The sequence below is a fragment of the Lissotriton vulgaris genome, chromosome 6 (genome assembly GCF_964263255.1).
Source record: "Lissotriton vulgaris chromosome 6, aLisVul1.2, whole genome shotgun sequence".
Taxonomy (NCBI): domain Eukaryota; kingdom Metazoa; phylum Chordata; class Amphibia; order Caudata; family Salamandridae; genus Lissotriton; species Lissotriton vulgaris.
In genome coordinates, this window is record NC_141694.1 from 575,022,513 (window position 1) to 575,166,691 (window position 144,179).

At 47.4% G+C, this 144,179-nt stretch overlaps 1 protein-coding gene and 1 pseudogene across 1 annotated transcript; one reads left to right on the plus strand and one right to left on the minus strand.

The window, feature by feature from the left end:
• Positions 1 to 8,587: 8,587 nt before the first annotated feature.
• LOC147707668 (mortality factor 4-like protein 1) lies at positions 8,588 to 9,617 on the plus strand (annotated as a pseudogene).
• A 21,582-nt stretch (positions 9,618 to 31,199) lies between these two features.
• Positions 31,200 to 73,412, minus strand: LOC147707669 (uncharacterized). Its single transcript, XM_086925660.1, has 5 exons — positions 73,289 to 73,412; positions 68,358 to 68,702; positions 34,204 to 34,305; positions 32,967 to 33,098; positions 31,200 to 31,636 (listed from the first exon to the last, which is right to left on the minus strand). The coding sequence occupies exons 1-5, from the start codon at positions 73,410 to 73,412 to the stop codon at positions 31,200 to 31,202; spliced, it is 1,140 nt and encodes a 379-aa protein (XP_086781786.1).
• Positions 73,413 to 144,179: the final 70,767 nt, after the last annotated feature.

Sequence of the window (144,179 nt, forward strand, 5' to 3'; positions counted from 1 at the left end):
AGGGGGGGCGTTCCTGCGCAGGAACGCCTCCTGAAAGTGGCTGAGTGAAATCTATGAGATTTCACTCAGTCACTTTCAGGGCAATGCTGCGTCAAAACCCTGCGCCTGCTTGAAGCAGGCGTAAGGCTTGAGGCAGCATTGAAAGAATAGGCCCCCCCAGAGCATTGCTGGAGCTGCGTCGCGCCTGCGACGCAACTCCAGCAATGCGTCACTTTTACGGCACAGATGCGTGACGCATCTGTGCCGTTTTTGCCCCATGGTGCGCCGCATCATAAATGCGGCGCACCATGGGTGGCGTAGCTGTGGCGCACTGTGGCGCATGTTAACTGGCGCATCCCTCGGGATGCGCCAGTTAACATAAATCTTCCCCTTTGTGTTTGTGCATCCCTTTTACTCTACCCCATGGACACTCTTTGAGTAGCTGTGCACTTTAAAAAACAACCTCGTTCATTCCAGCAGTGCTAGGCAAAGATTTGGTGCAATACTTTATCCCATTCTCTCTCTCTCAGTCATTTAAAAATTAAATCCCGAAGGAATTGGATCATATTACAATCTCATGCCATATGTTTCCGTTTTCAGTTAAATACCAGGGGCCTTATTTATGAAGGACTTGCGCCGCCGGTGCGTCACTTTTAACATGGGAAAAAGTGACGCACCGGCGGCGCAAGTCCTTCATAAATAAGGCCCCAGGTGCATTGTACTGGAATCGTATGATAAAATGCATTAATATGTTGGGAGTGAGCTATAACCCCTAAACTGAGAACTACTGAATTTGACATAGCTTGGAGCTTAGGTGAGATATATTTCCCTATTAATGCACTCTCTTTCTCCTCCCTGATGCTGAAAGCTCAACTCTGACTCCAATGTCACTTTCAATTTTTCGATTTATAAAAAAATTTTTTTATTGAATAATATAAGTGGAATATACATTGGCAATTCGTATTTCTTGTATACAGTGCACTTGTGTTAACTATATTTCTTGGCTTATCCTGGTGAGAGAGAGGAGAGAAGAGAAAGAAGAAAAGAAAGAAGGGGGGGGGGTTATTGCGTTGTCTTCAAGTGTTCATCGAGTGGGCTCCACATGAGCCTCCTGGGGGTGTGTTCTTTCGAGAAGTTGCCTGTTATGTTGTCTGCTCCTCTCAGGAAGGTGACCCAGTTAATCCATGTTTTGAAGCTTGCTTTTGCAGTGTTTTTCCAGTTCGTTAGGATTATCTTTAGGGCCGCTGTGAGTAGCAGGTCTAGTAGGGCTCTCTCTTCTCTGTTGTTTAGGTTCGCGGTTAGGTGCCCTGTCGCCAGGCTAGCATAGCTGATTGTTAAGTCTGTTTTGAGCATATCGTTTATGAATGCGTTGATCTGCGCCCAGAGCTTTTTGACTTTCACGCATTCGAAGATGAGATGTTCGAGGGTGCCTTCCTCCTTCTGACAGTTCCAGCAGTTGCTTGATTCTGCGCTGCCAACTTTGTGGGGCCTGGACGGGGTCCAGTAGGCTCTGTGGAGGAGCCAGTATTTCGTTTGTGCCAGTTGTGGGGTTATTTTGTTCGTTGTCGCTGAGCTCCACATTTGTGGCTGTTCTTTTTCATTTAGCTGTCTGCCTAGAAGTGTCTCCCATGAATTAGTCGTTTTTTTGTTTTGCGACAGGGTGGAGGGGCTTAGTAGTTTGTAGATCTTTGCGGTTTGGTGGCCTGCTGAGTTTAGGGTTTTAACGTATTTGACGATGCCCGGTTCCTCTCTGTGTAAGTTAGCTCTGGTTATGGCAGTTTGATCTTTAGAAAGTTGTATAGCTCTTTGTTTGGAAGCTCATTTAGTTGTTGTATGTTTGAAAAAGTTAGCTGTTTCCCCTTGGTTTCCATCTGTTTGGGGAGGCAGATTCCTTTCTTGATCCATGTGTCGTTGTTCATTGTTGCCCCTTGATATGTTACTTTTGTGTCGAACCAGATGGATTCCCATGTTGTGCCTCTCAGCTTCTGTATCATTCGCCTGTCAATTTTCATCAGCGCTTCTCTGGTGTGCTTCAGTATTGGGTTCAACCTTAGGGGGTGTTTGTTTGCCGTTAGTAGAGCTATCGGGTCAAGACCTCCCAGGAGATCTTTCTCCAGCTCTAACCAGACTGGTTTGTACGGTTGCGTGTCGTCAATCCATGCCATCCCTTGTTTCGCCAGGCACGCTGATTGGTAGACTTTAAAGTTTGCCAGGTTGAGGCCTCCGAGTTCTTTTGTTAGTCTCAGTTTGGGTAGGCTGATTCTGGAACTTTTGTTTCTCCATAGGAAGGTGTTGATCATGCTGTCCAATCTCTTGTGGAAGCTTTCTGTCATTGGGATTGGTAGCATGTTTAGCGTGTAGTTTATTGCAGGTGTTATCATTTTTATCGTTTCTATCCTTCCCCACCAGCTGATGTATTTTGGCGACCATAGTTCTAGTCTTTCTTTTATTTTTTTTAGCAATGAGTCCTCATTGTGCTGTAGTGTGGATGTTAGGTCTCTCCCAAACTGTAGCCCTAGGTATTTGAGTGGTTTTGTTTGCCAGGCTAGGCCTGAGTTCCCGAGTACTTCTTTTGTGGTGTGGATGTTCATTGGTTTGCACTCCGATTTGTCTTTGTTGAGTTTGTACCCTGATGCTTCTGCGTATTCTCCTATTGTGTCCATGAGCGCTGTTATTGATGTTGATGGGTTTGTGGTTGTGATAAGGATGTCATCTGCGTATGCTGCCAGTTTGACTGTTTTCTCTTTGACCTTGACACCCGTAATCCTCTCATTGTCTCTGATTTTCGCTAGTAGGGGTTCCAGTGCCAGTAGGAAGAGACCTGGTGACAGTGGGCATTTTTGCCTGGTTCCTCTTCCTAGTGTGAGCGTCTCAGATGCGCTTCCATTCACCACTATTTTTGCTCTGGGTTTGTTGTATAGGGCCATCACCATTGCTATGTATTTCTCCCCTAGGCCGAACTTTGCCATGCAGTTCCTAAGGAAGGGCCACGAGACTCTATCAAAAGCCTTCTCCGCATCCAGCGCTATCATGACTGCCTGCTCGCTGCTCTGTGTTGTATGGTTGATTAGGTGGCATAGTAACCTTGTGTTGTCTTGCGATAGTCTGTGTTTGATGTATCCCACTTGTGAGTTGTGGATGATGTCTGGTAGGACTCTGTTTAGTCTGTTTGCCAGCACCTTCGCATAGATTTTGCAATCGACATTTATCAGCGAAATGGGTCTGTAGTTCTGTGGGTACTGAGGGTCTTTCCCCTCCTTGGGGATTATTGTGATGTTGGCTTCACTCATGGTGTTTGTCATCTTGCCGTTGTGTATGCAGTCGGAGTATGTTTCCGACAGTATTCTTTTGATTTTTTGGCAGAATGTTTTGTAGAACACGGTGGTGTATCCGTCCGGTCCTGGCGCTTTGTTCCGTTTTAGCTGGTTGATAGCCGCTTCAATTTCTTCTTCCGTTATGTCTGCTTCGAGGGGTGCTCTCTCCTCCTCTTTGAGTTCTGGCAGGTTGATATCCTTTAGGAGAGCGCAGCCTCCATCTCTGCTCAGGTTCTTATCTTCGGAGTATAGTTCTTGGTAAAACTGTCTGAAGACTTCTAGTATTCCTTTGTTTGTTGTGTCTGTTATTGCTGCTATTGTGTGTTGCCTTTGCTTCGCTTTGAGGTAGGATGCCAGCTGTTTCCCTGCTTTGTTGGCCCTGCACAGATTTACAGATTTGAATTTTGTTAGCCACGAACCTGCTCGTTCGCTCAGAATTTTGTTCAGTTCGTATTTCTTTTTTGTGAGCGTGGTGAGTGTGTTCTTGTCTGCTATGTTTGCACAGTGGCCTCTTTCCAGTGCTGCTATTTCGTCTTCTATCTCTGAGATTTTTTTGTTCCTGCTCCTGTTCATTCTCGATTTGATGTTTATCAGTTTGCCTCTTAGTGTCGCTTTGAGGGCGTCCCAGATGGTGCTTTTCCCAACCTCGCCGTTGTCGTTGTGTTCAAGGTAGTCCTTTAGTGCCTCCTCTATCTCTTTCACATTCTCTTTGTTCTGTAGGATGTCGTCATTCAGTCTCCATCTTCTCGTCGGGTTATCGTTGTGTTTGCCGCTCAGGGCGAGGGATACGTGCGCGTGGTCGGAGATTGTTATTGGGGCTATCTCCGTGTTATCGATTAGGTGTGTATGGTTGTTGGACATCAGTATATAATCGATCCTGCTGTAGGAATTGTGCGGGTGCGAGTAGAAGGTGTACTCACGCGCTGTTGGGTGCTGTAGCCTCCATGGGTCTGCTAGGTGGTGTTTGATGCATAGGTCTTTTAGGGTGTTGCTGCTTTGGGAGTTTTGGCTTGGTCTGGTCGGGTGCCTATCCGTAGCCTGATCCATCGTCTTGTTCATGTCACCCGCTGCGATCAGAAGGTCCTCCTGCGGTAGGTCACTGAGCTTGCTGTCCACCATTTGCCAGAACTGTTTATCTTCAGAATTTGGTCCGTAGATGTTGGCAACGTGTATCCGATCGTTGCCTCTCTGGACGCTTGATATCAGCAGGCGACCGTCTTCATCCGTGTCTGTCTTTTGGATGGTAAAGTTGGCCTTCTTGCTTAGGATGGTTATTACACCTCGTTTCTTTCCCTTTGCTGGCGAGCATAGGACGTCTCCTATCCATCTTGCCTTGAGTAGCTTTGCTTCTTCCTCTGAGAGTTTGGTCTCTTGTAGCGTGTATATGTCCCCTTTAAGTTTTGCCAGGTGCTCTAGTATTTTCCTGCGTTTGATTGGGTGGTTCAGGCCTTTAACGTTCATGGACACCACCTTTAGGTTCGTAGCTAGGCTGGATCTTGTTTGGTCTGTCATGGGGGTTTCGTGTTTTCGCTCGTGTTTCTGTCTTCTTTCTGACCTGATTCCGTGATACCAGTCTTTGTTCCATTGTGAGCCCTGAGTGCCCCCCCCCCCCCGGGGGTAGGGTGTGTGGAGAGGGGTTGTAGGTAAGGAATGGATATAGCAAAGGAAGAAAAAGGAATTATACGTTGCACAAATGCCTGTTGTCTCGTTAGCCTTCATGTCCATCTGTCCCGCCCGCCCCCTCTGACCTCCCCCCACTGCCCCATCCCCCCTCCCCCCACCTGTAGAAAAACGGGTGTGCGACAGCAAGGGTCCTCACACTCCCCCCCCCTTCCCCCCCAAGTCCTTACACAGTCTCTTCCGCCGGTGCGATGTGATAGTTCCCACGCCTGGAGTGTGCAGGGACAGATAAGCATGCACGACCCATTGCGGAAAGAGGAACAAAGGATATGGCTGTTGTTTGGTCCTTCTTAGTCGCTTCCTGTCGTTCCCGACGTTGAGGTAGGTACGTTGGTTTTGTGTGCGCATATTCGAGGTAGGTATGGTTATTTGAGTTCAAAGTTCAGGGATTACTAGATGTGGGCTCTCCGCCCTCATCATATGTCCTCTTCTTCTGCCCCATCTGTGGAGGCTCTTCTCTTTGCTCCTGGGCTTTGGTGCTCCATTTCTTCTGGAGCCGGGCCTTGCAGGTACCTGTGCAGCTCGTTGGGGTCATCAAAAGTCTTGCTCCCATGTCTGTCTGTGATTCTCATTTTTGAGGGTCCTGCGAAGGAGAAAGTAATGTTATTTTTACGCAGGATCTCTCGCTGGGCTAGGAAGCCTTTCCTCACCTCCACCGTTAGCCTAGAGAAGTCCTGGGTGATTGTTACCTTCTTTCCATTTATCACCATTGGCTTGCCCTTCCTGGCTACTGCGAATATTGCATCTGTGTGATTGTCTCTTAGTGGTTTGCATATTATCGGTCTGGGGGTGTTGCTGTTTGTTGGTTTCTTTGCTGGTATGCGGTATGCTTTGACGAGTTCGAGCGGTTTGTCGAAAATGAGACCGGTCAGTTTGGGGATTATGCTTTCCAGCATCAGGGCGCATGCTCCCGGGGTGTCTTCCTCGTCTTCGGGCACCCCCAGGAGCAGTGTTCCCTCTAACCCGCGCGGCTGGGCGCCCGCGCACCTTTAAGGCACCGAGCGCGCAGTGCCTCTTGTGAAGCGCGCACACGTTCTGGCCGCCGCCCGCTTTCACAATGCGAGCGGCGAAAAACGGCAATTTACTGGTTGCCTGAGGCCTTAGAAATGCCCTCAATCAGCCCGCAGCCTCTCTCTATTCGGAAAAGCCACGCATCAATTCCAAAAGCATTACGTGTGCTTTACACGTCATGCTTTTGGACTTACTGCATTTCTTTTCTAAATAGAGCGCAGCTGGGTGCTGATTGCGGGCCGTTGTGAAAATATTGCTGTTAATTGCTGCACTCTCATGTGCTGCAATTAACAGCAATATTTTCACAACGGTCCGCAATCAGCACCCAGCTGCGCTCTATTTAGAAAAGAAATGCAGCAAGTCAAAGCATGACGTGTAAAGCACACGTAATGCTTTTGGAATTGATGCGTGGCTTTTCCGAATAGAGAGAGGCTGCGGGCTGATTGAGGGCATTTGTAAAGTAGGGAGGGCACTTGAGGGCAGCAAGGCCCGGTTCACCGGCCTGGAGCATCGGGGAGAGAGGGACTGAGGACCAGTGGGGTAGCTAGGGGGGGGACGGTCCGCCCCAGGCGGCACCATTTTTGAGGCGGCGCTGCACGGGAGACTTCTTAGGGGACTGGGCTCCGAGTTGCCAACTTTACAATCTAAACTGTATTGATTCGCCGGCCCCACAGTAGCGCGGTATGCTTTCACTTTCGTGAGTCCATGATGGGAAGGAGCTCTGCTGAACTGAGAATGAGCCTGATGTGGGAGGCCGGACCCAACAGGGAGAGGCGTGCTAGGCGGAAGGCATCGCGTGAAAAGCAGCTGCTCTCGAGCAGGCCGCAGTTGCATTTTCTTTTCAAGTAAGTGTGTGCCCAGCCCTGGTCCGGAGTTAGAGAGGGGCGTATCTTGCTGGCAATAAACAGTTCCAAATTATCTGTGCTCCCGGGTTTGGTTTGCATACCGACCTCCTCCAAGATCAAAGCGCGGTGCAGGGCTCGTTTATTATGAATTGTTTGTTGTGCCATTAGCCCCTGGAGATCAGAAGGTGTGTGTGAATTTTTTCAAGGCATGGTGGAAGAAAGCCATCTATTCTATACAAAACATAAATCGCACTTGAAATGTCCGATTTTTCCACCAAAACGTCATGATGGCTCTGAGGATAATATTTTTCACAGAAGCTCGAGCCACGTTTTGTATGACCAGAGAAATGGAAATGAAACACACCACCACGCATGGAGAGGTGAATAATCGGGTAAAATCTACGAGGATGTGTGTGTGTGTTTTTTTAAATAGATGTGCACAGTTATATAGTGCTCTGTTAAGTACCATTTCAAGATTCAACTTTTAAATTTTTCTTGAATGTAAAAATAACTTTTTGAACTGTATAAATGTTGATCGATTTTTTTTCAACTTTCGCTCTGACTTACCCTAGCTTAGCAGGACTGCCTAGGAAATGCTGTTTGTTACTAAATCGGACTCTTAAAGGATCATTACAAACACGCCACACACATTAAGGGAACGTCTATGGCAGGCCAGGCTCTGACGGTCCTGGACCGGCAGCTCGTGCCGGTCTCCAGCTCCTCTAGGTTAACGGCAGCTCACGCAGCAGGGGCTTTTAGGAGACAGAGGGAAAGAGGGAGAGAGAGCTGAGAGGGAAAACAGATCAAAGTGCGAGGGAGGGAGAATGGTGTGGCTAGAGAGAGACATAAGCGATCAGAAGAAGAAGAGAGAGGGGAGAGACAGAGAATGGATGGATAGAGATAGAGAGCAAAAGAAGGGAAGGAGCAGGGCTGGCTTGGACATTTTTGCCAGCCCTGCTCTGAGTGAGCTTCCAGCTCTAGCGGAGGTTCTTGAAATTTTAAAATCCATTAGGGATTTTTCAGGCTCCCCAGAGCACACAAGGAGCGATTTCACAAACCTTTTGTGGTTTGACCAAGTTAGGAGTGTCCCATCCCAAGTCCATACATGGCTGCTCAGGCAATGATGGGGTGAAGTATGCCATTCCCATCTCTAACCCTGCCCCATCGGAGTCCACGCCTCATCTCTCGGACAGGCAAACCGAATTGCCCTGTCCAACATTGGCTTGCAGCCTGAGCCTGCCTGCCTGCCTACAGCCAGCCTTGCACTTCAAAGTCGCTGCCTGCAATGGTAAACCCAAAAGCGCAAGGCCAGAACTAGTTAGTTATGGGATCCAATCTACTGCCTCTGAAGATGTCCAGGGTTTCATCAGCAGGCAACTGACATGCATACCTGGATGATGGTAAGACAATACGTTTATAATAAGTTGACAATAATTTGATAATCATGTGATGTGGAAACATTCAGATAGTCATGATGGGTCACTCACATATTGAAGGATAGCCATTGATGAATAGGACATCAGCACACTTTGTAGCATTGCTGAGTGCATGCTCGAGGCAGAGACTCAAACTCTAAACGCTAGGCTATTTTCATGTTGTGCACAGTACAAGCTAATGTACAGACAGGTTGTAAATACGCTCCACACCAGGATTGGATACAGTTAACACTTGGTGATTTGTATCATTTAATCAGTCTAGGTAAACTTGCTGGCGAGTGTCACTCATAGTCATTGAAATGCCACTCATCAGGTAGTATAAATGGTGCCGAAGCAGGAGCCCAGGCCCAAATTTACCGAAGGTAAATAAAAAAGCACACCGCCTGCTTTTGAAGGACAGTTGCATCAGTGCAAGGCTTTTTAGTAAGGAGACTCCAGATTTATCACTGCTTGAGTTGAGAAGGGAGCGCGTTTTGTGTTTCCACAGACCTCTCCTTTATGAAGCCAAGTGTGTGAAGGTTTCCATAAAGGCGAAACAAGTCAAGTGAAATACATTATACATTACAGCGGTTGGAATAAGAACTGGGATGAGTGGGTGGCAGAGAGCAGAGTACTCAACTACGTGGAAACCAACCTGCAGAAGCAGAAGGAACTTCAGAAGGCTAATCAGGAGCAGTATGCAGAGAGGAAAATGAGAGGTGCAGCACCAACGAAGGCCGGGGGTCCGCAGCAGAAACATGTGGAAGTAAAAACGAAGAAAAATAAAAACTCCAGGGGCTAGAGAAGGCAGTAGTACGAGTGAAGCACCTCAACCCCCACGTAAGAAGAGAGCTCGTGTAGACCCCAGCGTGGAAAATGCGGAAACCTTTATGGACAGAGTTGAAGTGAAAGTAAAGACTCCAGAGGAACTCAAACCGTGGCTGGTTGATGACTGGGGCTTGATAACTAGGCAAAAGCAGCTCTTCTATCTCCCTGCTAAAAAAAAGTGTTGATGCCATTTTGGAGGATTATGCAAATTACAAGAAATTGCGAGGCAACACAGATAACAAGGAGTATGCAGTGAACAAAGTGGTTGCTGGAATTAAGGAATACTTTAACGTGATGCTCGGCACACAGCTGCTGTACAAGTTTGTGAGGCCACGGTATGCAGAAATTCTGGCTGATCATCCAGGTGCACAGATGCCACGCGTCTATAGAGCGCCTCACCTTTTAAGACTGTTTGTATTGGTGCAATGCTTGCCTACACACCTCTGGATGAGAAGAGTCTGGCTTTATTATTGAACTATTTGCATGCTTTTCTGAAGTACCTTGCAAAGAATGTGCTAGTATTGTTCCCAGCTTGTAGCGAGTGAGGTAAGAGGAGAGCAGCAGCAGATTCAGAGGGGTGGGTGGCTGAGTCTGTGGCCCATCCATGATAGCTGCCTAGGTTTCAGATTGCTGTGTGTGGCACTTTCAGAATTTCATTGTAATTATGAGTGACATTTTAACATCTAGAAGTCACACTTTCTCAGGGGCAAAAATTAAAATCCCTCATGTACGTGCATGTAACTTGCATGATCGAGGTAACTATTAGCAGCAATACTAAGTGTCTCTCGGACATCTTTCAAGTGCTCACCGGCCTTTTTCCCCATTTCCCCCCCCCTCCCCCAAGGGGTGGCAATCTAAGGGATAGCCCCGGGTGCCACAAGCTCTAGCTACGCCCCTGCTGAGGACCCCCGGTACCACAGCTGTGTTGAGGAGATGCATGGAGCAGTGACGCTGTGCTCGCTGGTCTCTCACATAATTTTTTTATGCTAGTAAGCCCTCGAGTGAAAAAGTAATGAGAGATACTTAGGAGTATATTTATGGAGGGGTTTTGAGTCTTGTTTGCACCACACAACATGGAGAAAAGAAATGCAGCAAGTTTTTATATAGTGCAAACTCAACCGAAAAAGTATTGCAGCGCTTTACATGATTTATTATAATATATTTTTTTGTATGCATGGGGAGATTAATTGGTTTGCCCAGAATCACAGGATTTTAGGCTGACCTGAGACTAAAAACCCATCTCCAAAATCGACAGCTCAATCATTAAGCCACAACCCCAACCACAAGAGCAGAAGCATTTTCATTAATATATACAACTTGATTCAAAAAACAACTATTGATAAAGCCAATTGTCTTGGCCAGGGCTCGAGTCGGGGTACCACGCGGGTGGACGGCATCCCCCCACTTATTTTGCCGGCAGCTCGATAACTGGAGCAAATGGAGCCACACATTCACTCTTTGGCCTCTCTGGGGTGAGATCGGAGCCCATTCAGAACGCTGCTCACGCGCTGGCTTCTCTGATGCAATCGCATCCAAGGGGTGAGTGAGGGGAGGCAATGACAGAAGCAGCAAAATATCAGTAGGCTGGCACACTATATGATGCACTCATTCTTAGCTTAATTGCTTTGAAGCCACACCCTTAATTGCATTGGTTACGCCCCTTTGTAAGATCCCCGAGAATTTTCATCCCACTCAAAGCCCTGGTCTACAAGCGCGGTCAGGTTCTTGGCGCACATAGCCTTGGTTGCAGCGCACAGAGACCTTACTCTGCCGCACACAGAGGAAAATAATTAGAGGGAACATTGCCCAGGAGTCTTATGTTCCCTTTGCGGCTTCTGTCTTCTTGCTCTGCCATTGATCTCTGTAGTGCTGTTGTTCTCTTTATGACTAGGCCTAGGTCCTTGTGCGTTACATTGGCGCGGTCTTCCAGTTGGCTTATCCTTTTCTCTGCCTCATCTATTCTGCCGTTGGCTTTGCTTTGCTCGGCTCTTATTGCTATTAGTTCCATTTGGATGTTGTCCACTATTTTTTTTGTGGCTTTTGCTAGATCATTACCCTCTGTTATCTTCCTCAGTAATGTGTCCAAAGTGGTTGTTTCGTTGCCTTGTTCTCCTCGTTCTTTCGCGGGTGAGGCAGTTAAATCGTTTTCGTTCTTTTTTTGGACATTTGTAATCTGGTTGCCATCTTTCCCTGCCATTGCGTCGAAGCCCCTTCTGACCTGATGTGTTTGGGGTCTCACTTCTGTTGGTTGGTGCTTTGTGGGTCCTTTTTTTAGTCTTTTGTCCTCTTTGTTGCTTGGGGTGTTCGCTGTGGTTAGGTTACAATCCCTGAATCTGGGTGGCTACTTGACCACTTTGGTCTTGGTCCTGGACTCCGCCAGCCTCCTGCGGTTTCTCCCATTTTATTCCTTATGCTCTTGAGCCACTGAAAGTGACTGTCGGCTTCACCTCTGGTTTGTTGGTGGTTGGGCTGCTCTTCCGGCCTCTTCAGGTCAGTGCGGACTGATCTGCAGGCCTGTTTGGACCGCGGGGTTCGCTTCATGCGACTCTTTCGTTTGATGTTGCCACAGTTCCCAGGTGCTTAACGTCCCCCACCTTCGCTTTCCCAGTTTGGTTAACTCTTATTGCGGTGTTGTGGCGCCTCGCCCTCGATCTGGCTTGGCTTGTCTTGGCTTGCTTCCATCCGCCACAGCTTCCTTGTTTGCTGATCGGCTTCCCTATTTGGCGTATTTGGCGTATGTGGGCTTGCGGTGCTTGTTGCGTTTTACGTTCTACAAGACTCCTCTGTTTACTTAAGCAAGATGGCCGCCACTGGCTTCCTAACTCCCCCCTAAGATGGCCGCTCCCGTGCAGTCTCTCCTCTTCCCCCTCTTCCCCCTTGCGCCTGGTATTGCTGCCGGTTAGGTGGTCTTTTCGGAGCTTCGCATTGGGGGGGGGGTGGTAGTTGCGTGGATACTCGGCGTGCGGCTTGCCAAGCGTCTGCTCTGAGTCGCTTTGCTTGGCGGCGAGCCGTGTGCGTCCCGGGTCTTCCCTCAGGAGTGCGCCGCTGTCTTGCGCTTCACTCTGTCTTCCGCCTTCCGGATTTCTTCTCGCTCTGGCCTGCCTTCCCGGTTGTGGCGGGTGTTACTTGTGGTTGTGCGCCTCTCTCTATTTCGCTCCTTCCGCCTGATCCAAGATGGCCGCCCGCGGCTTCAATCCTATCAAATATGGCCGCTTCCTGTTGTTCGTGTTGCACCCCCTCTTCCCCCTGCGTTTGCGTTGAGTTCTGTTAGCGGGGGGGCAGCTGCTTGGGTAAAGCTGCGTGCGGCTTATTTTTGGCGTCTGCCTTGAATCGCTCTTACTTGGTGGCCAGCGATCCGTTGTGGTCCTCGGGTCGTCTCTCAGGCGCTCGCCGCCATCTTGCGCTTCCTTATTCCTTTCGCCTTGCTGATTTTCTCTCGCCTCGATCTGCCTTCCCAGTGGATGTGGCCGGTTGCAGACGCTTGTGGTAGGTGCCCCTTCCGTTCATACACCTCTCCTTGTATTTTTTGTTGCGCTTGTTGGCGTTTCCCTTCACCTGCTCGCCGTTCGTTTGACTTGGGGGTCGGGAGCTCCGGACTTAGGTCTGCTGCCTCCTTGCCATCCAAGCCACGCCCCCCCCTTTCAATTTTTCATTTACTGATTCCTTTACTAATAATTTATTGTAGTTCCTTGTATACTCTTTGTTAGACCCAGAGGTTTCTGGCTAGCTGGGATGCACTGAAGCCAGACAGAATCCCAGCGGCAGCTCCACAGCTATGGCGGACGAACGTCCCCAATGGCAGCACTTTAAAAAATGTAAAAATAAAACAGATTTAAAACCTGCTTTATTATCATTTTATTTAGCTTGAGCCGAGGCTTGGGGCAGGGCCCGGGCGATAATAGGCTTGAGGGGGAGTGGTGAGCTCTACCTACACTGCACATGTGGGTTTGGCTGGCCATCTAAGGCCAGCCAAACCCAAATACGCAGTGAAGCTCTCTCCAACCCCAGCTGCAGTGATAGAGTTGGAGAGAGCAGGCACAGACCACCAGTCTGTCCTAGAGCGCAAACCATCTGCACTCAGGCCAAATCCTCAGGCTGCTTTCATGCATGGCAGAAGCTTCACAATTGGCCACAGTGCAGGCTGGGTTGCCTGTGCCAGCCTGCAGCCGCGGTGGAGAGAAGAAGAAGAGCATGGTACGAAGCTGGAGGGGAGCAGGTTAATTTGTTTCGTCTGTCCTCTCCCGTTCCCCCCTCCCTGACCCCCCACCTTCCTCTTTTCTCCGACATGAGACTCTCCTGTAGAATCCACCATTCTAGATAGGATGAGTATGATACATTTGTCAGATAACCGGTGATGACCCTCTGGTATCTTGGCACAGAGCAGTCAGGCTTATCCTCTGGCTCAAAGCGTAAAGTATTGGCACAGCACCACCTTCGCAACATACTAAGTACCCTACAAAATGACTCCACACCGTCTGTGTAAAACACTGTCTTTGTATTACACACACATTGAAATCAAAATTACATATATATTGGATATATGTTTGTTAGAAATGGGATTTCGGGTTGGCTAAGGTTTGCACCGAAGCCAGGCCGGAACCACCACTCTAGTCAGGATAAGGGAGTTACACTCCTAAAGTAACCCCTGATCACCCCCTTGGTAGCTTGGCACGAGTAGTCAGGCTTATCTCAGAGGCAATGTGTAAAGCATTTGCACATAACTAACAGTAATACAGTGTAAGCACTACAAACGGACACCACACGAGTTTACCCAATATTTGTACATACTCAAACAAGACCAATTACGATAAGAATCCACAGTACAGTACTTTTAAAATAGTTGCATTTTCAAGATGTCTTGAAAACACAGTTCTTTGATGTCGATATATCGGTTCAGGCTATCACGGTGTCGTAAACAAGCAAGTCCAAACAGTTCTGGCTGGCCGCGGCGTCGCCGGTCAGCTGCGGTGTTGGGAAGACCCGCCAACAGTACCTTTCAGAGACGCAGGTCGTCAATGACCTCTCGTTGTCACGCCCGTTGCAGGTCGATCGCCTCTCTGATGGAATCAGGAGCGCTGGCGTTGGCAGGCATCGGGTGCTGCGGTGCAAAGTGCAGCGGTGCGGCGCCCTCAGGTCACGGTGCGAGCAGCGGCTCAGTGGCGGCATCAGATGGCGTCGTCGGTGAGACAAGGGGTCGCGGTGTGAGATGGAGGCGGTGCTTGTCACAGTGCTGGCAGATCACAGTGCAGCAGCGGTGTCGCTGTCGCTGAAGCGCTGACGTCGACTTGACAACTGGAGTCGATGATACCGGTGTCGGTAGGCCAAGGCTGTGGTGTGGAATGAGGGCGGTGCGTCGTATAACTTTACGAGCTGTGCCCCCAAACCACGGCACAAGCAGGGGAGTTGAGTCCGATGTGGAGCGGCGTTGTTCGGGATACCAAGGCGTCGTCGTGAAGTGAGGCGGAGCGGAGTGCAGTGCCCACAGGTCGCGGTGTGGGCAGCGGCTCGGTGGCGGTGTCAGAAGGCGTCGTCGGTGAGACCAGGGTTGCAGTGCGGCGTTGCGGCGGTGCTCTCTGCGGTGCCTTCAGGACACGGTGTCGGCAGCAGCGTCGTAGACGGCATCGGGTTGAAGTCCTTGATGTTCCTGAGACTTCGTGACCAGGGGCAAGCTCTACCTCAAGCCCTTGGAGATACTCAGCACAAGTAGAGAAAGTTCAGTCCAGTCCTTTCACTGCCCAAGGCAGAAGCAGCAACTGCAGGCCATCCAAACAAAGCAATCACTCAGCAAAGGGAAGTACTCCTCCTGACAGCTCTTCCAACTATTCTTCTTGGTTGGTTCCTTGAGTAAGAAGTAGTCTAGATTCTTGGGGTCTGGGCCCCTATATTTATACCAGCAAATCCTCACTGTGTCTACCCCAGCCCTGTCACTCACAAACCAGACAGACAATACGCACGCTAGCAGAGGCAGGCTGGACGGTAGGTCAGAAAATGCTGACTTTCTAAAAGTGGCATTTTCAAACACAGAATGTTAAAACCAATTTCACTAAAAGATGTATTTTATCATTCTGAGCTCAGGCATACTAAACTCGATTTTCTACCATGTTCTCTGAGTCAGTTAGGATCATAGGATGTAATGACCGAACTGCCCATTCTGGCCTACGGAGAACAGGTAGCCTTGTTATAGTGAAAAACGGAGTAGGCTGTAATTCACTATCAGGACATGCCACACACACCAGGGCTTGTCCTACCTTTTACATACAATGCACCCTGTCTATATGGGGGTACCTTTGGCCTACCTTAGGGGCGACTCACATGTAGCAAAGGGAAGGTTTAGGGTCTTGCGAGTGTGTGCACTCGCCAGATCGACACAGCGGCCCCAGGCTGCGCACAGGCTCTGCGTTAGCAGGCCAGAGTTACACTTTACAGGCTCTTTATGTGGATGGCACAATCCAGTGCTGCAGTCCACCAACAGCATTCAATTTATAGGCCCAGGCACATGCAGTGCACTTTACTGGGGACTGACGCATAAATCATATATACCAATCATGGAAACACCAATCCATAACACATTTTATTCAGGAGCACCTGCACTTTACCACAGGACCGCAGTGAGGAACATGCGCAGAATCATTACACCAGCAAAAACAGAGTCAAAACCGGGAGGTCAGAAAGCAAAAAGTCAGGGGAAACATGCCAAAAGATTCCAAGTCTAACAATGCTTTACAGTTATATGCCATTGTCGAACTCTCCCATTAGCAGCAGAAGAACACAAACAAACATGTATCCTTCATAGTAATTCACTTGCTCTGTTATCCCCTCTGCCTCGAAAGCGACATAAACCAATGCGCCTCCTTTCTCCGAGGTATTCACAATCCAAGCAATCAGTCCTACATTCATAACAACATAAATATATATGCAGGCTGTTCAGAGGTATTATACTTCCCTGCTTACACATTAGCATAAACCACGACATTCCCAAATATCGCATACCACGTACAGTTTTAAAGGTGACGAAAGCACCGTTTTTAGCTACACCTCAATACCCAGCCCCATAGCTACTCAAACTACACCAGATAATGCTGCACATTGCACCCACTGGCACCACTTTGATTAAATTGTCAGGACCACCTAAAGGGGAAGGAAACAGTTACTTGGTTTCGTCCATCCAGATTAGGCCGTCAAGGCACCCAGCAGTACCTAGGCGGGCTCACTATCCCCCCTGTAGGCAGAAGACTGTGACACCGCAAGCTAGCGCGGTTCCAATTTGGAGAAATGTTTCCCCACCGGTAGAGGAGAGAGCCCCTGTTGCTCCAGGCAGCCAACTGTGGGTGCACACAAGGCACAACGAGACCCCTCAGGTCCAGTCACGATGTTGCCATCAAAAGAGTACCATGTGGAGTGGGTCCGGGAAGAAGGAGCCAGCGAGCTTGGACTGAGACTGTGATGTCAGGCACTGTCGTCCTCCGGATCTGTAGGTCGGAGACAGTCCGGGCTTCCAGCTCAGGTCATTTGGACTCAGCAAACGTCCACCAACACCTCTTGGACACCACACGCCATGAAGTGTGATCTAGCACAGGTTTCTGGTTGCTAGCTTGTGTCCCTCGGAATTGGCAAGCTTCCCCCTCACTCCTCAAACTCTTCACATTATGGCCCCCAAGGTGAGCTGCATATCTTTATGAGCACGCTCATCTGCACAGTGTGATTACTGCATAAGTCAGGACGGTCCTTGTCCCAACCGAAGATAACTTCCTCCCATTTCCACCATACCCTGCACAGTCCTTACGATCTCGTGGAAACAGGGAGATCGTATCTGTCTCTGGGCCTGTCCCTGGGCTTTACCACACATGTCCCTTTACCAATCATGCCTTTAAAACGAAAGTGCATGGCAAGGGCATGCTTGGTAAAGAAATGCGTGGTTGAGAGGCATTCGTTGATGGGGCAGCATTGTAGAGGCACCCATGGTTTAGCCATGTGTTCTTCTGCCATACAACCATGGTTTGATGGATAAATGTGGTCAAAATGGTCATACTACCTCAATATTTGTTTTTATTCCAAACCCTCTTGTGCTTTCCAAATGCATCTTTAAATAAAAAATGGAATAATTACTTCAGTCCAATGGGCATCCAAACAACCTCAGATTTCCAGGAATAATGTTGTCAATCCTTGGAAAATGGAAACTCTACCTTACTGAATTTAGAATTGCAATATCTGATGGCACTTTCTCAGTATTTAGAGAGAAAAATAATTCTGGAACTTACTTTTCAATGTAACTTAGCACTTCTTGAAGTAAAGAAAGAGAGTAGTGTGTACATGGTTTTCCATGTAAATATTTAAATCTGAAAAGAATTATGACCTTTGAATTTCACATTCTTAGAGATTTGTGTCAAGGGTGTGTCACTTTCGATAAAAAAAAGGCATAAGTGGACAGTTTCACAAAGTGTGCACCACCCTGGAATAATCCAGAACTCCAGGGCCATATGGCAGAAGTCATCCCAAATGCTTAGAAAAACAACTATGGGGAATAAGGCCAGAATGAAATTCGAAGAAATTTGTCAAAAATGTTATATCTGGTTGGAAGATTCCCTAGCCACTCCTTTGAGAGAAGCAGGACTTAAAGAATGGGGGGATCTTTTCTATGAGGGGGACCTGCTTTCATGGGAATATCTACAGAATAAAATAGGGCCAACCCTTTCAAGGTTCAAATACATTCAAATCCGAAGCTGGACAGTGGCATATAACGATCCACTAACAAAACGTAGCAAGTTTCCTCTCGGAGGGCATAGTCAATTAATAACTAACTTGGTTGGTACTAAGCGTGGGCGGAAAATCCGTTCCGCTCGCGGATTTTGCGGATTTTCGGGAAATCCGCAATCCGCGAGATTTGCGGATTTCCCGCAAAATCCGCAAATTCGCACGCAGCGGATTTTTTTGGCGGCGCGCGGCGTTGGTGATACAATTTTTGCGGCGCGCGGCGTTTATCATCGTTTGCCGAGTTGTTTTTTTCGATAGTTTGCGAGTGCTGCGCCATTTTGGATCTTGCTGTGTGATCCCGCGGGAATTGGCGAGCGCGATTACGTCATCGCGGCTTGCCAGCGATAGCTTGTCAACGCGAGTACGGCGAGATCACGTCTCGCGGTACTTCGCAATTGCGAGATTTGAGATGCGGCGAGCGAAAATATAAATTTGCAATTCTGCGCAAGAAATCCACCAGCAAGCAGCATAAACCTTCTAGAAATGATGATTTTTATGTGAATAACTCCTTAGTTTGACATTTGCCTGCACTTTTTTAGCGAGGAGTCCATTTTGGGGAGGGGGGCAGGGGGGTGGGAGGAAGGAAGTGCCCCATAGTCTTCAACTTCCTGTTCCTGTTCAGCAGGCTCCTCCCAGTGCTTTGTCCATCTCCTGGTCACTTTTCATTTGGATGTGGACCTGGAAGGATTACTTTTTGTGGATGCTGCTGGATCTTTGGATTTGAGGCCTTTTTGACTTTCTTTGGATCACTGTTGGATTAGAAATTTTACAAGTAAGTTTGTTTGGGGCATTACAGTTGCTGCAACTAAAATTTTGGGATTTTCGATTTTTGGGCTGTTTTGGGGCCTTTTGCCCAGTGGTGGGTGGACTGATTCTTTCTGTGGGTTGTCTTGAACTTAAACATCATGGAGGCCATAGATGAATTGGGATTGTGCTGATTTTTCTGTGTTTTTCGATTTTTTTTGTTGTAGTAAAATTTTGTGTTTTTCGATTTTTGACCTGTTGTTGGGGCCTTGACCAGGGGTAGTGAGTGGTGCATGGGCCTAGTCTTTCTGTGGGCTGTCTTGAATTTAAACATCATGGAGGCCATGGATGGAATGGGATTGTGCTGATTTTGCCGTGTTTTTCGATTTTTGGGCCTGTACTTGTGGCCTTTTCACCAGGGGTATTTGAGTCTAGCATGGGCCTAGTCTTTCTGTGGGCTGTCTTGAATTTAAACATCATGGAGGCCATGGATGGAATGGGATTGTGCTGATTTTGCAGTGTTTTTCGATTTTTGGGGGTGTTCATGGGGAGGGACATGCCATGTGGCTGGTGGCCATTTTGAGTGCAGCTACAGGCACTGGCCATGTGCTGGCAGGCAAGTGGCCATTTTGAATGCAGGCTTTGTTGTTAGGCCTCCAACCATTTTGCCTACTTTTCAACCTTTATTTATGCCCAGGGGTAGTGAGTCTTGCATGGGCCTAGTATTTCTGTGGGTTGTCTTGAATTTAAACATCATGGAGGCCATGGATTGAATGGGATTGTGCTGATTTTGCAGTGTTTTTCGATTTTTGGGCCTGTACTTGTGGCCTTTTCACCAGGGGTATTTGAGTCTAGCATGGGCCTAGTCTTTCTGTGGGCTGTCTTGAATTTAAACATCATGGAGGCCATGGATGGAATGGGATTGTGCTGATTTTGCAGTGTTTTTCGATTTTTGGGCCTGTACTTGTGGCCTTTTCACCAGGGGTATTTGAGTCTAGCATGGGCCTAGTCTTTCTGTGGGCTGTCTTGAATTTAAACATCATGGAGGCCATGGATGGAATGGGATTGTGCTGATTTTGCAGTGTTTTTCGATTTTTGGGCCTGTACTTGTGGCCTTTTCACCAGGGGTATTTGAGTCTAGCATGGGCCTAGTCTTTCTGTGGGCTGTCTTGAATTTAAACATCATGGAGGCCATGGATTGAATGGGATTGTGCTGATTTTGCAGTGTTTTTCGATTTTTGGGTGTGTTCATGGGGAGGGACATGCCATGTGGCTGGTGGCCATTTTGAGTGCAGCTACAGGCACTGGCCATGTGCTGGCAGGCAAGTGGCCATTTTGAATGCAGGCTTTATTGTTAGGCCTCCAACCATTTTGCCTACTTTTCAACCTTTATTTATGCCCAGGGGTAGTGAGTCTTGCATGGGCCTAGTATTTCTGTGGGTTGTCTTGAATTTAAACATCATGGAGGCCATGGATTGAATGGGATTGTGCTGATTTTGCAGTGTTTTTCGATTTTTGGGCCTGTACTTGTGGCCTTTACACCAGGGGTATTTGAGTCTAGCATGGGCCTAGTCTTTCTGTGGGCTGTCTTGAATTTAAACATCATGGAGGCCATGGATGGAATGGGATTGTGCTGATTTTGCAGTGTTTTTCGATTTTTGGGCCTGTACTTGTGGCCTTTTCACCAGGGGTATTTGAGTCTAGCATGGGCCTAGTCTTTCTGTGGGCTGTCTTGAATTTAAACATCATGGAGGCCATGGATGGAATGGGATTGTGCTGATTTTGCAGTGTTTTTCGATTTTTGGGGGTGTTCATGGGGAGGGACATGCCATGTGGCTGGTGGCCATTTTGAGTGCAGCTACAGGCACTGGCCATGTGCTGGCAGGCAAGTGGCCATTTTGAATGCAGGCTTTGTTGTTAGGCCTCCAACCATTTTGCCTACTTTTCAACCTTTATTTATGCCCAGGGGTAGTGAGTCTTGCATGGGCCTAGTATTTCTGTGGGTTGTCTTGAATTTAAACATCATGGAGGCCATGGATTGAATGGGATTGTGGTGATTTTGCAGTGTTTTTCGATTTTTGGGCCTGTACTTGTGGCCTTTTCACCAGGGGTATTTGAGTCTAGCATGGGCCTAGTCTTTCTGTGGGCTGTCTTGAATTTAAACATCATGGAGGCCATGGATGGAATGGGATTGTGCTGATTTTGCAGTGTTTTTCGATTTTTGGGCCTGTACTTGTGGCCTTTTCACCAGGGGTATTTGAGTCTAGCATGGGCCTAGTCTTTCTGTGGGCTGTCTTGAATTTAAACATCATGGAGGCCATGGATGGAATGGGATTGTGCTGATTTTGCAGTGTTTTTCGATTTTTGGGCCTGTACTTGTGGCCTTTTCACCAGGGGTATTTGAGTCTAGCATGGGCCTAGTCTTTCTGTGGGCTGTCTTGAATTTAAACATCATGGAGGCCATGGATGGAATGGGATTGTGCTGATTTTGCAGTGTTTTTCGATTTTTGGGCCTGTACTTGTGGCCTTTTCACCAGGGGTATTTGAGTCTAGCATGGGCCTAGTCTTTCTGTGGGCTGTCTTGAATTTAAACATCATGGAGGCCATGGATGGAATGGGATTGTGCTGATTTTGCAGTGTTTTTCGATTTTTGGGCCTGTACTTGTGGCCTTTTCACCAGGGGTATTTGAGTCTAGCATGGGCCTAGTCTTTCTGTGGGCTGTCTTGAATTTAAACATCATGGAGGCCATGGATGGAATGGGATTGTGCTGATTTTGCAGTGTTTTTCGATTTTTGGGCCTGTACTTGTGGCCTTTTCACCAGGGGTATTTGAGTCTAGCATGGGCCTAGTCTTTCTGTGGGCTGTCTTGAATTTAAACATCATGGAGGCCATGGATGGAATGGGATTGTGCTGATTTTGCTGTGTTTTTCGATTTTTGGGCCTGTACTTGTGGCCTTTTCACCAGGGGTATTTGAGTCTAGCATGGGCCTAGTCTTTCTGTGGGCTGTCTTGAATTTAAACATCATGGAGGCCATGGATTGAATGGGATTGTGCTGATTTTGCAGTGTTTTTCGATTTTTGGGTGTGTTCATGGGGAGGGACATGCCATGTGGCTGGTGGCCATTTTGAGTGCAGCTACAGGCACTGGCCATGTGCTGGCAGGCAAGTGGCCATTTTGAATGCAGGCTTTGTTGTTAGGCCTCCAACCATTTTGCCTACTTTTCAACCTTTATTTATGCCCAGGGGTACTAGTGAGTCTTGCATGGGCCTAGTCTTTCTGTGGGTTGTCTTGAATTTAAACATTATGGAGGGCATGGATGGATTGGGATTGTGCTGATTTTGCAGTGTTTTTCGATTTTTTTTTGTGCTCTATAACTGAACTGATGTTCCTCTGTCTTCCATTTTTTTTAGGTGCACAAGACTCAAGAGAACCACCAGTGCCCGGAAGAAGTCCTGCAGCGGTGTGTGTGTGCAGCATAACGTCACGCGACGTCACGTCTGGCCTCAGACAACTCTACAATTCGTGCAACTGCGGCCTGCTCTCTGACCTGCTCTGAAGAAGATGGCCCCGCCCCCAAAGAAAGTTCTCCGTAGCTCCTCTAGCAAGAAAGTTGCTAGTAAGGAGCAGAAGAAGCAAGGTACCAAGGAGGCTGGTGTGCCACCCGCCACGTTTTTTGGGAGCAAAAAAAAAAGTACGCCTGCTGCAGCAGGTTCTGCTGGGGACCAGGCTGGGAGCAGCACCCCTGCTCCATTGGGTTCAGTGCCTCCACCACCACGCCAACTTAAGTCAAAGCCCTTGAGTGCTTCAGAGGCAGTCAGTGTACTTCTCCAATCACCATCGACCAGTGATGTTGGCTCATCGCAAGAAAGTAGCAGCAATGTCCCTGAATCAACACAGCCGCAACAACAACACCATGTGCAAGTACACGCCCAAGTACATGTGGAAGGAGAGGCAGCAAAAGGAGATGCGCAAGCAAAGGTGCATGGAGGTTCACAAGTGCCCACAATAGTTGTTCCTCCCGAAGTAGGGGCACATCAGGAAATCGACAATGAAGCCGAGGTATCATTGGAAGCCACTCCTCCTGATGATCATTCATTGTCTTCCACATCCCTAGCAAGGAAAAGATCAAGGGGGGTGTCTACATCTTCTTCAAGCCCACCTCCTTCTGATGATACAGATCCAGCTTGGGAACCACAACTGCGGTCTGACAGTGAGGCACACCATGATCTGACACCGGAACCTAAGCGTAAAAGGAAGGTCGTCCAAAAACTCAAACCTATGGAGTGTGATGAGGCTCAACAAGAAGTGACAGATACTGCTGGTGATGAAGCCTCTCACGATGACGACGAGCCAGTCATCACAAAGGTCACTGCAGCCCCACCGGGCATGCAGCAAAGAGACATTTTGACCCTATCCCGAGAAGCTGCTGAGCGTGATGATGATGTCGGCGAGGAGGCAATGGAAATGGAATCATTAGATTTGGAGTTAAGTAGTACACCAAAACCTACCGCTTCCATATTTCTTCGCAAGAAGGTACCCACCTCGTCCTCGACCTCAATTCGTGGTGGTGAAAGTGCAAAACGTACTGAAGTTCGGCAATCCACATCCTCCACTTCATCTGTCATTAGCAGCAGGACCACCACCACCAGTATCGCCGCCTCCTCCGGCCCCCGAAGACATTTCAAGTCTCCAGTTTGGGACTTCTTTAGTGTTTGCCCAAAAAAGGAAAACGTAGCCATTTGTAGCCTTTGTAAGCTTCGATTTAGTCGTGGTAAGCTTGGTTCTAACTATGGTACCGGAGGCCAGAGAGGTCATCTTGAGAGAAGGCACGCTGTCGAATGGTTTCCGCACCTAGAGGCGGTCAAGAAAGCCGGAATTGCACGTAATGAAAACGTTGATTTGTCATCTGCTGATGACGAGGAGGTAGAAGAAGACGATTCAAACACTTCACTTACACCCAGTTCCCATGTCAGCAGCACACCCCATGGGAGCCACACTAAGAGTGTGGGAGAGAGTGAGACATCAATGCGGAAAAGTTCATCAGCGAGCGTAACTGGGTCGAAGAGATCATCATCATCCCGTAAATCATTGGTCCAGGGCAACATTAAAAAATGTTGTTTACAGAAGCGCAATATGAACGCAACCACCCAATGACCCGTCTGTATAACACTAAGCTGGCTAAAATGCTAGCTCTGGACCTTCTCCCTTTTTCTTTTGTAGAAGGGGTTGGTTTTCTAGAATTAGTGACAGCGCTCTGCCCTAAATGGAAGGTTCCTAGCCGGTTCTATTTTGCCCGAGTTGCGGTTCCAGCACTACATGAAGATGTTCTGAAGGTGATTGGGGCAGCTTTGCAGAAGAGTGCTGTTCACACTATACATCTGACAACAGACATGTGGACCAGTGGCGCAGGCGCTGATTACATGTGCATCACTGCACACTGGGTCTCTTTTTCAGGGGCTAAAGCAAAGCTAAACTCAGGTGTTGACACTAACATTGTTTTTAAAGGTGCTCGGAAACATGCAACACTAGCCATGTTTGGTTTGGAGAAACGTCACACAGCAGAAAACATTTTGGATGTCTTTAACACAAAGGTCCTTAACTGTCTGTCCCCACTAAAACGCAAGGTTGGTTATGTTTCCACGGACAATGGCTCCAATATAGTTAAGGCCATGAGGGACGGTTACTATTTCAGAGTGCCGTGTTTGGCGCACTGTATAAACCTGGTTGTCCAAAAATTCTTGGGTAATAAACGCAGTGCAGCGTACAGTGTATTGGAGAACTGCCGAAAAATTTGCAAGCATTTCAGGCATTCTTTTAAGGCCCGCAAGCAGCTGAGGAGCATGCTATATCAATGTCAAATGCCAGTGAAAGCACTCATCCAGGAGGTGGTAACACGTTGGAACTCAACCTTCTACATGCTTGAGCGTCTGTATGAGCAGTATACGCAACTCGATCAATATTTCTTGAAAGAGGGTATAGAGGAGCTGAGGATGGGTGGGCCGCAATGGAACATAGTTGAAAGCCTAACACGCATGCTTCGTCCTTTTGAGGTCTTCACGCGTGCAGTCAGCAAGGAGGACTCTAATTTGGGAAAAGCTATCCCATTGTTGTACATGCTGGAGGACCAACTGAAGGAGGTGTGTTCTGTGTTTGGAAAAGATGACAAAAAGAAAGACTCTTTGCTTCTGGCTGAGCAATTATTAGAGCTCCTACAAGGTGATGAACGTCTTAAAAAGATCCACTCAGAACAGCATTACATTTGTGCTACTATTCTGGATCCACGCTACAAAAAGGCGCTGGCAGGCAGAGCATTCTTTCCTTTTGGTGATGAAGATGTTACAAAGTACAAACGTTGGCTAGCCTTGTCAGCCAAGAAGTTTGAAACAGAACGGCTGGAAATTGAAGGAAATGGCAGTACATCAGCAGGCCATCCCCAGTCAAAACAATCCACTTCTGCACCTGTGGCTGTGGCACAAGTGACCTCTCAGCCGTTAAAGACACCGGCAACCGGATCATCTGCACGAAAGACAACAGAAACATTGGAGGCTGAAGAGGATTGGCTAGCTCTGCGTGGGTTTGGTTCTCAAAAGGTCAGAGGCACAGCAAGAGCTACGCAAAGTGGAGGAACCTTGGAGGAGGACCTTGAGTCGATGGTGAAGGACTATCTGAATGACTCCACAGAGGTCTATGTTAATTCTGACCCATTGGCGTATTGGCATGGGAAAAAAGAATTGTGGCCACAGCTCACCAACCTGGCTTTAAACTACTTGTCTTGCCCACTCGCAAGTGTGTCTTCTGAACGGGTTTTCAGTGCGGCTGGTGGGATTGTAACTCCCAAACGGAGCCGCCTCTCGCCCAAAAATGTGGAGAGGTTAACAATGATCAAGATGAATCAGCACCTCATACCACCAGATATAAGAGTACGAGAGAGCGTGCCGGATGAAGAGGAGGTGGCCAGCACCATAGATGAGGGAATTTCTACTCTGTCAGGTGGCACTGACCTCACCCTGGCTGAATTCGCAGAGTATGATGACGAAGCCTTATTCTTATTCCTGGACCGTGATACCGACTTCGAGCCCTGAAAATGAGACAACGAATCAATAACTTTCTTTTTCATCCTTATTCACTTTTATTCCTGTGTGTCTGTCTTTCTTTGTTGTGCACAGTTAATATAATTCAAACTTTAATCAGATAATCACAAAAACAAGCCCATCAGCAGAACTGTCTTCACTTGTTTGCTAATTTATTTGAAGGTGCCGCAGTCTGCATTCCTCAGGTTCACAAGTTCAGAAGAACATGCTCCTCTATCCTCCTCCTCCAGACTCCTATTTCCATCAAAGCAGAGGGCTGGTTTACGCCCAATGAAGAAAGACTCAGCACTTGTGGGGGTGTTGTTCTACCTCTTTGCAGGTGAGTTGACGGGTCTGGGGCCATTGCTGGGAAGCACTAAAAGTGGTTTGTGCCAAATCCGAGGCGGAAAATTTTTTGTGTTTTTGATGACTTGCTTGCCTTTGAGGTGCTCTTAGGGGGGGTTCCGTCTGTTTGTGGGTGCGTTTCGTGGTCTGAGAGCATTGCTGGGACACTCTAATCTTGATTGCATTTGCTTTTCAGGAAATCCGTCGTGCCAACCCCGACTTATGGCCTAGCTACGCAGCGCGTTTGGACCGAAGGCCCAGAAATGTTGCAAGTATGAGATTTTGCTTTTGGCCTGTTTGGGGGTGTTATGCTTCTTGGCGGGTGGGTTGACGGGTCTTGGGGCATTCCTGGGAAGGTCTAATACCGGGTAGAAGTGGTTGGGACAAAATCCAGGCCGATTTTTTTTTTGGCTATTTCTGACATTTTGCTCTATGTAGCGTTTTCGGGGGCCTGTTTGGGGGGCTTCCTGGTGTTTGCGGGTGAGTTTCGTGGTCTGGGAGCACTGCTGGGACACTCTAATCTTGATTGCATTTGCTTTTCAGGAAATCCGTCGTGCCAACCCCGACTTATGGCCTAGCTACGCAGCGCGTTTGGACCGAAGGCCCAGAAATGTTGCAAGTATGAGATTTTGCTTTTGGCCTGTTTGGGGGTGTTATGCTTCTTGGCGGGTGGGTTGACGGGTCTTGGGGCATTCCTGGGAAGGTCTAATACCGGGTAGAAGTGGTTGGGACAAAATACAGGCCGATTTTTTTTTTGGCTATTTCTGACATTTTGCTCTATGTAGCGTTTTCGGGGGCCTGTTTGGGGGGCGTCCTGGTGTTTGTGGGTGAGTTTCGTGGTCTGGGAGCACTGCTGGCTATATATACTTTACTTTGCAAGAGGTTTGAAGCAAATCCATGGTGGCAGAGGGGACTTAGGGCCTAGCTGCAGAGCGCGCGCGGAGTGATTTGGGAAATTTGTGAAAAATTGACTAAGTCCCCATTTTTGTACTTTTGCTCTTTGGCTGTTTGGGGGTCTTCTACTCGTCTTCTCCTGGGTTGACGGCTCTGGGGCCATTGCTGGGAAGCTCTAATACCGGATAAAAGTGTTTTGGACCAAATCCCAGGCGGAATTTTTTTTGTGTTTTTGATGACTTGCTTGCCTTTGAGGTGCTCTTAGGGGGGCTTCCTGGTGTTTGCGGGTGAGTTTCGTGGTCTGGGAGCACTGCTGGGACACTCTAATCTTGATTGCATTTGCTTTTCAGGAAATCCGTCGTGCCAACCCCGACTTATGGCCTAGCTACGCAGCGCGTTTGGACCGAAGGCCCAGAAATGTTGCAAGTATGAGATTTTGCTTTTGGCCTGTTTGGGGGTGTTATGCTTCTTGGCGGGTGGGTTGACGGGTCTTGGGGCATTCATGGGAAGGTCTAATACCGGGTAGAAGTGGTTGGGACAAAATCCAGGCCGATTTTTTTTTTGGCTATTTCTGACATTTTGCTCTATGTAGCGTTTTCGGGGGCCTGTTTGGGGGGCTTCCTGGAGTTTGTGGGTGAGTTTCGTGGTCTGGGAGCACTGCTGGCTATATATACTTTACTTTGCAAGAGGTTTGAAGCAAATCCATGGTGGCAGAGGGGACTTAGGGCCTAGCTGCAGAGCGCGCGCGGAGTGATTTGGGAAATTTGTGAAAAATTGACTAAGTCCCCATTTTTGTACTTTTGCTCTTTGGCTGTTTGGGGGTCTTCTACTCGTCTTCTCCTGGGTTGACGGCTCTGGGGCCATTGCTGGGAAGCTCTAATACCGGATAAAAGTGTTTTGGACCAAATCCCAGGCGGAATTTTTTTTGTGTTTTTGATGACTTGCTTGCCTTTGAGGTGCTCTTAGGGGGGCTTCCTGGTGTTTGCGGGTGAGTTTCGTGGTCTGGGAGCACTGCTGGGACACTCTAATCTTGATTGCATTTGCTTTTCAGGAAATCCGTCGTGCCAACCCCGACTTATGGCCTAGCTACGCAGCGCGTTTGGACCGAAGGCCCAGAAATATTGCAAGTATGAGATTTTGCTTTTGGCCTGTTTGGGGGTGTTATGCTTCTTGGCGGGTGGGTTGACGGGTCTTGGGGCATTCCTGGGAAGGTCTAATACCGGGTAGAAGTGGTTGGGACAAAATCCAGGCCGATTTTTTTTTTGGCTATTTCTGACATTTTGCTCTATGTAGCGTTTTCGGGGGCCTGTTTGGGGGGCTTCCTGGTGTTTGCGGGTGAGTTTCGTGGTCTGGGAGCACTGCTGGGACACTCTAATCATGATTGCATTTGCTTTTCAGGAAATCCGTCGTGCCAACCCCGACTTATGGCCTAGCTACGCAGTGCGTTTGGACCGAAGGCCCAGAAATATTGCAAGTATGAGATTTTGCTTTTGGCCTGTTTGGGGGTGTTACGCTTCTTGGCGGGTGGGTTGCCGGGTCTTGGGGCATTCCTGGGAAGGTCTAATACCGGGTAGAAGTGGTTGGGACAAAATCCGCGCGGAAAAGCCTTTAGTTTTGGCACTTTTTGTAACTTAGGGTTTGTTAGGGTTAGCCCTAGCAGCAGGATTGCATGTGTTTCGGGGTGTTCTAGATTTTTCAAACTGAGTTCTGGGGTCTTAGAGCACTCGTGAGAATGTGTAATTTTGGTTGCAAGTCATTTGAAGAAAATCCATGGTGGGAAAGGGGGGATTTGGCATAGTTAAAGAAAGCCTTTGCCACTATTCTTAACTTAGGGTTCGTTAGGGTTAGCAGTATTTCTATTGCATGTGTTTGAGTGGGGGGGATTTCGAGTCTTGGAGCGATGCTGGCTATGGCTACTTTTGCTTGGTTGCTTGCAAGTGGTTTGAATGCAATCCGCGGTGGGTAATGGGTAATTAGGGTACTTCGGCCTACTTTTACTTTCAAAGTAAGTTTTGTCACCAGTTTTCTGCTAGGCCTCGTTTTTTGAGATTTGATTGGGGGTCTTCTACATTTTTGCGACTGGCTTTAGTAAGGGTCTGGGTGGGAGCACTGCTAGGAAGATCTAATTTTGTTCTAAAACACAGTTTACAGTACACCTAGCTTGAGGGGCAAGATCCGCTACATTAATTTGCCCATACTTATTTATCCTTCAAAAGGTGACTCAGAGTACGCACTTTCAAAAACATTGTACTGTCTACTAGGAAAAACAAATTGTGACTTTTTGCACTCCACAGCCTACATACCTTATATTTATTTATCAGTGGTGTTGTAATATTATATCACTTCCTGTTTTTCGTTGAATAATTACAGGCCGGGTTTCAGTCTCTGCAATGGGGAAAAAAGGATGGAGTCAGGCTTCACAGTAGCGAGCCACAATTCAGCATCAGGCAGGCAGTGGACAGGGTGTCTTCTGGTGACCAACATCGATGGACGAAGCGTCGGCTGCAATGGAGGAGTGCCGCTAATAGGAGGATTTTTTTTCTGCGGGCAACTTACTTACCACTTCCAACAGGACCACTACAACCACATAGATACAGTATCCCTTGCCTTTTTCTCTGACTGTGACTGCATTTCTTGCCTCTCTCTCGGCTTCTACATTGATCCCTTAACACATCACTTAGTCCACTCCACTATCACATCTGCACCACACATAGTCATTTGTAAGTGCTCCTACGTAATTCGCAAGTCGCAGCACGCCCCAGCCCGTAGAGGACTGGGATGGCCCCAATGATGAAGCATGTCACCAAGGGGCAACCCTGGTGAGTGAGGGGACACCTAGAAAAAAAGCAATTTCTCCTTTTCTATCTACTATACCTTCTGTCAGGTTACGCAGCCCCTAAGCGCCTACCGTACTATGAAACTACATTTCCCATGAGTAGGCGGGAGACTTGCAGACTATTTAGTGAGACTATATGAGAGTACCCTTGTATGTTAGGACAGCACTTCACTGATGCCTGTCTTGTCTTCTGTTACAGGTATCCTTTCCCTGCTGACCCTACCTTTACCCATCCCACATTTTTTATTTTAGTTTGTTATTTTTCTCCCCCGCCTAATGCCTCGAACACCCTGTGTTTACACTTCTGGGTGTTGGTGACATTTGGAGGTGGAACCATATTTGCATCGACTGGATCACGGGGAGTAAACCTGACACCTTCCAGACCAACCCCATTGAGTGTTGTTGTGAATGGATTTATAGTGACCAGCAAGGCTCTCGGGTATCTGGCTACAGAGACCTTATGTTGAATATAGTTATCAATATTTCCACCCACGCCCTGTACTGTCGCATTCTTTCTTCCACAGTTGTCGAAAGTACTACTTACTTTTAACTGACATGCATGCAGTAGTGTATGCACTTTCAAAGATTGATGGATAGGTTTGTACCCAAAGATTTGTTTATGTTCACAATTGTTCGTCCATGCTGTGCTACTTTTTCTTGTCTCCCAAAACCTTTCCCAAAAACCCCCGTACCCATCCATTTTTCAAACCCTAACCCTCTTCCCCCGGGCTGTGTGGTTTTGATTGATGTGTGACTAAATTACAGCAATAAATCCACACACTTGCTGGGGAGGATAAGGTGATAGCAACAGGCTGGTGAAGAAATCCGAGGATATATTCTTACTCTGCTTGACAAAGACCCATGTCTAATGTCAAAGAACTTCAACCGAATTAGTTATACTTTAACATTTGTTAGGCTACAACGTGGCACTGTTCTAGTGTACTTCTGTCACCTGCTATATTCTGTATTGTACCTTTGTATTGCTCAGGAGGACAAACCAGATTTCATTTTCTTTTTTTTCATAGGCAAGCAACTGCCACTGTGTCACACCACTAGTACCACCGCTATGAGGAAATTTTATCCGCCCAGGATTGCCAACCTTATTTGCTGTTTCCCGTGGAGCCAGCCCTGGGCCTAGCCCTACTTGCAAACAGAAATTACAGGTAAGATAGGCGTTTGGTTGGAGGTAGTATAATGGAGTATTAGGAGAGACGAGAGATTTGATTGACGGTAGTACTACTAAAGTCCTAGGACTATTCAGGAAAACAAACTTACTGTTATGTTAAACCCCCACCCACCAGACTCAAAAGCAGTAAAAAACAGGTATGGTCAGATAAAGTTTCAAAAAGTATATTTTTATAGCCCTAACAAAAGAATCTCCCGCAAGACCCTCCCTAACCCCAACGATTGTCCTTCAAAAGTCCCCAAAAATCACAACTCCCAATTCCCACCCCCCAAAAGTCTCTAAAAAAGGGGCAAGGGACACTATGGCAGGGTGCTGTTGGAATTAGCAGCCAGGGCATCATGCTCCTTGCGGAGGGTGGCAAGTTCGAAGCGGAGGCCCTCCACCACGTTCTTATAATTATGGACCTCCTGCTCCAGGTAGGACAGTCTGAGGGATAAGCGGCGCCGGTGTGCCTTGCAAATCCTGTGAGGGGCAGCTGCTTTCTTTGCTGCTGGGCGGTGGTGTTTGGCTTTGGTAGCCCGGCTCCGTACCGCTGGAGCACTGCGCTGGCTGGCAGCCCGCACGGAGGAGGATGCAGCTGTCCCAGTGGACGTTGTTGTTGTTCCAGACTGTGTCTCCTCCTCCTCCAGGGCCACCAGCCGCCGATATTCAGCAACAGTGGCATCCAGCCTCCGTTGCCGGGCCATTCGAGCCAGCTCCTTCCTCCTTGATGGTGTCTTGGATTTGGAAGGAGCAACTACATGAAAAAAGAAAGACATAGTCTGTAACCAATGCTCCTTAAGATTAACACAAAATGATTGAGCAGAAAGTTGTCACAGTACAAGTAGCAAATTGAAAGCACAGTGCATAACTATTGAGGACAGTATCTATGTAACCTCCGACTTCTTCATCCTTGCTCTAACATTAGTGGGAGTTTAAGGAACAAATTCTACGAGCACTATGGACTTCTATTACAGTCGACTATGACAGTACACCACTCTTATTCTTCTTCTTCTCTCTTGTTTAGGAAAATTGGTACGTTATCTTATGCAAGCCGGCATAATGCCAGCGCAGTGAACTTGCACCCGAGAAAAACAGACGCACACCATTGTGAGTGAGACAGACTTGCGTTACTGTACCGGTCCAGTACATGCAGGTGGTGAAGCTCTTACTTTTCTATTACGGGTGGCACTGAGAATACTCTGTTAAAAGGGCTACTGCTTAATTAATTTAGCTTTCACCCTACAGTGCAAATGAGTATTAGAAAAGGAAAATGAAGAAGCTAAATTATCTGATTATCTATCACTTCACATGGGATGTATTTGATGACATATGTGATGACTTTAGGTGCTTTGCTTATTATTGAGTGAACAGTGATACCCCCACACATGAATGACGTACTACTACTAAACTAAAGTTATTAAGGGAGGTAGGGAGTGTCCACCGTAATAACTGGATATATGCTGTGCTTGCAGTTGCAATACAAACTACTGCTACTATTCATGGTAGTCTTTGGACAACGTTACAACTTCTTTTCCTTGCCTTTCCTACACTGGAACGGACGTGCGGGTGCGGTGTTACATGCTCTTCAAAGTAACACTTAGTTCATCCAGTGACCGTCTACTCTCTCTAGATTCACATATGCTATCTAAGAGTCAGATAGTACCATGAATGATCCAGGCATCCATCCATTCAAAGTATATTGCACACATACAGTTTCTGTCTCACCCACCCAGGCTGTTCTCCTTCCACCCATCCTTGCTTCATCATTCACCCAGCCATGCACCATACCATTTTCTTACCTTCCCAGCCACCTCGGGGACCAAGCAAACACATATCATTCTTCTTTGCCAGTCATCATTACATTTCTCGTGCTTCCACACTTACTTACACCCTTCTTTCGCTTTTCGTTCATCCCATCCATCAAGTTCACCTCAGATCTGATTGGGATTCTTCTCGCCAAAAACTTCACAGCTAAGTCGAAGTACATTTAGAGGAGGCTACTACCTGCTTTTTTTATAATACACCCGTGCAGAAAGCACACTCTGCAGTCTTCAATCTCAATGACTAAGGAATGTATAGCTTACCTCTGCCCGCCACCACCGTTTGAACCCTCACAGGCATGTCCTTTTCCGGCACTTGCACCGCCTCCTCCCCAGAGTTGTCCTCCTCGTCCAATGCCACCACCTCCGCGCTGGCCCCGTCTCCAGATGTTCCACCTACAAAGTACATTTAATAATGTTAGAATACACCACTCACTACTATATAATATTTGGTCTAGGAGGAAGAAAGAAATGTGAAAAAAAGTGTACAATTTAATAATTTTTGACTGTGTACTCTAGAGTAAAAATGTCCCTTTTTCCAGGGAAGGCTGTTGTCTTGCTGCACTTTTTGGCACAACTGATGAATGTTTGCTTTTTACTTTTTAACACGCACCACTTTTTCTCCTAACAGACAGAACCTTGACTTCTAAGAACACGAGCAGGATCAAGTTCAAACCAGGTGAGAGCTCGGCTCGACCACAAGAAATGTGTCCAATTAATCGTCAGCACTAAGCACTTTTCCATTTTCAGTTACACGTTCACTTTTATGACAAACTTGAATTTAATAAATGTGTTTACTTTTAATAAAGCTTTTAAACTTAAATAGACTCTGTGGTTTTTGGTCCTCCAGACTAGAGTGGATGAGCTAAAGGTTTTCGAATTTTTGCAAGCATGAGTCCGTGCCTCTGCCATCGGTGACTTTGGGAGCTAAATGACTCTGCCACACTATCTAGTCAGTAAGGAGATTGGGGGTTCAACTACAAAGTCTGTTATCACTGAGGTATGTGGAAAGTCTAACAGTTACAGCACCTATTATAATTGATAAGCTAAGCGATGCATTATTTAGTGTCCATAGTTCTGTTTGTGCAGATTTGTCCCTGCAACAGTAGTCGAATGGATTGTCCTCCTATCCAAACCAAAAGTAAAGTAGTATCTTATTATTTCTTGGTGGTGGTCATTCACCTTTTTATTGTTGGCAATGGTCAAAGCATAAACATTTAGAATACTTGAAAAGACATTATGGACAATCCCAGAGGACTACACTCAGTGCATAGAGCTATTGCTGACTAGAATGGGAGTCCAATGGAAATGCCAAATGTGCAATCTTAGTTAGCTACACAGACAGACTAATAAGAATAATCTAGTAATACCACACGGAGTCATAGTCGAGGCAGGATAAGAATTTAGATCCTGTCTACAAGAAGATCAAAGACGATTTAGAAAAAATCGAATGAGGAACGCTAGGAAAAAATAAGTACTCTATATTAAAATTAAAACTTACTGGGGCCAGCAAAGGAGCCCTCGACTGCCCGGTCCTGGCCTGCATCGACAACAGCACCCTCCTCCTCCTCCTCCTGTGTCCTCCTCTTGCCCCTGGGGGAAGCTGATGTACAACATGAAAGAAAGAAAAACAGAAAACATGGATGATATTTCTCAACCAAATCAAACATTTAAAAAAGAACTAACAAAGTAACAAAATATTTTTGCGAAATAGCAAATAGGGAACGACTCCACGGGATATATTATTGACCAATCTCATGTGGTCGACTACGTCATTACTTTAGTATTGCTTGATTTGCGGACCGTCGAATTGGAAACTACCCTATGTAACTCACTAAACAAAGTACTAAAAAGGTTTGCCTAGGATTGGCAGGCAGCAGTCCGCAGCACGCAAAGTGACAGCCAAAGTCCATCGTGATTGAAGATCAGCGACAACACTAAAGTTTCCTACTACATTCACCAGTCATTAAAATACTCAAACTATTAATCCACCACCACTATTTCTTCTTATCGCCATGTGTACAAAGGAAGGACTGGACTTGAGTCTGTAGGGGCTGATTTATAAGGCCCTTGCGGCTCTTTTGCTCCATTGTTGCGTGACTTTTGTGACGCAGCGACAGCACAAAAGAGGCGCAATGGTGCGGCGTATATTAACAACGTGTAGCATCTGGGAGATGCATCACGTTGTAAAGCCCTGCGCCAATAGGGGTGTTCCGGCGCAAGGGAGGGCGTTCCTGCGCAGGAACGCATCCTAAAAGTGGCTGAGGGAAATCTACAAGATTTCAATCAGTCACTTTGAGGACAATGATGCGTGACTCAAACCCTGCGCCTGCTTGAAGCAGACGTACGGCTTGACGCAGCATTGGGGAGATAGGGCACCCCAGAGAATTGATGGAGCTGCACCATCGTTGCGACGCAACTCCAGCAATGCGCCACCTTTACGGCACAGATGCGTAACGCTTTGGTGACGTTTTGGGCCCATGGCGCGCCGCATTGTAAATACGGCGCACCATGGGTGATGGTGGCGTGACGCACAATTACTGGCGCATCCCTGCAACTTTGCAGGGATGCGCCGGTAATTAAATATCTGAACCTTAGTGTGTAGCATTGCGCAGTTCTTTAAACTACACTCATACATAATTTCACAGGCCAATGAAATGAACACAAAATCTAAAACAAATAAGCATAGTAGCAACACTACTGAGAAGGAGAGCAGTGTACCTGAAATGCACAGAAGATTTTGAAATAAAATGTACCTACAATGTAATGAGCAGCATTATTGCTCTTGGTAAAAAACAAAAATTTGCAATATAATAACACAGCAGGAGAAAACATAGTAGTAAAGACATAGCTACTACTACTCACCAAGCCCGGGGATCTCAAGGCCAAGGAGGTCGAGCAGATCTCGCTCACGGGTCAGGACATCCGTCCAGCGGTGGGTGGCCTGGTTGTAGGTGCGCCAGACCCGAGAGGGGTGGTAAATGGCCTGGCACACCTTCTCCCACCGCTTCCGGCGCTCCCGGGCCCCGTACCCGGCACTGATCTTGCCGCCTCCCATGATGGTCCTGGGGAGGCGGCGCTGAACATGAAAAATGAGTTGGGCCACCTCCTCCGGGGTAAAGATCTCCCGTGGCATCACTAGCTCCCCCCTCAAACGCCCGCACGGGAGCCGGACACGGGGTGCGGGACCCTTCCCCTTCTCGGGATGCTTCCCGGCTCCCTTCACCATGGTCTGGGCGGAAAGGAATAAAGAAAATAGAATAGGGAAGAGAAGAAAAGAAAAGAGTTTACAAAAGTAGTTTAAAATTAACCAAAAGTAGCAGTAAACACAAAAATATAGGGCTAGAAAAATAGAGGGATAGATAATAAGTAAAATAGATAAAAAAAAACTTCAAACAAGCAAAGGATGGCAGAGATTGACAGAGGATACAAAGACCATGCCCAGAACCATAGCAATGAATGAGAAACAAGATGGCCGCGCCCGTTCACGACCGCGCGGGTAAGTTCGCGCGAGATTTTCCTTGCGAACACGCGCGAGACTGTACTGGCAAGCCGCAAACTTTGCGAGATTACACTTCGCGCCCGGAAATGGAAATACGTCAGGCAAACAAGATGGCTGCGCCCTTGAACGACCGCGAGGGTAACTTCGCGTCTTGCGCTACGAGCGGCTCGCAAAAACGCACAAAACCTTGCCAACTAACACGCCGCAAAAAAAACAAATAGCATATTCGCACGAATTTGCGGCTTCCGAATCCGATCTTGCGAGTGTTCGCACCCCGCGAACCCCGCGAAATTGCAGAAAAACGAGTTTTTCAAAAGTGAAAGCACTCGGCAGGGGCAAGAGTTCAAACTCATCATTAGTAACAATTCCCGGTAGTGCTTCCTGACTGGGGCCCCTCCAGAATTCAGTTGCTAGTTGCAACAATTGTATGACCCTGCTCTGACCCTCACAGCAGGCTCATACAATAGCTACAAGTAGGCCACAAAGAAGGTCCTGGGGAAAAAAAATGCACTGCAACAGAAAGCAAAATTACAGATAAGGAAGCAGGTGCCAGACAGTGACACATTAATAAACTAACCCCAAATTAATTCATCTCAGTTGAAGCAGGGCTGGTGTGCTTGCTTTTCCCCCCCATAATCTACAGTAATGATGAACCAGAGGGTGGCATTGATGTAACAGAGGGTTGCAGTGGTGAAACAGAGGGTGCTGGGAACCTGTGATGATGAACCAGACGTAGAAACAACATAATTCGCGACCGTTGCGCGACGAAATGTAAGTTCGCAATTGCGAACTGGTACGAAACCCTCGCGAACTGGCAGAAATCCTTGCGAACACCAAAAAAAAATCCGCAAATTCGCAAGAATTCGCGGATTTTGCGGATTGCGAGTTCGCAAATCCGCAAATTCGCGAACGCGAGATTCGCAAAATTCGCCCATGCTTAGTTGGTACCCCTTCAACCAAACGTGAGATTTCACTATGGTATAAACTTCTTTTAGATGAATCTGATGGGGAATTTAAGTTACCAGCTCAACTTTGAGGGGACGTGATATCGACTCAAGATTTACAAGTACTTTGGTCCTCCTCATTTGAGCTTTTAAAAAGTTTGGTGAAACCCTCATGGCTACGTAGGAACCATCTTTTTACCCTTCACAGGGCGTATTACTCTCCCCAAAGACTATCCAAATTTGTCGCAGGAAACTCAGTGGCATGTGCGAGGTGCGGGCTGATTGCAGCTTCAGATATTCATATGTTCTTTGAGTGTCCTCGAATTGCACCATATTGGGAGGCCATAGGTAAGACTCTTACGGCATCGTTAGGTATCCCAATTACTATAGATTTACCATTAGTGATTTTTGGTCTCCTGAAGACAACCCAAATTACAGTTAAAAGCCTGGTCTTCTATACGGTCCTCTTGGCAAGGAGAGAGATCTGCAGGAGGTGGAAGGATCCTATGCCCCCTTCCCATGCGGATTGGTTGATATCAACTTTACAGACGGCACGTATGGATTTAGCCAGATCGGGAAACCAAAATAAAAGGGCCTTTTGGCATTTGTTTGTATGGGCACAATAAAGATCCGGGTTTTTTTTTTTTTTTGTTTTTTTTTCCCCCGGGTCCAATGATTATACTACTATGGTGCCAAATACTAATGTTGTCCGGTCCCAGTCCGGCCCAGGCGCAGCAGTAGGCCTCCCCATTGGTAGCCTAAAGGAATATCAAGCTGTGACAGTTGCGGGATTCATGGCCTTCCCACTCGAAATGAAATGATCCCTCCCAGTTAAAATCACTGTGTCAACTGTACTAGAGCATATTCTAAATGGCTTTCTTAAACCATGGTGGATATGAGGACAAAAAAAAAAAAAAAACTAAAAAAAAACTAAAAAAAAAAATGTTATATCTGACTTTGAGGAGGTTTTCATAACTACGCCTAATTAAAAATATATTTTTCATAAAAAAATGTTATGAAGGAGCCACAATATTTAAAGAAACTTTTACTTGCTCTGCTAGTAAAGTCTATATCGCAAGGGTGTTGGAAATGGCCTTCTTGAGGGCGCTTTCCCTTGACTTTTTACTTTAGTCCCTCCTGGTATTCCGCTGATCTACATGCTAGCCTCAGGACTTTGAGTGCTTTGACACTGCCATTCAGTGCCAAAGCTCTGTGCTTGTCATATACGTACTGGTGATTAGTGTCAATCAGTCAATCAATTAGGGGCTTATATAGCGCAACTACTCACCTGTGGGGAGGTGCTTCTTGAATTGGGTCGGTGACGTGGATTGCCTGAGGTGGAGGGGGAGGGTGTTCCAGGTGTTGATGGCGAGGTAGGAGAAGGATCTTCCTCCAGTTCTGGTCTTGTGGATACTGAGGACAGAGGCTAGGGCAAGCTGGGTGGAACAGAGGTGTCTGGAGGGTACTTGGAATGTGAGTCAGTGGTTCAGGTATGCTAGACCTTCATCGTGGAGAGCTTTGTAGGCTTGTGTGAGGAGCTTCTGTCATACAACCATGGTTTGATGGATAAGGTGTATACATAATTGACTGATCTGAGTTAGCTGTAAGTACTTTGTCCAGTGGTAAGACATATACCTAGAGCATGTAACTCCAATGCTATTCTGTGGGCCTACAGCACTGGTTGTTCCAGCCGTGGAGGTAGTTCTGCAAACGTACCACAGATTTGCCATTGCAGGGCCTGTATGTGCAGGGTACTGTTACTCAGCTTAGCATTTAAAAGCTATTTGCCAAAGTTCTGCATGTCTCTCGCTACATCTGCATACTCCCTGGGGCAGGGTGTGGTGTAGGGCATATGCATGTATGCGCTACATGCCCTAGTAGTGAATACCGCCCGGAGGAGTGTTCAGTGCCGTGAGGCCTGCTTCTCACATTGATTAACATGGGGGATCTATGGAAAGGCTATTGAGCTGTATTCCCTATGTTCAGAAAAGCAGCAGCATGGAGATTGGTATCAATAGATTAGTAATGGCAAATCCTTTCTGGTAATAGGAGTATATTTGACATTACTAATGGGAAAATGACATTTTAGGAAAGTGTGCATTCCAATGCTCATGTGTCTCTGTGTGCCTATCAGTCTGTCTCCAATCCACATCTGGGTGATTGGGACATTGATACACCTGTGCATTCCTGTTAGACAGCATTAGACTAGGGGCAAGCAAGAGAAACTGCAAACCTCTGACTCTGAGGGGCCTTCCTTGGACGGAAAAGAGGGGGTGGAATTGGCACCTTCATTTCATGAAGCAGGGTCCTGGCCTCACTAACGATCTTGATCTAGCTTCCCACTGTAGGATGGCAGAGATGACTAAATGTAGAAGGGGCCTATACATTTCAAATGTGCCCTTTTTAACTGATCCTATCTTCTAAGGCCATTGTGGGTACAACTACTGAGGCTCTGTCCTCAGGGGTTTAGAGACGCTTTTGGGATTGGAACCAAACTATGCTGGTTCGACCACTGGGGCAGGAGGGACTTTTGCTGGATTATCCGCCGACTTGTGGTGGCCTGGAGCTTTTTGTGCTCCAGGAAGGGGACTGACAATTGGTGAATTTTGCCTGGATGTTGCTGGCCTGCAGTTGGTTGCCAACTGTCATGGCCCGGGTCCCTGAGCACTCTCCAAGGGCCGGTTGACTCCTGTGCATTTAGACATAGAAAAAACATTCCACCCACTGATTCAGGAAATGCCTTGGAGGAACTAAACGTACATTCACAGGTTACCAAGTTGATCTGGTCTGTATATAATGGATCCAAGTATCCAAATTTGTGCTCAACAATGAGAGAGTGGGGGAAATACCCACAGACGGAGGTACTCATCAAGGATGCCCACGTTTCCTCCTTATTATTTGCTTTATTTATTGAACTTTTAATACAATATTTATACTGTAATAAATAGGTAACTACAACTAAATCTGTTGCCTCCCATAAATAATCAATTTTAGAAGCAATTAACCTTCCTAGGTTTAATCCAGTCTGGGTTTCATTAACAAATTCTTTGATCTTGTCAGGCAATCTTGTGGATAGAATGTCCATTAAAATCTTATAATCAACATTAGGGGCCCCATTAGGATAGCGGGCGGAAATTCACCCTGGCCGCCATGGAGGCGGGAAACAACCACCCGCCAGGACCGCGATTAAACCGGCGGTCAAATTAGGATCAACTGCCAAAAAAGACCGACCGCGGCGGTAGTGGGCTAACAAAAACCGCTCGACGCGGGCAGAGACATCCAAAAACCGACCGTGGCGGTCGGAAAGGCAGCGGAAAACTCACAACCCGCCGCAGGCAAAGCGGAGTCACCGCACGGGAAATTAGTATATCCCCGATGGTACGATCTGGTGTTTCCGACCGCCACGGTCGCTAACAGGAGTGAATGGGAGAGACATCGGATGAGCCGCAGCATAGCTACGGCAGCGGATCAAACATGAAAAACATGGCGGTCGATGCCAAAACACTGCAAACATGCCAAAACTGGCACAAAGTAAAGTAGCCATGCCCCACAAATACACAAAACACATAACAATTAAAGAACATATCCCCAAAAAATAATACAAATCCATTGGCCTACACCCACAACACACCTGACATCAAAATACCATTTGGACACACCCACACAGCTGAGCATAAAACCTGCCCCTTCAATGACCACAATCCTTTGGAACACTCCAGAAGAGAAGGCCATACATCACATCTGACAGGAGAGGCAAAAGAACACAGCACACACACACCACCACCACCACTACCACCATCACAACCACCAACATACCAGCACCAACAATACCCCACCACACAACACACCTCACACCTCAACACCACACCCACCACACACACCCCTGCACCCACAAACACGTCATACACCACGCACCATGGCAGCACAGAAAATGCCCAAATTCACAGAGAGTGAGTTGACAGCCATGGTCGATGAGATAGTGAGAGTGGAACCACAACTGTTTGGTAGCCTGGTCCAACAGACACCATTAGCCACAAGGACACAAAAGGGTCAATGCAGTAGGGACCACCCCAAGATACAAGAAGGAGATCATGAAATGGTGGTATGATCTCAAGAGGGTTGTCAAGGAGAAGAGGGGCAAGAACCGGGAGCTGGCTGAGAGGACTGGCGGTGGCCCTCCCATTCCACCAAAAACATTCACACCATGGGAGGAGAAGGTGCTTGCCATACTGCATCCTGAGAGTCTCACAGGAGTAGCCGGGGGAGTGGAGGCTAGTAAGTACAAACTAATGTCAACTAACACACTGATAAGTACTACCTTGCACAACTCAAACACCATTGCATTGTCTACCCTCACCTAACAGGTATGTAACCATCTTGCATGAGAGTACTGTTTGGGTGAGGGAGGCCTGTACTACTACTCCCACCATGCCCCCTGTCCCACAGCCTACCAAGATGGAGCCCTCCCCCACACCACCCAGGAGCATGTATCAGCCATTGCATTGTCCACCCTCACCTAACAGGTATGTATCCATCTTGCAAGAGAGTTCTGTTTGGGTGAGGGAGGCCTGTACTACTACTCCCACCATGCCCCCTGTCCCACATCCCATCAAGGTGGAGCCCTCCCCCACCCAGGAGCATGTGGCATCCATTGCAGCACACCAAACAAACTAACAGGTAGGTATCCATCTTGCATGAGAGTACTGTTTGGGTGAGGGAGGCCTGTACTACTACTCCCACCATGCCCCCTGTCCCACAGCCTACCAAGATGGAGCCCTCCCCCACACCACCCAGGAGCATGTATCAGCCATTGCATTGTCCACCCTGACCTAACAGGTATGTATCCATCTTGCAAGAGAGTTCTGTTTGGGTGAGGGAGGCCTGTACTACTACTCCCAGCATGCCCCCTGTCCCACATCCCATCAAGATGGAGCCCCCCCCCACCCAGGAGCATGTGGCATCCATTGCAGCAAACCAAACAAACTAACAGGTAGGTATCCATCTTGCATGGGAGGTCTATTTGGGAGAGGGAGGCCTGTACTACTACTCCCATCATGCCCCCTGTCCCACAGCCTACCAAGATGGAGCCCTCCCCCCACACCACCCAGGAGCATGTGTCAGCCATTGCATTGTCCACCCTCACCTAACAGGTATGTATCCATCTTGCATGAGAGTTCTGTTTGGGTGAGGGAGGCCTGTACTACTACTCCCACCATGCCCCCCTATCCCACAGCCTACCAAGATGGAGCCCTCCCCCACACCACCCAGGAGCATGTGTCAGCCATTGCATTGTCTACCCTCACCTAACAGGTATGTATCCATCTTACATGAGAGCTCTGTTTGGGTGATGGAGGCCTGTACTACTACTCCCAGCATGCCCCCTGTCCCACATCCCATCAAGATGGAGCCCTCCCCCACCCAGGAGCATGTGGCAGCCATTGCAGCACACCAAACAAACTAACAGGTAGGTATCCATCTTGCATGGGAAGTCTGTTTGGGGGAGGGAGGCCTGTACTACTATTCCCACCATGCCCCCTGTCCCACAGCCCATCAAGATGGACCCTCCCCCACCCAGGAGCATGTGGCAGCCATTGCAGCACACCAAACAAACTAAAAGGTTGGTATCCATCTTGCATGAGAGTTCTGTTTGGGGGAGGGAGGCCTGTACCACAACACACAGCAGCAGTTGCATGCAATGCATCAATACATTACATGTACCAGTTATTCATGTTCCTCTCCCCCATGTAATTACCACCAGTAATGTCAATACTAATAATAGTGAAGATCTCCCAATTGTGTAGTGTACAGACAGTTGATTACATGCAGCTAACAGAATACTTGCACAGAGACCAACACTGATCATTCACAATCTAATCCACAGGTGATGAAGAACTCGCTGCTGATGACAACAACGACCAGCAGAGCCAGTCTCCACCCCCGGTACATGGACTCTCGGATGTTGACTCCCAGGATAGTTTGGACGATGAGTTCCAGGCCGGCCCATCTGGTGTTCCAAGGCCCAACAAGTCCCAGGACCCAATCCTCCCCACCACCACGTCTGCTGCACCAACAACTGCACAGAATATCCCTGCAGTCATAGCCTGTGCCTCCACCGCTGCCACTTTGGCCACCACCACCACCACCACCAGCACCCTCCCTGTCCCGGGGGATGACCAGGACACAACACCAACTGTGGTGGGCAGGGAGAGTGTGCGAGGATCCACTGTGGCGAGGCAAAAGGTCCGTGGCAGCAGGGCAGGTGGGAGGGCCAGGGTCCCCACCAGATCTCAGGAGGTTGACACACCATCCCTGGACCACTTCACCAGAGTCATCGGTGCATATGGACAGGTCCAGGGACAAAGTTGGGGGTCAGACAAACTTTTGCGAGAGCTCATCCTGCTGATGAGGTCCATCGACACACACATTGGTCAAATGGTGGACCTCATGGCCCAGCAAGTGGTGTTGCTGAGGGACAGGCCTGCATCACAACCAACACCTCCGCCCCCTTCTGTTGTGCCACAGGACGACAGTACACCATCCTCACCTGTGCCAACAGAGAGGGGCGAGTCCTCAGACGCCACTGGCCATTCAGTAGGCCCCCCACCGCCAAAAAGATCAAGGGGGCATTCAAAGAAGAGCCTGGGAGTCTCCGGAGGCAAAGCACCAGCCACACGCCAGTCACGAAGCCAGCCCTGATGGCAACCCTCTTCCCCACTGCATTGACTGTTTGGACTGTCCTTCCCCACACTGCCTTTGCAATGGCACTTGTCTGTTGGACTGGGTCACCACATGCATGTGGTGTCTACTTTGACATCTCATCTACCATGACTGTCAAATCAATGCCCATTCACCACCTTCATGTAAATATTCCCGCACCCCTCACATGTCCACTTCGCAAATAAAAAACCTGACGCACCAGATCTTGTGCTGTATCTTTTTTAGTGCAATATTTACAGTTTAGAAAATGTCCATGATGTGTCCAAATGATGTACAGTATGTAGGGCAGGATTATTCTGAAGCACCTATGGAGACACAACAGAACAACAGTCACTGGTGTCATTGTGGCATCACAGACATAACACTACACAAAACATACACATGAGACTACAGGCATACAAGACCATGTGCAGCAGGTGTTAACAAATAGAGTCCAGCATACCTCCACATGTGGAATATAAATGCCACCTTTCCTACACACAGATGACTCAACATGTGCCTGTCTGTACCATCCGCAGATAGATCTGCAGAACAACAACAAACACAACAGACAATGTACAAGTCGTACATCTTTACACACCTTCAAGTGAAGTAGCGGTTGATGAGCTGTTGACACATGTCAACATCTTCCTCCTCTCCACTGTCCTCATACTGGACTCATGGCCCTGAACAGGTGGGGGTCTTGGGTCCTCATCATCGTCCAGGATCAGGGGGATCCCCTTGTGAATGGCCAGGTTGTACAGCATAAAGCATGCCATAACGATCTTGCAGACTTTCCCAGGCGAGTATGCCAATGCTCCTCCTGTCCTGTCAAGGCAGCGGAATCTTCATTTGAGTAGACCAAAAGTCCGCTCAATGACACGTCGGGTCCTGCCATGGGCCTTATTATACCTGATGTCAGCTGGGGTCCTGGGATTCCCTAGTGGGCTTAGCAGCCATGGCCGACTGGGATATGCAGAGTCACCTAGGACTGACAAACACACATTGCAATGTTGCACAGGCAGAAGGCAGCAGGTCACACACACAGCACACCATACCACTAGGCATACTCACCCACAATCCAAGCACGCTCGGGTACCAGATTTGCCATCATCCGAGGCACAATGCTGTTCCTCAGGATGTAAGAATCATGGGCAGAGCCGGGGAATCTTGCACACATATGTGATATGGTCATGTCCGCAAGGCACACCACCTGCACATTGATTGAATGATAATGTTTCCGATTTCTGAAAATGTGCTCACTCGCCTGTGGTGGCACCAGACCTACATGGGTGCAATTGATGGCACCAACAACATGTGGGATGTGCCCAAGGGGATAGAAGTCACCCTACGCACCGGGCAATACTTCTCCCCTAGGGAAATGTATGTATCTATCCTTAAAGAACATCATGGCTGCAAGTATATCATTCTGCACCAGGCTGAACATGGGTTGCGACATCTCGGTAGCGCTGGCCACCGTCTCCTGGAAGAAACCAGTAGCAAAAAAGTGGAGGGCTGCCATCACTTTGTATGTGGGTGTGAATGTTGTTGGGTACTGGCGACGAGGCTGCAGGTGGGGCTCCAACAGATCACAAAGGGTCTTCAGTGTCGGTCTGTCAAGGCGAAACTTGCGAATGATCGCTATATCCTCCATGACCTCCAGCACTGTCAGGTGACGAATGAGATTAGGCCTCCTCCTAGTTGAGATGTAAATGGACACATGTCACTGACAACCATCCTGAGATGGACACTTCACATACATGTAAGGATGTGACTGTAAAGCAAAGACTGTCATGAGATATGCGTGGTACACCATGTCACATGGGTGGAAATATAAGACACACTGAGGGCACACCTATCCATTAGCAATACACAAGTACCACAAACAACACATTGGTCAATGTGAATGCACACATACAGAAACACACATTACACATTAGTACGCCTTGTACCGTACCATCCAACAACGTGTGTAAGATGATCATGACTGTCTCATTCCCATCTGCTGTACCTGGCACACATTAATACATGTATGTAACTTGACACACATCCAAAACACAATGATGACAGTAGCAGTAAAAATGTCCCTAGTATGCATGATCTTAAAATGAAAGCAGAAGTAAGTGACAACACCATACAGTGGGACAAGCATTGCCAAGGCCAGCACTGACACACAACACATTGCTTCCGAACACGTTATTCACACCAGCTTTACACTGTGTAGCATGAGCAACCATCAAATGCCTAAGTGACATGGGAGGGACCACAGACCAATGTGCCTCACACATAACGTGCGTCCACCTGTGTAACTTATGTGATAATGCCATTGTGTGCCCTATCATGTGCCCTTAACCAGGTTGCTGCTGTCTACTGATGCAATGTTCAAGATGGCCATTGCCATAGCATGTGCCTCAAATTGCGGTAGCTACCGCCTGGCCCCGGCGGTGCGACACCAGCACCACCCATTTCACAAGTGCGGTAGCCATTGGCATATAGACATGTGTAGATGGCGGTGGGCATGCTCCGCTGCCCAAATTGTGGTAGCAACCGCCTTGCCCCGGCGGTGCATCACCACCATGGAGCATCGCCTACAGCCAATGGGAGCGACGATCGCGGTGGCATGATGCATTTTTGAAAATTGCGGTATGTGTGCTCCGCCACCGCGGAGGCGGTCATTGGCTGAATTTGAATGATGCACCATCGCGGTAGCGCCCCCCGGGACCCTGCGGTGCATCACCGCCATGGAGCATTGCCTACAGCCAATGGGAGCGACGATCGCGGTGGCATGATGCAGTTTTGAAAATCGCGGTATGCATGCTCTGCCACTGTGGTGGCGGTCATTGGATGTATTTGAATGAGGCAGAACTGCACAACCAATTGTTGCAGCTTTGCAGCTTAGAAACGACCCCAGGGGGCTATAAATCTGTGGGAGTGAGCCTCACATTTCCACTGCTCACAGAGCCTGCTGCCTGGGACCCTCTCCTGCCTGAAGTGCTTGCTGCCTGGGACCCTCTCCTGCCTGAAGTGCCTGCTCCCTGGGACCCTCTCCTGCTGCTGCCTGGGACCCTCTCCTGCCTGAAGTGCCTGCTACCTGGGACCCTCTCCTGCTGCTGCCTGGGACCCTCTCCTGCCTGAAGTGCCTGCTGCCTGGGACCCTCTCCTGCTGCTGCCTGCCACCCCTCACAGTCACTTCCAACACAGGTGTTTCGTGGCCACAGGGATGGCAAGGACAGAGAAGACCCGTGCCAGTCCATTCACAAGCGAGGAGCTGGAGGTCCTGGTGGACGAGGTGCTGGCACAGTACCCAAGGCTGTATGATGGCCCCAATGTAGTGGTAAGTCATTGTCGAGGTAGCTGTAGGGCAGGTGGGGTGTCAGACATGTACTTGTGCTGCAGCATGATATGCCTGAGGGTGTGGGGTTATGTCATACACTGACAAACAAGCTGTCTCCAGGGCGAGGGAGTGTGTGTGTCCCAATGTCACTGTTTTACCAGCCTGCAGTTCTATGTGTGAGTGGTGTATGTTACATTATCAGCCATCAAGGGCCACAGGATGTTGGACATGTAGGTGCCAGGACAGGAATTGCTTGGGAGATTGTTTCTGTGTGCCACTGTTGGCTGTATCACTGTGAACCCAGAGACTCGGCCCAGTGCCTGCACACAGTGCTTCAAAACACACACAGGTATGAATGTGATGTATGTAGTGTGCAGACATGCATGGGACTGGTGATGTCTGCAAGCCACCGAGGGTGTTCAGTGCAGTCATCCTGCAGGTGTGTGTGATTATCTGTGACCCTGTATGCCCTCATGAATGCATGCAATCACATGGTTTTGGCCCATGCAGAGTGCCATTGTGAGGTATCCCCTAGTATGTGATGTTGGGAGTTTAAAAATGGTCATGAGTAGGTGTCTTGCTACTGTGGTGATAGATGTTGGTGCATGACACTGTGTGACTGATCATTTCCCCATACCTGCAGCTCAAGGTACACCAGCGTAAGGCCGTGTGGAGGGCCATTGCAGCAAAGGTGCAAGCCCAGAGGGTCTCCAACAGACGGTGCACATACGGCCACAAGAGGTGGGACGACATCAGTCGGCTTGCAAAAACCGTGGCTGAGATGACATTGGGCCTGATACCGCGCACTGGGCGTTTAGCACGGCGCAACATGACTCCACTGATGGTCCGCATATTGGCAGAGACTCATCCTGAGCTGGATGCATCGGCAAGAAGGCAGGGGTGAGTTTTTGGGTAGGGTGACTGTGGCTGGGAGTGGATGCATTTGTACAGGGCCTGTTGCAGCGGGGGACCATGTGAAGTTCGTGTTGTGGAGCTGTGCTGTGTCATGTGAGTGTCTGCTGGGATGTGTGCCAGTGTCATGCATTGTGACAAAATTCCCTTACAAAGGTGACCCTCCATGATGTTCTTCCTCATTGCCAGATGTGTAAATATACAATCACCACGTGATGGGCTTCCCTGCTTGGGGCGATAGAACACGGACGCGGGCCCGCAACTGCAGGGACACACTCCTGTTCTCCGCACGGTGAACCCATGGGGTTCCTTCTAAAAACACTGTCTGGAACAACTGGGCTACCCTACTGGTACTCCCAAGCTGTCCGCGGCCAGGACCAGGACCTAGGCCACCCAGGTGCCATTGGTCCTTGCCTATTCACATAGTGGGGGGGGGTAGTAACCCCTTGTACATAGTAGCCATTCTCCACTCTTCCTGTCTGTAGGACAGGGCTAGACTGCCACTGGTTCTCCAGCCTAGGGTCTACACCCTCAGGCGGACCAGGAGTCGCCGGGGGAGGCTCTCCTCCCCCTACCTCTCCTTCTAGGGTTCCTCCTCCTTTGAGAGGTACCCTTAGAACGCCATTCTCCCAACCTAGGGTTTAACCCCTCACTTTGCACCTGGGTCAGAGGGGGCCTCTACCACCCTCTGCACCCCCTTCCAGAGTTCTGCACCCTCCCAACTGGAGTGATACCCCTGGAAGATGAACCGATCAGGACGCTGGTTACAGACGTCCTACCCTCCTGGTCAGGCAGATCCTGAACCTGGCCTCCCAACCTCTGGTCGATAACCTTTGGTGGAATACTTGCCTGGCACTCCAGGACTTCTGGGGACTTACACACCATACCCCTGAGGCTAACAAATGACTCATATGTTGTGTGACTGTCTGTCTGGCGCAGATCTCCCATCCCCTGTCCATCTGACAGTGCGTGAAGACCCCCAGAACAGAAGTGGTGTCACCCGTGTCCCCCCAAGGGAATCTAGCCCAACTGGCTAGTACCTGGTCCATTGGTTCTTCCACTGGGGAACTCATACCCCAATCACTCCTCACTTTGGACTCCTGTGCCCTCCCAACTGGAGTAGCACTGCCGGACACTAGAAGCACTGGAGCACTATTTACAGATGCTCCAGGTTCTCTAGACTCTAGGAGATCCTCCTCAAATGGACTAACAGGACAGCCTAGGTCCCCAACCTGGTGTTCCCTTAAGAAACCACCCAGTTTCTGAGACAGGGCTTCGGGCATCTTGTGACCCTTGGTCACACACTCACTCCTGCTCCACTGAGACAGGTAGTAAGCCCCTACACCCCTCTCGCTACACTGGGACCTAGCTGGGCTACTCTGAACCTCTTCCACCACGCTGGGCTGGGCTGGAAGATACCTGAACCACTACTTTTGGAATCACTCACCAATGACTCTTCAGAACCTCTAGCACTTTCCCAGCGCTCTGCTTCATCTGCAAGCTCAAATGCCTCAGACAATCCACACCCCAACAGGTGTTGGCGCAACCCCGGCAAACAACAACTGAGCAGGTGTTCTTTGAGAACCAGATCACAGTTTGTCAAAATCAGATTCCGCGGGAACTCTTATCCAATCAAACAGTGCATCCTCACATTCATCCACAAACTCCTCCCAAGACTGGTGAGACAGTTTCCTACTGCCCCTGAATTTCAACCTTAACTCCTCTTCTTGGGAAACAGGTACCATACTTTGGAAACTGGGAATGGGACTTCCTGCACTGGAGTCTGTATCGCTGCCAATACTGGACTCAATCCTCCCTGGGGAGTCCAGAAAACTATAACTGCGCGCAGGGGATAGTCTACCCTCCAGAGCGAATTTCTCTCTGGCGAAGGCCCTCTCAACCTTCTCTATCCTCTCCTGCGCTAAGACCCTCTCAGTCTCTAGCTTCTGCTGTTCAAGGCCCAACACCTTAAGACTCAACTCCTGAGCCAATAATGCCTTTTTCTCCTCTAAGGCTAATTTCCTATTCTCCATATGCTCATATCCCTCCTTCTGGAGTTTCTCTAAAGCCAACTGGTGCTCCCTTTCTTACTTCCTATCTATCCACTCCTCTGGGGACAGGAAAAGGGATGAGGCACTGCCTCCGCTACTGGACCCAGCAAGGGACTCCCTATCTATGGGGTCTTCACTATCTTCTGGCATCCCTGCACTGTCATCTTCTTCCTCCTCTTCAGACTCTTCAGGGCTCCCCACAGACCCACCACCCTCATGGCGTGAGTCCCGGGCCCTTTCCTCACTGCGCTTAAGATCCCATTGACCCTTTTGCCATAGGATCAGGCTGTTCATCAGTTTGGACTGGGTGTCTGACCCACCCACCTCTATGTTTCTCTCTTCACAGAACGTTACCAACTCTAGCATACTGTATCTAAACAGACCACCAGAATTAAAAGGAGGCTTCATTTTGGCAGACGTTCTTGAGAAAAGTTTCCCACAAGGAACCTAGGTGTCTGAGCTAACACAGGAGTACACAATACAAAAAATATTCAGCAAGCTCCCTATCCCAGAGAACTCACACTCACTTTTCTAGTGCCACACACCATTCATGTACACACAACCCCCCCCTCGAACTGGTAAGGTAGTTTCTACCGCCCCTGATTTCTCAACCTGACCACACGTGACACAGGTACCATACTCTGGGAACGGGGTGGGGAACAAGTGTACTGGACACAATTACGCTGCTACCACTGGATCCCACCCTTTGGTGAATCCAGAAAAACTCACACTGCACTTAGGGGATAGAAACCACCCAGAGCTAGTGACACCTAACTCACAGTGCACAAGAAACACATTTCCCAAGACATGACTTTTAGCATAAACTTAAAAACAATAATCCCCTAAATGTGATTATCTAAAATGCAGAGTTTTGTGGTGCAGCCAGTTGCTACTGCGGTACAGCGCAAACACAAATCCGGATCCCTTCTGCTGCCACCAATGCTAGAAATGGGATTTCCGGTTGGCTAAGGCTTGCGCCAAAGTCAGGCACAAAGCACCACTCTAGTCAGGGCAAGGGAGTTACACGCCAAAGATAACCCCTGCTCACCCTCTAGGTAACGTGATGCAAGCAGCAAGGCTAATCTCGGAGGCAATGTAGGTTAAGTATTTGCGCACGCACCCAGCAACAACTCCCAAGGCCCACCACAAAGGAAACTCCACACAAAGGTATGTATAAAAATAGCCTTTGTATTATACCAAACACATTAGATAAGAAACACACACTTTACAATGGGCCAGAGGCACGGGCAGAATTTACAGGGGTTTATATATATGGGACAGGGCCACATGGACCACTGTCAGGATTATGCACTTTTAGAACTAGAACTTGGTAGAATTAGCACTTTGTAGGAAAAACACTTAGAACATAGAACATGTAATAACTGTAGCACCAAATAGCAAATGTAGCACACAACCAGTAACCACTGGTAAAAGGTAAGTACCACCTTCGCAACCCTAACCACCTTAGGAAAATATCACGCAGGGAACCATGAACTCACTAGTATAACCTATACTAGGTAAAACAACCACCTAAGCATAAAAACACATTCAGAGGTATAGGCACAAAGACATTATACATGATGCAGAAATTACATTAAGCAGGTCATTACAAATTGCGCAAGGATCACATAGGGCCAAAAACATGTACCCTCGCAAGGGCACATCACCACAACTGTCCCCCAGGCCAACTGGCCTCTCAGGGGCTGAAACGCCCTGTGTCCGCAATGTCAGGGCAGGCTGTGCGGGCAGCCAAAGGAAGATTGAGCACAACCTAAACGAAGCAGCTGCCCAGTAAGTGCTGGGCAGCTGTAGCAGGGAGCCAGGCACCAGCGTGCCTCCTGGCTCTCTTCGGGGTTGTGAGATGACCAGTAGGGGCTCAAGAACACGTGGGAGCCTCGTGGGCTCAAGGAACAATTGTCACCACAATGGGGGGAGCGGCCCGCTGCCAGCCGGGGACGCTCTACTTCCCAACAATGCCCCAAATCACGTTGGAGTCCCGCTCGGAGGACTCAGGAAAACAATGGCCCCTTGAGCCTCGGGGCTCTGAATAAACAAATGCCCCCAATAACGTTGGAATCCCGCTCGGGGGACTCGGAAACACAATTGCCCCGGGAGCCCTCGTGGGCTCTAAAGAAATGTGCCCAGGTCGTTGGAGTCCCGCTCGGGGGACTCGAAGTGGAAAAATGCCCCCTGAGCCTTCGTGGGCTCTAAATACTCGGTGGCGCCCCACGTGGGAGTGGGCAATGGCTCTATGCCCCGATGTGCCCCCTCTCTCCCTTGTCACTGGAGAGCTTTGTGGGAGCGGCCCTCTGACAGTCGGGGCCGCTCGGGGATTGGTGTGAAGAGCTCGCACCTCTCAGCAACCACCCACCCGGGTCTCCACTCACCGGGTCTCTGCTCGCGAGGAGAGCAGCGCGTCTCCTCTCTCTGCGGCGGGGGCAGGCACCAGCAATGTGCCTCGGGCCCCCTCTGCCTCGCCTCCTCAGCTGCTACCTGGCACGGGGCTCTCTGCGTTTCCCACCCGGGCTCTCCTGTTTCGCCAGCACTTCGTCTCCTTACACCGGAGCGCGGGGTGGGCTTCTGTCGGCTTCTGGTTTGGGGGAAAGAACTTCCGGGTCACCGCAGGCAGCACAGCGGCCTCCTTCAGGCACTGCAGAGACGTAGGCACCCTCGAGGAGCGCACAATTACGGGGACAGCCCTTGATTTTGATCAACACCATAAGCGGGGTGGGCACCCGCTAGGAGACCCTTAAAATCACCAAAGATGCGGGGAATCAGAAGCGCGACCCCTCAAGGCACCGTCATCGTCCTCAGGCACTCACAATAAAGCGCTCCCCTCGCAGTGAAGATCCAGCACTCCCCTAGGCGCTGGGAGGCCGAGAAAACCCCAGGAAGGCCTCCAGTTTAGTAAAAGTTCCTTTTTGCAGGCAGGGGGGGCAAGGGCTGGGCCCTGGGGCCAGCTCACAGGGCCCTCCAGGCGGGGAGGCAGCACCCAGTGGCAGTTCCTCCTGGTGCCCAGCATCAGCAGCAGGCCCTCCCCCTAAAGTTAGGATCAGGAACAAGAACATTTTGTAAGGGAACACAGTCCCTTCATATACCAAGAAATCCTTTGTCTAGGCTGCAGGGTGGGGGGAAAACCAGTCAAACCTGGTTTTGGAGCACTCTGTTATGCTCAGGCCCTTTGACCATTCATTAGTCAGGCTAGGGTAATCAGTCGCACCACAGGGGGCGGAGCCAACATTGTGTGGGGAAAACCCAGCCCTATTCAGGTCCCAGGTGCGCCCCTCCCTCACATTAACATGCAGATCTCTCCACTCACCACCGGGGCAGACCCATCCTGACTCATGGAGCCAGGCACACCAGCCAGTCACAGCCAATCACAAGCCAGACAGCCAATTTACCTTTTATACACAGACAGGCCAACTTCTAGAAGTGGCACTTCCACACTAGACACATTTATGTAGCACACCTCATCGCGCAGCATTTAATCACACGAGTCCGCACATACTAAACTCGCACCTGCACTCCCCACGCATCAGGAACTACCAGGGACACATACATTCCCCATGCATTCCTATGGGAGGGTAGGCCAACCTCACTACACGCACGCACTTTCCCTGGGACACAGTGGTAAAGTGCGCAGAAGCCAAAAATCACTAACACCAGGTCACCATTAAAAGCAAAAAGTTTAGGGGTGAACCTGCCAGAAGGGCCAAGTCCAACAATACACATGGTCCCTCAGCATTGGTAGAGTGTGAGGAATCTATAAAGGTGGGCACAGCAGGGTCTACCATCTGAGTGTGAGTTCATGTATGCATACTTTGCATGCACCATGACCGTTGACGCCCGCACATCTGACAACAAGGTGGCCCAGAGTACCAAATGATGCTTGGTATGGCCCACTTAGCATTGTGTCTAGTCATGTCCTAATTGGGGGGAGTGTTTTCCCCTCCTGTACCCTGAAGGTATGTCTGTAGTAATGAGTGTTGTCCACACATCAGGCCCCTAGGTGTGGGCTGGTCAAGTTGCATGTCTGGTACACTTAATCCACAGGCAGGGTGTTGTGGTGTGTGTCCTCAACATGTCTCAGTCATGGCAGAGATTCAGTGTTACAGGCACTGTAGTGGTCTACGTAGTGTGGTGCTGCTATGTGATTGCAGGACGTGTTGTTCAGCATGTCGATTTGGGCATCTCCTGTACTGCAGTGATTGGATTGGTTTTTCCTGATATTGACACTAAGACAACCCTGTCTCTCTCTCTCAAGCAGAATCAACTGTGGACACGGAGGACCTGGACCTGGAAACCAGTGGTGGCGAAAGTAGCACCACAGCTACACTGGAGGCCAGTGAAACAGAGCTCACCAGCACATCTGAGGGGGACCTTAGTATGCAGGAGGAATCCGTGCCTGAGACACAGAGTACTACTTCATCTGATGCCTGCGGTGATGCATCTTTGTTGTTAGGCACAGGGGATGGCAATTAGCGTCATCATCTACCACACAGCGGCCAATGGCCAGCCTCCCATCCAATTCCTCTGGTGCTGCCCGTATCCATGTACGTAAGAGGGGACGAGTTACATTCACACATGGCACCGCTGAGCCTGCACCTGTCCCCCCTGCTGCCCTCACTGCAGAGTGAGTAGAGCTCCTGCGCCAGCTTTGTGTGGGCCAGACTGCCCTGATCAATGCCTTCAGTGAGCATGACAAGAAATTAGGTGAGGTGGTTGCATACATTGAGGGTATATACTGTGACTTGGGTGGGCTACACCGTTCAGTCCAGGCTTTGTAATCCACAGTGACGTCTGCCCTTCACCAGGCACAGGCTCCCATTCCTGCTCAGGTGCCTTTGTCCACCCCCAGTCAGTGGCCACATCAGATGCAAGTGACCACGGTGCGCATGCGTCACAAACACGATACAGCACAAGGAGCACACAGCAAACACAACCCAAACGGTCCCGCCCAAAGACACCATCCCCTAGGAAGAGCAGAGCCAGCTCAGAATGCATAGACAAGAGCCCGTCAGGGAAGAGCAAGGCCGATAAAGCAGTGAGGGTTCAGAAAAGGGGGTGGTGATGAACAGAGTGTCTGAATTAAGCAGACCACTCTTACCCAGTCCAAAGATCAGGGCTTGATCCATCACCGTTATTTATCTCACTGCCCCATCCCAGCTCAGAACCTGGCTATATGCAAATCAGTCTGTCCCTGGCCCAGTGCATCATGGGAACAGGGCAGACTAAACTACCAAGCCAATTCTTCACCAGAAAGAAGACAAGCTACCGGGGACCGGTTTCTGGCATTTCAGCCGTCTTCGGCCCGACTTGCTTGAATCCTGATGGAGCAGTGAGAAAGGGACTCATGTCTGAGTATACCCTGCCACACCTATAGTGGCCAAAAACGATTCAGAAAAGGGGGTGGTGATGAACATAGTGTCTGAATTAAGCAGACCACTCTTACCCAGTCCAAAGATCAGGGCTTGATCCATCACCGTTATTTATCTCACTGCCCCATCCCAGCTCAGAACCTGGCTATATGCAAATCAGTCTGTCCCTGGCTCAGTGCATCATGGGAACAGGGCAGACTAAACTACCAAGCCAATTCTTCACCAGAAAGGAGACAAGCTACCGGGGACCGGTTTCTGGCATTTCAGCCGTGTTCGGCCCGGCTTGCTTGAATCCTGATGGAGCAGTGAGAAAGGGACTCATGTCTGAGTATACCCTGCCACACATATAGTGGCCAAAAACGATTCAGAAAAAGGGGGTGGTGATGAACAGAGTGTCTGAATTAAGCAGACCACTCTTACCCAGTCCAAAGATCAGGGCTTGATCCATCACCGTTATTTATCTCACTGCCCCATCCCAGCTCAGAACCTGGCTATATGCAAATCAGTCTGTCCCTGGCCCAGTGCATCATGGGAACAGGGCAGACTAAACTACCAAGCCAATTCTTCACCAGAAAGGAGACAAGCTACAGGGGACCGGTTTCTGGCATTTCCGCCGTCTTCGGCCCGGCTTGCTTGAATCCTGATGGAGCAGTGAGAAAAGGACTCATGTCTGAGTATACCCTGCCACACCTATAGTGGCCAAAAACGATTCAGAAAAGGGGGTGGTGATGAACAGAGTTTCTGAATTAAGCAGACCACTCTTACCCAGTCCAAAGATCAGGGCTTGATCCATCACCGTTATTTATCTCACTGCCCCATCCCAGCTCAGAACCTGGCTATATGCAAATCAGTCTGTCCCTGGCCCAGTGCATCATGGGAACAGGGCAGACTAAACTACCAAGCCAATTCTTCACCAGAAAGGAGACAAGCTACCGGGGACCGGTTTCTGGCATTTCAGCCGTCTTCGGCCCGGCTTGCTTGAATCCTGATGGAGCAGTGAGAAAGGGACTCATGTCTGAGTATACCCTGCCACACCTATAGTGGCCAAAAACGATTCAGAAAAGGGGGTGGTGATGAACAGAGTGTCTGAATTAAGCAGACCACTCTTACCCAGTCCAAAGATCAGGGCTTGATCCATCACCGTTAGTTATCTCACTGCCCCATCCCAGCTCAGAACCTGGCTATATGCAAATCAGTCTGTCCCTGGCCCAGTGCATCATGGGAACAGGGCAGACTAAACTACCAAGCCAATTCTTCACCAGAAAGGAGACAAGCTACCGGGGACCGGTTTCTGGCATTTCAGCCGTCTTCGGCCCGGCTTGCTTGAATCCTGATGGAGCAGTGAGAAAGGGACTCATGTCTGAGTATACCCTGCCACACCTATAGTGGCCAAAAACGATTCAGAAAAGGGGGTGGTGATGAACAGAGTGTCTGAATTAAGCAGACCACTCTTACCCAGTCCAAAGATCAGGGCTTGATCCATCACCGTTATTTATCTCACTGCCCCATCCCAGCTCAGAACCTGGCTATATGCAAATCAGTCTGTCCCTGGCCCAGTGCATCATGGGAACAGGGCACTTTGTTCATCACCACCCCCTTTTCTGAATCATTTTTGTCCACCATAAGCGTGGAAGGGTATACTCAGATCTGAGTCCCTAGCTCATTGCACCATCAGGATTCAAGCAAGCCGGGCCGAAGACGGCTGAAATGCCAGAAACCGGTCCCCGGTAGCTTGTTTCCTTCCCAGTATAAGAATTGGCTTGGTAGTTTGGTCTGCCCTGTTCCCATGATGCACTGGGCCAGGGTCAGACTAATTTGCATATAGCCAAGTTCTGAGCTGGGATGGTGCAGTGAGCTAAAAATCGGTGATGGATCAAGCCCTGATCTTTGGACTGGGTAAGAGTGGTCTGCTAATTCAGACACTTTGTTCATCACCACCCCCTTTTCTGAATCAAAGCAGTGAGGGTGGCATCAGGCTCCCATGCCTCAGAGGCATCACCAAAAAACCAAAGGAAATGATGGACGGAGCGTTGACAATACAAGCACTCACCCCCAGTCAACTGATCTGGGTTTAATCCATCACCGTTCTTTAGCCCACTCTGCCACCCCATTTCAGACATGGCCATATGCAAATCAGTCTGACCCTGTGCCTCATGGGAACAGTCCAGCCCGAACTGCCAAGCCATACCTTCCCTGGACCGGAAACAAACTACTGAGGACCGGTTTCTGGCATTTCAGGAAAGAGGCATCACCAGCAAAGGACTCTACTGTCCCTAAGACCTCATGCAGAAGTAGGGGTGCAGTGTCTATGTCCACTGAGGAGGTGTTGTTTGGCAAGGGTACACCTAGGAAGGGCACAGGGCAACATCCCCCCACCACGTCAACTCCTAATCCAAGCCCAGTGAAGCATGTGGAAGTGGGCACTGTAGGTGGGACACCTGGCAAGGAGGCAAAGGAGGGCACTGTAGGTGCTACACCTGGCAAACACACAAAGGAGGGCACTGTTGGTGCTACACCTGGCAAACACACAAAGGAGGGCACTGTAGGTGGGACAACTGGCAAAGAGGCAAAGGAGGGCACTGTAGGTGCTACACCTGGCAAACACAGAAAGGAGGGCACTGAATGAGCTACACCTGACAAACACACAAAGGAGGGCACTGTAGGTGCTATACCTGGCAAACACACAAAGGAGGGCACTGTAGGTGGGACACCGGGCAAACAGGGAAAGGTGGTCCAGAGGCATAGCCAGACAAAGCTTTCCTCAGGATCCAGCACATCACCAGAGGGAGTGCCAGTGTCTGCACCTGATGTGGAACTGTTGGTGTGTATGCCTGTTGTGTCTTCGCCAGTTCCCATTAACCCCCAAACAGGGAGGCCATTTCATATACTCAAAAAGTGGAAGGGCACCCTCCAACCTCTCCCACCCACACTGTGTCACAGGTCTGCATGACTCCACCTCCACGGGCCACTTTACCACCTGGTCCAAACAGCCCTCCAGCTTGCCAAACCACTGATAGGCCTACATAATCTGTGCCTCTGTCTCACCAGTCAAGTGCTCCTGCTGTCCCCACCACACAGCCAGCTCCAAGCCCGGCTGACACACAGATGTGAATTGCAGTCCCCCTCATGCAACTATCTCTCATACAGGTGTGCTAGTCCTGGCCATTGTTTGCCACCTGGGGGGGTTTCTGGCCATGGAAGGCTACAGCCACACACACACACACTGTACAGCTTCTCATGTCCTGACTCTGCACTTCTCCCTGGCCACTGGCCTTGTCACTCACTGCTGCTCTGCCCTTGCCTGTGCAGCTTCTCATGTCCTGACTCTGTACTTCTCCCTGGCCACTGGCCTTGTCGCTCACTGCTGCTCTGCCCTTGCCTGTGCAGCTTCTCATGCCCTGACTCTGCACTTCTCCCTAGCCACTGGCCTTGTCACTCACTGCTGCTCTGCCCTTGCCTGTGCAGCTTCACATGTACTTATTGTGCTCCCTGTAGTTGACACTGGCCCTGTTGCTCTGCTGTGTTGGGCTCTCACCTGTGCCATAGACACTGGCCCTGCTGCTCTGCTGTGTTTGACTCCCCCCTGTGCCATGACACTGGCCCAGCTGCTCTGCTGTGTTGGACTCCCCCCCCCTGTGCCATGGACACTGGCCCTGTTGCTCTGCTGTGTTGGATTTCCCCCTGTGCCATGAACACTGGCCCTGCTGCTCTGCTGTGTTGGACTCCCCCCTGTGCCATGGACACTGGTCCTGTTGCTCTGCTGTGTTGGACTCCCCCCTGTACCATGGACACTGGCCCTGCTGCTCAGCTGTGTTGGACTCCCCCCTGTGCCATGGACACTGGCCCTGTTTCTCTGCTGTGTTGGGCTCTCACCTGTGCCATAGACACTGGCCCTGCTGCTCTGCTGTGTTAGACTCCCCCTGTGCTATGAACACTGGCCCTGCTGCTCTGCTGTGTTGGACTCCCCCGTGTGCCATGGAAACTGGCCTTCCTGTTTGTAGTTTGCCTGTGCAGATTGTATTGCATTTAAACAGCCTTTTGTGCCTTGCTCTTGTCTACTGTTGTTCTACTGTCACATCTGTGCAATATGTCAATATGTCAATAAAGACAGTTACTCCTGTTGTCTGTTTTGTCAGTGTCCTTGCAGAATAAAGTTATTTTGGGCTGTGCATTTTGTTGCCTGTGCCCCATGCTCTATGTGTGACTTCAACATTACCAAGCTGTTTGCCCGCATCACATTTTTAGACAGGGGTAACAGGGTCTTCAGTCCATTCAGACACTGATACTTGTGTTATCTGTGTTGAATCTTTTGCCTGTCATGCAACTCTCTTTGTGGTGGTTTGCTATTGTTGTCTACGTTGTTGCCGTGTCAGCTTGGGGTACAGTGCCCCAAGCTGACATGGGTGTGATGGTGTGCACATGTTTGAATGCAGGCTGGGCAGGTTCATGATGTATGTGTGTTATTCCTGTATCTGTGCCCAGCTGTGTATGTGTATGGTTATTTTGTCTTGGCTCTCAGTCATGGTCCCCTGGACTACATGTGATGTGTGCTCTTGGGTGGTGATGAGGTGTGCAGTGTGAAGGTTGTGACTTTGTGGTGGTTGTAGATGTATGCGTGCCCCTGGATTGTGATGGCCACACATCTCACCCAGGAGGTGTGTGCCTGTTGTTTGTACTGTCCTGCCCTGTGTAAATGATTGTATGCAGTTGTGTGAGTTGTCTGGAGTGCACTGTCCAGTGTGTTGGTGTGTCCATGCAGTTCTGTGTGACTCTTCCTTGTTGTTTTTGTCAATTATGGGTGTGAAATGTGTGTGACTTGCACTTCAGTTTTGTGATAGTTTGATGATCAACGTGTCTGGAGTGTGTTTGTGTAGACTGTGTGGCCCTGCTGCTCCTCACTGGCATTGTGTTTGTATTTGTCATGCATTGCAGGCACATGGTGCCTTTTATCCTCCTGCATGGCATGGTGTGCGTGGTGCACTGCCATCACCTATGTGTGCCACTTGTGCCTGGCCATTGTAGGTCTGCACTACCTCTATTTGTGTAGGATACAACACTTACATGTCTACTACTGACATGCTAGTCAGTTGACTTGAATGCCAGCTATCCCCTTGGTTTACATGTGTATGTGCCTCCACTTCACTTGTTTGTGGGACTGTGCCATGTGGTGCAGTTCTTGGGTCTGGAGTGTTGTTCCACTTTGGACCTTGCCCAACTGGTTTATGTGTGATGTTTTTGTGCTATTTGTCTTGTGTGGATTGTTCATGTGCACTACAGCTGTGTGTGCTGCCCAGAGATCTGGTGGAGATGGTTGTGATCTTGAGCTCCAGATTGGTGCATTCTGTTGTTGTTGTGTGTGGTTGGTTTGATGTGGCAGTGTGGGTCTGTGCAGGTGCCCTTCTTGTGATTTGTGGTCTGTTGTGTGTGTTTTGTTCTTGAGTGATGATGTTGTGCTCCCATTGCCCTTCAACAGTTTGGCTGTCAGGGTATGTCTGTTTCTGATGTGATTCTGTGTGTGTTCCTGTGGTGTTTGTGTGTTCTAATCATGCAGGCATCAGTTCAGGCGTCCCTGTGTGTGTGTAATGTTTGTACCTACACCCAGGGTGTGTGCTTGTTTGTGTGTGTTTGTGCTGGGAGGTGTTGGCAGCCTTTACTGTTATTGGCACTGGTGTTGTGTGTTCCTTGTCAGCCACTCCTGCAGTGGCTGTGTCCCTGGTTGTTTGTTGTGTGGTGCAGGGTGTGCATTGTGATTGCTTGTTGCTGTGCTTGTTGCTTTTTGGTGTGCATTGGGGTGCACAGGATGGGCACCTGGCCTGTGACCTGATGGGGTGTGTTGCTGTGTGGTTGGGGGTGGTGTGTCCCTGTGGTCGTTGTGCCCTGCCCATGCCTTGGAGTGGCCGCGCCTTCTGCTTTGTGCGCATGTGTTGACCGCAGCGTTGACGTGAGCTGGAACGGAAGGTTGCTGCTAGTTGGCGGTCGATGTGTGTCTCGGATGCAGAGGTATGATTTTGTGCCATGTGGGTAATGTGTGGGTGCCCTTGTGGATGTGTTGTGACCCCCAGCAGGGTGTTTGTAGTGAAATTATACCCTGTGTCGGCCTGTGTGTTGTGTGTTGTGTTTGTGTAGTTGCATACTTGCGGCGGCATCCGCGGCTGCCCATTTGATGATAGTACTGTAGCAGGTACGTCACTGAATGCATATGTAGGGCTGGGTCCATGGCGTTCATGACCGCTGCTCTGCTATCGCGCTCCGCTGTCGAGTTTCTGCCGTGTCAGATTAGGCGGCGTCTCCGCTGCGGTGCGTCTGCTTGTTTTGCCCATCCTAATTTGTTGAGCAGGGCGGACGTCATTTCGCACAGCGGCGAGACTCCATTGGCTCCCACCACCGCGATGCCGGGCGCACTTTGATGGCGGTGCACGTGGCTCCACAGCGGACAGGAAATTACCTATGTTTTACTATACTAATATGGTGCACGTGAGTTCCGCTGCTCGTGGGCGGAAAAGGGGTTTTTTCTGCCCCGCCAGCACCTCGGTGGTGCCACCGCCCGATATCCTAATGGACCCCTAAGTGTGTTACCAGATGACCTGGTTTTAACATATAGTTAAATTACCCAACCTAAAGAACTGAGCTATGTCATGATCCTGGAGCACAGCATTTTAGAGTACCATTAATGTAGGGATTAGTTCCTCTGGAAATCATTTATAAACCTCTGCAAGTATTCCATCAGTTCCTGTAGTTTTAGCTGTTGCCAGTAAACTTCTTGCCTTTGCTAGTTGGGGCCTACTAATTGGCCAACTCAATATCTCATGCTATTCTTCAGTTGTCTCTACAAGAATAGACTCTCATAAAAAACAGTCCCGAACTTCTTCTGGTGCACTGGGGACAATTACTCTGTAAATAAATCTATATACATATTTAAAAATACCAAGGCACTTCTATCTGAATCTTCCAAAACCATCCTTTTTTCAAAGTCCCAAATGCTTCCACCATGATTTTTCTCCTCCTTGGGCTTTAATCTCCTTGTTAAGAATTTAGCAACGTTATTATCTTCCTCAACACTGGTTAAAGCATACTGTTACTATTTACTGTCTTTTTTCATCCCAAACTTTGTAACTCCATTGTCATATTGTACTTTTTGATCTAGACATCCCAGGTTTGCTTTTCTATCTCCAAGTTGTTGGTTTTCTTAACTTCTATCAGAATGAACTCCAACATTTGAGTAATATAACTAGATTGATCAGATCCTACAGGTTTGTTATCTTCAGATCCACCTTCTGATGACTCTGAAGGTAATATAGATCATCTTCCAATGTGTCCGTTGCCATTTTATATAGGTATTACAATCTTTTGGTTCTATTGTTTGTTTTTCTTTTTAAGATAATGTTCTATTTATCCCAATCTTCCTTGGTCTTTCCTCCCCTCATATGCATCAGCTTTAATCTCCACCCATCCTGCTTTCTAGTAAAATTTCCTTTTCACCAGCTGAAATGCATCCTGAAGATCTATGAGTGGGGAAAACTATTTTTAATTGTAAATCCATCATTAGATATTGACCTCAAAATGTGTGGCTACCATGTTTCAGAATTTTCCTAGCTTTCTGAATATGTTCCTGCACTTTTTGTTTCAGCTCATCATTGTTCTTCTGTCTGATGCAACCAATTCTATTTGGTTTGTCTTGTAGGCAGGGTACAAGTCCTAAAAAAAAGTAGGCAGGGCACAAGTCCTAAAAAAAAGAAGTGGGTGGACCAACCAGGTTAGTCAGTATGCAAGTGAAATCATGACGCATGCCAACACAGTGCACGATGTCACGACGCGTGACATTGCACAAGAGATAACAGGAAGTGACATCACTGGATGTGACATCACAAGAAGTGACATCAAATATTAAGACCTTATACATGGTTATCAAGTATATAATGAATACATTTCAGCACATTATGAGATTTGGCGTCGGGGTTGTGCCAAAAAAGTTGTGCAACCCCAATGCAAAATCTGGGCCTCAACTGATATATTTATATTTTTAAACCTTATCACAAAGAAATTGGCAACAAGGAGAAGCATGGCAGTAGATTTGTTCTGCTTAATTGGTTTCCAAATCTACACATAAACATATTTTATGGATTAAGGCATCTGCTGTAAAGGTACCTTGTAAATCTCAGTTAAAAGTAATAATGGTGAGATAACTCTGGAGGTGAACACGTTTGTTGGAGAGATCTGTGTTTTGTGAAGTCCCAGATTTAAATCAAAGTAGCATAGCAGGTTAATGAGTTTCCTGCAAAGCACATCACATAACATGCAGTTGACAAATGTTTATTTTATGTAGATGGTAAAGTGGGTTACTGCTTTTAACACAGAGATACTTTTGTTACCTGCAGTTCATAAATTATAATCCTTGTAATATAGCACAGTGACCTATGAAGGGCATGTTACTCCTACACCTTGTAACCCTTTCTCATGTAACTCACCTTGTACAGAGATTTACACATGTTCATGCTTTATTGTCAATGTATAATGTGTATAGAGCTCTGACACCCTGCATTGTGTTGCGTAGCGCAATAAAATAAATAAAATAGTGCTATTGAAATTGTTATTTGTGTAAATACTGGGACAGACCAACACACCTGACAATCTTACAGTGCATGCATCTCTTATGTACAAGGACTAAACAAAGGCAAAAGCATACCTCTCTTAAGGACCTGTGAAGAGATAACAAACCGTGTAACTTTGTTTCCTCTGTGTGGCATTTACATTTAAGAGAGAGGTTCCAGGCTGCCTCCAGTCAGGATATTCAAACAAAAGGATGCCTGATGGCCCCTTAACTTCGGCCCAGCAAGAGGTGAAAAAAAAGCTCTCTCACTGCCTGAACGTTGCTGCTGGAAATGGAAAGCTGGCAATGTACAGGCACTGCTGAATGTGTGTCCCTCTGTCTGAAGATTACACTGGGACAAGTTCAACATATTTCTGTGGGGCTTAAGTTTTTGGCAGGGGGGACGGCGTCCACCCTGTGAAAATAGTGGGTGGACACCATGTACCTACCTGCGTGTACCCCTGGTTGTGCCCTGCTTGTAGGAGGCATGAAACAATCAAATTGTGATACATTTGGAAAATCATTAAGCTGTGGGCCACAGATTACATAACAATCTGAATTATTTTTCTCAATTTCTGCAGTGCATAGCCTAGATAATGGCCATGAAACAAAGATTTACAAGCATTGAGATAATTTGGCACATTTTCAAGACTGCATTTCAAGGGTATACTATATTATATTTTCCGGGCGGGTAGGCAAAACTAAATAAAAGGCAAATTTCCATACAATTGATAGGCTTCTGTCACTATTTTATAGACAGTAGGAATATCACAATCAAGTTTGAAAGATTATGGACTCACGTTCTGCCTCATAAATTGAGATGCATGAAGATGATATACAAGACACATTTTGGGGTTTGCCAAAAGATTCTACGCCCGAAAGAATAGTGTAACAACAGACGAAGTTTGAGAGTGTCTTAATCAGACTGAACTAAATAAAATTACCCTAGATGACTCTGAGCTACTTCAGAATAAGTTAACCCTTTCAGAAAAAAAGAAGTAATTCCTGGATTAGCTAATGATAAAGTGAGAGGTCTGGAATCCCGTTGAAATTCTGTCACCAATTCCACACAACTGTTTTGGAAATTCCAAGAGGGAGGTGCGCCCCACTACTTCATTGAAAGAGGCTAATATGTGTTTTCTTAAGAAGGGCAAAGACAAAATGGAATTGTTCTCCTAGTGCCTATGTATTATTAACATTATTTCAGCTTTGTCAGCTGTTGTCATCTGAGGTATTAACAGAGTAATAGGACTTATTTTTGGCCTTGAACAACATGGCTTTGTTGCAGATTGGACTGCGCTTAGGCCACTGTGACAATCAACACATGTAAGGCTTTGGGCAATGTGATATAAGAATATGTACGGTTCATATTGGAGTGAATTGGCCTCGCAAGGCAGCTTGTAGATAGCATTTGAACCATTTAATGAGCAACCACTGCCTCCTCAATAATAAGTAGTCAATCCTCACCAGCCTTAAAGTCAATGAGGGTAAGAGCCAGTGCTGGCCCATTAGGCTGAAAGCTGTGTGACATCACTTGCTCAACTGAGTAAGAATTACCAGCTCTCAATTATGGCATCCAAACGTAGCATCATATTTCATCAATGTCCTTATTTATTTACAAGCCCTGATGAAAACCCGAAATTGATATGTGTAGTTGTGGGGTCTCAGCAAAAAACCTAGATAATCAGTCAAGAAAAAAGTGAAATAATATTGTTGAATTATCAAGTATTTTCCGCAGTATATTTTTAGGAAAATCTAAATATTTGTGGATATTTCTTGCCTCGAATTCCTCAAAGAGGTTCTTTGTAACTAGTTGAGCAAAATGGAGGAAATATACTATATTCAAAAATGGTTGGGAATTTGAGACGAATTAATGACATTAAAATCATACAGCTAGAATCATGAAGCCAAATTGCGATCGCAATAGCTGCGAATAAGCAATTGCGATCGCAATTTGATTAAAAGGAATTCATGACAGTGTAATATCTAAAAATGCGAATTCGCTAAAGAAAAATTGCGATTTCGCAAATAAATTCGCAGAAACCTGGAAGAAGCCCATTAACGATTCTGAAATTGCGAGAAACCATGGAATCTGCGAATTAATCTGCGAAATCGCAAAACAATCGCAATTGCTATTCATGAAAAATCGCAGAATGCGAAAATCCCGAAAATCGCTATTTGCGACGCGCAATTTAAGGAGAACTCAAACCAGGTGGTAACCAGTAAGGATTTTTTTTTTTTAAAACCTTTACAAACTACCAACAGAGGTAGGCCTGACCAAACACACTTACGGATATGCAGCTGGAGCATGAGGACTCTCACAATGCCAGGACTCTACATGGTGGTCAAGCGGCGAAGGCTACTGCGAGCAGCACGGAACAGACGTAGGATCCAGGAGCGGATATTCCGCCAGCGGGTCACCCTTCTGGGTCAAACCAGGGAGCAAATTTACGCTAAGTACCGCCTTGAATGGGGCAATGATCATTAAGCTGATCCGGGACCTAGACCCCCTGATGCAGCACCCAACAAGGAGGATCAATGCCGTGCCCACCCATGTCCAGGTATTGTGCAGCCTGCACCTTCTGGCCTCCGGAAGCTTCCAGGGGATAGTCGCTGTTGCAGGGGGGATATCCCAGCCCACCATGTCCCGCTGCCTAAGGAGTTTCCTGGAGGCTATGCTGACCCGGCTACACCACTACATCTCATTCCCCACCAGCCAACAGGACTTGAATGACACCAAGCTACAATCTTACAACGTAGCACAATTTCCGCATGTAATAGGATGCATTGACTGTACCCACATCCACATCTGCCCACCAGCACAAACGGAATGCATGTATCGCAACCACAAGTCCTACCACTCTCTCAATATCCAGATGGTGTGCAATGCTAAGACAATCATCACGGACATAGTGGCACAGTACCCGGGGAGCACACATGACTCCTTCATATTCTGGCACAGCGGCATTCACACACGACTGGCCAGGGGAGGCTTTGGGGAAGGACACCTACTAGGTAAGTACACATGCCTCACAATAGTACACTGTGATAATGTAGCTGCGCAGAACAGGCACTCACCCTCTGCTCCTTTCATTCAGGTGACAGTGGCTATGCTCTCCGTGAGTACCTCCTCACCCCATACCTCAACCCTGCAACACCACAGCAACGGCGTTACAATGCTGCACACATACGCACAAGAAATTGCATTGAGAGGACATTTGGCCTTTTGAAGAGCAGATTCCGCATACTGCACAAGACTGGTGGGGCCATCAAATACGAGCCAGATGTCTGCTGCCGCATCGTGGCCGTGTGTGCAATCCTCCACAACATTGCTACCAAGCGCAGGATACCTGTAGATATCTCTGGCAGTGAGTCGGAAGGGGACAACCGACCACCTGCACATGTGCGTCATGCACGCGGGGAGAATACTGCAGAAGGGCACAGGCGCTGTAATAAAATCAGCATGAACTATTTCTAGTGCACCCACTCCCCACACCCATTACTTCACTCATGCATGACAATAGTAATGATGACATGAGTCAGATTAAGTTAGACAGAATATTTGTTATTGTTACAGCACAATAAAGTGGGGATTCCCGAAACTGTTACATGATTGACATATTGCGTCATATGTCCCATGTTCTTGAGGAGGGCATGCTTGTAGCAGCAGCATGGCCCCTCATGGTAATGTTCAAATGTTCAATGCCGCCTCCGGGCAGATGCTCCCAACCTCCTTTCCACATCCTCCTCCTGATTCGGCCGTGAGGCAGCAGAGAGCCTGCTGCTGCGGCGGGGTGCTACCACCAGTGGCACGGACTGGCTACTCTGGCTGGATTTAGCCTCACTAGTGTCGTCACCGCCCCCGCCTAGCCATGGTCAGTTGCCTGCATGCCCTGTACTGCTGTTGTCACCTACTCCAGAGCTCTCGCAACGTTCCGACAGCACTGGACCATTTGGACCTGCATGGCCAAGGAGCGTCGCGAGAGCTGGGAGGTCGCGTTGCCAATAATGTAATTGGACCGCGTGTATGCTGACAGGCGGGTCAGCAGCTGCCGGTGTCTACGCCGGTTGAGGTCCCGCTGGCTGTACATGGCCTGGGTGTTGGCCTCCATGGCAGCTGTCATCCTCTCCATGCGGTCTTACATCAGACTATATTCCTGGCGGTCTTGTTTAGTTGGAGGTGTATAGCCGCAAGATGACGGGCTTCTGTCTGATGCACGTGGAGCATACGGCGCTCAATAGAGAGCCCACCTGGCCGCACGTTTGGTCCCCTGCCAGCGCGGGACGTATTATTGCACTGCTCCCTCACCAGTCCGCTTGACTGGCTCCTAACAGCCACAGGGCGGCGGGTTTGTCGGCGTGCTGCTGCTGGTGTTGCCAGCCCCACTGGTGGTTGGGTCACACGCTGTGGTACTGCTGTGCCTGTTGGCGCAGAGGTGGCACTGTCCACAGGGGCAGGTGGTGGAATGACCGCTGGTGCGGCAGCTTGCTCTGATGGTCCTGGCTGTGGGGATAGATGTAAGTCTCCCTCAGTGTCCTCTGTGATATCCTCAATTTGTAGGGCATCGCTGTCCATACTGGGGACTTCTGCGCCACCTGTGATGTAAAGTGGACGTTGATTAGTGACATGTTTCTTCCACATTTAAGCTTCCGACATGCATGCAGGCTACCATTCCCTGACTCACTGCAGGATTGACTCTCACTGAACAGGTCTGGCTTTATGGGGCCAGATGGTAATTGTGGTCAGACTACATGTCCCACAATGCAATAGCGCTTTTGTGGTGTGCTTTGGCTGCATGACTGGGGTTTGGAATGGAATGATCTGGAGTCATGGACATTGTTAGGGGACAGGGGGTCGCAGTCGCATGGCACGTATTTTGTGTATCTTGGGTGGGTCGGGAGGAGTCCAGCTGGATCACATCCACGCATGCCTGCGGATTAATGGTGTCCTCTACTCGGTCCTCGAGTAGTGTGTTTGGTGGGACAGTGGGCTCCCCTCCACCTGTCGCAACACGCTCCCCCAGCCTCTCTGCGATCTTCTCCTTTGCCCGCCCCCTGAGGTCGTACCAACGTTTTTTAAGCTCATCCACGGAGCTCTGGGTCACCCCCACAGAGTTCACTTTTGCGCAGATGCACACCCAAATCCGCCTTTTATCGGCCTCAGGCACCCTTCTTGAGTCTTTACCGAAGAGGCGATTGTGGTCCTTGCAGACTCCCTCTATCAAATATTCGAGCTCTTGCTCGGAAAATTAGATTTTTCTTTTTCTTCCTGTGGAAGTTCCACCTGCAGCTTCCTGTGACATGCTGGGCACTGGGGTGTCTCCTGGTTTTTACCTGTAGGCACTCTGGAGGGGAGCTGGCAATGCTGCTTCCACTTCAGGCTCTCACTGCTGAATGAGGGTGGAACCTACCTACTTCCTGGTTGTGATGTCATCACTGTGCTCAGAATGCGACTTCGCAATTTGCGATTTTGGTAATTGCGAGATCGCAATTTCAACACGGTATCGGCCGATTCTGCGAATTTTTTCAGATTTTTGGGTACTCGCGATTGCGGCCGATTGCGATTCGCTTTTTTTCTCGCAAATATTCATGAATGCCATTCTGCGATTTCTAAATTGCGATTCGCTTTTACTCGCAATTTAGAAATCGCAGAATTTGACATTGATGAATCTGGCTGATAGTGCTGTCAAGGATCCTCTTAACAATGCAATCTTTTATTTTTGAACACTCATGTGCAACTCTCCCTTATGAAATCTGTTATTATATTGTTTATTTGGCACATGATCTCAAATGTCATATAGCAAATTGGCCAAACAGAAAAAACTAGGAGGGGGGAGTGGGATTAGCAGACCCTCGACAATATTCCTTCACTATAGTAAAGAAGATTTTACCCATACTGATCAATAGTCCAAATATCCATTCTTTATTTATTGTTTTGAATCAGAAGAATCAGAACACAAGCCCATATTGAGGTAGACAATGAAAAATAGTTCAAACCGATCTCGTTCCACGCAGGAGAAATGAGTTTCCTACATGCAAAATAAGCAATCATACTGTATACTAAACCATATGAGCTTAAAAATGTACATTAAGTGCTCCTTGATAATGTAAAAGATGTGCTACGGGAGGAGGCAGATGTAGGCATCGGTTTGCAATTTAGCTTGCATTTTGAAATTACTGGATGGCAGTTAATGAATGCCTTAATAACATTATTCAATCTCCATCAGGGATGTACCTAAATCCACCTCTAAACTGTGATGACAATTTTACGTTCTCAATCCATGCTAGGCCGCTGAATGTGCAACACTGGACAAACGCCAAATCTGGAAGATTTTAGAAATTACCTATTACACGTCACACTAAAAGAAATCTATCTTCATTTCAGACTGTCATATCTATATTCTGTGTCTGTTTTAGGCACTATTATAAACTCATCTTTAGGTTACCGCATTCTTAGTATTTTCGTAATTATGTTTTTTTAAAGAATTCTCTACTCAAAGGCTCCACCATGATAGAAGTCATCAATTAGAGCCATTATAGAGTTGCCGCTGGACCACTGGATGGACATGGCCCAGTGGTCTGTCACTAGCAAGACACAGGATGTTTCACGGAATAAAGCATTAGTGAATTTTTATTAGGAGGAGCTTGAAGCTGTTACCACTTAACAGCAAAGGTAGCAGTGGCGGCTCCACCGCTATGGTGGAGGAGCGTCTCCCCACTGCTTTTGAGCAGTGCAAAGTAAAGAAAATATTAAATGATAACAACTTTGAGTTATTATCATTTTATGTTTCTTTTGCGGGTGGGTGGGCAGGGCTGCTCTGCTCTTGTAGTAGGGGAGGAGTGGTATGCCCACTCCGAAGTGTGCAATAACTGTTTGGTCGGCGCTCTCGGGCTGCCCAAAACAGCCATGCACACTTTCCCTGTTCTCCATGCAGGCTGCATTACAGCCTGCGTGGAGAACATGCCCTGGCCCACATTCCCTGGTTGAGGGTCGAACTAATCACAATACTACATTGCATTGTTGTGATTTGTCAGGGGTGCCTGGGTGCTTACCAATCACCATGCTGCATTGCAGCGTTGTGATTGGTCAGGGGAGCCTGGCTGTTCTTCCTGGATTCCTATTCCTCGAGTCCCACGAGGAGAACAGGAGCTGGGATCTGGTGGCAAGTTAAGTGTATATATATATATTTTTTTGTTGCATTGAGCAACCCTGTACTACCACCACGCCCCCTGCGCCCACCCCCGCCTTGCCCCCTGCAAGTCATGCCGGCAGCCACTGAAAGGGGGAAACATCCTTTACGACGCAACTTTTACCACGCAGTGCCTTTCAAACGCAGGTTTTTCAACGCAAGTCATTACAACAAATTGCGCTGGGGGGCGCTGTAGGATAGGTAATAGTTTAATTTACTATCCAACACCTTCCCTACTATCCACGGGGACTGGAGTTGGAATAGTAAATTAAACTATTCACTATCCAGCACCCCCCAACGCAAGTCGTTGTAACAACTTGCGTTGAAAAACCTGCATTGTAAAGGCATGCGTGGTAAAAGCATGCGTTGTAACAACGTACATCCACTGAAAGGTAGTGTTAGAATTGAAAAATATGTTTTCACATTGTTTTATATAAGTTAGCATTCGCTGCACCATTTTGTATATGGGCGCCATTTTGAATCATGATCGAAACTAGTCCTTTGCTATTTCCGAGAAAAGGCCTCGTTCTGGTTTTGCTTCTTTGAGGCTAAGTTCTATTTTTTAATGAATACACTGTTCATATTAGCGTGTACCTTTCTCGTTAGATATAAGCCTTCTCCCACTTGTCTAATGGTGGGTACAAGCAGAGTGACCTTGAATAGTAGATAATGTGTGCCCAGCTTCAGAATCGAAACTTACTCCTTTGTAATTTAGTGTCCAGCTGCATCTGCTTGGAAAATTCCATGGTGGGCGTGCTTTCGTTGGTATTGAAGTATACATAATGTATTGTTATACTTGCTGATGTCAGGCCCTCTGCAGCACTCCTAAGTGACTGAGCAGACTGGGCTCCACTCTGAGTGTCCTGAATAAATAGATATTGGTTTGTATTCTCTACTGTCTGACTGACTCTTCATTTAGTATGGAAGGCTGAGAGGTGGTCGTGAGTGACCCAAGTGACCCTAATTGGGCCATTTCCTTCAATTGGCACCCGAAAAGGAACACCTTCTGGTGAGTGACCCATCCCCTTCCACGGACAGGGGGATGTTGAGGCCATCATCTGGTCAGACAGACGGATCAGGGCTCTCTGCACGAAGAGCTCTTGGTGCTTGTAGCTGCCCCTTCTGTCCTGCCGGACGGTGCCTCACCCAGTGGTCATCCTGACTGGAGTCCTGAACGGTGAAACCCTTGGATCTGACCGTTTGGTCCAAAGAGTCGGAAGTGGAGAATTCATTCTTTTGACCTGCATATATCAGGTGAGTTTGTTTTGGTTCTCTGTGGATATGGTACCATTTTGGTTTGAATTTGGTACTGTCTAATAAGGACCGTCTCTTGGATAAAAGCAATTGCAATTGTTTTGCCAGGCATAACATTGTGAACTTGTTTTCTTTTGAAAAATGCCTGGAGTTAGCAAATTGTTTTCTTTGTGCTGTTGCTGTTGTTTTGCTGATGCTCGGTTGGAAGAAGCTCAGCCGGCACCTGCAGAAGGCACTCCGACCTTTGATACTTATTTGAAGCATGGTCCTGGCCCTAATATGTTTAGTACTTTATGGCACAAATACGCAAGGGACAATGCTGAGTTGCAGTGGCCGTTGACGGGCACTTTTGATGAACAAAAGATTGACTATTTACAAGAACAGTTGTTTAAGAGGCAAAGTAGGCAGTCTATGTTTGATTCCCTCAGAACATGGCAGAAAGCAGCTAGACAGAGGTGATGAAAGGCAGACAAGGAGGCCCGGAAAAGGATAATGCAGACATTGATTCAGAAAGCTATGGCATATGACAGGGAAAAACAAGAAAAGGGAGTTGAATGTGAAGATAGGAGGTTTCGATTACACATTGACAAATCGTACTTGGTTCAGGAAGAAAATGATACTTTTGTAGAAGAATTGTTAAACACCCGACCCCCTCCTCCATATGCCCCACAAAGAATATATCCCACTGATCTGGCGTCCTCATAGCGCCCATTACAGTTGCTTCCACTGTTTCTGTACCTGTATCTGCCACTGTTATTTCAAAGGCTTTGGCTTCGGCTCCTCCTGCTCCTCCTCCCTCTGCGTCTTTGTCGTCTGTAGCAATTGTGATTACTCCTGCCCCACCTATTGTCTCAACGTCCATCTCGCCAGCTCTTTCTCCTGAGACACAACTACAAGTGATGATAGTGCCTGTTACTTCTGTTGTTTCTCCCACTATGGTTTTTCATCCTCCAACATTAGTAACTAGTGGGACACCGGTATGCGGATTTGAGGATAGGGGCTGGATGAAATTTAAGGAGCGCATGGGACCATTAGTGCGATCTGATATGGGAGATGATGAGATACAGGTAACAGGCTGCACAGTGGGCTTGTAATCCTATTTTTACCGTAGAGGATGTCTGACCGACTATGCGAGATTTTGAACCCTTTATACAGCAGCATGCCCTTAAACACATGTCCGCTACTTTGATTGGTCTTTGGCAGCGGTACTTTAAAGCGGAAGCACCTCAAATATTATATGATATTAGAGATCGGGTGTATATTAGTGAATTGGGGCCAGAACAAGTTTTTGTTAATGTTACGACAATATTAGCTTATGTGGGAAGACTACATGAGATAAGTCCCAGGTCGTTGTCTCAGTTTACGATGCGGGAGGTTCATCCTATATATTATCCAGAATTACCTGAATTAATGGATGGCCATGGTAATATTACTAGGCCGGGGGAGGCGGCCCGTTCTCAGGAACAATGAGTTTATACTCCTTGGAAAAGAAGTGAAGTTTTATCTCTTAAGACTCATTTGCCTGACCATAGGAAAAATCCTACTGCATAATATAAGGAATTGACTGAAGCTGCCTCTTTCACTGTAATGACTCTTGCTGATTTTGAAATGTTTTTTGGTTTGCTGGTTCCGGGTAATATCTGGAGGCAGGTGCACACACAGGATCATTTTGCAGAGTTGGGAGGCACATGGGATGTGATTAAAGGATGGGATCAGGAAAGGAAAACAGGTGATAAACCCCGAGCTGAGATACTTGTTTTACCTGGTCCCATTATTAGTTATATGTATTCTCTTATTCCACCAAGAAAATTAGATTAGGATAAATTGTTGGCTTGTTGGCAAAAGAAAGATGAGAGTGTGTTTGAACCCGGTGTGAAGACTCATTTTTGGATTACAGTGGGCAGGATTTGTCTATTGAGGGAGGTGTTGGGTTGTTTTTTAATAGATTTGTTTCCAATTTGGTTCCTGAAATTGCGACTCGATTGCAGGCTTCTGAAAGTGTCTGGTCCACCTCCTCTCCTTCTGTTAGTTTGAATATGGCTCAGTATTATGAGCACAGGGATAATGAGGAAAAGGAGAGGACAGAGAAAAAGCATAAAGATTTAAAGACGAAGGTGTTTTTGCAGCAGGATTTTAGGGGGAATGTTAGAGGATGTGGTGGTCCCGCCTGACCGCTTCCACTGACTAATAGACAGCCAAATACTATGCCTTTGATGCCTAATCAGTGTGCATATTGTAAGGAGGAGGGACACTGGCGTAGTGAGTGTCCTGTGCTCTTGCAAAAGGTAGCGGTCCCTAGAGGGCGTGGTTCTCGTGGATGGGGTCATGGAGCTGGTGAGGCTGACAGAGCTTAGAATGCTGCAGCCTCACAGGGTCGTTATGATAATTACTTTGATGACCCTCAGGATGGACAGTACTATCATGATGATTATGACATGGAGCAAGTGACAGGAATGTCTTACAGCTAAGACAGCCAGGGACAGAGTGGGGGACCCATTCCGATACCTGTAGACCAGCGTGGTCCTTATGTAAAAGTGGAACTGCAAGGTTTGACTAAGGAATTTTTGGTGGATATAGGTGCATCAAAGAGTTCTGTTTCTCGAAATATGGTCGCTGGGGTGGATCTGTATGGCCATAATAATGTTTCTGTAGGTTTTTCTGGTGTACCGGTTGTAAGCCCCATTTTAAGACCCCTTGCACTGGCTATTGGCCCTTTCACTGTGGATTCGCCATTTTTGCTGACATCTAATTGTGGTGAGAATTTGATGGGTTTGGATTTGTTGAAGAAATTGCATGCTGTGAACTATTGTTCTCCAACAGGTGTCTATATAACAATGGGCCCAGATGTAGTACTTGCTAAACAGTTTAGGACAACAGAAACCTAATGGTGGTACCTTCTACTTAACAGCACCTAACAAACAATCACCCCATGAATATGTATTCCCCTAAATATTTGGAAGAGGGGTCGTGTCCACACTGATTGGCACCCACCGCAACAGTGCCTATTCCCTGAGGAATTCAGTATAATGTTTACAACAGCAAAGGTGCATCACAGATTATAATATCTAATATATCTTATACAAACAATCGCGTACAATGGTAGTTCTTGATTTTCAAATCTTTTATTTCAAGAATATAAATGAAGCACCATACAGCGGACGCATTTCGTCCCAAACAAGGGACATCTTCAGGGCTTAGATAAATTGTGATGATTTTAAAAACTGTTGACTGCTCAATAATACATGAGGCTCGTAGTATAACAAATAGCACAAAATTAATCTCTCGTTCTTTAATCTGTTTATAATTCAACTGTGCATAATCCCTTAAACTTTCATTTTGCAAGAGTTCCAGTGAGTTTATTGCAACCACTAATAAGGTAGGTTTTAATATATATGAGAGAAAGAAGAACAGGACAACCTGACCAAGGTTAAGCACAACCAAAACAGTAGTAAAAAAGTAGACGTTGGTGCTGTACACTCCAAGTGCCTGTTGTCCTAGGGCACAGGTCCCAAAGGGGTAAAGTTATAAACAAAGGTAGGAGGCGCACTCAAATAGATTAAGGAGATGATGTTAATGTTCCAAATAACTCTTCTTTATTTCGGTCAATTAAACCAGGTAAAAACAGCCAACGCGTTTCGTTACAAAGTTACATATTGTAACGAAACGCGTTGGCTGTTTTTACCTGGTTTAATTGACCGAAAGAAGAGTTATTTGGACCATTAACATCATCTCCTTAATCTATTTGAGTGCGCCTCCTACCTTTGTTTATAGGTCTTAATATATGCGGATTTCTATCTATAGTTTGAAAACGCCCAGTACCTCCAGTTCTGTGTCGAGTCTGGACGTTGTAGGATGATAGAATCGATACAAGGTCGGTCTTGATATGACCGTCCTGCCGAGTTTCAAAGAGGGGATCCCCGTACCAACCACGATGCGTCCTCCGGTGGCCCATCATTTATATTCTTGAAATAAAAGATTTGAAAATCAAGAACTACCATTGTACGCAATTGTTTGTATAATATATATTGTATATTATAATCTGTGGTGCACCTTTGCTGTTGTAAACATTATACTTGCTAAACAGTGTTTATCTAAAGATGCACCTCTTCCTGTTGGATTTGCTGATGTGCCACCCACTTTGTGGGCAACAGGTGATACAGATGGGGAACTGCTGCAAATACCACCAGTTTTGATAACCGTTAAGGATAGTGCTATTTTGCCTTGTATCCCTCAGTACAATATACCACAGACAGGAGAGCATGCTTTATTGCAAATTATTCAGGATTTGATTAAGAAGGGAGTGGTTGAAGAGATGACTGCCAATATTTGCAATAGCCCTATTCTTCCCATTCTTAAACGGACAGCCTCGCGTTTCTCTGATGATCATGAAGATGTTTATTGTTATGTGATTGATTTGTGTGAATTTAATAAAATAGTGGTTCCCCAGTTTCCAGTGGTCCCTGACATTACTACTCATTTGATGATGATTCCTTCTACTACTAAATTCTTTTCTGTTATTGATTTGAAAAACGCATTCTTCAGTATTCCTATTCATCCAGATAGTAGGTATTTGTTTGGGTTTACGCTAGTTGGCAGAAGCTTTAGGTTACGTCGAGCTCCTCAGGGCTGTACTGAGAGTTCCAGTATTTATTATCAGGCTTTAAAGTTTCAATTGGATTCCCTTTCGCTTCCTACAGGTAATGTATTGGTACAGTATGTTGGTTATCTCCTTATTGCTTCTGATACTGAGCAGGGTTGTACAACATGGACATAAAGTTTCTCTTTCTAAGTTTCAGTATTGTCGACAGGAGGTCACCTACTTAAGTCACCTACTGTCAGAGTAGAGTAGAAGATTCACCCCTGAGCACATCAGTACCATGGTTAAAAGGCCTATTCCACAAACTCAAAAGGATGTGCGCACTTTTATAGGTTTCACTTCCGACTTTCGACAGTTGATACCTATCTATTCCCTACTAATCAAACCCTTGCTTGCACTAACCACTAAAGAAGTGCATGAGCCCCTGCCTTGGACGCCTAAATGTCAGCAGTCTTTTGAGCAATTGAAAATGGTGCTTTGTTCAGCTCCAGTGCTTGGCACCCCTGACTACAGTAAACTGTTTGTGTTGTTTGTCCATGAGATGGCTGGTTGCTTGCTTTCTGTTTTAACACAAAGATTTGGAGATAAGCAACGGCTGTGTGCTTATTTCTCTGCTGTTCTTGCCCCTGTCTCAAGAGCCCTCCCGAGATGTCTGAGAGCGGTTGCGGCTGTGGCCTCCTCAATAAGACAATTGACTGGGCTTGTACTTGATACTGATCTCACAGTCATGGTACCCCATGATGTGGATACACTTCTGAATAAGACAAAGACACAGCACCTCACCAGTGCACGTCTGAGTGGTTATGAATTACCACTGTTTGCTAAACACATAACGTTTGAATTATGTGCCACTCTGAATATAGGCACATCACTGCCCCTCCCTTCTGAGAGTGATGAGATTGATAAACATGACTATCTTCCGGACGGAAGAAGAGACGAAAGGTCGGGTAGACTTGACTGATGTTCCCTTATCTAACCCACAAGGGGAACTATATGTTGATGGCTCTTGTTTTAAATTACCAGATGGCACTACAACTGCTGCGTATGCTATTACTAAGTTGCGTACAGTAGTTGAGACATCATGAGTCCCTTATCAGTCAGCCCAAGCTGCTGAGCTTGTCGCCTTAAAACGAGCTTGCAAATTGAGTGACGGACTGGTTGTCAATATTTATACTGACAACCGGTACGCCTTTGGATTTGGGCACAACTTTAGCCGACTCTGGGCTGAGAGAGGGTTTCTTACTTCAGATGGCACTAAAATTCAACATGGGCACCGTATATTGAGGCTTTTGTCTGCTTTGACACTCCCTAAGAAATTGGCCATAGTGAAGTGTAGTGCCCACCGGAAAGTTACTGATGATGCGGGTTGGGGTAATGCGTTTGCAGATCAGACAGCTTTGGAAATATCCCAGACTAAAATTAAAAGAATGTTTGTAGCAGGTCCCGCTAGGTGGGTGCCTGAAGTTACCATGTTTGAGGATACACATGAGAATGTGAAGGAGACACAAAGTGAAGCCACAATAGTGGAGTTAGCAGTATGGCAAGATAGTACAGCACAATTGAACAAAGTGGGATGTTGGATTGATAAGTCAGTGAAGCAGAGATGGATGTTGCCAGATGCATATGTTCTTCCTGTAGTCATGATGGCCTATGGTCCAGCCCATATTAGTGCTAAGGGTATTTGTAAATTGTTAGATCCTGTATGTCAGAATCACAATATACCGAAAACTGCTGCACATTTAGTAAAGTATTGCATGGTGTGCATGATGCACACTCCTGGAAAAGGTACCCCTATACCACCCGGTAATTTTGCACCACCCTTTTTGAGGTCCTTCAAATGGATTATATAGATTTAGAGAGATCCAATAATCTGAAGTATGTTTTGGTGGTTGTTTGTGCATTCAGTAAATGGGTTGAGGCTTATCGTACTAAAGACAATACAGCCATTACGACTACAAAGGTACTCCTGAAGGAGCCGCCGGTGCTCAATAGCGCCAACACTTTTGACGGACAATAATTGCCTGTACCAGTGAGGCTTAGATTGTCACTGAGAACTTGTATATTTCTCTTGCTTGGCATTTTGTCCCCATTTCATAATTTGCTATGCATCCCTTTGGTAGAATGGTTGCTGACAAACAGCAGTTTGTGATCCCCTCTGTTTACACACGTGTATTTTGGTCAACGAAGAAAAAGATATTATGTGCTGTGTTTGTGACTTTGCTGCTATTGATTTTGATTTTGGGTGTTCTGGGTTTTGGAATATGATCAGACGCACCGTCATGTACTAGGAATAAGGTTGCTTCTCAAGTCTGCACAAAAAGGACAGCCCCAAGCAATGTATTTCTTTACACACATAAAAGGTTCTTTGGAGAAGGTACTACATGCTACCCTACTGAGTAGGTTACTAGTTTATGGAAGGCATATCCATTGCCAATTGTTAATTACGCGTACACTCGACCCCCAGAGTTTGTAGAAGTGCAAGGAGTATTTGGGTTTTGTTATCCAGGCCCTTGTCTATATCACAGAAAGCTGTCAGGCATGGGTTATCCAGGGTGTGACAACAACACTTATTGTGACAATTTATATATTGAAAAGAATATTACCCAACACATTCATTTATTCTGCTCACAGTTTAACCAGAGGTATCTTAAAGCAGAAAAACAAGTCAAATTGTTATGTAGAGGACATTTATGGTTTTATTTTTGTTTCCATCTATCCGTCAATTTGCCAGCATTGTATTTTATACTTTGAGTCGGTTATGACCTTTTAGTTGAATTGAACATATCTTTCAGGCAATTGTAGAGTTTCTTTTTCAAATATAATCTAGGTACATATATGTGGAGTTAGGTATGGAAAATCTATACATGCTTATCTGTCGATATCTTTGTACATGTTTGTGTATATTAAGGTATGACAATATTCCACACTAGGTATTCTGGACCCAACCTCCACATTGTAAAACATCCTGCACCCCTGCTTCACATCACCCTTTGCCCCCATAGTGCACACAGCCCTCTGGCCCTGAAGGGCACAAGACCCAGCGCACCTCAGCTGTCCAACACCCAGTTCTCCCCTAATACACAGTGCCCGGTGAAGCACGTCCTCCTGTGCTCTGGTGAATGGAATCTCCCACTGCTCTCCTTGACCTCCACATGACTGATTGTGGTTTTCATAGTTGGAACAAGTGATTAAAAATGATACACTGTGTCAAACACAAGAAAATTTGCTTTTGAAATTATTCCACTCACGACATCTAATAAGAAGGTACAGACCTCTGCGCACAACGTAAACTATTGTATTCTTTAATGGCTCTTGGGTGCAGCCATTTGTGAGGTGCGTGCCACCACCAGCATTGGGCCCTGACCACTGTAATGTAAAGCCCAGACTCATCCACCTGGAAGGCTGAGAGGTGGTCGTGAGTGACCCAAGTGACCCTAATTGGGCCATTTCCTTCAGTTGGCACCCGAAAAGGAACACCTTCTGGTGAGTGACCCATCCCCTTCCACGGACAGGGGGATGTTGAGGCCATCATCGGGTCAGACAGACGGATCAGGGCTCTCTGCACGAAGAGCTCTTGGTGCTTGTAGCTGCCCCTTCTGTCCTGCCGGACGGTGCCTCACCCAGTGGTCATCCTGACTGGAGTCCTGAACGGTGAAACCCTTGGATCTGACCGTTTGGTCCAAAGAGTCGGAAGTGGAGAATTCATTCTTTTGACCTGCATATATCAGGTGAGTTTGTTTTGGTTCTCTGTGGATATGGTACCATTTTGGTTTGAATTTGGTACCGTCTAATAAGGACCGTCTCTTGGATAAAAGCAATTGCAATTGTTTTGCCAGGCATAACATTGTGAACTTGTTTTCTTTTGAAAAATGCCTGGAGTTAGCAAATTGTTTTCTTTGTGCTGTTGCTGTTGTTTTGCTGATGCTCGGTTGGAAGAAGCTCAGCCGGCACCTGCAGAAGGCACTCCGACCTTTGATACTTATTTGAAGCATGGTCCTGGCCCTAATATGTTTAGTACTTTATGGCACAAATACGCAAGGGACAATGCTGAGTTGCAGTGGCCGTTGACGGGCACTTTTGATGAACAAAAGATTGACTATTTACAAGAACAGTTGTTTAAGAGGCAAAGTAGGCAGTCTATGTTTGATTCCCTCAGAACATGGCAGAAAGCAGCTAGACAGAGGTGATGAAAGGCAGACAAGGAGGCCCGGAAAAGGATAATGCAGACATTGATTCAGAAAGCTATGGCATATGACAGGGAAAAACAAGAAAAGGGAGTTGAATGTGAAGATAGGAGGTTTCGATTACACATTGACAAATCGTACTTGGTTCAGGAAGAAAATGATACTTTTGTAGAAGAATTGTTAAACACCCGACCCCCTCCTCCATATGCCCCACAAAGAATATATCCCACTGATCTGGCGTCCTCATAGCGCCCATTACAGTTGCTTCCACTGTTTCTGTACCTGTATCTACCACTGTTATTTCAAAGGCTTTGGCTTCGGCTCCTCCTGCTCCTCCTCCCTCTGCGTCTTTGTCGTCTGTAGCAATTGTGATTACTCCTGCCCCACCTATTGTCTCAACGTCCATCTCGCCAGCTCTTTCTCCTGAGACACAACTACAAGTGATGATAGTGCCTGTTACTTCTGTTGTTTCTCCCACTATGGTTTTTCATCCTCCAACATTAGTAACTAGTGGGACACCGGTATGCGGATTTGAGGATAGGGGCTGGATGAAATTTAAGAAGCGCATGGGACCATTAGTGCGATCTGATATGGGAGATGATGAGATACAGGTAACAGGCTGCACAGTGGGCTTGTAATCCTATTTTTACCGTAGAGGATGTCTGACCGACTATGCGAGATTTTGAACCCTTTATACAGCAGCATGCCCTTAAACACATGTCCGCTACTTTGATTGGTCTTTGGCAGCGGTACTTTAAAGCGGAAGCACCTCAAATATTATATGATATTAGAGATCGGGTGTATATTAGTGAATTGGGGCCAGAACAAGTTTTTGTTAATGTTACGACAATATTAGCTTATGTGGGAAGACTACATGAGATAAGTCCCAGGTCGTTGTCTCAGTTTACGATGCGGGAGGTTCATCCTATATATTATCCAGAATTACCTGAATTAATGGATGGCCATGGTAATATTACTAGGCCGGGGGAGGCGGCCCGTTCTCAGGAACAATGGGTTTATACTCCTTGGAAAAGAAGTAAAGTTTTATCTCTTAAGACTCATTTGCCTGACCATAGGAAAAATCCTACTGCATAATATAAGGAATTGACTGAAGCTGCCTCTTTCACTGTAATGACTCTTGCTGATTTTGAAATGTTTTTTGGTTTGCTGGTTCCGGGTAATATCTGGAGGCAGGTGCACACACAGGATCATTTTGCAGAGTTGGGAGGCACATGGGATGTGATTAAAGGATGGGATCAGGAAAGGAAACCAGGTGATAAACCCCGAGCTGAGATACTTGTTTTACCTGGTCCCATTATTAGTTATATGTATTCTCTTATTCCACCAAGAAAATTAGATTAGGATAAATTGTTGGCTTGTTGGCAAAAGAAAGATGAGAGTGTGTTTGAACCCGGTGTGAAGACTCATTTTTGGATTACAGTGGGCAGGATTTGTCTATTGAGGGAGGTGTTGGGTTGTTTTTTAATAGATTTGTTTCCAATTTGGTTCCTGAAATTGCGACTCAATTGCAGGCTTCTGAAAGTGTCTGGTCCACCTCCTCTCCTTCTGTTAGTTTGAATATGGCTCAGTATTATGAGCACAGGGATAATGAGGAAAAGGAGAGGACAGAGAAAAAGCATAAAGATTTAAAGACGAAGGTGTTTTTGCAGCAGGATTTTAGGGGGAATGTTAGAGGATGTGGTGGTCCCGCCTGACCGCTTCCACTGACTAATAGACAGCCAAATACTATGCCTTTGATGCCTAATCAGTGTGCATATTGTAAGGAGGAGGGACACTGGCGTAGTGAGTGTCCTGTGCTCTTGCAAAAGGTAGCGGTCCCTAGAGGGCGTGGTTCTCGTGGATGGGGTCATGGAGCTGGTGAGGCTTACAGAGCTTAGAATGCTGCAGCCTCACAGGGTCGTTATGATAATTACTTTGATGACCCTCAGGATGGACAGTACTATCATGATGATTATGACATGGAGCAGGTGACAGGAATGTCTTACAGCTAAGACAGCCAGGGACAGAGTGGGGGACCCATTCCGATACCTGTAGACCAGCGTGGTCCTTATGTAAAAGTGGAACTGCAAGGTTTGACTAAGGAATTTTTGGTGGATATAGGTGCATCAAAGAGTTCTGTTTCTCGAAATATGGTCGCTGGGGTGGATCTGTATGGCCATAATAATGTTTCTGTAGGTTTTTCTGGTGTACCGGTTGTAAGCCCCATTTTAAGACCCCTTGCACTGGCTATTGGCCCTTTCACTGTGGATTCGCCATTTTTGCTGACATCTAATTGTGGTGAGAATTTGATGGGTTTGGATTTGTTGAAGAAATTGCATGCTGTGAACTATTGTTCTTCAACAGGTGTCTATATAACAATGGGCCCAGATGTAGTACTTGCTAAACAGTTTAGGACAACAGAAACCTAATGGTGGTACCTTCTACTTAACAGCACCTAACAAACAATCACCCCATGAATATGTATTCCCCTAAATATTTGGAAGAGGGGTCGTGTCCACACTGATTGGCACCCACCGCAACAGTGCCTATTCCCTGAGGAATTCAGTATAATGTTTACAACAGCAAAGGTGCATCACAGATTATAATATCTAATATATCTTATACAAACAATCGCGTACAATGGTAGTTCTTGATTTTCAAATCTTTTATTTCAAGAATATAAATGAAGCACCATACAGCCGACGCATTTCGTCCCAAACAAGGGACATCTTCAGGGCTTAGATAAATTGTGATGATTTCAAAAACTGTTGACTGCTCAATAATACATGAGGCTCGTAGTATAACAAATAGCACAAAATTAATCTCTCGTTCTTTAATCTGTTTATAATTCAACTGTGCATAATCCCTTAAACTTTCATTTTGCAAGAGTTCCAGTGAGTTTATTGCAACCACTAATAAGGTAGGTTTTAATATATATGAGAGAAAGAAGAACAGGACAACCTGACCAAGGTTAAGCACAACCAAAACAGTAGTAAAAAAGTAGACGTTGGTGCTGTACACTCCAAGTGCCTGTTGTCCTAGGGCACAGGTCCCAAAGGGGTAAAGTTATAAACAAAGGTAGGAGGCGCACTCAAATAGATTAAGGAGATGATGTTAATGTTCCAAATAACTCTTCTTTATTTCGGTCAATTAAACCAGGTAAAAACAGCCAACGCGTTTCGTTACAAAGTTACATATTGTAACGAAACGCGTTGGCTGTTTTTACCTGGTTTAATTGACCGAAAGAAGAGTTATTTGGACCATTAACATCATCTCCTTAATCTATTTGAGTGCGCCTCCTACCTTTGTTTATAGGTCTTAATATATGCGGATTTCTATCTATAGTTTGAAAACGCCCAGTACCTCCAGTTCTGTGTCGAGTCTGGACGTTGTAGGATGATAGAATCGATACAAGGTCGGTCTTGATATGACCGTCCTGCCGAGTTTCAAAGAGGGGATCCCCGTACCAACCACGATGCGTCCTCCGGTGGCCCATCATTTATATTCTTGAAATAAAAGATTTGAAAATCAAGAACTACCATTGTACGCAATTGTTTGTATAATATATATTGTATATTATAATCTGTGGTGCACCTTTGCTGTTGTAAACATTATACTTGCTAAACAGTGTTTATCTAAAGATGCACCTCTTCCTGTTGGATTTGCTGATGTGCCACCCACTTTGTGGGCAACAGGTGATACAGATGGGGAACTGCTGCAAATACCACCAGTTTTGATAACGGTTAAGGATAGTGCTATTTTGCCTTGTATCCCTCAGTACAATATACCACAGACAGGAGAGCATGCTTTATTGCAAATTATTCAGGATTTGATTAAGAAGGGAGTGGTTGAAGAGATGACTGCCAATATTTGCAATAGCCCTATTCTTCCCATTCTTAAACGGACAGCCTCGCGTTTCTCTGATGATCATGAAGATGTTTATTGTTATGTGATTGATTTGTGTGAATTTAATAAAATAGTGGTTCCCCAGTTTCCAGTGGTCCCTGACATTACTACTCATTTGATGATGATTCCTTCTACTACTAAATTCTTTTCTGTTATTGATTTGAAAAACGCATTCTTCAGTATTCCTATTCATCCAGATAGTAGGTATTTGTTTGGGTTTACGCTAGTTGGCAGAAGCTTTAGGTTACGTCGAGCTCCTCAGGGCTGTACTGAGAGTTCCAGTATTTATTATCAGGCTTTAAAGTTTCAATTGGATTCCCTTTCGCTTCCTACAGGTAATGTATTGGTACAGTATGTTGGTTATCTCCTTATTGCTTCTGATACTGAGCAGGGTTGTACAACATGGACATAAAGTTTCTCTTTCTAAGTTTCAGTATTGTCGACAGGATGTCACCTACTTAAGTCACCTACTGTCAGAGTAGAGTAGAAGATTCACCCCTGAGCACATCAGTACCATTGTTAAAAGGCCTATTCCACAAACTCAAAAAGATGTGCGCACTTTTATAGGTTTCACTTCCGACTTTCGACAGTTGATACCTCTCTATTCCCTACTAATCAAACCCTTGCTTGCACTAACCACTAAAGAAGTGCATGAGCCCCTGCCTTGGACGCCTAAATGTCAGCAGTCTTTTGAGCAATTGAAAATGGTGCTTTGTTCAGCTCCAGTGCTTGGCACCCCTGACTACAGTAAACTGTTTGTGTTGTTTGTCCATGAGATGGCTGGTTGCTTGCTTTCTGTTTTAACACAAAGATTTGGAGATAAGCAACGGCTGTGTGCTTATTTCTCTGCTGTTCTTGCCCCTGTCGCAAGAGCCCTCCCGAGTTGTCTGAGAGCGGTTGCGGCTGTGGCCTCCTCAATAAGACAATTGACTGGGCTTGTACTTGATACTGATCTCACAGTCATGGTACCCCATGATGTGGATACACTTCTGAATAAGACAAAGACACAGCACCTCACCGGTGCACGTCTGAGTGGTTATGAATTACCACTGTTTGCTAAACACATAACGTTTGAATGATGTGCCACTCTGAATACAGGCACATCACTTCCCCTCCCTTCTGAGAGTGATGAGATTGATAAACATGACTATCTTCCGGACGGAAGAAGAGACGAAAGGTCGGGTAGACTTGACTGATGTTCCCTTATCTAACCCACAAGGGGAACTATATGTTGATGGCTCTTGTTTTAAATTACCAGATGGCACTACAACTGCTGCGTATGCTATTACTAAGTTGCGTACAGTAGTTGAGACATCATGAGTCCCTTATCAGTCAGCCCAAGCTGCTGAGCTTGTCGCCTTAAAACGAGCTTGCAAATTGAGTGACGGACTGGTTGTCAATATTTATACTGACAACCGGTACGCCTTTGGATTTGGGCACAACTTTAGCCGACTCTGGGCTGAGAGAGGGTTTCTTACTTCAGATGGCACTAAAATTCAACATGGGCACCGTATATTGAGGCTTTTGTCTGCTTTGACACTCCCTAAGAAATTGGCCATAGTGAAGTGTAGTGCCCACCGGAAAGTTACTGATGATGCGGGTTGGGGTAATGCGTTTGCAGATCAGACAGCTTTGGAAATATCCCAGACTAAAATTAAAAGAATGTTTGTAGCAGGTCCCGCTAGGTGGGTGCCTAAAGTTACCATGTTTGAGGATACACTTGAGAATGTGAAGGAGACACAAAGTGAAGCCACAATAGTGGAGTTAGCAGTATGGCAAGATAGTACAGCACAATTGAACAAAGTGGGATGTTGGATTGATAAGTCAGTGAAGCAGAGATGGATGTTGCCAGATGCATATGTTCTTCCTGTAGTCATGATGGCCTATGGTCCAGCCCATATTAGTGCTAAGGGTATTTGTAAATTGTTAGATCCTGTATGTCAGAATCACAATATACCGAAAACTGCTGCACATTTAGTAAAGTATTGCATGGTGTGCATGATGCACACTCCTGGAAAAGGTACCCCTATACCACCCGGTAATTTTGCACCACCCTTTTTGAGGTCCTTCAAATGGATTATATAGATTTAGAGAGATCCAATAATCTGAAGTATGTTTTGGTGGTTGTTTGTGCATTCAGTAAATGGGTTGAGGCTTATCGTACTAAAGACAATACAGCCATTACGACTACAAAGGTACTCCTGAAGGAGCCGCCGGTGCTCAATAGCGCCAACACTTTTGACGGACAATAATTGCCTGTACCAGTGAGGCTTAGATTGTCACTGAGAACTTGTATATTTCTCTTGCTTGGCATTTTGTCCCCATTTCATAATTTGCTATGCATCCCTTTGGTAGAGTGGTTGCTGACAAACAGCAGTTTGTGATCCCCTCTGTTTACACACGTGTATTTTGGTCAACGAAGAAAAAGATATTATGTGCTGTGTTTGTGACTTTGCTGCTATTGATTTTGATTTTGGGTGTTCTGGGTTTTGGAATATGATCAGACGCACCGTCATGTACTAGGAATAAGGTTGCTTCTCAAGTCTGCACAAAAAGGACAGCCCCAAGCAATGTATTTCTTTACACACATAAAAGGTTCTTTGGAGAAGGTACTACATGCTACCCTACTGAGTAGGTTACTAGTTTATGGAAGGCATATCCATTGCCAATTGTTAATTACGCGTACACTCGACCCCCAGAGTTTGTAGAAGTGCAAGGAGTATTTGGGTTTTGTTATCCAGGCCCTTGTCTATATCACAGAAAGCTGTCAGGCATGTGTTATCCAGGGTGTGACAACAACACTTATTGTGACAATTTATATATTGAAAAGAATATTACCCAACACATTCATTTATTCTGCTCACAGTTTAACCAGAGGTATCTTAAAGCAGAAAAACAAGTCAAATTGTTATGTAGAGGACATTTATGGTTTTATTTTTGTTTCCATCTATCCGTCAATTTGCCAGCATTGTATTTTATACTTTGAGTCGGTTATGACCTTTTAGCTGAATTGAACATATCTTTCAGGCAATTGTAGAGTTTCTTTTTCAAATATAATCTAGGTACATATATGTGGAGTTAGGTATGGAAAATCTATACATGCTTATCTGTCAATATCTTTGTACATGTTTGTGTATATTAAGGTATGACAATATTCCACACTAGGTATTCTGGACCCAACCTCCACATTGTAAAACATCCTGCACCCCTGCTTCACATCACCCTTTGCCCCCATAGTGCACACAGCCCTCTGGCCCTGAAGGGCACAAGACCCAGCGCACCTCAGCTGTCCAACACCCAGTTCTCCCCTAATACACAGTGCCCGGTGAAGCACGTCCTCCTGTGCTCTGGTGAATGGAATCTCCCACTGCTCTCCTTGACCTCCACATGACTGATTGTGGTTTTCATAGTTGGAACAAGTGATTAAAAACGATACACTGTGTCAAACACAAGAAAATTTGCTTTTGAAATTATTCCACTCATGACATCTAATAAGAAGGCACAGACCTCTGCCCACAACGTAAACTATTGTATTCTTTAATGGCTCTTGGGTGCAGCCATTTGTGAGGTGCGTGCCACCACCAGCATTGGGCCCTGACCACTGTAATGTAAAGCCCAGACTCATCCACCTGGAAGGCTGAGAGGTGGTCGTGAGTGACCCAAGTGACCCTAATTGGGCCATTTCCTTCAGTTGGCACCCGAAAAGGAACACCTTCTGGTGAGTGACCCATCCCCTTCCACGGACAGGGGGATGTTGAGGCCATCATCGGGTCAGACAGACGGATCAGGGCTCTCTACACGAAGAGCTCTTGGTGCTTGTAGCTGCCCCTTCTGTCCTGCCGGACGGTGCCTCACCCAGTGGTCATCCTGACTGGAGTCCTGAACGGTGAAACCCTTGGATCTGACCGTTTGGTCCAAAGAGTCGGAAGTGGAGAATTCATTCTTTTGACCTGCATATATCAGGTGAGTTTGTTTTGGTTCTCTGTGGATATGGTACCATTTTGGTTTGAATTTGGTACTGTCTAATAAGGACCGTCTCTTGGATAAAAGCAATTGCAATTGTTTTGCCAGGCATAACATTGTGAACTTGTTTTCTTTTGAAAAATGCCTGGAGTTAGCAAATTGTTTTCTTTGTGCTGTTGCTGTTGTTTTGCTGATGCTCGGTTGGAAGAAGCTCAGCCGGCACCTGCAGAAGGCACTCCGACCTTTGATACTTATTTGAAGCATGGTCCTGGCCCTAATATGTTTAGTACTTTATGGCACAAATACGCAAGGGACAATGCTGAGTTGCAGTGGCCGTTGACGGGCACTTTTGATGAACAAAAGATTGACTATTTACAAGAACAGTTGTTTAAGAGGCAAAGTAGGCAGTCTATGTTTGATTCCCTCAGAACATGGCAGAAAGCAGCTAGACAGAGGTGATGAAAGGCAGACAAGGAGGCCCGGAAAAGGATAATGCAGACATTGATTCAGAAAGCTATGGCATATGACAGGGAAAAACAAGAAAAGGGAGTTGAATGTGAAGATAGGAGGTTTCGATTACACATTGACAAATCGTACTTGGTTCAGGAAGAAAATGATACTTTTGTAGAAGAATTGTTAAACACCCGACCCCCTCCTCCATATGCCCCACAAAGAATATATCCCACTGATCTGGCGTCCTCATAGCGCCCATTACAGTTGCTTCCACTGTTTCTGTACCTGTATCTACCACTGTTATTTCAAAGGCTTTGGCTTCGGCTCCTCCTGCTCCTCCTCCCTCTGCGTCTTTGTCGTCTGTAGCAATTGTGATTACTCCTGCCCCACCTATTGTCTCAACGTCCATCTCGCCAGCTCTTTCTCCTGAGACACAACTACAAGTGATGATAGTGCCTGTTACTTCTGTTGTTTCTCCCACTATGGTTTTTCATCCTCCAACATTAGTAACTAGTGGGACACCGGTATGCGGATTTGAGGATAGGGGCTGGATGAAATTTAAGGAGCGCATGGGACCATTAGTGCGATCTGATATGGGAGATGATGAGATACAGGTAACAGGCTGCACAGTGGGCTTGTAATCCTATTTTTACCGTAGAGGATGTCTGACCGACTATGCGAGATTTTGAACCCTTTATACAGCAGCATGCCCTTAAACACATGTCCGCTACTTTGATTGGTCTTTGGCAGCGGTACTTTAAAGCAGAAGCACCTCAAATATTATATGATATTAGAGATCGGGTGTATATTAGTGAATTGGGGCCAGAACAAGTTTTTGTTAATGTTACGACAATATTAGCTTATGTGGGAAGACTACATGAGATAAGTCCCAGGTCGTTGTCTCAGTTTACGATGCGGGAGGTTCATCCTATATATTATCCAGAATTACCTGAATTAATGGATGGCCATGGTAATATTACTAGGCCGGGGGAGGCGGCCCGTTCTCAGGAACAATGGGTTTATACTCCTTGGAAAAGAAGTAAAGTTTTATCTCTTAAGACTCATTTGCCTGACCATAGGAAAAATCCTACTGCATAATATAAGGAATTGACTGAAGCTGCCTCTTTCACTGTAATGACTCTTGCTGATTTTTTTTTTTTTTTTTTAGTATTTTATTTTTGTTGTTGCTGTCACATGGTATACAGTAACGTACAGTAATTCTTCAGTGCAGCGTCAACATTCAGCTGCCACATTTATTAAAGCAACTTTTTAATATTTTATCCCCCCAACTTAAACTTGCTACTTTCAGGGTTAAGTCCACGTTTTCTAGCAATGGTCAATATCAGCATTAGAGTGCCCAAATGCAACTATCTGGTCTCGGTTCAGATACACATTTCGGTAAGGTCCTCTGCGGGCATGTTCCCATGGTCCTGTAGCTTTTATTGTCTCCACATTTCACTCCCCCCTCCCTCCCATCAATCCAGACCTTCGTCGTCCTCTGAGCTATCCCCATCTCCCTCCTCGGGCAGGGGCTCACAGAGGTCTCCCCTATACTTGTTCCAGGGTGACCAAATCCCGTTCCATTTCCGAGGATTATGTCTCTGCTGATACACCGCCCGCTCGGTTAGCATAGTCACATCCATATTTCTGCACCATTGCGCTAGTGTCGGTGTTTCCTGTGCCCCCCAGTTTTTCGCGATGTCACGTTTCGCCATCATTACACCTATGACCACCCACCTCTTCGCATGCAGTGAAAGGTCTGTTGGGCCCCAAACATTAAGGAGACAGATCCTGGGGTCTGGTGCAAATGGGTTCTGTAGGGTCTGACCGATCGTGCGCGTGACACGCCGCCAGTAATCCTGTATATGTGGACATGTCCATAAGGTGTGGTATAGTGTACCCTCCTCCCCGCAGCTTCTCAGGCAGTGTGGGTGTTCCGCTCTATGTATTTTATACAGTGTCGTGCGGGTGTAGTAGACCCTGTGTAGCACTTTGAACTGGATCAGTCTGAATCGAGTGGAAATACCCGCCTCCCTGGGCGAGGCCAGGGCTGCGTTCCAGTCTGCCTCATCTAGGTCCCCTATCTCGTCCTCCCAGTACTCCTTTAGTTTCCCCAGGGGGTCCGGCAGGTTATTCATGAGTTTTCGATAAGTGAGGGAGGTTGCCCCGGCCTCCATGTAGTCTGTAAGCAATCGGTCCTCTAACGGAGCCGACTCCGGAAGTGCCGCACCAGTTTCTAGCACCGACAGGAGTGCGTGCCTGATTTGTATGTACCTGTATGTTTCGGTCTCCGCCAGGTTGTATTGTTCCCTGAGTGCCGTGAAGGAGAGCACACCCTCCCTGATCCACAGATCGCCCACCGTGGAGATCCCGATGGTGTCCCATTGGTCGAACCCCTTGGAGCTGCGCAGGTTACCGAGGGCTTTGGCGTCCCATAGTGGCGTGAGCCTGGTGATCACTCCCTCCCATCCCAGCCGTCTCTGAGCTCTGTGCCATAAGGCTACAGTGTGTTTGGTAGGCCCCTCTAGTTTCTTCACCATCCCTTTATTATAGAGTGGGGCTAGCAGAGTGGACAAGCCCAGTTGGTGTCTATCTGCCCTGTACGCTGGGTCGTCTTGCGGTGCGTGGATCCACTGGTTAATCACCTTAAGGTGAGCCGCCCAGTAATAAAGTTCAAGGTTGGGGAGGGCTATCCCACCGCTATACCAGTCTCTGGTCAATTTCAACTGCGCGACCCGGGCCGGTTTGTCTCCCCACAGGAGAGTGGACAGTTGGGCTGAGACGTGACGGAAGAACGACACGGGAACCACTGCCGGCGTGTTTTCTAGAACATAAAGGAAGCGAGGGAGCGCCAGCATCTTAAAGAGTGCCGCTCTACCTAGCAGTGTTAGGGGGAGATTTTTCCAAAGGCGCACATCAGTCTTCAATTTGTCCAGCTGGGGCTTAAGATTCAGGTCAAGGAAGGTCGAGTGCTCCCTTGTAATCCGTATCCCTAGGTATTTGAAGGCGACGCGTTCTACGAGTAAATGGCAATCTGTAGGTAGTATTGGAAGGTCGCCCTTTATCATATATATCACGGACTTGGCCCAATTGAGTTTATAGCCCGAGGCCGTTCCGTGTCTTTCACATAGTGCCAGCAGGACCGGGATACCGGTCGTGAGGTCCGTGAGGTAAACGAGCATGTCGTCGGCGTATAGGGATACCCTATCCTCGCCTCCATCTTTCCATTGTATACCTTTCAGCAGCTGGGTGGTCCTGAGGATCGTGGCCAGGGGTTCTAGCACTAAGGCAAATAGTAGTGGCGAGAGTGGGCACCCCTGTCTCGTGCCCCTTGCCAACGGGAACTCCCTCGATATGTGTCCGTTTGCGGTTACTCTAGCCATGGGTTCGGTGTAAAGCAGTCTGACCCACGATATGAACGTTGGGCCGATACCAATGTGTTCCAGGACTGCAAAGAGATAGCGCCACTCCACCATATCAAATGCCATTTTGGCATCAAGCGATAGTACCGCTGCCGCTTCCTCCAACTGCGGGGCTCGGGCCAATACCCCATGCAGCCGTCGCAGGTTCAGCGCCGTACTGCGGTGTGGCATAAAGCCCGATTGGTCCGGGTGTATAAGGTGCGCCAGATGGGGCAGTAGCCTGGTGGCCAGCAGTTTCGCCAGGATCTTACTCTCGGCGTTAAGGAGGGAGATCGGGCGATAGGATTCGCACTCCTCAGGGGGTTTGCCGGGCTTAGGTATTGCGACTATTGTGGCCGTGCGCTGGTCAGGGGGGAGTCGTCCCCGTCCCCGGCACTCCTGAAACATATCGCGCAGTGGTGCGGACAGTGTCTCGGACATGAGTTTGTACCATTCTATTGGCACACCATTGGGGCCCAGTGCTTTCCCGGGGTGTATCGCTGCTATAGCTGCCTGTATTTCTTCCTCCGTCAGGTCGGTGTCGAGCTCGTCCCGTTGGTCTGGGGAGAGAATGCGGGTCGGCACTCCCACAAGGGAGCTTTCTGCCATTTCCCGTGTGACCTCATAGTCAGGGGAGTATACGGAGTGGAAATGGTCAGCTAGGAGTTCCACTATTTGTGCCGGACTGGTCTGCACCTCACCCTGCGAGTCCCTCAGTTGTAATATCGCCCGCTGGCCACCCCGCGCTCTTTCCAACCATGCCAGAAGCTTCCCCGCCTTATCGCCTATGTCGTATATCCTGCTCGCTGTTGCGGACATATTGTCTCGCACTCGGCGACGCAGAAAGTCGGTGTGACCCTGCTGGGCTAGTCGGAGTGTGTGCTGGGTGTCTCCAGTCGGGTTCCCCTCGTGGTCTCGTGTAGCCTTATCTAGTTGTTCCTCTAGGTCCGTCAGTTCCTGACGTTGTGTGCGTCTGTGCTGTGCGATCACCGATATCGCCTGTCCTCGGAGGACTGTCTTGTAGGCCTCCCATAGAACAGTGGGCGACTCCACCGATCCCACGTTTTCTGCAAAGTAGGACCGAGTGCTTTTCCTCAAGGCCCTGGTGACGCCCGGTTCTTTAAGGTAACCCGGGTAAATAGGATAAAGTCGTCTGCGGGATTTTCTCTGACTGGACAGAGTCAGTGTTAGCGGGGAGTGGTCAGAGATCCCTCTCGGCCTAATTTGGGAGTCAGTGAAAGTGAGGAGGCCCCCCCCCAACGTCAGGAAGTAGTCTATCCGCGACAGGCTGTCGTGGACTGTTGAATGATATGTATATTGCCTATCATCTGGGTGTAGCCGCCTCCACACATCCACTAAACCCTGCGCTTCCATGAAGTCATGCAGTTTGGAGGGCCCTGGTGTACGCATGCGCGTCGGGTGGCGGTCTAGGGAGTCTTGTGCCACTGCATTGAAATCCCCCCCCATAACAAGATCCCCTTCAGGAAGATCTAACAAGAATTTCCCTAGTTCCGGAAAAGCTATGTTGTGTAGTGCCGGTGGGATGTAGACCGAGACCACATTCAGTGGCTTCCCCTCCCATTGCCCGTGTATCGCTGCAAAGCGCCCCTGTGTGTCTGTCGCCGTTGATTGGGCTATGAACCTGGATGAGCGATGAATTAATATCCCGGATCCCCGGGACCCCTTTGTGAATCCAGAGTGTACTATCATGCTATAGCCTTTTCTGTCTAGGGCCTTCGTAGCTGTGCCGGTGAGGTGTGTTTCTTGTAGTAGGACCAGGGCGGGGTGCAGCCTCTTTATACTCTGCAGGACCAGCCCCCGTTTAATCTTGTCGCCCAGGCCCCTTACATTCCAGGACATGAGGAGTAGCGGGGACGTCTGCCCTACATTAGTGTCCTCCCCCATTCTGTGTTGGTGTACGGCCTGTGAATTTACGCTCGGGGACGACCAGGAGGTCCGTGTAGTGCCTCTGTGTGTTGCATTGTGACAATACCATCCTATACTCGTGTGCCCCATCGTAGCAAACCTGCCCCTGTGTAGAAACTGAAAACCAAAACCCCCCTCTACCCCCAACTCCCCCCCTCCCTGCCCCCCTGCTCAACGGACTCAGAACTGCCCGCCCCCCCAACTCAGCAGAGTGCCCGATCCCTCCCCATAACATCGTACTTGCTCGCTGGGGTGAAGGTCCTCCGTGGTCAGCGGCCCCCTTCTTCAGCTGCGGAGGCCTTTCCGCCCAGTGTCCAAGGCGGCGTTGCCTGTCCATTTCATGTTCCGGTCAGTCGGACCATGGCTGTGACTTACTGATCCCCATCTGCCTTGTCCTCCTGATGGTCGGATAAAGGGGAATGTATCTCTAGATCCTCGTCGTTGGCCTGTGAGCCCTGTCGGGAGCCAGCTGTACGGTGTTTGTTCTGTCTATTTGAGCGACGAGGGCCCGCTGCTCTCCAGCCCTCCAGCCAATCCTGCGCCACCTCCGGTGATTCAAAAAACCAAGTCTTGTTGTCCGCTACGACCCGAAGCTTGGCCGGGAAGAGCATCGAGTATGGGATTTCCCTGGCTCTGAGTTCTTTTTTGACTTCAAAAAAGGTCCGCCTCCTCCGCGCCACCTCGGCCGTGTAATCAGGAAAGAATGCCAGCGTCGCGTTCTGGATCTTAATCGGGGGCGAGTTCCTTGCCGCCTGTAGGATGGCGTCCCGATCCCTGAAATTGAAGAGCCTCGCTATGATCGGTCTGGGGTTAGCTCCTGTCTTGTGGCGTCCCCCCGGTACCCGATGCGCCCTTTCTACTGTGAAAAAGGCGGAGAGTCCTTTGGGCTTCAGAGTGTCTTTGATCAATCTCTCCACGTATAGGTCCATCGCCCTCGTGTCTTCCGATTCTGGCACACCAATAATACGGATGTTGTTCCGTCTCGAGCGCCCTTCTTGATCATCGAGCTTGTCGCGTAGTTCTTTGTTCTCCCTCGAGATGCGTTCCACACTAATCTGGAGTCCCGAGACGTCCTCGACCAGGGACTTGGTCACAACCTCCATATTGTTCACTTTCTCTGCCATTTTATGGAAGTCCGCCCTTATAAGTGTGATCTCGGCCGAGATCGACCCCACCGTGGCCTGTACCTGCGTGAGGGCCCGCATGACGTCATCAATGGTCGCTTTCTTGCCCCCGGTAACTTCGGCTGTCTTGCTCGCCTGTGTTTTGGCGTCCTGTGAGGGAGAGGGAGAGCCGGGCTTGTCATAAGCAAAGCGTTCCAGGCGTGATTGCGTCGCTCCGCCTTTATGCCCCTTGCCAGCCATCCTGGATTCGCCTGGGCCAAGCTATCTTCCTCTGCCAGCTACTGGGGTTCTTCCCTGGGCCCACGCTGTGGTTATGAGGGTAAGTGTGGCCCCCGTGAGGTGTCTCAGTGAGTTTGCGGATCTGGACGGGCCTCTGTTATGTGGTGGCCGGCCTGGTCACGGATTTATTGACGGGGCGCGCAACCGAATGTCGCCGCCCTGCAGGATTCTCTTTGTCCCCTTCTTGCACCGCTTACAGCGACCCTGACTCGTGCTCGGCCCCCTGACGGTGACGGGGGGGGCCCCGGGCCGTCCCCAGATATGTCCTTCCGCTGCGAGGACGGGAGCCCCGCGCCGATGCTCTGTTGGGTCCCGGGCGGGGATGCCCTCGGATCCGTTGCACTTTGCCAGGCTCTCCGATCGGCCAGGGGGGGGGGGCCGCCGTGCAGACACTAAGGCAGCGCGGTTCCGCCGCTGCCGGACTTTGCGCTCTGGCCGCCGCTGCTAAAGATGGCGGCGTCAGCTCCCCCCGTCGTCGCTCCGGGCGCCGGAGCCCGTCCTCAACGAGCGTTCCCCTCACCTCAGCTGAGCCACCCGACGGCAGATCGACTCTCCTCTGTCCGATGACGGATGCTGGAAGGCTCGGCCTCTATTTACCCCGGCGTTCTCCGTGGTCGGGTGTTTCCGGCGGATGGCTGCCTGGCTCAAGTCACTTCCTGTCGGCGAGCCGCGCACTGTGCCTCCCGGTCCGGAGGTCGCCCACAGGCCCGCTCGGAGCACCGGCACTGACTGGTGTTCCTGACCTCGGATTGAGGTCCGGCGAATTCGAGCTGCCGCCGCCTGGTCCTAGGCTTCGCTGCCTTCCCGCCTGGGTAGTTTTATTGCCGGATAGATGTGCGGATTGACCTGGGAGCCGCCTTAATCACGGAGCTCTCCTTTTAGGCTGCCGCCATCATCGGCTGCTAGCCACGCCCCCCCGACTCTTGCTGATTTTGAAATGTTTTTTGGTTTGCTGGTTCCGGGTAATATCTGGAGGCAGGTGCACACACAGGATCATTTTGCAGAGTTGGGAGGCACATGGGATGTGATTAAAGGATGGGATCAGGAAAGGAAACCAGGTGATAAACCCCGAGCTGAGATACTTGTTTTACCTGGTCCCATTATTAGTTATATGTATTCTCTTATTCCACCAAGAAAATTAGATTAGGATAAATTGTTGGCTTGTTGGCAAAAGAAAGATGAGAGTGTGTTTGAACCCGGTGTGAAGACTCATTTTTGGATTACAGTGGGCAGGATTTGTCTATTGAGGGAGGTGTTGGGTTGTTTTTTAATAGATTTGTTTCCAATTTGGTTCTTGAAATTGCGTCTCGATTGCAGGCTTCTGAAAGTGTCTGGTCCACCTCCTCTCCTTCTGTTAGTTTGAATATGGCTCAGTATTATGAGCACAGGGATAATGAGGAAAAGGAGAGGACAGAGAAAAAGCATAAAGATTTAAAGACGAAGGTGTTTTTGCAGCAGGATTTTAGGGGGAATGTTAGAGGATGTGGTGGTCCCGCCTGACCGCTTCCACTGACTAATAGACAGCCAAATACTATGCCTTTGATGCCTAATCAGTGTGCATATTGTAAGGAGGAGGGACACTGGCGTAGTGAGGGTCCTGTGCTCTTGCAAAAGGTAGCGGTCCCTAGAGGGCGTGGTTCTCGTGGATGGGGTCATGGAGCTGGTGAGGCTGACAGAGCTTAGAATGCTGCAGCCTCACAGGGTCGTTATGATAATTACTTTGATGACCCTCAGGATGGACAGTACTATCATGATGATTATGACATGGAGCAAGTGACAGGAATGTCTTACAGCTAAGACAGCCAGGGACAGAGTGGGGGACCCATTCCGATACCTGTAGACCAGCGTGGTCCTTATGTAAAAGTGGAACTGCAAGGTTTGACTAAGGAATTTTTGGTGGATATAGGTGCATCAAAGAGTTCTGTTTCTCGAAATATGGTCGCTGGGGTGGATCTGTATGGCCATAATAATGTTTCTGTAGGTTTTTCTGGTGTACCGGTTGTAAGCCCCATTTTAAGACCCCTTGCACTGGCTATTGGCCCTTTCACTGTGGATTCGCCATTTTTGCTGACATCTAATTGTGGTGAGAATTTGATGGGTTTGGATTTGTTGAAGAAATTGCATGCTGTGAACTATTGTTCTCCAACAGGTGTCTATATAACAATGGGCCCAGATGTAGTACTTGCTAAACAGTTTAGGACAACAGAAACCTAATGGTGGTACCTTCTACTTAACAGCACCTAACAAACAATCACCCCATGAATATGTATTCCCCTAAATATTTGGAAGAGGGGTCGTGTCCACACTGATTGGCACCCACCGCAACAGTGCCTATTCCCTGAGGAATTCAGTATAATGTTTACAACAGCAAAGGTGCATCACAGATTATAATATCTAATATATCTTATACAAACAATCGCGTACAATGGTAGTTCTTGATTTTCAAATCTTTTATTTCAAGAATATAAATGAAGCACCATACAGCCGACGCATTTCGTCCCAAACAAGGGACATCTTCAGGGCTTAGATAAATTGTGATGATTTCAAAAACTGTTGACTGCTCAATAATACATGAGGCTCGTAGTATAACAAATAGCACAAAATTAATCTCTCGTTCTTTAATCTGTTTATAATTCAACTGTGCATAATCCCTTAAACTTTCATTTTGCAAGAGTTCCAGTGAGTTTATTGCAACCACTAATAAGGTAGGTTTTAATATATATGAGAGAAAGAAGAACAGGACAACCTGACCAAGGTTAAGCACAACCAAAACAGTAGTAAAAAAGTAGACGTTGGTGCTGTACACTCCAAGTGCCTGTTGTCCTAGGGCACAGGTCCCAAAGGGGTAAAGTTATAAACAAAGGTAGGAGGCGCACTCAAATAGATTAAGGAGATGATGTTAATGTTCCAAATAACTCTTCTTTATTTCGGTCAATTAAACCAGGTAAAAACAGCCAACGCGTTTCGTTACAAAGTTACATATTGTAACGAAACGCGTTGGCTGTTTTTACCTGGTTTAATTGACCGAAAGAAGAGTTATTTGGACCATTAACATCATCTCCTTAATCTATTTGAGTGCGCCTCCTACCTTTGTTTATAGGTCTTAATATATGCGGATTTCTATCTATAGTTTGAAAACGCCCAGTACCTCCAGTTCTGTGTCGAGTCTGGACGTTGTAGGATGATAGAATCGATACAAGGTCGGTCTTGATATGACCGTCCTGCCGAGTTTCAAAGAGGGGATCCCCGTACCAACCACGATGCGTCCTCCGGTGGCCCATCATTTATATTCTTGAAATAAAAGATTTGAAAATCAAGAACTACCATTGTACGCAATTGTTTGTATAATATATATTGTATATTATAATCTGTGGTGCACCTTTGCTGTTGTAAACATTATACTTGCTAAACAGTGTTTATCTAAAGATGCACCTCTTCCTGTTGGATTTGCTGATGTGCCACCCACTTTGTGGGCAACAGGTGATACAGATGGGGAACTGCTGCAAATACCACCAGTTTTGATAATGGTTAAGGATAGTCAAGTCAAGTCAAGTCAAAAAGGCTTTATTTCGACATAAAAAATATCTTAAAAAGCATACATACATATAAAATTCATTTCGAAGCATTGAGGGTAAAACGTATAAAAGACCCCTTGCATGATGTAAATCTGCAATTTTTTTTTACTATTATTTTTTAGGGGAAGAATATATAAATTACCTAAAAAAGGTATGTTTGTGAAACAGACCGTAAAGGTAAAAACATGATTAAACAATTTGTCTAAGTCTTTTTGACCGAATCCGCCATGCCCACCCAAGATACTTCGAGGTGGCGCATGCGTAAAATGTGCGAGTGTCCGAAAGTAATATCCTTAGTGCCACATTACAATGTCTTGTTCCCAGTGTAAGGCACATGGGTTTTAGCCATTTCATCCGTGGAACTTTATAGGCAGGACACTCGAATAAAAAGTGAGGGACAGATTCAAGGCGCTGTGGGCAGAAGGGGCACCACGGAGCAGTCTGGTAAGGGATTTTCCAATGGCTTGTAAGTTCCATTACGGGGAGAAGACCAATTCTAAATTTGAAATACAGGGATCTTTCCCAAGGGGCTGAGATAATGTCCAAATACAGTTCTCTAATGGGGACATCTTTGGACTCCATAAAGTTTCTAGTCGATTTACAAATCGAGGCAGAGGAGTTTCTTCTATTTGCCACCCAATTCCAATAGAGTTGTTTTAGCATTGATTTGGGCGGGGCTGTCTGTTGGTACCATGCTTCCTCCAGCCCCAGATTGGTAAGTAGTACTTTGATGTCCGTTAGCCACTTTATTTTTGCCCAACCTGTAGATCTGATTATCTCCCGCAGGCCATCCGCATAACTTGAGAGCTCAGGAACTCTCCAGATGCGGGCCCACAGAAGCAAAGGGCGTAACTTTGCTTGATCTTCAATCGCCCGACAGCCCATGTCCAATTGCAGTGGCAGAATGGGGACAGATGGACCGAGGGACATCAAACTTCTCAAGAAGGTGTTCTCAGCTCGAGTAAGCTCTTTCATACTTGACATTCCCCAGAGTTCTGCCCCATAGAGAGCGGTGCTTACTCCTCTAGCCGCGTAGATGTCCATTACTGCTGCTATAGGTTTGGTGGAGGCAGCTCTCTGCTCTTTCAGCAGGGCCCCAGTTACTCTTTTCAAATTTAACAGCATTTTGGTCAAATGATAGTCCCATTTCATGGAATCCACCAGCCGGATACCCAGATAATCGAATGTCTTGGTCCTTTCCAGTGCAACGGACCCCAGTGTTGGAGGAGGGCCAAGTTTTTGCGGGGGATTCAAGATAAGATACTTTGTTTTGTCTGTGTTGATACAGAGTCCTCTTTGTTTACAGAAGTCCTCAAAACCAGAGAGAAGCTGCTGGAGGCCCATTGGGGATTTTGACAGGAGCAAAGTATCATCCGCAAAAAGCAGAGTGGGAATTAAACGACCTGCCAAGCGGGGTGCATCTGCTGGTATCCTGGTCAAGTGGTCCACCACCCCATTAACATAGAGCGAGAAGAGTGTTGGGGCAAGTACGCACCCTTGTCGCACGCCTCTATTCACGTCAATTCTTGAGGTCTTTTGACCATTCGGACCCCAGCGAATTTGGGCATAGTTTTTTTCGTGGAACCTCATGATCAGGTGAAGCAGGTAGGGTGGTAAGCCAAGATCACATAGAACCTTCCATAAATTATTTCTGGGGACCAAATCGAAGGCCGTCCGGAGGTCGATGAAGGCCAGATATAAAGTGCCCTTCCCAATCGTGACGACCTTCCAGTGGATCATAAGTAGCCTTAACGATTGTTCAATTGTTCCTGTACCAGCTCGGAACCCAGCCTGAAGATCCGAAAGTATCCTGTTTTCATCTGCCCACTGCTGGACTCTAGTTAAAAGGACCTTGCCCGCTACTTTTTGCGAACAATCAATCAGGCTAATCGGCCTGTAGTTCGCAGGGTCTTCTCTTGAGCCTTTTTTGTGCAGAGGGACCACCTCGGCGGCCATCCATGAGGCGGGCAGTGGAGCACCCGCCATAGCAGCGTTTAATACTGATGTGATTAACATACTCCAGTCGCCTAGGTCTGCACGAAGCAGGTCGCCCGGAAGGCCATCCGGACCAGCCGCTTTGCGCGGGACAAGAGATTTTATGGCACCTTCCGCTTCTTTCCTGGTAAACAGACTTTCCTCATAACCCTCGTCGCCTCGAGAGATCTGTGGTAATGCGAAATCCATCGCTTCAGCTACAGATGCTGTGTACAATTTTGAAAAATGTGAGTACCATAGGTCCTCAGTTATGTTGCATGTGAGGACAGTATCTAGGGGTCTGTTTTTCTTGCGTATTAAGTCCCAAAAACCTTTTGCATTTTTTTCAACACTGGCGACACGGAGTTCCTGCCAGAATGCATCTTCCCAGTCTCTCCTTGCTGTCTTTAGTTCTGCTTTATAGCTCTTACGTTTAGTGGCTATTTGGGTTGCGTCTCCACTTTTTACAGCCAATATTAGTGCTCTTTTTCCAGCACGACACTCCGTCGAGTACCAGCCAAATTTGCCCTGTCGCTTATCAAGGTTGTTATTTCCCTTTTTTATTTTAGCCTTGAATAGGTCCCCAATCGACATCGAGACCTCACTGAACATTGCTGAAATCTGATTAGGGCTGACAGGCTCATTTTCCAAGATGGCGCAGGCTGTGGAGGTAACAGCTCTAATGCATGATAGTTTTTCTTCGTCTATTGCCACTTTGTCCCATTTTAGGCGTCTTAAGCAGTTTGAGGGAACCACCCCTCCCGAAGACCCTGACTCAGGTATATCATGATCTCCATTACCTAAGAGGCTCTCCCTCCACCAGTAAGTTAGGGATAGTGAGAGTGCGTTGTGGTCGCTATCCAGGGAAGGTAAGACTATCATATCCTTCATGTGGGCCCACAAAGAAAAGTTTAAAAGGATATAATCTATCCTGGATGAGTGACCAACCCTATTATATGTATGTGCCCCCACTAAGTCTGAGCGTGTTCTCCCATTGGCTGCTCTCAAACCATGCTCAAGTGTAAGGGAATTTAGCTGAATAATTCTGGGGGTCCATCTATTTATAATTGGGAGATCAAGTGACGGGACACCTCTCCTTGAATCTTCGTCACACAAGTCCAAAGATTCATCGGACAACAGGGGCTCGAATGTACAATTGAAGTCCCCCATGACCATAATTAACGAGTCTCCACTACACTCACCTAGGGCTACCTCCAAAGCCAAAAGAGTTGGTGACAAAGCTCTCCCAGAGGCCCCACGTGAGTAAATGTTAAAAATCTCCAGTTTTTCAGCTTTCCTTGGGCATGTTACGGTGAGGCGCATCAAGTCTGGAGATTTTTGGGGATGATGGTATACTCTCCATCCTAGAGAAATATCTACCCAAACTAGAAGACCTCCATAAGGGCGACCTCTTCCTGATGCTGGAATACCTGCCGGGACAAAGAAGGTGGCGTGACCCACTCTATGCTTTGGATCCACGCACCATGTCTCCTGGAATGCACAGACTGAATGGGATAGTGCTATTTTGCCTTGTATCCCTCAGTACAATATACCACAGACAGGAGAGCATGCTTTATTGCAAATTATTCAGGATTTGATTAAGAAGGGAGTGGTTGAAGAGATGACTGCCAATATTTGCAATAGCCCTATTCTTCCCATTCTTAAACGGACAGCCTCGCGTTTCTCTGATGATCATGAAGATGTTTATTGTTATGTGATTGATTTGTGTGAATTTAATAAAATAGTGGTTCCCCAGTTTCCAGTGGTCCCTGACATTACTACTCATTTGATGATGATTCCTTCTACTACTAAATTCTTTTCTGTTATTGATTTGAAAAACACATTCTTCAGTATTCCTATTCATCCAGATAGTAGGTATTTGTTTGGGTTTACGCTAGTTGGCAGAAGCTTTAGGTTACGTCGAGCTCCTCAGGGCTGTACTGAGAGTTCCAGTATTTATTATCAGGCTTTAAAGTTTCAATTGGATTCCCTTTCGCTTCCTACAGGTAATGTATTGGTACAGTATGTTGGTTATCTCCTTATTGCTTCTGATACTGAGCAGGGTTGTACAACATGGACATAAAGTTTCTCTTTCTAAGTTTCAGTATTGTCGACAGGAGGTCACCTACTTAAGTCACCTACTGTCAGAGTAGAGTAGAAGATTCACCCCTGAGCACATCAGTACCATTGTTAAAAGGCCTATTCCACAAACTCAAAAGGATGTGCGCACTTTTATAGGTTTCACTTCCGACTTTCGACAGTTGATACCTATCTATTCCCTACTAATCAAACCCTTGCTTGCACTAACCACTAAAGAAGTGCATGAGCCCCTGCCTTGGACGCCTAAATGTCAGCAGTCTTTTGAGCAATTGAAAATGGTGCTTTGTTCAGCTCCAGTGCTTGGCACCCCTGACTACAGTAAACTGTTTGTGTTGTTTGTCCATGAGATGGCTGGTTGCTTGCTTTCTGTTTTAACACAAAGATTTGGAGATAAGCAACGGCTGTGTGCTTATTTCTCTGCTGTTCTTGCCCCTGTCGCAAGAGCCCTCCCGAGTTGTCTGAGAGCGGTTGCGGCTGTGGCCTCCTCAATAAGACAATTGACTGGGCTTGTACTTGATACTGATCTCACAGTCATGGTACCCCATGATGTGGATACACTTCTGAATAAGACAAAGACACAGCACCTCACCAGTGCACGTCTGAGTGGTTATGAATTACCACTGTTTGCTAAACACATAACGTTTGAATGATGTGCCACTCTGAATATAGGCACATCACTGCCCCTCCCTTCTGAGAGTGATGAGATTGATAAACATGACTATCTTCCGGACGGAAGAAGAGACGAAAGGTCGGGTAGACTTGACTGATGTTCCCTTATCTAACCCACAAGGGGAACTATATGTTGATGGCTCTTGTTTTAAATTACCAGATGGCACTACAAGTGCTGCGTATGCTATTACTAAGTTGCGTACAGTAGTTGAGACATCATGAGTCCCTTATCAGTCAGCCCAAGCTGCTGAGCTTGTCGCCTTAAAACGAGCTTGCAAATTGAGTGACGGACTGGTTGTCAATATTTATACTGACAACCGGTACGCCTTTGGATTTGGGCACAACTTTAGCCGACTCTGGGCTGAGAGAGGGTTTCTTACTTCAGATGGCACTAAAATTCAACATGGGCACCGTATATTGAGGCTTTTGTCTGCTTTGACACTCCCTAAGAAATTGGCCATAGTGAAGTGTAGTGCCCACCGGAAAGTTACTGATGATGCGGGTTGGGGTAATGCGTTTGCAGATCAGACAGCTTTGGAAATATCCCAGACTAAAATTAAAAGAATGTTTGTAGCAGGTCCCGCTAGGTGGGTGCCTGAAGTTACCATGTTTGAGGATACACTTGAGAATGTGAAGGAGACACAAAGTGAAGCCACAATAGTGGAGTTAGCAGTATGGCAAGATAGTACAGCACAATTGAACAAAGTGGGATGTTGGATTGATAAGTCAGTGAAGCAGAGATGGATGTTGCCAGATGCATATGTTCTTCCTGTAGTCATGATGGCCTATGGTCCAGCCCATATTAGTGCTAAGGGTATTTGTAAATTGTTAGATCCTGTATGTCAGAATCACAATATACCGAAAACTGCTGCACATTTAGTAAAGTATTGCATGGTGTGCATGATGCACACTCCTGGAAAAGGTACCCCTATACCACCCGGTAATTTTGCACCACCCTTTTTGAGGTCCTTCAAATGGATTATATAGATTTAGAGAGATCCAATAATCTGAAGTATGTTTTGGTGGTTGTTTGTGCCTTCAGTAAATGGGTTGAGGCTTATCGTACTAAAGACAATACAGCCATTACGACTACAAAGGTACTCCTGAAGGAGCCGCCGGTGCTCAATAGCGCCAACACTTTTGACGGACAATAATTGCCTGTACCAGTGAGGCTTAGATTGTCACTGAGAACTTGTATATTTCTCTTGCTAGGCATTTTGTCCCCATTTCATAATTTGCTATGCATCCCTTTGGTAGAATGGTTGCTGACAAACAGCAGTTTGTGATCCCCTCTGTTTACACACGTGTATTTTGGTCAACGAAGAAAAAGATATTATGTGCTGTGTTTGTGACTTTGCTGCTATTGATTTTGATTTTGGGTGTTCTGGGTTTTGGAATATGATCAGACGCACCGTCATGTACTAGGAATAAGGTTGCTTCTCAAGTCTGCACAAAAAGGACAGCCCCAAGCAATGTATTTCTTTACACACATAAAAGGTTCTTTGGAGAAGGTACTACATGCTACCCTACTGAGTAGGTTACTAGTTTATTGAAGGCATATCCATTGCCAATTGTTAATTACGCGTACACTTGACCCCCAGAGTTTGTAGAAGTGCAAGGAGTATTTGGGTTTTGTTATCCAGGCCCTTGTCTATATCACAGAAAGCTGTCAGGCATGGGTTATCCAGGGTGTGACAACAACACTTATTGTGACAATTTATATATTGAAAAGAATATTACCCAACACATTCATTTATTCTGCTCACAGTTTAACCAGAGGTATCTTAAAGCAGAAAAACAAGTCAAATTGTTATGTAGAGGACATTTATGGTTTTATTTTTGTTTCCATCTATCCGTCAATTTGCCAGCATTGTATTTTATACTTTGAGTCGGTTATGACCTTTTAGCTGAATTGAACATATCTTTCAGGCAATTGTAGAGTTTCTTTTTCAAATATAATCTAGGGACATATATGTGGAGTTGGGTATGGAAAATCTATACATGCTTATCTGTCGATATCTTTGTACATGTTTGTGTATATTAAGGTATGACAATATTCCACACTAGGTATTCTGGACCCAACCTCCACATTGTAAAACATCCTGCACCCCTGCTTCACATCACCCTTTGCCCCCATAGTGCACACAGCCCTCTGGCCCTGAAGGGCACAAGACCCAGCGCACCTCAGCTGTCCAACACCCAGTTCTCCCCTAATACACAGTGCCCGGTGAAGCACGTCCTCCTGTGCTCTGGTGAATGGAATCTCCCACTGCTCTCCTTGACCTCCACATGACTGATTGTGGTTTTCATAGTTGGAACAAGTGATTAAAAACGATACACTGTGTCAAACACAAGAAAATTTGCTTTTGAAATTATTCCACTCACGACATCTAATAAGAAGGCACAGACCTCTGCCCACAACGTAAACTATTGTATTCTTTAATGGCTCTTGGGTGCAGCCATTTGTGAGGTGCGTGCCACCACCAGCATTGGGCCCTGACCACTGTAATGTAAAGCCCAGACTCATCCACCTGTCTCAGCAACCCATGTCACTTTTACCCCGCACTGGCCTCAGAGTTGCTTCAGCCTTCCCCCATTGACTCCAACTATGCTGGTTTTCCAACTCCTGCTTTAAAAAAAGAAATGCTTCCTCACGTTTTTTGCTGAAACTTGGATTGGTAAATATTTTTTTTTAACTACCTGCATCATTTTGTATACGCATGCGTGCATGCTCATGCAAAATGATGTGGCCACTTATTAAAACTTTTTTTTAAAATTCTTTAACCATGCTGTTCAGCATCCGGGATGCTGAGAAGGATGGGCAAAACCATTGATTGGCAAAGTCCATAAGGCGACACCTATTCACTTTGCCATTGCTTGTTTCTCTAAAGCAACTAGTCTTTGATAATGTTTATTCATCTTCAAACTGCTCTGTGTAGTTCTAAGATCACGTATGGGCCTTTAACTGCATTTCAAGGCGTTTCTAGCAGCCATAGTGTATGAACTCTTGTTGTAGCTTCTTAGGCTGGGTACCCATGCCCTGGAAATCCATTTTGCTGAAGCTTTAGCACTTAGAGGCTCCACAAACCTTCAAAACGAGTTTCCGGTTCACACCCATTTTGTTTTCTTTCCAGTTCTTTTGCTTGCATCCATGCTCAATTTACGTGCATTTAGACAGTCCAGAGTAAAACGTGACCCTTTCTTTCAAAAGCTTTCTCTGCCAGCTCGGAGCCGTATGCTGGCTGCTTAAATGGCCTAAACTGACTATTGAAGTCCGACGCATCGTGCATATATGGTGAGAATTCCACAAACTGGACAATGTTCCATAAAAAGCGTTTTGTTGACGTGCCAAAGTATGAAGGAGATAGTGGGGCAACCATGAAGGTGAGAGATGGAGCTTTCCCGCTGGCTCAAAAATCTGCAGCTACTGCTGTCACAGTTCATCAGAAGAAAATGAGCAACGCGAGTTGTGCCTGAAAGGAAAGTCTAATGCCCCGTTCCCCGTCACTGAGTGCAAACAGAGATGGCAAAGAGAATAAAGTTTGGCTGTAGGCCTAACTCAGGGTTATTAAAATTATGCGGCTGAGACACCAAACTATGCAGCAGAGTTTACTAAATTATGCAGCCAGAAAAGGCCTCTTATGAGGCGTAATGCAGCACATTTTGTGATTGTATTATTTAATTCGTTTGTCATTTCTGCACTTCTTTAACACTGTCTGTGTATAGGTTTCACCTCATTAGAGTCAGTTTCACACCTAAATATAGCAATAAGCAACAGAAGGGCGACCAGTCAACCTCTGCAAATTGTTTTCCCCTGCAAGGCAAAAAGTATTGCTGAGTTTTGGTAACCTTTGATCTGTTTGAGTCAAAACAATTGTATATTGTTAAACACTGCAGATTATGTTTTAGAAGATGGATGGATCACGTGGCAAATACAGCAACTCTATAGTCATGAGATAAAAACGCTGCAGCCGCAAAGACGCATAATTCCAGGGGTCTTAACCTTACCTATCGAGATAACAGTCATTCAGCACCTAAAAGGATGGAGACCATGTACCCTTCCCACCTCATTGTCTACTCCCACCACATTATCTACTCCCTCCTTCTTCATAGATAGTATAAAGGTTTGGGGAAAAGGCAGCAAGGCTTTCGTTCGTATTACCTTGGCCCAACAGTACCTCGGGCTCTCACACATATCACTCCGGCATGGTAACTTGCTCTGTAGAAAGCCTCGGGGAGCCCTCTTTATAAAGGAAAAGGAATTTTAATTACAGAAAAAGGACTTTAATGTTTTACCTTAACATATTGTTGGGATAGGATGTGAGGAAGAACATAAAATCCTATAATATCACTGTGAACTGATATATCTGCTACCTGATTTACGAGGCCTCTCTGTATTAGTTCCAGGCCAGGCATGGAATATCCAGATGCAAACAGGCCTCTATATGAATATGTCAGAGGGCCCATAAATAACAGTGTTTGTAGTAGAGTGCGACTTCATGGAGTGTGCTGCAGGACAAAGTGAACAGATTCTGTCTTGCCTTTCTTTCAAACCTCTTTTTTTGGCAAGCATTCCGCTCTTGCACCCATGATGACATTGTTAGTGTGTTACAAAACTCCGAAAATAAATTAATAACTGAATTAATCAGTAAATGAACTGTGTGAATTTGCAACAAATCAGAACATTTTTTTTAATAGCCACTTACCTATTAAGACCAATGCGGGCTGATCTGAGAGCGCATCTCGCTTCCGAAGGGAACCATTTGTGTTGGGTTAGGTTTGGCACGGTGCAGTCATGTTTCTGTATTCTGTGTTGTTTTCATAGACCTTACTGGCTACTGCGCGTAGGGCTGTCTTTATTGTAGTGGTATAATTGAAGAAAACCCTTGAGAATTGATATCCCATTAGCAGAATTCGACACGACTAGCTCCCAAACTACATGTTTATGGTCATGGTTGGTGAAAAAAGGCTCAGTAGCTTGAGAAGCCCTGGTTAATGCTTGGCACACTAAGCCGTGGCATTAATGTTTTGTTACAGATTTTGGGCCTTATTTATGAGAAAGTGACTCCGCGCAGTGCCGCAAGCCATATGCCTGCACCTTACTGAGTCACTTTCAAAGCACAGGGATCCCTGTGCTTCCCCCTGCGCTGGTGCACAATTGTCTGCCATGCAGTGACGCAGGCATCCTTGCACCATGGTGCAAGGTGCCTGCGTTGTGGGGAGATTGTTTTTGTGCAGGTAGGGACACCTTCCTGCAAATTGCTTAATCTTCCTGTGCCTAACAAAAATAACAAGCATTTGCAATGCAATAGGTCTCGCATTAGGAAAGTGTGAGCTATTGGTATTGTAAATGACACTTTTTTTAATATGTGTTGGCTTTGAAAATATATAAACTAATAGCATTGTTATTCACAAAGCCAATAGCTTACACTTTCCTAATGCGAGTCCTATTGGCTATGGCAATGCTTGTTGGTAGCAAGCAAAGACAGTGCTGTTGTGCTGAGTGATGATGTGGTTGGGCTGAGTGATGTGATGGTGCCCCTGAGTGATGGGGTGCACCACCCCATCACTCAGGGTCACCATCACATCAGTGATGTGGTGGTGTTCCTGAGTGATGTGGTGGTGTTCTTGAGTGATGTGGTGGTGTCCCAGAGTGATGTGGAGGTGACCCAGAGTGATGTGGTGGTGTCCTCTAGTGATGTGGTGGTGTCCCCGAGTGATGTGTTGGTGTCCCCGAGTGATGTGGTGGTGTCCCCGAGTGATGTGGTGGTGTCCCTGAGTGATGTGGTGGTGTTCCTGAGTGATGTGGTGGTGTACATGAGTGATGTGGTGGTACCCCTGAGTGATGGAGGGTGGAGTTGGAGGGTGGATTTGGAGTTGGAGGGTGGAGTTGGAGGGTGGAGTTGGAGTTGGAGGGTGGAGTTGAAGGGTAGAGTTGGAGGGTGGAGTTGGAGTTGGAGGGTGGAGTTGGAGTTGGAGGGTGGAGTTGGAGTTGGAGGGTGGAGTTGGATGGTGTAGTTGGAGGGTTGAGTGGAGTTGGAGGGTGGAGTTGGAGTTGGAGTTGTTATGTTATGTTATGTTATGCGTTTTTATTTGGCGCACAGATGCTCCAGCTAAGGAGCGTCCTGGCGCCCGACAAGGCAGCTGCACAACACAACTAAAAACAAAAACAAACATATGTACACAAACTAAGGGAATAAAAAGGTTTTCACCGCGTGGCGAAAGGAAAGCAAATCTCCCATAGCGCGAATCGCCGGGGGCAGGGAGTTCCACAGGACCGCCGCGCGCACTCGGAACGAGCGTCCTCCGGCTCTACTCCGCTTGAAGCGCGGCACAACAGCCAGTTCTAGGTCCGCAGATCTTAAGAGTCGCGCTGGGGTGTAGTTGGCAAGGAGGGTCATAAGGATCGTTGCTGGGGACCCCTTCAAAATTTTATAGGCGACGCAGAGGACCTTAAACTGGATCCGCTGGGCCACCGGAAGCCAATGCAGTGACCGCAGGGTACTGGAGGTAGGACAGAATCTTGGGAGGCCTACCACCGCTCTAGCTGCGGCGTTCTGAATCCTTTGTAAGCGCCCGATCTCTGCCTGATTCAGACCAGCCAGCAAGGAACTCGCATAATCCAGCCTGGAGATGACAGTGGCCTGGATCATGAGTTGCCTGGTGGGGGCATCGAAGAACTTGAGCACAGGACGGAGCCCGCGCAGAATGCCAAAGCAACATGCTGCTGTGCGTTTGGCATGGCACACAAACGTGAGGGAAGGGTCCAGCCAGACCCCGAGGTTCTTAAGCTCGGCGACTGGGATGGGAGCAGGACCCAAATCCCCAGGCCACCATCTCTCTCCCCACAGATCCGGCTGTCTGCCAAAAACCATGACCTCGGTCTTACTAGCGTTCAGCTGGAGACAGTTGGACGTCATCCAGCTGGCGACCGCCCGCAGTCCTTGTTGAAACCTGGGGGCATCGACTTCGGCATCCCCGCTGATCGTGACCGCTAGCTGGGTGTCATCGGCGTATGACACCATCGTCATACCCCATTGCCTGACAACCTCAGCTAGCGGCCTTACGTACAGATTAAACAGCGTAGGGCTCAGCGAGGAGCCTTGGGGGACCCCCAGGTTCAACGGATGGAATTTGGACTGGTAAGGTGGGACGGTCACGCTAAAGGCCCGGTTGGTTAAAAACGACCGGAACCACTGGAGAGCGATACAGGTGACACCAGCCTCCTCTAGGCGCAGCAGAAGGATCGGGTGCGAGACGGTGTCAAAGGCAGCGCTCAGATCTAGTAACACAAGCGCTGCCGTTTGTTCTGCGTCAAGCACGGAGCGAAGATGCTCCACCATATAAAGCAGAGCCGTCTCCGTGCTATGACCAGCCCTAAACCCATTCTGCGTTGCGTCGAGGATATCTGCGCGGCAAAGATGTTCCGAGAGGACGGCATTTACATGCGCCTCCATAACCTTAGCCGGCCACGGCAAGAGTGAAATCGGCCGATAGCTCTCAGGCTTGCTGCCGTTCAGGCTGGGTTTCTTAAGGATAGGCCGAACCATGGCTCGCTTCCACTTCAGTGGGACCTCGCCAGATGTTAACGACGAGTTGATCAAGGAACATAGTGGTGAGATATCATGTACCGCTAGGTCTTTGAACACATCTGGGCAAAGTGGATCCTCTGGGGACCCAGACTTCACTCGACGGGCCAATGTGTCTAGGCTATCAGATGTTAACAAAGGTAAGGAATGCAATCCCTCAGATGGTAACGGCTTAGGAGATGGATTAGCCGGGGGAGTGGCCAAAGGAAAGGCCCGATAAATGGCATTCACCTTTTCCAGGAAAAACTCGGCCAATTTTTCACAGTGCTCAACAGAGCTCTGGTGCGTCGTTGTTACTTTTTTGGCAGTAAGGTCTTTCAATACCTTAAAAATAGCCTTAGACGGGTTCGAACTAGTCCTGAATTGTGCAGCATAAAATGCGGCACGAGTTCTGCATACCGCCCGATGATACACTTTCACAGTCGACAGGTAGAGAACTTTCTTCGTGCTGTTATAGGCTTTACGCCAAGCCCGCTCTGCACGCCTACAAGAGACCTTCAGTGCCCGCAGTGAGTCGTCGTACCAGGGGCTGGCTTTACCAGCTCCAGTTTTACAGCCTACCAAGGGAATGAGGGTGTCCAAAGCCCTGGATACCCAGCTGCAAAACCTGTCATAAACCTGATCAGGCGATCCCAGGATGTCAAATGGGTCAGCCGATAGGAGATGAAAAAACTCATCCAGCTTAAGTTTGTTCCAGCGTCGTCTTGGAACCGAGCACACCACTGGTTTAGGTTGAATAGCCGCGATAGGGCAATGGATCTGTATCAAATAATGATCAGTCCATGCTAGAGGTGTGTAGCTGGTAATGCAGGCTTCCGTAAGATTAGTAAAAAACGGATTAAGGGTATGACCCCCTGAGTGGGTGGGCTGTGCCACCAGCTGATTCAGCTGGAGCGCCTCAAGTCTGCCACAAAACTGGACACCGAGGGACTGGTAGAATGGTCAAAATGCAGATTTAAGTCTCCAATGATGGAAAAATTGGAGCACCCCGTGGCCAGTTCACTAATGGCGTCAGGTAGCGCCGCTCTAAAAGCCACTTCACTCCCCGGGGGCCGATAAATCAATAGGCCCGACAGGGTGAAGTTTGATGTAATAGCTACCTTGAACAGTGCGCTTCCGCAACCCGGGATTTTTTGCCCATGCCACGTACAAGAATAGCAGGATTTAACCGCGAGAGCTATTCCTCCGCCTCTTGAAGCTCGGTTTAAAGTGAATACCGAGTATTCCGGTAGTTGGAGGGTGGAGTTGGAGGGTGGAGTTGGAGTGGAGTTGGAGGGTGAAATTGAATGGTGGAGTTGGAGTTGGAGGGTGAAATTGGATGGTCGAGTTGGAGTTGGAGGGTGGTTGGAGTTGGAGGGTGGAGTTGGAGTTGGAGTTGGAGGGTGGAGTTGGAAGGTGGAGTTGGAGTTGGAGGGGGAGTTGGAGTTGGAGGGGGGAGTTGGAGTTTGGAGGGTGGAGTTGGAGTTGGAGGGAGGAGTTGGAGTTGGAGGGGGAGTTGGAGTTGGAGGGGGGAGTTGGAGTTGGAGGGTGGAGTTGGAGGGTCAAGTTGGAGTTGGAGGGTGGAGTTGGAGGGTGAAATTGGATGGTGGAGTTGGAGTTGGAGGGTGGAGTTGAAGTTGGAGTTGGAGGGTGGAGTTGGAAGGTGGATTTAGAGTTGGAGGGTGGAGTTGGAGGTTTGAGTTGGAGGGTGGAGTTGGAGGGTGGAGTTGGAGTTGGAGGGTGGAGTTGGAGTTAGAGTTGGGGGGTGGAGTTGGAGGGTGGAGTTGGAGTTGGAGGGTAGAGTTGGAGGGTGAAGTTGGATTTGGAGGGTGGAGTTGGAGTTGGAGTGGAGTTGGAGGGTGAAATTGAATGGTGGAGTTGGAGGGTGAAATTGGATGGTCGAGTTGGAGTTGGAGGGTGGTTGGAGTTGGAGGGTGGAGTTGGAGTTGGAGTTGGAGGGTGGAGTTGGAAGGTGGAGTTGGAGTTGGAGGGGGAGTTGGAGTTGGAGGGGGGAGTTGGAGTTGGAGGGTGGAGTTGGAGTTGGAGGGAGGAGTTGGAGTTGGAGGGGGAGTTGGAGTTGGAGGGGGGAGTTGGAGTTGGAGGGTGGAGTTGGAGGGTCAAGTTGGAGTTGGAGGGTGGAGTTGGAGGGTGAAATTGGATGGTGGAGTTGGAGTTGGAGGGTGGAGTTGGAGTTGGAGGGGGGAGTTGGAGTTGGATTTGGAGGGGGGAGTTGGAGTTGGAGGGGGGAGTTGGAGGGTGGAGTTGGAGTTGGAGGGGGAGTTGGAGTTGGAGGAGGAGTTGGAGTTGGAGGGTGGAGTTGGAGGGTCAAGTTGGAGTTGGAGGGTGGAGTTGGAGGGTGAAATTGGTTGGTGGAGTTGGAGTTGGAGGGTGGAGTTGGAAGGTGGATTTAGAGTTTGAGGGTGGAGTTGGAGTTGGAGGTTTGAGTTGGAGGGTGGAGTTGAAGGGTGGAGTTGGAGTTGGAGGGTGGAGTTGGAGTTGGAGTTGGGGGGTGGAGTTGGAGGGTGGAGTTGGTGTTGGAGGGTAGAGTTGGAGGGTGAAGTTGGAGGGTGGAGTTGTAGGGTGAAGTTGGATTTAGAGGGCGTAGTTGGAGTTGGTGGGTGGAGTTGGAGTTGGTGGGTGGAGTTGGAGTTGCAGGGTGGAGTTGGAGTTGGAGTTGGAGGGGGGAGTTGGAGTTGAAGTTGGAGGGTGGAGTTGGAGATGGAGGGTGGAGTTGGAGGGTGGAGTTGGAGGGTGGAGTTGGAGGGTGGAGTTGGAGTTGGAGTTGGAGTTGGAGGGTGGAGTTGGAGGGTGGAGTTGGAGTGTGAAGTTGGAGTTGGAGGGTAGAGTTGGAGTTGGAGGCTTGAGTTGGAATTGGAGGGTGGAGGTGGAGTTGGAGGGTGGATTTAGAGTTGGAGGGTGGAGTTGGAGGGTGGAGTGTGGAGTTGTAGGTTGGAGTTGGAGGGTGGAGTTGGAGTTGGAGGGTGGAGTTAGAGTTGGAAGGTGGAGTTGGAGGGTGGATTTAGAGTTGGAAGGTGGAGTTGGAGTTGGATGGTGGAATGTGGAGTTGGAAGTTGAAGTTGGAGTTGGAGGGTGGAGTTGGAGTTGGAGGGTGGAGTTGGAGTTGGAGGGTGGAGTTGGAGGGTGGAGTTGGAGGGTGGAGTTGGAGTTGGAGGGTGGAGTTGGAGTTGGAGGGTGGAGTTGGAAGGTGGAGTTGGAGTTGGAGGGTGGAGTTAGAGGGTGGAGTTGGAGGGTGGAGGGTGGAGTTGGAGGGTGGAGTTGGAGTTGGAGTTGGAGGGTGGCGTTGTAGGGTGGAGTTGGAGGGTGGAGTTGGAGTTGGAGGGTGGAGTTGGGGTTATGCCAAGTCAGGGTTGTCCAACGTGAGCACTGGAGGGCCAAAACCAGTCAAAGGTGCAGGATGGACACTGAGTATGGAAATGGAGTCAGTTTAGGTTTATTGTGTAAGTGCATCATTTGTAGGCCTCAAAGCACTGCTAGATGCCGCCAACAATCAAATACACAAAGTGGAAAAGGAAAAGATAAAGTATCAGAAACAAATAATAGGGCTAAAAAAAAACGAAGAAAATAATAAGGCTGACTCCCAACTCAAAAAGTTAAAAAAAAATGAGAAGAGAGGCAAAGACTATGTCTGAGATTTTAGGTTAGTAGACTAAAGGTTGGGAGAGAGGCAGAAGTGAACAAACAGTATGAGGGCGGCAAGGGTAAGAAGATACAAATAAACGTTAAACAAGTCTTCGTGGCTCGATGGTGTTTGGGTGGTGGGAGTGAAGTAGGAGAGGGGGGAGTGATAGGGATGAAAGCGCTAGCGGCCGCATGCTGGCAAATGGTGACCTGCAGAGCGCGTGAATGGGAAGAGCGGCGGTGGGAGGTGGGAGGGTAAGTAGGAGAGTGGTGGTGTGTGATGTGCAGGTGGGGCGGGGGAGCGGCAGCCTTTGAAGTGTGATTGGGGGGAGCGGCAGCCTTGACGTCTGATGCGAGGCAAAGACAAATGGTGGTGTGTGACATGGCTGGCCTCGTGCATGCGCCTGTCTCACATGAACTGTGTCTAATCCGCCATTTTGGTAGACTGTTCTTTTGCCCTTACTATATTCTCGCCAGCAATGCGCAAGCGCATTGGCAGGTGAGACCTAAAAGGGAATGTGTCCTTGTGCAAACCAACTGGTGCTCATGTAAAGCGCTAAAACACCTGATACATTCAGGTCAAGTTGGTGCTATAAAAAACTCCGGAAACAAAAAAATAAATAAAAATGTTGCTGGCAGCCATTACCGGACTCTGGGACTTACTCCCCTGTCCTGAAGTGTTAAGTAAAAAAAGATATAAGGGGCCTGCCCCCAAGGCCACACGGGGAACCCAGAGGGGACCCTCCAACCAAAACAAAGTAATGTTTTCCGTGATCCTGCACTGCTTCCGTGAGATTAAAACAAAATGGCGGCGGGCCGCTTTCTTTCATCATGGGGAGGAGAGCACGCAGCCCATCTCCAAGCCATCATAAGCCCTGGGAAGCCCACCCTGGGCCTGAAATCATCGAAAAAGGGGAGGGAAGCCAATCAGTCACCCTCTCACAGCCATTATACGCCTCGGGTAGCCCACCCCTGGTGCCAAAATAATCATTAAAGTGGAGGGGGACACAGGTGCCTTTCCCAAGCCATTATAGGCCCTGGGGAGGCTAACCCAGGGCCGAAATTAACAAAACAAGGAGAAGGGGCTGTGCAGCCCCCTCCCCAAGCCCATCACAGGCCCCGGGGAGTGCCCTCGTCGGGCAGAAATGTCATCAAAAGGGAAGGGAGGGCCATGCAGCCTCTATCCACGAGCATTAAATACGCCCTTGGGACCCCATCTTCCAGGACAACTACCTTTTTAAAAAGGAAGGGGCCCACATGCCCTCTCCCTGAGCCTTTATTTGGCCCTGGGGAAGCACATACCCTCCGCTCCTAGGAGATTATTTAAAAGGAAGTTAATTAATTATAATTCTTTTGGTAAATGCACCTATGAAGTTGATTTGAAAGTATGAGATGCCTCTGTGATTGCAAGGGGCAAATAGGATGATTGTTCTGATGCCTGACTTGAAAGTCTGTGTTCATGCACTTGTTTCAGAACTATGGATGATGTTTACACAGAGACTTACTAAGGATTTTGGGTGCCCTGGGCCAAACTAATTTTGTGGGCCCCTTTTTAGACCAGCATTCAATTTATGATCCAGTTTCAGCTCTTTTATGCACTCTTTGGCCAGGTCACTAACGGTGCACAGGCATACTGGTCCACATTTTAAATGTGTTTACATCTAATATTCAGAGACCACGTGTGTTTTCAATATTGTAATAAAGCAGCCGCTTAATAATATTATGCAAATAATATCTGTGACATTCTCCTATTTTTCATATATGATGTCCTGTTTTGATCTAAAGTAACTTTTTCATGGATGTTGCATGAATCAAAAACAAAGCATTTATCTGCAAAATGGCTGTAATAGACTCTCACACTTCACACACATAACAAATAAATTAAGGGAAAACGGTATTTAAAAGAACATGTTTAAGAAGCCTTTAAAGTCATCAAGGCAAGACTCTCTGCAGAAAGATCAGGGGGTGGTGGTCCTGAAAGGCTGGGGCCCTGAGCCAGAGCCCACTTTGCCCATGCCTTAATACGGCTCTACGTTTACAAACCTACTCTATTGATCACACAGACCTTCCCTTTTTCCTGGGAAGATTATCTCTTCAAAGGATACTGAATCAAGAGTTGCGTGATGGGTAGCTTATCCCAGTATGTGCTGAGGCTTTCCCAAAGTCATGACCCTTTTTTAATACTAAGGGCAGTTTGTGCTCAATCCTTCAAACCTTTTTTCACAACAGATTTCCAGACCACACCCTTTTTTCCCTACATTGTAAATGTACTCATGGTGTGGGGTCTTTGCCATAGGAAATGGAAAAATAGCTAAAATGTGGCAACATATCGTTTTTTATACATAATGGTTGTTTTCTGACAAGGGCATCAATAAAATGCGTTCTGTGTTTAGATCATCCCCTTCTGACTTTTCAGAAGTGGACAGAATTGTAAACAAATAACGTTTTCACCAGAGTTTTCCACTTTTCTAAGCAGTAGTTAATGTTTCCATTTTTTGTGGTTTCTGTCTACCTGAACGTGTATGAGAAAGAGGTGGGAAACCAATAGAAGAAAAGCTATTAATTTCTGAAAAGTAAACAAAAATCTGAATTCAGCAAGGGGTAATTTGTGTAGATGGTGATTTCTCAAAAGGAATAAGAGCCAGATTTATATCTTGGGTTTGGACCATCTGTCCTCAGAGATTGAAGTTTCAATCTGTCTGTCTAACATGCACAGTATCTCCTGCCTGATTTATATATAGGATAGGAAAACAGTCATCAACCTTGACAAGGTAGTACTGTGCTAGCAGTGGTTCTCCTCTGTCAGCAACATATAATGCTCTGTCATCGGACACAGCTCTGTCACTATTGTAGTGACAGTAGACCGTCCACCAAAATTATATTTGTTCATCATGGAGGTGGCTTCGCAGTTGTGTAGCAACAGAGTGAATAGATCATGGACCTGTTTTTCCATGATGTATTCATTCATGTTGAAAACAGATGCATAGCTCTCACCACTGAGAAGAATATACAAAGTCACCATACCTGCACACTATACTATAAGCACTCCTCAGTCAATACCATGATCCTCTGCCTTTCCGGTTGTGAAGCTGCAAAAGGTTTGGGATTTGGTTAGGTTGCTGTATACTTTATCAATGTAGGTTTGCTTTGTCCAATATGAAATTTAGAAATGTTGTCAGTAGTTTTTACTTCAATTTATATATTTTCTGTACCATAGCTAGAAGAAGGAATCCCAGATCTTCAGACACAGAATTAACAATCAAGGTGGATGAGCTAATTAGATTAGAGCCACCCTTGTTTGCAGGTCTTGTACAAAGCACCATATTACCCAGAAAAGGCTAATATTGGAGAGAATTGTCTCAAAAGTGAATATTATATCTAACAACAAGCACTCACAGGAGAAAATCAGCAAGCACTGGAATGGTCTGAGTGGGATAGTACATTCCCTTGCCTCCAAAGTACACCTAGAGAATCAGCAGACTGATCTTGGGTCTCCCGGTCTCATGAACGTCTTGTTCTGGAAGGAAGCGGCCTATGGAATCCTGCACACTGAAGGCTTTGCAGAAATCCCTGGTAGTTTGGAGACTGGTAAATGCAAAATTTGTATGTCAAATAACAACTATGTCTGCAGTGTTAGTATCATAGTAGGGTGCTTATTTACAAGCCCCTTGCGGCACATTTACGCCACCAGAGTGTCACTTTTGTGATGCTCTGGAGGTGCAGTGTGCAGACCCATAGCTACAAGGTCACACAAAGCCACTTTTCATAGCTTTTCATGACGTCGTAGACATAGAGTAAGGCAAAGCAGCGCAAGACGCTGCCTTGCCTCATGCCTGTGTTTTTAAACTTACTCTACTCTTTTGTTAGTAAAGCGTGGCTGCGAGAGAGATTGTGGGCTTTTGTTTAAGGACTCCAATACAATTGCACAGGCAGACATGTTTGTAGTATGATATACTTACCTATGTTTTCTTCTGTTGCAGGTTTTGCAGACAGAAAGAACCCTACACATTTAAACGTGTGTACGTGAGTTCAAGCAGAATAGGTAATTTTTTGGTAGATTTAAACTGTGGTGCTTCTTGTACATTGTAATATTATATAATTACCCATGTTTCTTCTGTTGCAGGTTTTGCAGCTAGTACCCCACACATTTAAACAGGCATACGTGAGTACAAGCAGAACAGGTAATTGTTTGGTAGAGTTAAACTGTGGTGCATCTTGTACATTGTAGTATTATATAATTACCCATGTTTTCTTCTGTTGCAGGTTTTGCAGCTAGTACCCCACACATTTAAACGGACGTACATGAGTACAAGCAGAACAGGTAATTTTTTGGTAGAGTTCAATTGTGGTGCATCTTGTACATTGTAGTATAACATACTTACCCATGTTTTCTTCTGTTGCAGGTTTTGCAGATATGAACCAACACATTTAGTATTACATATGTTTATTGAGGGTGCAACAGATGGTAACACACAATGGCATTTACAAAATGACAAAACTGTTTGAGCGCAGACCCACCCCCCAGTGTCGAGGGGCACCCAAAAACCAACCACCTAATGAGAACGTAGACTAATACACAGCAAGCCGCCTACAACCCCAATAGGGCCGGCGGCGTCATAATCCTAAGGTGGTTGGTGCGTTTCGTAGATGCATAGCGTCCCCCCAACCACTGAGAGGCCAGAGAGCTAGATGACCTGCATCCCCTTCGTTCAAAGTCTGGTGTCGCGTCTGCAGGCTCTGGTTGCCGCCATTATTACGTACTCGCCACCCGAGGCCCCTCACCCTAAAGAATAAAAAAAAAAGAACTCACAACCAAATAGGCGAGAAAAGGTAGAACTGGTCTATCGTAACCAATCGCAATGTCTCTCAAACCCTAAACCCTCGCCCCCCTCCCCAGTTCTCCCCTCCCCCAAGAAAAAACACCCACTCCACCCCCCACCCCCCATGGTCCATGGTTCATTTGTGTTCCGGCCGGGGGCCTACAAAGTCTGTGATGGCAGATCACTGAGGGCTTGTCTCCGTGTCGGTGTCCGACAATCTCAAGAGTCGGAGGAACTTAGGACAGGTTACCTCCGTGAACTCAGACGCCAATAGGGACAAGAATGGTCTCCATAGTTCCGCATAGCGCGCTCCCCCCCCTGCTCGTGAAAGGGACAATTTCTCCATCCCCAGAACCAACCACAAGCGATGTAGCCATCCCAGGTATGTGGGGACATGCTTGGATCGCCAATGCACCACAATATTCTACACTGCCGAACCCAGTGCGATCGCTATCAGTCGACCTCTTCGCGATTTCAGTGGATACGTCAGTGCGTTAGGTAACCCCAGGAGCACGTATGCGGGGAAGCGTGGGATGTCTGTTTCAAAGTGTGTACCTACCTCCTTCAAAATTTGGTTCCAGTAATCTTGTAGAAGTGGGCCGTCCCAGAGTATATGTGTCAGTGTGCCCATCTGGCCACAACCGCGTCAGCACAACGGGTCTTGCTTACTGTCCATTTCGTACAGCCTTTTGGGGGTGTAGTACCAGTAGGATGCAATTTTCGTGAGTGTGTCCGTGAGACCCATATGGTAAGCTGAGTGTTGCGCCCTGTAATAGACTCCCTCCCACTCTTTGTGTGACAGAGTTCTCCCCAGTTCCCTCTCCCAGCGCACTCTACCCGCGTTATACGTGTATTGGTGTTTCTGCATCAGCATCTTATAGAGGTCTGTAATTAATTGTTTGTCAGTGGTGCGGGAGATCAGCCATCGTTCAAATTTGGTCAGGTGCCTATCCGCCATCGGCCGCACCGTAGTGCCTAGTGCCCAGTGCCTCACCTGCAGGTAGCTGAGTCTTTCCGTCTCCGGTAGACCAAATTCTTGACGAAATTGCTGGAAGGGAATCACCCCTTCCGAGTCATAGACATGATGGAGAGCTCGGCAGCCAGCCGTCTTCCATCGTGCGAACGCTTTCTCCTCCAACCCCAGGTGGAACTCCAGGTTCCCTACGATGGGCGTAAGGGGGGAGGGGTGCTTGGTAAACTCCTGACTAATCCCCACTCGGTCCCAAATTCCCAGGGGGACCCGTGTAATGAGGGATGCATAGAGATTGGGCGGCCTGCATTCTCGTCTCATCGTGCGAACGCTTTCTCCTCCAACCCGGGTGGAACTCCGGGTTCCCTATGATGGGCGTAAGGGGGGAGGGGTGGGTGGAAAACTCCTGACTAATCCCCACTCGGTCCCAAATTCCCAGGGGGACCCGTGTAATGAGGGATGCATAGAGATTGGGCGGCCTGCATTCTCATCTCATTAAGGGAATTTCCTGCAAAGTCCAACCTGCTACCACCTGATCCTGAAATAGCCACTGCTCCCCCGACTCCCACCTGACTAATTCTACTAGAAAGCGGAGTTGAGATGCTTGAAAATACGTGGCGAGGTCTGGTATCCCGATTCTGCCCTGTTCTGGCGCCAGCATGGCGATCTGGCATTTCAGTCGGGGCTTCCGCCCTTTCCAGATGAATTGGGACAGATCGGACTGTGTTTGTTTTATCCAACCTCGAGGTGGTGCAAGGGGGATTGTTCGAAAAAGGTACAGGATCTGGGGGAGGATAGTCATCTTCACTGCGGCCACCCTACCCAGCCAAGACAGCGGGTAGGGTTTCCATCGGCCTAACTCGTTTCTGATCTTCTGTCGCAACTTGGAGTAGTTGACCTCTACCGATTCCTGGAGGGAGGGAGCTAGTTGAATCCCCAAGTAAGGGACCGTGTCCGATGTCCACGGCAGAGGGAACAGTGTCTGTAGGTGTGCGCGAGTGGAGGGGTCCAGAGAGAGATCAAGGGCCACCGATTTTGTCATATTGACCTTAAAGCCAGAGACACTGCCGAACCTTTCTAGGACCGCTATGCACGCCGGCAGAGAGCTCCGAGGGTTAGCGAGGGAAATCAGCACATCATCGGCATAGAGGCTGACGGTGTGGACGCTGCCCCCAAACTTAATACCCTGTATCTCTGAATCAGAGCGCAGGAGGTGTGCAAGGGGCTCCATATACAGGGCGAACAAAAGAGGAGATAATGGACACCCCTGCCTGGTGCCACGTTCTATGTCGAATCGGGGGGACGTGCACCCGTTGACACGGACTGCCGCTGTCGGGAATTTGTAGCAATTGAACACCCTATTATGGAATTTAGGCCCTATCCCTGCTTTGAGTAGTACCTTTTCTAAGTAGGGCCAGTGTACTCTATCAAAATGGTCAGCATCATGTACTCTCCTTCCGTTCGCGCGGCTTTTTCTAGGAGGTGGAAGGCCCGGTTTGTATTATCCGTTGTCTGGCGTTCCGGGATAAATCCGGATTGGTCCGGATCAATCAGCCCCCCCATGTATGGCCCCAGTCTGGAGGCGAGGATCCCTGTATATAGCTTGAGGTCCACGTTTAAGAGGGAGATAGGTCTATATGCTCCGCATTCAACCGGGCCCTTACCTGGCTTAGGTATCACTGCGATAGATGCTTCCAACAGATCCCTATGAATCGCTCCGTCCTCAGCGAAGGAGGTGAAGAGTCGAGCGAGTAAGGGGGCTATCTGGCAACGGAATGTTTTGTAAAAACTCACCGGGAAACCGTCTGGGCCCGGGGCTTTCCCTAATTTGAGCCGAGAGATGGCCGAGATCACCTCTTCCAGCCGAATGTCCTTCTCCAGGCAGTCTATTTGTTCCTGCGTCAGCTTCGGCAGGGGAACACTCTCCAGGAACTCAGGCTCCGCTTCCGGGCAGGTGGGGTCAGCTTTGTACAGGCCCGCGTAGAACGAGCTGAAGGCCTCAGCTATGTCTTGATTCTGGTCTACCGTGACGCCATCCCCCCTCCTTATCTCCCTGACTTCTCTTTGCTGCGTGACTTCGCGAAGTTTGTGCGCCAGTAAGCACCCACACCTGTCTCCGCCTGTATAATAAGCGTGGTGCAACCGTAGCGCCGCGTATTCTGCTCTATCAAGGTCGAGCGCTGCGAGCTGTTGTCTTACCGCTTTCAACTGCCGCCAGATTCTCGGAGCCCCTGTTCTCCGGTGCATCTGTTCTAACTCTCTGGTTTGCCATGTAAGTTCCTCCCTCTTAGCTTGACGTTCTGTGTTTTCGGCCGTGGAAAGTGAAATGAATTCCCCCCTAAGAACTGTTTTCAGTGTGGCCCATTGTGTGGAAAGAGCTGTGTCGGTATTGCTGTTATGTGTTAGGTAATCAGTGATCGCGCTGCAAATCTTGGTGACCACCGCTTTCCGTTGTAGGAGTGAGTCTCGGAGGCGCCAAATTCTATGTGGACGTTGGGTGTCAGGCATGGAGAGGACAATACGAACAGGGGCATGATCAGAGAGAGATGCGGTGGTAATATCTACACTAATAGCCAGTGACTTAGTGGCATTGGATACTAGGAAGTAGTCGAGTCGTGCATATGTCTGGTGTGCCGCCGAGAAGTATGTAAACTCTCTCTCGCACCAGGGTGTATCTCACGCCAAAGGTCTGTAAGCCCTAAGTCTCATAGTCTGTCCTTGCCCGCTGCAGTAAGTGCCCCCACCTGTGTAGTACGTTGGCAGGATCTGTCTAACGTATTGTCGAAAACTAAGTTTAGGTCCCCGCCCAGCACTATGTGATGATCAGTGGTGTCAGTGATGTCTGTGAGTGCCTTATGGAGAAAGTGTTCCTGACCCTCATTGGGCCCGTACACCGAACCTATCGTGAGTGATCTGCCGCCCACCGCGAATCTATAGACTAGCAGGCGCCCTCTGGTCTCGGCAAGCTTCCCCAACACTTTGCCCCTGAACTTTTGTGCCACCAAAATTGCAACTCCTGCTTTCTTGTCTGGGCCTGAGGAGAAAAATTGGTGAGGGAACTTACATGATCTCAGCCTGTGACAGTCCTTGGCTAAAAGATGTGTTTCTTGTAAAAGGCATATATCCGCTCCGGACTGTTCTAGGTGGAGCAGGACTGCTTTGCGTTTAGTGGGATTGTTAAGTCCGCGGATATTCAGAGTGAGGATAATCAGCTCATCGCCCTTCATCTAAAAAAGCTACTCCACTCCCTGCCTCTAGTGTGGCCCTGGTGTAACCAGACCGTTGAGCATCCGGTCCGCATCAGCCCCGTGATTCCAACCTCTTGCTTCAGCGCCGTCCCCGCCAATAACCGAACCATGGACCATTTTCCCTCCCCAACCCCAACTCCTTCCCCAAGGCCCCCCCACCCCCAAAAACAACTGTAAGTAGTCAATGTCTCTCATCCAAGGATGAAAAGTAGAGAAAAAGGTAAGTGTAAGGTAGTCTTACTAGTCTGTTCGGGAAAGCCTTCCCGCCAACGGCCATGCGGCCAGAGCGGACAACCATGCCGGCAGGGGCCTGTGTGCCTCTCACCCCGTGGCTCCGGCGCCGCTATCTGTGGCTACTGATTCTACTGCTGCCCGCTGACCAGCCTCGATTTCTGTCCCTGGGGGTTTCTTGGCCCGTTTCCGCCGCCTCTGATGGTTCCACTGCGACGTCTTTCCATCTGTGCTTGGTGCGGAGCCCTGGGTCTCGGCCTCGTCCTCGGGCTTCTCAATTCCTAACAGCGTGCAGGCCTCCGAGAGCGAGCGAAGCTGGTACTGTTTGTTCTCCAGCCGGAAAACAATGCTAAATGGGTGGCCCCAACTATATTGAATGTTTTTCTGCTGTAGGTAGCTCGTGACGGGCTTGAAGAGTCGACGCTTATGGAGCGTGAGCGATGCCAAGTCCTGAAATAGCAACGGGGATGTGCCTTGGAACATTATCGGGTGCTTCTGGCGCGCTTTCTGTAGGATCTCTTCTTTGGTACGGTAGTCTTGCACACACACCAGAATGTTGGGGGGGGTGCTGTCCCCGCGCGGGGCGGACCCGCCCTGTGAGCTCTGTCCTGCGGTCGCCCCAACACGTGGTTGAAAAGTTCCGCAGTGTAGCGAAACACATCTCGGGTGGCATCAGAAGTGGCTACATTGCGAATGCGAATATTATGGCGCCTAGAGCGGTTTTCCAAGTCCTCCAAGTGGAGCTGTAGGTTTACCTGCTGGTCGTGTAGCCGGATAATCTCCTGTTGCTGGGCCGCCAGTTCCGTGTCCCTGTCATCGCTCTTAGTTTCCAGGTCCGCCACTCTCTCCCCTATACCGTCCATTTCTCGCCGCACCTCGCGGATTTTACTGGCGAACTCTGTCTTAAAAGACTGGATATCATCCCGCAGAGAGGCAAAGAGGGACTCCAAAAGGCCTTCGTGATGGGTTCCGTCCAGCTATCAGAGGCCTGGTCCATTTTCTTCGGTGCAGGGGCCCCCGCGTCCCTCTGAGGGGGGGTCACGGTTTTTGCGAACAGTACCTTCACTGTTTTGCCCCTGGGGGGCCTGGCCGCCGACATTCTGCCTCTTGTGCGTCCTTGCTACCCAGTGCTGCGGTCTTTGCGTGTGTCCCAGGTGAGCGTGGACCTTCACCGCAGTCTCAATATGGCGCCGGCTTCCCGCGTGCAAGTGCGATTCTCCTGGCCCCCTCCCGCGGGGACCCTATCGCCGCGTCTCGGCCTGTATGTTCAGTTGGTCTCGATGCGGGGCAGTCACCTTAAATGGCGCAGGTGGGCTTCACTCCCCCTCCGATACTCGGCTCCCGCCTCCGGGGTCCGTGGGAGACACTTCTGTGCTGCGTTGCGTCCCCCTCCTATATCGGGGACAGCTACTGTCGCTGTATAGGGGTGATCGCTTCTCGACGTGTCGAATGTCAGGTCGCCCTAGCTAGGCCCGGCGCCGCGGCTTTGCACGCTGCCACAGAGCAGGCTCCGCCAACTTCAGCCTCTTCTAAGGGAGGACACAGTCTGCCAGGCCCCTGTCGAGGGCAATTTAGATTGAGGAGTCACAAGTCCCCCCGGGTCGATCGATATGCCTGCCGAAGGGGTCCGCCGCCCCGGTTACTCAAACCCGGCCCCCACTCGGGACTTGCCACTACGCCGTCTGCGGTGCTCAGGGTCGACTCTCACCTCCGGCCTCTTCTCCCACAACTCTCCTCCGTTGTCGTCTGGGCCCCGCGGCGCACTGCTCTGCTGTCTATCCGGCCGACCGCCCACCTCCGCCGTCAATCCAGAGACCCCTGCAGGACCCGCGGGCCCCGGCGCCGTTTCAGAATGCACGCCGGAGGTACCTGCTTCAGGCCGCGCTAGTGCACCGTGGCTGGGGATCCTCCGTTCGGCTGCGCTCTCCGCACCTGGATGGCCTCGCTTTCAGGCCGGAGGTGGGAGGGGCGCCTCGCGCCTCCGGGCCGCGGTTATCCTGCACCGTCGCTCGCTGAGCCTTCTGCGACGCCCACCGGGTCCGCTCCGCTATATGGTCAGTTCCGACAGCCCTGACCCCAGACTACGGGTGTAGAAGGCATCAGAACCGGTGCTGAAACAGGGCCGTTGGCAGGAGCTGTGGCGATACACGTCTGCTCACTCCGCCATCTTGGCCACGCCCCGTACTCAACACATTTAAACGGATGTACGTGAGTTCAAGCAGAACAGGTAATTGTTTGGTAGAGTTAAACTGTGGTGCATCTTGTACAATGTAGTATTATATACTTACCCATGTTTTCTTCTGTTGCAGGTTTTGCAGATAGTACCCCACACATTTAAACGGGCGTACGTGAGTACAAGCAGAACAGGTAATTGTTTGGTAGAGTTAAACTGTGGTGCATCTTGTATATTGTAGTATGACAACCGATTGTGTTCATGATCTTAGGCATCAACGTAAGTGAGGTTCCTTTAATTTGCAGGCTTTGTGGCACAGCAGGCTCAAACCTGCAGGCACGGAAATGTCCAAGCCAAAGCTGTACCTTCTGCAGAGTGCGATGCTTCACCGCAAAGGAAGAAATCTTCCCTTGTTTTCAATGAAGAGTGGATGAAAGAAATTGTGGAGGCTGAGACACAGAAATAACGAAGCAAGGTTTGCGTGCAACTTTGGGAACTATTTCAATACAGTCCAGACGTGGGCTTGATTTGCAAAGCATGTGCGGAAGCCAAGATTTTGGGGATTTTTCCACAGGGACGAAATGGAGTGATGGCTGGAAACTGGATTACCTGAAACGCCATCTAATTAGTAAAGTTCAGCAGTCTGCCATGGCGATATTGAGAAACAGAAGTGCTGCTGCCAGGTTTGGTTTTAGAGCGCAAATTGAATGGAAGTAGTTGAACGTCAAAGATCCCTGCCTGAGGAGATAAAGATTCTCATCAACAACGTGTTGCTGGCAGTTAAGATGAATACAGCAAAATCAAAGGGGATGATGGACGGAGTGTTGAATATTGCAAGCAATCACCCCCAGTCAACTGATCTGGGTTTAATCCATCATCATTCTTTAGCTCACTCCACCACCTCAGTTCAGACATGGCCATATGCAAATCAGTCTGACCCTTTGCCTCATGTTCTGCATTCTGTTATTCAACTGTTGTTTTTGCATTTGTCACCCCGAGTGGGATGGGTATGCTCAGAAGTGAGTCCTGCGCTCTCCATGCCCCCTGGAATCAAGCTATCCTGGCTGATGAGGGCTGAAAGCCTGAAACAGGTCCTAGGATGCTTGTTTCCAGTCTAGGGAGGACCTTGCTTGGAAGTCCAGGCTGGACTGTTCCCATGGGGCACAGGGTCAAGACTGATTTGCATACGGCTGGGTTCAAACTGGAATGGCATGGTGAGCAAAAAAATTATGCATTTAGGCCCAGATCTCTGTACTGGGGTGTTCCCATGGGGCACAGGATCAAGACTGATTTGCATATGGCTGGGTCCAAACTGGAATGGCATGCTGAGCACAAAAACTATGGATTTAGGCCCATATCTCTGTACTGGGGTGAATGTATGACATTGTTTTACATTCTGTCCATCAACTGTTGTTTTTGCATTTGTCACCCCGAGTGGGACGGGAATGCTCCGGCATGAGGCTGATGAGGGCTTAAAACCCAAAACCGGTCCTAGAATGCTTGTTTCCAGTTCAGGGAGGACCTTGCTTGGCAGTTCGGGCTGGACTGTTCATATGGGGTACAGGGCCAAGACTCATTTGCATATGACTGGGTTCAAAGTGAAATGGCATGGTGAGCAAAATATGAAGGGATTAGGTCCAGATCTATGTACTGGGGTGGATGTATGACATTGTTCTGCATTCTGTCCATCAACTGTTGTTTTTGCCTTTGTCACCCTGAGTGGGATGGGTATGCTCAGATTTGAGTCCCCTGCTCATGGAATCAAGCTATCCTGGCTGATGAGGGCTAAAAGCCCGAAACCGGTCCTAGGATGCTTGTTTCCAGTTCAGGGAGAACCTTGCTTGGCAGTTCGGGCTGGACTGTTCCCATGGGGCACAGGGTCAAGACTGATTTGCATATGGCTGGGCTCAAACTGGAATGGCATGGTGAGCCAAAAAACGATGGATTTAGGCCCAGATCTCTGTACTGAGGTGAATGTATGACATTGTTCTGCATTCTGTCCATCAACTGTTGTTTTGGCATTTGTCACCCCGAGTGGGACGGGTATGCTCAGACGTGAGTCCCGTGCTCTCCATGCCACTGTAATCAAGCTATCCTGGCTGATGAGGGCTGAAAGCCCGAAACCGGTCCTCGGATGCTTGTTTCCTGTCCAGGGAGGACCTTGCTTCGCAGTTCGGGCTGGGCTATTCCCATGGGGCACAGTGTCAAGACTGATTTGCATATGGCTGGGTTCAAACTGGAATGGCATGATGAGCAAAAAAACGATGGATTTAGGTCCATATCTCTGTACTGGGGTGAATGTATGACATTGTTCTGCATTCTGTCCATCAACTGTTGTTTTTGCATTAGGTCAGATGAATACTTCAATGTTATCTGTACCAGACATTCATGATCACCTAGCTTTGTATGTGAAGATACCAGGCCATCAATAACGTGATACACTGTGAAGGTATGCAAGAACTTCGTAACGCTTTGTATCACACATTGATAATTGATGAGAGCACAGATATTTCTGTTACAAAAATGCTCATCCTGTACTTAAGGCCATGGATGTTGCTGGGAACGCCCCAGCAACACCCATTGCACACCCCTTTAACGCAGAACACTGCATTAAAGGGACTGATATATCTCAGACAGCAGTACGCCAAAAAAAGTGGCCTGATAAGTATCATGCAGGCTTCTGCATCACAGAACGTCACAAAAAGAGACGTTCCGATGGCGCAAGGGGCCTCATAAATGAGGCCCCAGAATCTTTAACCAATGAAATAAACCCCTTCAAAACCTGGTTAAACCGTTTCACCATACCATTGGTTTTGGGATGATAAAGAGAGCATTTTTTAAGCTTAATGCCACAATTCCTTAAAAATGTTTCCATTTCCCGAGAGACCACTGAACCCCATTATCAGTTAAAATGGTATTGGGATACCCTTCTCTCGCCATGAGATTTTCTAAAAAGGCAATTACATTTGTTGTCTCAATCCCACTGGTAAAGCACACCTGTCTGTTTGGTAGGAAATACGGGATGTTTTTGTATTGTGCTCTCGGTTTCTGTTTGATGCTGGTGGGTGTCTTGTGGTTGGATGTGAGTTTGTTTTACTGTGTGCTTTTCAGCGAGCCCGGGGGGATCTTTTTGTTTGACATAGGACGTAAGAGTGACAAAGACTACAGACTACATTACACATTATTTTTTTACAGCACAGGGATTCCAAGGAGCAGCGTTTTGAACAATACCACATCTAGGCACTACTTGGCATTTGTTTGTGTTGATGAGCTGCTTGCTGCCTAGTCTTCCAGAACATGTCGGATTTAGGTGATTTGGTTTATAGTATGATGTATATGAGGGTGATTTACAGGGATAACAAAAAGGGGCATTTTCTGGAAATGTTGTATGCTCTGGAATACATAGTAGGTTTTTATAGATGGGGTTGGCAATGCTGGCCTATCTTTATTGGAAGGTAAATTGGGGATCTGACTAAGGGTTTGCTAGAAATACATTTTCAGGTAATATGTAAAGCTTGTAAAATCACATTGCATTCACATAATGTGTTTGATGTAGCAGAAATGACATGTTTTTGGGGGGGTGCATTATATCACATGTGTAAAGAACACCCACATATAATACTTTGTTGTATTAACATAAAGTGTTAGAATCGTGAAATTTATTAACCTGAAATGTGATGTGCTCAGGCCATTGAAAAGTAAAATGGAGAATTGATGTAGGAAGTGAAACCACAGATCTTCCGCAAAAAGAGAACAAGCCAACAAGCCTTCTCTGGCTCTGCTCCAAAAATTTGGAACTCTCTTCAGAGGAAATTCTTCCAAGGATGCTTTCAAACTGGAAGCAAAACGATTCCTCATGAATATGTTCTTACCTTAACATGAGGGACGATGATTAGCTTTAAGCGTATCGGACATACCATAGTTTTGGTTATAATCCCTGTATATGATTATTATTTTTGTTTTGGTTATTATTCCTGTACATGATTATTGTATTTACTCCCCTTAAGTCATCATGCTCCATCGTCTAGCCCATTCTTCTTTCACCCAGGTGTATAAATGATCTGTTAGGTGTTCACCATTTGATTCAGTGCCTATTAGACTCCCCATTTGATTCATGTTTTGATGTTGTTTTTATTTCTGTATATGATTATTGTATCTGCTCCCTACATGTCACTATGCTCCATCGTATAGCCCATTCCTCATTCACTTAGGTTTATAAATGATCTGTTATGTGTGCACTATTTGATTCAATGCCTATTAGATTCCCCATATTAGACTCATGTTTTGATTTGTTACCTTCCTTTCCCTCAAATTGTAAAGCGCTCTGATATCCTTCGAGATCAAGTTCACGCTATATAAAACTTTATAAACAAAAATAAAAAATAAAATAAATAACAAACAGTTGTTGCCCATTTCCATGGATGGGACCAAGTATATCCAGTGCTATTGCCTTCTATGGACCACTCCGCAATTCCCTTACTTCTATGGGTTGTACTCTCACCAACTTCGACTTCTCACACATGGCACACTCCACACAATCTCTCACCAGCCTTTCCACATGCAAATCCATGCCGGGCCACCAATATGAAGCGCAGAGCATTTCTTTCATCTTGGACATTCCCATATGAGAAAGATGAACCAATTCAACTAGTTTAGCATGAAGATTACAAGTATCAATCTTGTGCCTCGAAACAAAAACTCACCAGACACACTCAACTCATCCTTCACTCCTCAAAATCTTTCAGCTTCCTCCAAAGCTTGTCTCTTGGAGTGCCATCCTTTATTGACAAGAGATAAAACCTCATTCGCTACAGAATCAGAGGACAATTCAACCCCCCCATTTGTCCTCAGAAACAATTGCTTCATCCACAATGCATTCATGAATGTCATCATCATAATCGTAATCACATGTCTCACTTTCATCCACACTATCCACCAACCTGGACAAGGTGTCAACCACACCATTCACCAAGACAGGTATATATCTTATCTCAAATTCAAATTCTTGTAAAGCGACAACCCACTTGGTAATCCTGCTTGATACAGAATATATACCTTTCTTTGTAAATATTTCACACAGGGGCTTGCGGCCTGTTCTAATGATGAATTTTGTACCCCACAAAAATTTCTTACATTTTGAAATGGCCCAGAACACAGCCAATGCCTCTCGTTCAATGACCAAGTAGCGCGACTCAGCATTTTTCAAACCGCGCAACACAAACATGATGGTCTGCATGCCTTCTTCACTTTGCTGTTGAAGCACAGTGCCGCTCGCAGAAGTTGCTGTTGCCTGCATTGGAGGGTGTTTTCTAGCGAGGGACTGCGAGGACCAGCAGCCCACTGCTTAACCAGCTGCAGCCTCTTCCCTAATTGTACCCGCCCCCCGCCTGGACATAGAAATACTTCCCGGGCCAAGGGCGGGCCCATTTTAGCCCATTCTAGACCGCGAAAGACCGGACCGGGCCACCCCTCTTGGCTACTACTGCGAACCTTGCTGTGTGTTCAGGGTCTTCAACAAACATTGATCATATTTTCACTTGCCAAGTGGGATGATGACGAGCCGAGAGACCAGGAGTAAAGCATCATCCTCGGGCACATATGTGGCAGGTACTTTGGACAATTTTCTGGTTAGAGCAAATTCGGTTCTATCTAATGAAATAACTATTTTACAACGGCGACTTTCCCAGGAAATCGACAATGTCAAGAGATCCTCGCTGGGGCATATAGCGAACGTCAGAACTCCTGAAAGGTGCACGGCCCCCCCCGTTGTCCCTCTAAACCATGATGACCATTTAATAATTACTTTCTCGCCAAAGCCCAGGAGTAGCCTTGCAACATGCAGAGATTGTCTACCGGCTATCCCGGAATCTATTTTAATATCTAATATCTCTGATAATTCGATAGCTGACAGTCTGCCTGAGCCTAATACCCGCCAGCTTTGAGGGAATCGGGAGGGGGGCCGTTCCAAAAAGAAAACGTGGGGCACAGACAAGCGGGGGGGAAAAGGCGAAGTTAGCCAAATGTGCTGGTCACGCTGATCCTAAGGCCCAGACACAAGGCAATGTGGTTTCCCCAGCAACCAATAAAAATATTACTTCCTCTACCCTGAGTTCCCCCACAGTGCAGCCTGACATTTTTAATTGCGGTGGTGTAACTTTGACTGAGGCAGACCCAATGATGTTTTAAAATAGGCACCCTTTTGAAGTCTCTGCTCTGCCCTTTGGATGCCACACTTGCCCAAATTGAACTTAGGCTGACAAATATAGAGAAAGTCACTGGGGATATGGCAGATATTTTGCAAACAGCTAAGACCGGACAAGGGAACCCTGATACTAATGAGGGAGGAGTGCCTATAGTGAACATTGATTCCTCTGCAATCCTCCTCCCTAAAGTCCAGAATACTTCAAATAGGACCGCCCACTCTATCCCTCCGCTCAGCCCTGTGAGGTTGGCTAATTAGCCTAGCTTGCCAGAGGGCAATACACCGAGAAAGAAAATGGTAACAGATCTACCTCCAGAAGCAGCCCCCTTTGTAGTGGTCTTAACTGGAGTTCCGGAGCTTGGTAATCAAGTTGCAGATTCGTTTGTATCACTTAAAAAGAAAATTGTAAGCTGGCTGAATAAAAACAGACCTCTTCCCTCACATATTTCTAGTGAAATGCTGATGGTTAGAAGGGTTTCTTGGGTCGGCAATACTTCCAAAAATATTAGTGGTGACTGCGTCCTGGTCAACTTCAGGGACCTTAGAACTGTCTTTCATATTTGTAATTGGCCGGATGGCGATCCCGACACAATAATCCAGCCCCTCCCACTGTCCTTTTTTTATCCATCTGACACTCTTTGTCCGAAATGGGGGCCAGTGGAGGGATGGACAAGGGTGGTAGCTAGAGGGCAGAATAGGGGAAGTAGGGGCAAGTCTTATAACACCCATATGTCTACTCAACATCCTATTTACAACCGGTATAGTTGCCTGGACCAGTTCGACTGACTACAGTACAATCATGGAGCAGTAGGTCGACCCTGGGTACCTGATGGTCCTACCTTTAATCTATTTCATCATAGGCGGACTGTCACATGTATGAATGATGGCAGGCCTCAAGGAGTTGACCATGTGGAGAGCAACAACTTAAGGTCATGGGTATGCGCACCCTCTGGACCCAACAATTGTGACAATCAGATAATGGGCCCAAATAATTCACATAACCTATTAGCCAACACAGTCAAGATAGGATCTTGTTCCCCAATTCGGGGAACGAAAATTAAGGCCGATTCACTATAAATATTGTCCTGGAACTTGGCTGGTCTGTGTAACAAAATGGCCTGTCCTGAGTGGGGCTCTTTCATAGACATGAATGACGTGTGTCTTTTCCAGGAAACCTGGGCTAGGGAGGATCAACTACGGAGTGGTTTTGCTTCGTTCTCAGTTCCGGCTAGGTGGGGAGGAAGGGGCCGCCCGTCTGGGGGCCTAACTATTTGGGTGGGCTCCCACCTGGGCTGTAAAGCCAGGGTCATGAACACTTCATCTGAGGATGTTCAATGCGTGGTATTAGAGTGGCCGAACGCCTCAAGGCTCGCATTGGTTATTGTCTATTCCAGACCTGTGAATATTACAAGCGAGTCCAGAACCATTGAGGAGCTTTCTTTATTTCTGAACACCATTCCTCACGGTACCTCGATTGTGGTAGGGGTGACCTGAACTTTCACTTCGAGCCCCGCCTGGGTTTGATGGATGTCGCAAACCTGGAGGAGGACGAGCACTGGAAAATACCGCCGATAGTGGGCCCCCCATCCAGGTCATTGACGCTGTTAGCTGTCCAAATCATGGCTCTAACACTTAACCATTCAATTAGGGCCTGTAATGGACGCGTTAAATCTGATATCCCCCCAAAATGTACCTTTAACAAGCCTGGCCAGGAATCACGCTTGGATTATATATTTGTTGAAAGGCGTTCCTGGGCAAAGGTTATCGACTTTAGAGGTGAGAGCGATCATAATGCACTGATCCTAGAGTTTTCCTCTCCGGGTACCCCATAAGCCATCTGTATGACCAATGACGCTTTCGATTCGAGGGCGATTTTATATAACAATAGGTGCAGAGTTAGATGGAACAAACTGGTAACACATCCCGAGCAAGTGGCTGAGCTTTATGCTCGGACTGTCCCGGTATTGGAAGCTGTTGGTGCCCTAATTTCGCAGCACTCTACTATTGACATTTATCAAAAACTTGGGGCCCTCTATCAGGAGCAAACCAGCACAGAGTTTTTGCTCCCCTGGTGCCAAAACGGACAATCAGAGGCCATAGAGCCACATGGTATAACACTGCCTGTAGAAAGGCAAAGGCAGAGCTGATCTGGGCCGTGAAGCAAAATACCAATAAGGTACTAATAAAAGCTAGGAGACTAGAATACAAGCGGCTAATCCACCATGCCAAGCTTGAATGGGACAATGATAACTGGGCTAACTTAATGTCTGCTCTTCAAATAAGAGACGTCCGGAAATTCTGGTTAATTGTGAATACGGGGTCGGGTGACCCACTACCGGCAGTTGCACCAAATATTGCCGCAAATGTGTGGGAGGTTTATTTCCGCACCCTGTATGGAGGGGGCAACACCGAATGTGATGGGGACCAAGGGGGGATGCTACTTAATCTTATCACCCAAACTGAGGGGGTTGATTATACTGAGGGAGAGGTCTGTGTTGCAATATCCAAACTTGCAGCCGGTAAAGTGCCAGGGTTGGATAAACTCCCAGGCGACCTGTTCAAGCATGAACCCATTGTTTGGGCCCCTTACTTAACGGCTATATTTAATGCAGTCCAGAGGGGAATGGCGGTCCCTAGTACTTGGCTGGGAGCAGAGATTGTCCCTCTCTTCAAGAAGGGCTCTCCTCTTCTCCCAGCCAACTATAGGCCTATCAGCCTCATAGATGTGCCGCAAAATATCATCGCGAGGCTGATTTTAGACCGCCTCCTAGACTGGATGAGGAGTGTTCAATCTTGAGTCCCTACCAGGCAGGGTTCAGGAAAAATACATCCACTACAGACCAAATTTTTTATCTGACACTATTATTCTGGAAAACTGTCAAGATTGAGGGTGGTACACAATACACCGTTTTTGTGGACCTGCGTGCGGCCTTCGATCTGGTCCCACAGGGAAAACTATGGTCTGTGCTCCTAGAGCTGGGCATCCCTCGACAACTTTTGAACATGATAATGCGGCTCCATAGGGAGAATTTTACACAGGTCAGGTGTGGAAAAAATGTCAAGCTGTCACCTAGATTCGCCGTTGACAGGGGGGTAAGACAGGGTTGTGTTCTCGCACCGACCCTGTTTTGCCTCTACGTCAACGGGGTAATCGCCCACCTGAACGCGGTCCCAAACAGCGACGCTCCCAAGCTCGCTGGTTCAAGCGTGCCTGCGATTATGTTCGCAGACGATACCCTGTTATTGTCTAAATCCCCTCTGGGCATTCAACGCTTGCTGGATGGTTTTGAGGCATTTTGTCTCGAACAGGGACTAGAGATAAATACCCTCTAGACTAAATATATGATTTTTAATCCACCAGCAACTACACGTTCAAATCCGAATATAGGCACAGCTAGGTTGGAAAGGGCCCAGACCTTTGAGTACTTGGGGGTGACCTTAAATGAATCCATGACTTTGGTCCCCCACCAAATTAAATCTCAACTTAAATTGGCCCAAGTAGCGGGGGGCATCATTAAGCTATCAAACAAATCTTCTGTCAAACCGGTTGGCCCACCCCTAGAAATATATAAATTGCAGGCAAGGGGGGCAGTAATGTATGGCGGCGAACTCTGGGGCTACCTGTGTAGACCCGAGATTGCCGTCACCGAAAACAAATTCTTAAGACAGCTTCTGGCTTTGCCCGCCAGCACGCCTCTCCTGCCGCTGAGGCTCGATCTGGGCCTCAGACCTATAGACGAGGAATTGGGTCTCAAACCGCTAGCATTTTGGCGGAGGCTTTGGACTACCCCAGAGCTCCAGACCTACAGGCAGGAGCTTCTGGAAATCCTAAGCCTCCCGAATGTGGGGAAACTCCCATGGTTCAAGTATTTGAGAGATGAATTTGGGAGGATAGGACTTCCCCAACTGTGGACTGACCCGGAGACAGCCTGCTTTAGGGTCCCATGTAAGCGTTTGGCAAAGTTGTACTATGAAAGCAAACTAATTGCCTCTACACAGAATGCACAAATTGGCACCCTAACTGGAACATTTTTAACTATTAAAGATTGTTATTACTATGAGCATGTTTTAGACGATATTTATCCTATTTTAACCAGAAAACTGTACTTACAGTGGAGATACGGCACCCTGCCAATTAGAGCCTATGCGAGCAAATGGTGCTTGTCTTCTCCAATAAACTGTCCCGGTTGTAATTGCAAGCAGGAAAATGAATTGCATATATTGCTTTTTTGTCCAGCCTACCAAAAGTCTAGAATGTATTGGATTATTCCCATATGTAAAAACCTGGGCTTTATACATTGCATGCAAGCCTACAGAATTTTCAAATCAGATTTAACCACCGTGACTGTTTTTGCTGTAGCAAAATTCTTGGCAGCCATGTGGAATAATAGAAGGATGCTAAAAACAATGCCTGAATGTAGATACTGTTTTTGTTAGCTTTTTATATATCCGTCTGTCATAGTTGTAAGTTGTATAGATGGATGTATTGAATTTGTAGGTATGTTATGGATGAACTTATGGACACTTTTTATTAACTGTGTTTGCTAAAGTATTAACAGGTCTAATGGGCAGTTGTATTTTTATCACTTTTACTATATTGATTATTTGTCTATATTGTACTACTTTTTTATATGCTCAATTTTGTGAATTCTTTTATGACAAAATTTGTCAAAATAAAGATATAATGAATGAAGCACAGCCCTAAGCCTTTAAGGCTAGCATCAGCGGTGATACTTGAAACCTTCAGAGCATAAAAACTCTTGAGACATGGAGCATAATTAAGTTTTTGTTTCAATATTTTAAACTCTTGCTCACAAGCATCGTTCCATACAAATTCAACACCCTTCTTAATTCTCTATAAACTTGTTATAGTACTCTATCATCCCAAGGAACTTCATTAGCTCCTCTCTTGAGACAGGAGCAAACATACGATTGATGGTGTCTACCAAGTCCAATTTGGGCAAGACTCCATCACATCCCTGGAAATAGTGTGACCTAAATAATTGGTGGTAGAGATAGCAAACTGACACTTCTCAGCCTTAATCGTGAAATTTGCCTTATCCTGTTTTTCAAGGACCATGTCAAGATGATATCCATGTTCTTCCTCATCCTTACCAAACACTCGCACATCATCTTGATACACCTACTCCTTTGCAATCCTGAGGGACTTTCTGCATAACCCGTTGGAAAACAGATGCCACACTAGACCAAACGGCATCCTCACGAATCTGAAAGTGCCAAAAGGTGTTACAAAGGCAGTAAGATTTCTAGAGGACCCTTCCAACTGGGTCTGCTGATAAGCCAATGCGAGATCAAAGGTGCTGAACACCTTGGCACTATCCAAAATCACCAACAACTCAGAAATATTAGGAAGGGGAGAGTGATCCACTATAACTTTTTCATTAAGTTGCCTTAAGTCCACACAGAGACGAAGGCTTCCATTGGACTTACGAGCTGCGACGACTGGGGCCAGCCACTCTGTAACTTCTACTTCTTCTTTTATACCCCCTTCCTTGAATTTTGGTAAGGGAACATTTCTGACTTTACAGCATGAAGGCTGGGCCACAGCCGGCTAACGTATTTTGTGTTGAAAAATTTTCAGACAACCAAGTCCTTCCCTGAAAATGTTAGGAAATCTCTCTTTAATGTGACTGATAGTGACTTCACTGGAAAGGGAGCAATGTTGTACTATATTTACCTTTCCCTTTAGCAGAATGGGAGTACTACTGCTAGGATCAAGCATACCCCCCAAATCCCCCTGGTGAAACCAGCTTATTATACTGTCTCCCTTTTGTGAGACATACATTTTTCCTGATGCATAGCGTCACCCATATTCAATAGGCCCTGAGAAGTAACCTTGAAGAGGTATTGGTTCTCCACCATATGCTAGCGGCTTTATATCTGGTTTACACAAGATAACTTTGTGTGCAAGCTTGTTTTGAAAAAAAGATTTAAAAATAATAGTAATTTTTACCCCAGAATTAAAGAGAATTTTAATTGGTTCACCTTATATGAGGATAGTATCAATAGGACACGTTTTAGACTTAGCCACTGAACTCTCCACTTGAGCAACAATTTGTCCACGAACAAAGTCCTCTTCCACATCATCCTCCTTATCAATACATTTCACTTTAGTAGAGGATGATAACACTCTTGCCTTACAAACAATTGAATGATGCCCCTTCTTTTTGCACTTGGAACATGTTATTTTTAACACAGGGCAATTCTTATCATTCGCCAAATGTCCGGGTTTGTCACACCTGTAACATTTCCTTGTGGTGGGTCTGTATTTCACATCACCTGCTTCTACTTTGACATAGATTTCTTAAAATCAGCTTTATTTAGTTGTACAACAGGTTGTTTATCCTTCTTAATGATTTCAATGCATTTCAAAGAGTGTTCAACTCTTTTGGCAACCTGAAGTACTTCATCAAGAGAAGGCTCATCACGCATCCATAATTCCTCCCTTACTCTTTCAATATTGCATCCCACCAAATTGATCCCTAATCCTCTCATCCAGAAGACTGGCAAATTTACAAGATGAAGCAAGTTTTCTCATGTGAGTAACATAGGTTTCAACTGTCTCACCTTCACTTTGCAGTCTCTTGGCAAAGTGATACCTTTCTAATATCATACTGACCTTGGGGAGAAAATCTTTGTCCAATTTCTTAATGCACACATCATATTCATTAAGGTCTTGAGCCTCCACATCATTTAACTCAGGAAGATAATCATACAGTTCTTGCCCCTCAGACCCCAAACAGTGCAGTAGGAGTAAAGACCGTCGCTCAGCACTGAGTGATGTCCCACAAACCCTTGCATAAAGCTCGAAGACCTTTTTCCATATTTGTCATTTTATGGGAGGCTCCCCAGGTGATACTAAGAAGAAAGGAAGAGCAGTGACATTTTGCATTGTATAAGGTAGGACACCTAAAATGGAATCCTCAAAATCAAATTGAGCCTGTGACTGAGCAGGCAAAGATCAAAACAAATGTTTTTAAGAGAATTAACAAAGTTGAGAAAAATAAAAGCCACAGATTGTACAAGGTGAAACAACCAATTTTGAACCCTTAAAATGAGAGTGTGCACGTCACTAAGCAGGTCAAAAAATTGCTGGAAAAAAAAATCTTAACAAAGTAGAGAAAGATAAGTACCAAAGAACACACACTAGTTTCAAAACATAATGTTCTTCCTGTTTGAAAGTGTGCCTGTCAATGTGAAGGCACTGATCATAAATAAAGCACTTTAAACAATGAGCAGAATGCAGGCGGTGCTTGAGTGTGCCCGTCACTGAGAAGGAGCTTCCTGTTGAAAATGTGCTTGTCACTGTGAAGGCACTATTAATGCGCACACACTCAAACTGATGAACAGAACACTATTCACAAAGTACAGGCGGTGCTGGAGTGTGCCTGTTATTTAATACCACTTAAAGACTTGTGAACGCTACTCATAAATACTGAGGAAAAGAAACCCCACCCTCCAAGTCTGTGAGCATGTGCGAACAAACGCACCACCAGACCGGAAGGAAAAGCCGCAAAACAGCAGAGGTCCGGGAACTCGGCAACCAAGACACACTGCTGATGGTGCACGGCTCTGCTGTCACTCTTTTATGAATGTTGCAACCTCATAGATGGCACATAACAAACTCTGCAACAGAGTCAGCTTTTTGCTAGAGTTTGGATCTTCAGGCAAAACAACTGACTTCATGAACACAGTTACCAAATGCCACAGTCTGAGCCTCCTCTGCGGCTCCGTCCAGATACACACAGCTGATTTCTCACCCACAGCTGAAATGAGGCAGACGGTGATCAATAAGAAAAACTCTGTAGTCCATGAACCTCACCGTTTCATTAGGGGCAGAGTTGAGGAGCAGATGAGAATGAGGAACATAGCTGTAATTAGCTAATGTAGTTATATCAGACACACACAGTTCCGAAGCACTTGTTTCAAACCAGAATGACAACAGGAAAAAATGTGACACAGTTCAGTGACACCGCTCCATGAAATCTGGATAAGTTGGAAAAATTAACAGGGTCAATAACGTACTGACAACCTTCAGCCTCATAGATTAAGATTGAAGACGATCGCCTTTGGATCTTTCTTCCACACCTACTCACAGCTTTTTATCCTGCCGACTACGCCAGTAAAACATCCAGTGTTCAAGAAGAAGGATCACTTGAGGCAGGTTGACAAGGTGAGTATTGCGTTTATTTCAAACTATGAAGATCCCATCCAGGCACAGCATGAAAGTACATAAACAGCCTTCAACCCTTTTAAATCCTAACAGTCCACCTACCGTAACTAGGCTGCAAGCAGAGCTTGCAACATGCATTTACCTCATAATCCTTGGCATCCATAAAGCAGATAAGAAACACAAGCAGATGCCATGTATACCTTATTACTATTTCAATCTTTAATATCACAACGGAATATATTTAAAACAAAAATAGATTAATAACAAACATATTTGTTAAATTCATATAATGAGTTGTTATCTTAGAAAAACACAAGAGCAAAAACAATCATGGTGTTGAGGTGAGATCTATGTTTATTACATACAGAAACAATTTTTTTTTTTACCTTTAAAAGGTTTTATTTCACACTCCTTGTATATACAAATGATATTTACTATTTACATAGTTGCTACATTTCATTTACTCTGTATATACATCCTTACAAGAAAGTGGCCTAACTAGGGGGGGTGGACCACCCCAGGCGGCATGAATTTTGGGGGCCGCGGGCGGTCCCCCTCCCCCCCTGCTCTCATCTGCGGCTTTCGCGGCAGTACAGCCCCCCGCCGGTCTTAATTGCGGCCGCTGCAACCGCATGAATAGCCAGCACCCAACACCCTTCTCCCCCCCTCTTCCGTCACAGCACCGTGGGCACCAAATGCAGGAGCCGCCACGGGCGGTCTAAGGCCTACTTACGCCACTGCTTACAAGCCATTAATGAGAGCAAACGTTGCAATAGTTTCACAAGTGATGAGAACTTTTAGCCAACCAGCATACAAAATACCAAAGCAGGATACAAATTGTGTACATTCCAGATTTCGATTCACCCATGATTCCGTTGTGACCTGTTAAAAAACATTTTTGAAAAGAAGTTCATGCATATTTCTACATAATCATTAATACACATTGGTCCTAAAATATGTCTTTCAACTGTTAGGAAATAGTGTCAGTAAAGGCAATAATGTTACATCATAGTACTTACCATTATGAGAAGATGTTATGTGTGAAATTGTACTTGTCTCAGATAATTCCCTTTTATATCACCACTGTCATCTGCATTTGGTAAAACGGGAACATAACCCTGGGCCGCCTCATTGTAATTATCTGTGGGAATGAAAGGGTTATTTCGCCAATAGGCAATGCTTTACAGCATACAACATTATATTGTGATGTGGCACACCGTATCCAGATGCTAGAGGATGGCTCCTCCAGATTTATCAAGGCAACAAAATCTTGCTTTCAGGAGCCCAAACACCTGCTCCTCAGGTCTCCTAGTTCTAACATGTGCCTCACTGAAGTGGACTTTCCCTTGCGTTGCTCGGTTTCTTAGAGGTGGCAACAACTATGTTTAGTTAGGACAAGCACCTAAAAAAATAGCCATACAAATTTACAGTCACCATAATTCGGAAAAATAACTGGAATCCCATAAACATATTCATTGCATTATTAACTTTAATAATACTACTTACCATCAAGCCAGGCCCTCATATTTATACCTTGAGCCATTTGCTGATGAATGCTGCTATTGTGGAGCACAAAAGAATCATGGGTAGAGCCAGGAATACTAGCACACACACTTGTTATGTAAAGCTCTGGAAGGTACATTACTTGTACATTAATAAAAATTGAGGGGCATATTATCAAGAATGGCGTTAAAAATGATCGCCGGTTTAGCGGCAGAAAACTGCAGCTAAAGCGGCGATAATGGGCTTGATAATATGCCCTTGTAAATTCCCAAAGAAGCCCATGTTCTGGTGTGAACCTGGGCTTCTATTGGAATTCTCCAGGGCATATTATCAAGCCCGTTATCGGAGCTTTAGCTGCAATTTTCTGCCGCTAAACCGGCGATAATTTTAACGCCGTTCTTGATAATATGCCCCTCAATTTCTTTCCTATTGCAGTACATCTGATCTTGGTTGTGTGGCGGAGCCAAAGCAATGTTTGTTCCATCAATTGCCCTAATCACAGGGGGTATTCCACCCAAACCATATAACTCTGCCTTAATGTTGTTAATTTCTGCATCATTCCTAGAGAATTGGATAAAGCTATTTCTGTGGGCCATCATCACTGACAGGAATTACTGTGGCTCAACACAGAGTGGCTTGAGACATCCCATTGTAGCCTCCAATGGTATTTTGAAATGCAACTAGTTGTCTCAAAAAAAAGAACAGTCATAGTTTTCACAAGTGTTGTTACTGTTAGGGGTTGATTTTGGTGCTGTAATTGATGCTCCAGCTGATTACGTAAATCCATTATGATTTGGTGGTTTAGTCTGTATTTCTGTATGATGTCTGTTTCCTGCATGGTGGACATGTCAGGAAATGGATGAAACACTCTGGGCTGGTGTATTCTTACTATTTTGGGTCCATTGTGTGGTGTTTGGGGGATGCACTATT

Bases quoted from the DNA above. Each gene is read 5' to 3' on its own strand.
- LOC147707669 (XM_086925660.1), bottom strand. From the start codon at position 73,412: ATGGACGTTGAGACAATAGGTGGGGCAGGAGTAATCACAATTGCTACA. The intron at 68,703-73,288 runs GTACAGAAACAG...TTTACATCACAG, and splicing joins AATAACAGTGGCAGATACAG to GTGGCGCAGAAGTCCCCAGT. The intron at 34,306-68,357 runs GTGGGCTCTCTA...GTTGTACATCAG, and splicing joins GGGACCAAACGTGCGGCCAG to CTTCCCCCAGGGGCAAGAGG.